We start from the raw sequence: 125318 nt of genomic DNA, 5'->3' as shown, positions 1-125318 counted from the left end.
CATCAGGAGGAGGAAGTCTGGGGGCAGGGGAGTGGAGGAGGATGCGGGTGTGTGTGCAGAAACAGAGCTGGACCTACAGCCCCAGCCCAAGGGCTCCTGGGAGGTAGAAGGGGGCTGCGGGGGGCATCCCTGGGACCTCCCACATGAGTCTCCCTCAGACCCCTTCCAGATGGCCTCAGGCCTTTGAAGAAATAATCCAGTTTGCTGCAAGGAAAACATGGAGCATGACTGGATTTCTTTGTGTCCTGAAATTAGGGTTACTTTCTATGTTTTTGCTAATTGGTTTGGGATTTTTTGTGTTTTTGTTTTAGGAGAAAATTATTGTAGATGCTGAAAATAAATTCAAGTATTGCATGGTGCTGAGTGCACAGAGTGAAAGGAACATTCCCTGAACTCGCCCACTTTTGTGTCACAGAAGAGGCAAATGAGGCAGGGAGGGAGCGAGGCAGGACCAGGGCACACAGCCGCCCTCCTCAGTTCTTGTCCCCCAGGAGCAGGAGAAGGTGGGGTGGCTTCCAGGGCTCAGTGGAGCAGAGGAGACATGGTGGGGGTTTCTCACAGAGGGAGAGATGGAGAGGACCTGGGAGTTCCTCCAGCTGCTGGTCTTGTTTGCACACCTCCTGGGACGGAGAGCTCACTACTTGCCAGCTGCCCGTGGTGAATTCGGCCCGCTGCAGCTCTTTAGCAGCTCCTCCAGAGTATCCTCCAGCTCACACTCCAGGTTCTCTGCGTCCTAACCTCTGGCCAGCCATCACCCTCTCATCTTCACCTCCGCCCGAGGTGAGGCTAGGGCCCGGGTGGACTCCATGGGCAGGGCCCTGGGCTTCTGCATGCTGCATGTCACTGCCTCTGCTCTGTCCTGAGTGGGTGATACCTGCAACTCTGGGCCTGACGGCTGGCAGGGCTGCCAGCCCAGAGACTCCCTTGCTGCCGGCCGCATGGGAACCTGAAGAGAGGCACGCGGTCTGCTTCCTGGATGCCTAGCCTGTTGTCCAGCACATGCTGCGTGTCCCACCTGGCCTGGCTAACACAGGGGCCAGTGGGGAGAGGAAGGCCCTGACAGACCGTTCCACGGGCATGGAGGAGCAGCCGGGCAGGGCACCAGATCAGTGCACTCCTCACTCGGCCCGCGATGGCTGCTGGGCCCTCAGAAACGCAGTGATCACAAACCTGAGCCCTCCCCCCAGAAGCCCATGGTCTGGACAGGCTTGGGGGAGACAACAGACCACAATCCCCCGCCATGCCAGCAAAATCAGCTCCAGACTTTTAGAAGCAAAATCCTACATAATCCAGCTTCCACCCAGCAGAGAGAGGGCCCTCTAAGTCGCCTCTGGCCTCCTGCTCCCTGTGCTTGAGCTACCATGGCTCCCAGTAGCCGAGCCGCCGAGGCCCCGCATGTTCTCTGCTCTCTCCACCCTCCAGCCTCTCCTGGAGCTCAACCCCACTCGAAGTACTGAACACTCTCAGGTTTTAATGGCCTCTCTGGCCCTCTGGCCTTGGCCTAGGTTGTTCTGTCCACCTGAAAAATGTCCTCTCCCTTTCACTTGCTAACTCCTACTCACTTTCCAGAGTCAGCTTCCCAGCCCTCTTGCTGGGCAGCTTTCCCAGCTTCCAGACCGTGATGGCCCCCTGGTGCCTGTCCCGGGCAGCCCCCTGCACTGCCCTTGGAGCACTTCAATCAGATCTTTAATCGTGTGCTTATTCCATTGGCATCTGCCCCCACCACGGAGAGCCGGAGGGGCCGGTTTCTCTTGATCACTGCTGTATCCCATTGCCTCATCCCCAGATGAGCCCAGACCCTGCTTAATCAATATATGTTGGGTGATGAGTAAATGAATGTCAAAGCCAGTGTTTCTATTCATAGAAATGTAAGTTTAGGCACACGGGGCCAGTAAGATTGAAAGTGCGTGTGCTAGACGTTGCAAAGATGGTTACACCGGCTCCTAAAACGTAACCAACCCCTAGCCTGCCCCAGCATCACAGGCCAGGGCGGCTTCCAGGCCACCTTGAAGTTAACAGCAGCAGCAATGATGCTGGCTGCTTGTTGGAAGCTACCTCAGCACCAAATACGTACAGAATGTTTTTTCAATGAAACATTATATCTGGATGCAAGAACCTAGGGTATCAAAGAATTACATGGAGCCAAGATTCATTCATCAACAGATATTTCTTCAGCACCCACTATGTGCCAAGGGTTGGCTGAGCACTGAGGATTTGGCGGTGGACGGACCGACCTGCCTTTGCAGCAGTCTAAAGCCGGGAGAAAAAGCAGAGCCGATGGACCTCCCTTTTGGCCTTCAGATGAGGGAAGGGAAGACATTTCCTCCTACAGGATGTGTCACCTCTGGGCATAGCCGCTGTCTGCAAAGAGGCACAGACTCACCCTGTCCTGCGGGGCCCTGGAAGGCCCAGGCCAGCCTGGGACCCTGGAGACTCCAGTCCTGTGGTTGGGGGCCTGGGCCAGTTGCCCTCACACCCCGGGGCCTGTGTTCAAGCAACAGTTAGAGCTAGGATGGGCCAGTGGACCCCCCAGAGGCAGGCTCACCACCTTCCCCTTCCACAGGATGCCACCCCAAGGCCTGTATGTGGGATCCAGCATTCCCCTCCTCCAGCTCCCCGCCCCCCACCATCAGCTTCTGCCAAGGGCCACAGATGGGTCACATACAGGTCACGGCTCAAAGCAGCCCCTCCCTGCTGCCCTGCCGGGTCATGGTTCAGTGAATCCTACTGTGTGTGTGTGTCCGGGTAGGGGACACACAGGGGACAGAGGGGGCTCTGGAAGAACGAGGCCTTGCTGTCTCCTCACACTCCCCAAGACAGGGCCTTGTCTTGTGCTTCAGACCAGAGGCCCCAAGAGCCAAGAGCCTTAACCAGGAAGATGCCTGGAAAAGAGCCCAGAGCCCCCATCCCAACCTGGCAAGACTCTTGGGTCAGGGGCCTGGAATCTTCAGCCGCTGACGTGCTAAGGCTCCAGTCCTCACCCAGCTGTGCCCTGCCCAGGCAGGGAGGGCTCTGAAGGACACAGACCTCTCTTCCTCCTTCCTCTGTCAGGACAGTGGGGCCATTTATCAGGGAGATAAGCAGTAGCCAGAGGGCAGAGTTGGCGGAAGGAGCTGTCTGGAGGAGATAACCTGCGGTCACTCAGAGGGCACGGGAGGGCTTCTGTCCCCAGTCTCAGGCCACCCAGACTCTGCCCCAGACCCTGCTCAGACACCTGCCCCTAAACCTGCTGACCTCGGACATCTGACTGTCTTGCCTCATGGAAAAACCTGCTGTCCTCCAAGAACAGGGAGTGCGTGCTTCAGTCAGGCCTGGAGTACGTCTCCTCTTCACACTCTGAACCATGTCAGGGCCCCTGTGATTAAGCCTCACCTAATTTATAGATGGAGAAACTGAGGCCCAGGGGCATGGGCTTTGGGCTGCTCTGGTCCCGACGCTGCCCTCAGCCCTCCTGCACGGGGTGGGAGGGGAAATCCACACAGCACTGTGTTTGTCAGCACTTATAATGTCCCCGGTGCATTCGTGTGCGGCCTCTGTCCTGTCCCCTCTCCCCTGAGGCCCAGGCATTGCCTTGTCTGCCTTTTCCAGATGGAGGCAATGACCAGAGAGTGAGGTCGCCGACCAGAGGCTGAACCACTGGGAAGTGGCTCAACTAGGGTTTATAGAATTTTTTTTTTAATTTATTTATGATAGAGAGAGAGAGAGAGAGGCAGAGACACAGGCAGAGGGAGAAGCAGGCTCCATGCACCGGGAGCCTGACGTGGGATTCGATCCCGGGTCTCCAGGATCGCGCCCTGGGCCAAAGGCAGGCGCCAAACCACTGCGCCACCCAGGGATCCCTCAACTAGGGTTTAGATGTGGGGTTCTCAGAGCTGCATCCAGGGTCTAAGCTGGCCATCTCTCAGCACTGTTGGCCAGGAGGGGCCTTGGGCGCATGCCAGAGGCCAGAACAAACCCACCGGGTAGAGGACAGGTCTGGGGTCCCTCTGCCCAGCTCAATTTGATCTAAATCTAAGTCTGACACCCCCAAAATTGTCAGGATTTTCCAAGGCTGCTCTGCTCACCCCATTTGCCTACAGTGGCACTCGGTAGGGCTCAGTAAATATTTCTGAAATCAATAAGTCAAAAATAAACTGCCATGGGAGCATAGATAATGATATTTTCCCCCTTTGTGGACTCCTGGAGTTGGTCAGCCCCAGTTGGGGGGCTGTACACACTGTTCTTGATATCTCCCCACCTGGGACATGCCTGCCTATCACCTGCTGGACCAGAAAAGATGGGGTCACCCTTGGGAACCAAGATGAGCCCAGGCCTTAGATTGCAGAGGTGAGGAGGAGGAGAAAGAGGAGGAAGAAGGAGGAGAAGACTCTTCTCCTGGGCTGGGGGTTGGACTCATCATCATGTCCCATGTGGATACCCCTGTAGCCCTGTAGCCCTCACCAGCAGGGGCTCTAAGGGCTGGTGTTCTCAGGGTGTTGGAGGGACTGGGTCTGGTCTGGGGATGACCCCTGGCTCTCCTCTCTTAGCCCCAGTGTCCAGGGCAGTGATGTGATCCAGATCTACAGACGCTTTTCTAGAAAGTATTTTCTACATGAAGGGTTTAAGAGGGGCATGCTAGGGAGACTTGGAATTCATCTGGCAGGCCCTGGGGTGGGGGGGTGGCTTTTGAGAAGACTGGTGCCCTATGGCCCATGACCACCTTTCAAGGTAGGGGGGTTCTGGGTACCCATTAGCCTGGGCCACATATAGTGTGGGGGAAGGGTCCTGGGGACTGGGGAGGTAGCCTGTGAACCTGACAGTTGTACACAAAGGAGCCCACAGGGGACCATGTTGGGGAGGGAGGATGACAGACAAGCACAGGAGTGCCAGTTTCACCCCCCAGCCCTCCAGGGGTCCCCCATACCGGGATAGGGGGCGCATCGGAACTTCAGGTGTGACACTGAGTGGGTCAGCTCACATCAACCCAAGGGGAGATACAGACCTCTAATCCTCAGGAGATAAGCACCAGGCTGCCCCCTGAACCAGCGGAGGCCGGCCCTGGGAGGCCTTCTCCAGAAAAAAATCCCACCTTTGGAAGTAACCCTGGTGGTTGTGCGTAGGGGGAGGGGCAAGGGTTGGCCAACCCCACACTGAGCCAGTCCAGCCCTTCAGAGGACAGACCAGGCCTGTGACAATAATATTGACGATAAGAAAAAACAATCTGGAAGTAGCACTGCTGAGTTCTTGATGTGCTCCCCTCTCGGCTGAGCTGAGTTTCCCTGCTTCTCCCCCATTTCATGACACAATTACTCATCCCTATTTTACAGATGAAGAGCCAAGGCCTAGAGGGGTTAAAATCCTGGCGCGGAGTCCCGGAGCATCAGTACTCCTAAAGGCATGTGTGTACACACTCAAGGAGGTCCTGACACTTTTCCAGGGAGAGTTCTGCTGCTCATCAGCACGTTGCATCAGCAGCACGGAGGGTCTCCGGGTCTCCGTGACAGTGGAATCCTTAATGAGGGTGGGAGGGGGCAGTCACCGGGAACCTGAAATGTCCACCAATCGGGCTCCCGCACAGGGCAGGACCTCAATGAGGCAGATGTGGAAGCTGGGGCAGAAAGCAGTCCAAGCCTGTGGTCGGAGGGAGGTAGTTGCCACTGGCACAGACGGATTCCACTGGTGGATCGATGTATTTTAAGACCCAGGTTGCAGACGCCTGGGTGGCTCAGTGGCTGAGCGTCTGCCTTTGGCTCAGGGTGAGATCCCGGTCCTAGGATCGAGTCCTGCATCGGGCTCCTTTTGGGGAGCCTGCTTCTCCCTCTGCCTGTGTCCTGCCTCTCTCTGTGTGTCTCTCATGAATAAATAAAATCTTAAAAAAAAAAAAAAAAAAGACCCCGGCTGGCACTGGGACACCTTCCTGCGTGCATGCCGGGGGCACCGAGGCGGAGCCCAAGGCCCGTACCTCCTGGCACCTTGGCAAGCCTGTGCACACAGGGACCGCTCCCAAGGGACCTACCAGAGCACTCTTGCGTGCCCTCTCTCCCTCTCTCCACCTCCACCTGTGCCCTGCCTCCCACCCTTACTGGCTCCAGGTCCAGGCCCAGGTCCAGGGTGCAGAGTCCTGGCTGGGGCTGGACGGCTGGCCCAGACAGTGGAGGTCTGGCCGTGGCTTTGCCCCCTTCAGCAGCTTCCCGCCCCCACACTCCTCTGCTTCTCTCTTGCCTGCACCCACCACCCTCTCTCCTCTGAGAGATTCTGAGTTCTCCTCAGTGGCACCGGCCACACAGGTGACACATCACGCTGCCTGAGGCACACACAGTTCTACCTCCCACCCTGGAGTCCCGCACAGCCTCCGGCCATCCATCTGGGGTCAGGCTGACCTGTGGTGACTATAGGCTCCCTCAAGCTATGCTTCCAGGCCAGCTGGCTTAGCTGTCCCTGCACCCCTATGGCAGCCCTGGGCCCAGGGGACTTGTCAGAGGATGGAGGCTTCCTGGGTGGTGGTAACAGCCAGGGTGGGCATGGAGGATGGAGAGGCTGTGGGGGTGGAAGGGCGGAGTGGAGGATGAGGCAAAGCAGGGGCTGATAGGCCTCCCGGGGCCTATCACGGCCTCCTGTTCTTCTCCATCTCTGCCCCTAGCCTGCGCCTGCCCGGCTGTCCCCTAGGACACAGGGGGGCAGGAAGCTAGGCAGCTTCTGGTGCAGAGTTCCTGTGGTCTTGGGCCAGTCAGGGTACCCCGCCAGGCTCAGTTTCCCCATCTGTTAAATGGAGTAAGGTGATGATGGACTCAGGAAAAGGCAGAGGTCCTAGAAATGCCCACCAGGAGCCAGGGGGACAATGATTAACAACCACAGGCTGATCCAGAGCCACGCCCTTTCCCTCCCCATCCCCAACTCCTTAACTATTGCTGCTCTCCTCTGCTGATGGAGATGGAAACCGGCTTGCCAAGGCCCACCCAGCCAGAGCACGCTGATCCCAGGGTTTGAATCATTTACCTCTCTCAGGTAACCTGCGGTCTGAGCGGAGCAAGGGGTCGCCCGACAACAGCCCAGGATTGGGGCTATCTGAGCCTTGTGCTGGCCAGAGGAGGCCCCCACGGTCCAGCCTGCATGTCCACCCACCCCACCCCTCTCAGAGCACTTCAAAAAGGTGCCTGCCATGGAGCCTACTGAGGACTGACTACGAGTCCAGCCACCTCACTCTCCTAGCAGTGGTCCCTGTGGCCTGAGGCCCACCCCCCCAGGCATGTCCCTTCCGTGCCTTTCTCAGGTGTGTTGCTCTCCTGTTCCCTTTCTCTAATGGAAGCTTGTCACCTCCTATTCCTTCCAGGTCCTCCTTCTAGAAGCTCCCCCCTCACTGAGAGCTTCAGCAGGTCTCTTTGCCTTTTCCCATGCCCCCAATTCCACCAGCAGGTGTACAGGGGACTCTCGGGGGCCTGGTGCCAAGCCTGGTGGGGCTCCAGACTGTGACTGGCCAAGGAACCAGAGAGGATGCCACCCTTGAGAAGAGCAGAAGGGCTGGAGGCAGGTGGCTGCCCTGGGCCTGCTCTGAACTAACTCAGAACACTCACTTGGCAGGATTTGGGGAAGAGAAGGCAAGGCTGGCCCTTAGCTTGGTGTCTCCAGGCTGGAGTTGGTGCCTGTTCACAGCAGTCGCCCAGGTCCCCAGTGTTGGCCGTTTCTCCCCTCTCTAGGGAGTGGGACAAGGGGTCCCTTCTCGTTCCATGACTTCCCTGGAAGCTTGGCCAGCTCCCATGTGCAGACTGCAGAGCTATCAATCCTCCTGGGCTGACATTCAGGGGGTGAGGCAGGGGCTGCAGTGGTGCCCCAGGGGCAGCCTCAGTGTAGCCTCCTGGGGTCTGCTTGCTTGCTCCTGAGCTGTGGTCATGCCTGTCTGTGCCTGGCCAGGCTGAGCTGCGCTAATGAGCAGTGGGGATGAGGGTCTCCTGACAGCAGGGCCTGGGGGCTCAGAGGGGACATCCCCTAAGACTAGACCCCAGACTTTACCTCCTGCCTGCACCACCTCCCTCCCCAGCTGTGTAGGAGGTTATCTGGGACTAGTCCCACCCTGGACTCTCAACAAGCCGGTCTAATGCAGGCCCTTTCTTGCTCTGCCTCCTTCTGTTCCTGTAGCCTGGGCAGGCCACATGCCCCTACCCCTACTCCATTCCTGCCCTCAGCCTGTGGCTACAACAGGCTGCCCCCTCACATCCTCACTCCCATCAGTCCCTGACAATAGGCTATGTCTCAGCCTTGCTGAGCCTCAGTTTCTTCATCTGTAAGATGGGGAGAATGATACCCATCCCATGGGATTTTTGTGATGCTAAAAGTGAGATCAAGCATACATAATGCTTGGTGCAGGGCCTGTTATAGAGCAAAGCCACACTAAAGGAGAGGGTTCTCATGATCAGAGCAGGCCCTGCATGGCCCATGGAAACCTCAGAGGTATGGGTCTGACGTTCTCTATTTTCCCATGAGGGATCTGGGGCGTGGCAGGGTTAGCAACAGGCCCAGGGTCACACGGCTATAGCCTGCAGCCGCAGCTCCATTACCGTCCCCTGCTCAACCCACAACACACGGGGAGGGCCTCTGTGGTCCTCAGCCAGGGCGGCCTATTCTGCACAGCATTTTCAATGCTGCATCTCAAAATATCTGAACCCATGGGACTCAAAGTGCATCTGCGTGGCTGTGGGCGGCCTTCCAGAGAGGGCTTTGCAGGAGTCCCTTTGCCCCCACACCCTTCTCCCAGGTGGGGAGCAGTGGGAGGCTGCTGCCAAATTCACTCCCCTTCTCTCCACATAGGGATCCCTGAGGCCCGGGGCAGATGCCGCAGCAGCTCACGCTGTGCCAGGAGGCGCGCCCGACCTGGCATGGAGCCGCAGAGGCGCTGGGCAAGTGGACTCTGCAGCTCCACTTTGGGATTCCAGGCACATCTAGAGGCTGCAGCAGAGGCTGCAAGGGTGAAGCCAGGGCCCAGGCTGTGTGGCTGAGAGAGGCCAGAGCAGACAGGCCCCCAGCACCTATGGTAGCTCCTGTCAGTAGTGTGGATGCCGCAGGTGACTAAGGGACCCTCACCCGGCCTTTATGCTTGCTTTCGTGCCTCCCAGGCTCCCTCCCCACTGCCTGCGGGATCACTGGCTCATTTCGTGGCTCAGTGCCTCGTGTTGCTCAAAAGATGGGGGAAATAATCCCCTCCCCTTGAGGGTGAAATGAGGTGATGTGTGCTTGGAACAGAGCCTGGCACACAGGAAGGTGAATCCATGTAATTTCCTCTTCCCTGCCTCAGTTGGCCTGTGAGCTCTGGGGGCAGGTGTCATGGCTTAAACTTTCTAGTGTAGCCTACAGTGCCTCTGGATTAATCACCTAATTGCTGGGTCATCCTCCTCATCCAGCAGATTCTATCTCTGTTTCACGGACCCACACAGCTCACACAAGCCAGAAGCTCCACTCACCTCCTGTTGGGAACACAAAGGGTTTGCAGGCAACAGGGCCTGGAGGCAAGGGCAGGACAAAGGACCTCCTGAGGGCCCGTGCAGCCCTAACCTTCTCAGGACCCAGGATAGGTAGGGCAAGCAGTGAGCTAATACCATGTTGAGGCTGGGGAATGGCCAAAGAGGGGGACATGAGGGCAGGTCCCTGTAATGGTGAAATGGGTCCCTGTGGGGTGTGCTGTTAAAGCACCCACCAGCCTCTCCCAGAGAAGGACAGCAGCCTCACATCTTCCCAGAAGCTCTCAGAATTAAGCAGAGAGTGGCAAAACAGCTCTGTGGAGAGCAGAGCCCACCCCCACTGCAGCCTATAGGCCCAAGCAGTGGGGAGTTGGTGGCATGACTAGAGCACTGCTTCCTGGGAAGGCAACGATCCACTCAGGGGACTCTGGACATCAGCTTCTGGAGCTGATGGGAACCAAAGGTGGGTGGCTTCAAGGGTCACCAGACCCAGGTCCTGCTCCTAGACATGGTGCCCTGACACCCCCAGCCTCACCCCTGCCATGAGAGGGGAAGGACAGTTTTCTTCCCACGGCTTACCGAAGTGCCGTGCCTCACCGACTGCTAGCCCAGAGATGGCCGAGTCTGCTGAGCTCCCCCAGAGGCCTCTAGACCCCACAGAGGGCACTGGAAGGACGTCCTGTGACTAAAGGGGCAGATTCTGCTTCAATGGTCCAGGGCATCCAGAGCCCATCAGAAGACACAGAAGGTCAGGGCCCTGAAGGAGTCTGTGATCCATTAGCCACGTCTGCCGAAGGGGGACCTTAGACCTGACAAGGGCTTCGTCATACGTGGGGAACTGAGGTCCAAAGAGTAACTCTCTTAGACCACAGAGCAAGTTAGAGGCTAACTGCTTCTACTTTCCATCAAGCGGTGATTTTCTTGGGGCAGATTCCTGGGAATAGGACTGCTGGGTTAAAGGGTACATGTATTTTTAGGCCTTTGGACTCAAGTTGCCGGATGGCTTCCAAAAAGTATCTCCAGGTTCCCTGCCCCTGGTGGGCTGGGGGCAGGTACGAAGGGGAGGAGCTGCCCCAGCCCCACTTGCAGCTCAGTTTTGCCTGTGGCCTGGGGTAAAGTCACCTGAACGCCCCACCCTGCGGTAGCAGTTCACCTGCATCCTTACCCAGTGCTGTCCCCCTATGAGGACACCGCATGTTCAAGCCCACCTTGCCCTCCTAGTCTCACGGGGACCCTGCAGAGACAAGCCTTCCCAGCACTGGTAACTGGTGAAGACATTTAACTCAGTCTGGGGCCAGGGCAGCTTCCTGGAAGAGGCAATGCCAGCTGGAGCAGGAGGCAGCTGGCTGGGCGACAGAAGGGAGATTCAGCACCACTATGCCTTGGGCTCCCTGTGTCTCTAAGTCTCTCTGGACCTGGGCCTGACCCCAAGATGAAGCACCCCCATTCCCTCTTTCCTGCCCAGACAAGGGCTGGGGTTTGGGTAGCTGGCCCGTCCCCTCAGTTTCCACCCATACAGTAAAACCGGGACCTGGTAGAGGAGTCTGGAGACCTCATGTGAAGTCTCCAGCTCTGAGCAAGGGTCACTGCTGGCCCCAGACACCCAGGGAGCATAATGCTCCTGGGAGGGAGAGCATGGCTGAGTCCACCGGCACCAGCTGAGGCCCCAGGACTACCCCCAACACAGAGTCCAGGCTCTGACCAACTGGAGCATTCAGAGTCCTACTGTCAGAGGAGAGACACCCCAGACCACCCTCCCCGAGGGCTTGACCCCTGCCCCCACCCCTGCCCTGTGGAGCCTCTGAGACCGGCCACAGTGTCCAGCTCTTCCCACTTACCTGCAGGGTCACCAGACTGTGTCCCCTACCTTCAAGGCAGCATTTCTACCCCCTCAGTCGTCCAGATTGCGGCTGTTTGGACAGTGCCTGAGGGTGTGTTCAGGGCGGGGTGGGTGGGGGGATCCACCCCAGCCCAGGGCTCCGGGGCCACTGAAGGGTGTCTGGAAGCTCCTACACCTTGACCCAGTGACAGCTGTACCTATGCTCCCTGGGCCTGTGGCTCAGACCAGTCACTGCCACACCTGATGAGCCAGGTATCTTTATTATCTCTGTTTCAGTGAGGCTGGCGGGAGGGAGGGTTCACACAGCTGACCCCTTCTGAAGGTGAGACAACAAGCCAGTCTGAATACAAAGCCAGATGCAGCTGTGCCACGCAGCTCACCACCCCTTCACCCCCGAGACACGGCAGCCCGTATACCATACCCTCTCGGCTAGGCTGTTTCCAGAGCTTTTTTTTTTTAAGATTTTATTTATTTATCTGACACAGAGAGAGAACCAAGAGAGCACAAGCAGGAGGAGCAGCAGTGGGAGACAGAGAAGCAGGCTCCCCGTGGAGCAGGGAGCCCAACTCGGGGCTTGATCCCAGGACCCTGGGATCATGGCCTGAGCCAAATGCAGATGCTTAACTGACTGAGCCCCCCGGCGCCCCCCTCCCCCGCCCAGAGCTTTTGTTGATCAGAGATCCTGACCATAGCCCCTGAAAAGCGCAGGGACTCCCTGAATAGAGGCAGCAGCTGAGGCCCAGAGAGGGCAGGGTGGTCCTCAGATCTTTATTGAAGCCACTCACTGTGCCTAGGGGGCAGTGGGGTGCACACCTACACAGAGAGAGGCTCTCCCACGTCTTGGGCTGACGGAAGCTGCCAGGAGAGCCCGGTGTGACCTCCTCAGAGGAACACTTCGTGGGGGAACAGAGACTGAGGACAGAGTCAAGTTCCATCCTGGAGTCCTTGAGATAGATGGGGAGGCCACCTGGGGGCCTGTTGGCTAACAGATGCTGGTGGGTTTGGCCTAGCAGGTGTTACCCAAGAACTCAGAATGTCTGAGCTGGGAGGAGATCCTCAACAAGTCCAGCCAGGGTGCATTTGGGCAGACCGAGGTCCAGGGAGTGGGGGGACGTGGCTGCAGGCTTGTGGCCCTTCAGAGGCAGAGCTAGAGCCAGACTCCAAAGCCACGGCCTCCCTGCTAAGGAGCGCTCGGGCCCCCCTGTGCCTCTCCCTCAGACCTCAGTAGCCTACTCCGCTTAGTACAGGCCCAGCTTGGGGGTGAGCTGGCCACTGCTGGGACCTAGGACCTTGGCAGAGCCTGGACATTGGGGGCTGTGTTGGAGGGGTGGCCCTGCCTGGATGCAAAAATTACCTGAAGCCCTATTCCCCTGACCCCCACCTCACCCTGATAGCAACTGCAGCAGGTTGTCTGGGGACCCTGCTGAGGGCAACCCTCAGGGTCAGCAGGTCAGGTCCCCACTTCTGTCCCCAGGTACCTCGAGGCAGCCTCAAGCTGTCTGTTCCCTGAAGGGTCTGCCTTGGAATTAAAGGCCGTCAGAGTGTGCTCCGAGTCCAGGTCTTGGCCTTTTGCAGCTGGAGTTAGAGCAGGGGCTGAGCCCTTACCTCCTCCCCGGGCGCTGGGCCTGAGGCTGCAAGAGGCCTCAGGCACTAGAGATTCTGAGGCTGGAGGTCAGTAAGATGGAGGTAGCTTGGCCTGGCCTGGGTGGGAGAGCACCCACCTCCACCCCTGGCTGCCGGACGTGGCCCAGGCTGAACCCAGCACCCTCTAGCCAGGGCAGCAGCCCCACCCCCACCACATGCTCCTGGGAGCCCAGAGGAAGGGGTGCCAGGGCAGGCCGGCTCCAGGGAGGGCTGGGCCGGGCATTTCCTGCCGACGGGTGCCAGGCTCCAGTCCCCTGAAGGCGTGATTCTGTCATCTTAGTCAGAGGAAGTGAGGCAGGGCAAATGGGCAATGTGCGCGCAGTGCCGCCGGGCCTGGCTGGGCAGGTTGGGAGGACGGCGGCTGTAGGAGCCAGGGAGTGGCCCTCGCCAGGCACATCCCCTACAGCCATGCACATCGTGTCTGCCCCCAGCAGCCAGCCTACCGGCCAGCACCCAGGCGGGCCACCCAAGACCAGGCCCCAGTGGCCACCAGCCCCTGACTCCAGGTCCCTCCTACCTGGTTGCTGAGTCTCTGCTCTGTTGCTCACCTGCTGCATGGCTTAGACTTGTCACTACAACCCTTTGAGCCTTGGGGTTCTCATCTGTAAAGTGGGAAAACTGTGGAACCCATTACCCCTGGCTTTCCCCTGCCCCAACATCCAGAGCCCACCCTCCTCGTCTGGCTCATCCTCAGGACCGGGGAAAGAGCCCACCAGAGTAGAGTCCAGGGCCTCCTTGAGCAGAAGGGGCAGCCCAGGCCCATAGTGCAGGGCCCTCTCAGGAACTGGCTGCTCCGACAGTTTATGTCGAGTAGATGTGCCCAGTGGTGATCCCCCAGCCCTTGGCTTTGGTCGGGCGCTCTCTGCACCACCCCCGTGGCTGGGACCCAGACCAATGAGCCTCCCTGTCCTCCACGGGGTGGTGATTTATCCATACCATGCTGCCTGCAGGCTCAGGCTGTGGGCACCTGCCACGAGGCCACTCCCCAGCCCATGGCCTCTGCTTCTGAGGGTGCCTTGGGCCCCCGATGTGTGGATTCTCGGGCTTTTCTGTGACCCAGCTCTGACCACAGTGGATAGAAGAGGCAGTTTCTGTCTTGTGCCCTGGTCTGGGACCTCTTCCCCATGGTCGCACCTCTCTCCCGCTGGAGAAGCCTGGCAAACCCTGGCCAAATGGAAAACGAAGGAAGCCTGGGGGCTCAGGGCTCCAACCTCAACCCCTAACAAAGGGAGGCGGGAAGTGAGGCTGTGTGTGCCAAGAGGGAGCCCTAGTCCTGTTGGCCTCTGTACAGCTAGGTGCTCTTGAGAGGCTGAGACTAGCTCAAGGACAAGCAAAGGTGGCCTGGAGCTAGCTCACACCGTGGAGGGTCACCGGGAGCGGAGGCCCGGCAGGGGCCTGGCGAGGACTGATGTGGAGAGACCTGTTTCCCCAGCACTGGCTGGAGGAGGGCCGCAGCAGGGAAGTCTTAGCCCACGGGGTCGCGACACCCAGCCCCCTTCCGGCAGATGGGGGGACCGAGGCTTTGGGAGGGAGGGAGCCAGGAGCACGGTCGGGTGCGGGTGCGGAGCCGACAGGGCAAGGTAAGGAAGGCAAGGAGGGTGTCTGGGACACACGCGACTGGGCCAGATGGAGCGAAGGTGTGGGGCTCTGGCCAGGCTGGGTAGTCGGCCTCCCCGCGCCGCGGCCTAGGCCTGGGCGGGGGCAGCAGGGCTCAGGCTGGCGGGCTGTTGATCCAGCCCAACAATGATGAAATGGCCCCTTTGTCCTGCGGCGCCAAAGTTGCTGTGACTGGAGGAGGCGTGACGTGAAAGGGTCATTGTTCCCACTTGGGCAGCCACTCAGGGAGCTGGAGGACCGACCCAGAGCAGGCTTCATGCCAAGGCTGCAGCCCTGCCTGTTGCCTGTGGCAGTCGGAGTGTCCTGGGCTCTCAGACTCCTACCCATGGCCACCACCCCGCTGGGCCGGCCAGAGCACAGGTGTCACCAACCACAGTGTCCTGTCCCCTCCCTCCGCTGAGCTCTCCAGCTGGGCTGATACTGCAGATCGTGTTGGGATGCGGCCCCAGTGCTGGGGCTAGGCTCTGCCCTGCAGCATGAGTACGAACCTGTGAGGCAGGATGCCGTGGGCTTGGGGAGGGGGGTAAAGAAGGTACTTTGTCCTGGGGCAAGAAACTTGCCAGTGACATTCACATCCTGAGGCTGTGGCCTAGGGAACCCTTTCCCCCAACCTTCAAGATGAGGGGCAAGAGGCCCAGAGAAGGGAAGTGGGTAGCCCTGGGCCATACGGCACTAGCTGGTTGGCTGATGGACTTCCGTTGCCTCTGGACCCTTGAAGTCCCCTCCTTGCCAGTACTCTTCTCCCGCCCCTCCAATCTGTTCTCCCCTCAGCAGCTGACCCTGAGGTCTTTCTCAAACCCAACCTGATTAGATCACTCCTTGGCTTCCAACTGTCATGACCCCCCACACCCAGAGAAAGTTCAAGCTCTGATGCTGGCATTCAAGGCCTTCTCTGTGCAGTAGCAATCAGGGGCGAGAGGCCCCGTCTACAGTTTGGAGTGTCCCTCAGCCGCTGCGTGCGAGCACTGACCACAGCAAAGGCTATTTTCTCTCTCCAGATCCAGGCTTCATTTCTTGTTCCCCCCGGTCCTGCCCCCACAAGGGATCCCCCCTCCTCTGCTGCTCCTCAGGTCCAGCTGCCTCCAGCCTCTGGGGTTCAGGTGGAGAGCCAGGAGGGCTAGGCAGAGGTGGTCAGGAGGGGTTGGTCCAGGCTGGAACTGGAGCCCCTTCTCCTCACCCCAGGTGGCCCAGCTGGCTCCAAGGCTTAGAACTATTCTGCTCCCCGACTCGCCACTGCCCCCAGCAGCTGGCATCAGGCTCAGCCTGACCCAGGCTAATTAAACCCTCCCTCAGCCCAGGCGAGGCTCTGGCTCCAGCTCTAGACTTTTTTCCCTGGAGGGATGGAGCTAATTAACCGAGAGGGTTTAATTAATCAATTAGCGTGGCCTCCAGACCCCTCCACTTAGCTGTGGCAGTGGCAGATATTTATAAACAGGAGTTGCCAGACCCTTCTCAGGCTGGCTGGAACTAAACGGGAAGGCAGGCGATCCGGGTGGGCACAGAAGCAATAAGAACAGGGGCTGCAGGGGCAGGAGACCCAGCCAGGGGTGCGGAGACACCCAGTTCTGCCTCCTGGGCACCACCAAAGGCCTAAGTAGGTGCAGAATTGGCAATGCCTGGACGCATGAGGCTCCACAGTGAGCTGTGTACTCCCGGTACACATCTATAGCCACAGGTCACACAGGCCTGACATCCAGACCCAGGCAAGGTTCTGGAAGTGCCCTGGACAATGGCCAGGGGGCTGATGACACTCAGCTGGACCCAGCACCCTGGTCAACAGGGCCTCCAGGGAATGGGGCTACACAGAAGGCCATGGGAGCCAGAGGAGGCACCAGAACACCAGCTCGGGGAAGAGGTCAGGAAGGCTTTCTAGGGGAGGAGGCATCTGAGCTTGGCACAGGGAAAGAATAGAGAGAGGTAGCCAACTGAAGGGGGCGTGGGTGATGCAGAGTATTCCAGGAGGAGGAAATAGCATGTGCAAAGGCCCAGAGGCAGGAACAGCAGGAGGTTCTCCACCACAAGCCGTCCCGTCTCTGGGAAGCCTCCCAGATGAACTTACCTGTTAGAATTGGTGTCCCTGGTCTTTCTGCCCCTCCAGCCTGCACAGTCCAGGACAGCCCTGACTCTACACTCCTCCCCAAGCCTCCTGACCTATTGTCAGCTCTCCTTCTCTACCTCTCCTGCCCAGTCCTGGGGAACCCACAGATGCATCCCAGTCCCTTCAGAAAGGGGCCTATAGACTCCCTCCTCTGAGATGCTACTTTCCTGGGGTTGGCATAGGTAGGAGACCAAGTGGTATCCAGACTGGCGGGGCCAAAGGCTCAAAGCTACCCTTTACCTCTCAGGCTGAGTTAGTTGAGAGGAGGGCATCTCAATCCAGCCAGACCTGCACCCCAACCCCAGCACGGCACCTTTCAGGCTTCACTGCTCTGTCTTGGCTTCTTCCTCTGTGCATCGGGGATAATCCAGCACCTCTCTCTGAGGGCTGCTGGGAGGATCCATTGAGTTCATCATGTAAAGCTGGCAGGGTACCGTGGCCCACAGCAAGGGCCACATACATGTGCTGTTGTTACAATTCTTCCTGCCAGAGGACCAGATACTTAGCGCAACTCCAAGGCAGGGCGGCCGTGGGGGACAGCTGGAGGGGTTGCCCCAGGCAGGGGCTCCAGCTGAGGAATGGTTCAGCCCCCAGTGCTTTGCTGGGCCCCTTCTGGATGCCTGGCACCACTGACCGACACACGGCTTCTCCAAATCAGCTACAATAATAGCCAAGCATAAAAGATAAATGATCCTGCCTTCCTTTCAGAAACCAATTGGGAAAATGGAGCACAGGTGTTTGCCCCGGAAATGCCACTTCTGGGCACGAGGCCCAGAGAAAGAGCCCAAAATGCAGAAAACACGACACCCAGAGTCCTGGTCCAGAGGGCCTGATGGGACAATGAAGACCAGAGACAACCTGAGTGCCCAGTGACCAGGGAGGGGCAGTGGTGTCCAGCCTCTCTCTTTCCCAGGGGCAGGGGAGAGGGCTGCAGAGGCCTGGCTCCAGGGTTCTGAGGGAAAGCGTGAGCCAGGCCTTTGCTCCTGTTGTGCCCCAACCTGGAGCACCGTCCTAAGCCCCCCAGGCTATGCTCTGTGGAGGAGAGAAGGGAAGTAGCTCCAGCCAGCCCAGGTCTCAGGCATGTGTGAATGGGGGATCAAAGGCGGGCTTGCCCACATGAGGTGCTGAGAACGGGCAAGACTTAGGAATTAGAGGTGCTGGACAGGAGGGGCTTTGGACAAGCAGGGTAGGATAACAGGCTGAGCAAAGGAATAGCATGAGAGACTGAACTCAAGGCCCTTTCTGACAATCTCAGGAAGACACCTAGAACTATCTGATCGAACCAGCCTTGGGCAGGCTGGGAGCACGGAGGGATGGGCCATAGAGCTTGGACCAGGGGCCAGGGCTCACCTGGGAGCAGACTATAAATTTCTCAGACCCCCATGACCGGGAGAAACTGTGGGAGAGTCCCCTAGGCAGGTAGATGGGAGAAGCAAGTGTCCTCAAGGGGCTGCAGCAAAGGGGTCTACTGGAACAAGGGAGGGGGGCAGCCTGGCTCACCCCTCCCCAGCCAGGTATCCTGCCAAGGCCCTCCAGCCCTGAACTCCAGCCTTCTCCTTTCAGGCTGGTTACTGGCTCCTAGGCTACTCCTGATATCAGGCTATCCGGCCGTTGGGATGGAAGTGAAGGTTTGGGCCAAAATCCCTATGTCCCAAGTATGAGGGCCATCAGAGTCCTTATTCTCATTTTTTTGCCTGTGAACACAGGGAACTTGAACTGGGTATGGCCGAGGTCACCCAGCCATCAGCAATAGCTGGCTCTGGGAGATGGCCCTTGGTGGGGTGGTCACAGTTAAATTGGCATCATGATTCACATTCCCAAGGCCCTTCATCCTGCTTTCTACTTTTTTTTTTTTTTAAGATTTTATTTATTCATGAGAGACACAGAGAGAGAGAGAGGCAGGGAGATAGACAGAGGGAGAAGCAGGCTCCTCGCAGGGAGCCCAATGTGGGACTCGATCCGGGGACTCTGGGATCACACTTTGAGCCGAAGGCAGATGCTCAACCGCTGAGCCCCCCAGGCATCCCCCGCTTTTTACTCTTAGACCCATAGCTCTCTTCCCCCACTGCCTCACAAGATTTTTATTTTTAAGTACTCTCTACACTCCACATGGGGCTCAAACCCACAACCCCGCGATCAAGAGTTGCACTCCATCAATTAAGCCAGCCAGGTGCCTGAGGATCCACAATTCTTATCTTTGCTGTACGGAAGAGGAAACCAAGAGTCTGAGAGGGGCCACCAGGGCTGTGCTGCCCCAGGAATATCTCCAGTAGGAGGGAGGACCCTGGTGACTCCTGCCTCTCTCTGGGTATTCAGTGTGTGGATACACATTGAGGGGTGGGGGCAGGTGAGTGGGAATGCAGACTCCAGTGGCCAGGGTTCCAACACGGACCCACACATGTCCTGGCTAAGACTCCTCCTTCGATGAGGCATGGCAGCTGCCTTTCAGGCCATAGACACGGAATCAGGCAAGCTGGGGACTTCTGTCCACACAATGAGTCCTGCCTCCCATGAGTAGCCTCCACACTGCTGGTCCTGCAGGTGTGGCTCATCCTCTTCTGGTCCGTAGTGGTCCAGCCTCCCCTACCCTGAGTGACGAGCTCAGCCTCCCCGCCATCCCCTGTCCTGCACGTTGCCCTTCAGACTGTTCTCCACTGAGTAGCTAGGGGATCTTTCTAGTGACAACCAGACACTGTCCGCCCTAGGCTTAAAGCTCTTTAGGGGCTCCCTTGTTCTCTGGACCACACCTGGTTCCTCCCTGGCCCATCCAACCCTAGATAAAGGGCTGCAGCTCCTCCTTTGCAAGCAGCAGGGGTGGAAGGACCTTGGGACCGAGGACGCGCTGGTGCGGAAGGGGCCGGTGAAGATCCTGTAGATGCACAGAAGCCACAAGGCAGATTATTCCCCTGGAGCTGTGGATGGGGCCCTGGGAAGGGGGTTGGCTGCCTGAGCATAAGCTGTTCTGGCGGGCACTGGAGTCCCTCGTCTCCCGTGGAGGCTAATCTGACCCGGACAGAGACATCAGGGCTGAGGCCTCATCTTACCTCTTGAGAGCTGCTAATGATGGTCTTTCATGGCCTTGCCTGGGAAGGGATGACCTCACCCCGCCCGCGCCCTAATGAGAGGAGGCTGGAGTCAGAGGCAGGCGGTTCCTCCATCACTACGCGACCTGCTTGGGCTTGTCCTGTCTGAGAAACGAGGGGGCCGTGTGTGTACGCATGTGCACATGCATATGTGTCTGGCCCTTCTCGGGGCCTGATAGAGAAGGCTCTCGGCCCGATGGGGGAGGCCGGATCTGGGTGAAAAGACACAGGGCAGCGGTGCAGGGAGGCCTAGCTTCTTCCCTGACTCACTCTAAGACCCCATCCGAGCCTCGTTTTCCCTATCTGTATGGGGTTGGGGGGACAGGACAATCCAGGCTCTCAGGTCTGCTGAGTATCAGGAGTTAGATGGGACCGATCCCAGAAGACCTCTGGAGGAGGTGCGAGGGCTGTGCTCAGGTGGAGTCCAGGGGAAATATATCAAAGATCAGGACCCAAACATCCGTCATGCAACCCAGGGTCCTGGGGTGCCCAGAGGTCGGCATGTTGGCATGCTCCTTCCAGGGACACCTGGTTCCCACATCAGGCTTTCCAGCTTAAGGGTTTGGTGTGGATGCTGGTGTTCCTTGCCACATCCAGACTGATGTAGAAGACGGCCCAATGCAGACATGGTGTCCAGAGGCAGGCCTGAGTGTGCCGGGCAGCGGCGATGTTAGGGGAGGAGGCAGGCTCCAGCGTGGGTTCGCTGCCCGCCTCCACCCTGCCCCATTCATGAGGGATGATGATGTTTGCACCCTGGGGAGAGGCCCTAGTGGGTTGGGGGCAGCCCCTCTCCTGAGTGCTGCCTGCCCCTCCCCCAAGCTCAGAGCAGGATGCCCCTGGGAAAATATTCATCTCTTTTTGTGGTCAACTTGTCAGATGCCCTGCAGGGGGGCTGCTCCATAGTTCTGCAAGTTCTTTCTCAAGTCCAGCCTTAGTCACTCCTGCTGTTGCACCTGATTCATTTATCAGAGGACAAGCTGAGGGCCCCATTAGTCTGCCACCCAGCCTGACATCACCAGACTTCCCTCAGGCATGTTCCCACCCCTGGGGCAGCCCAGCCGGCACAGGAAATGGCTGGGGGATGAATGTGCCAGTGAGTGAGTGGCTCACATCTTCCTCCCATTAGAAGGCTGGGAAGTGGCTGGAAGGGAATGGAAGGGGGGGCACTCCTGGGGCCTGGGTTGGGATGAAGAGAGACACAGGAATCCAAAGGGAGGCAAAGGGGTGCCAGGAGGAGAGATGGGACTGAGTGCCCAGGAGCTAAGCAGATCAACCTCAGAGAGCTGGTTCCTGGTGCTCAGGGGACACCGGCATCCAGGGCTTCAGCCAAAGGTGGCTTGGGACAGACAGCGCCATGGGGAACAGCACAGCAGAAACAGAGTGGAATCACAGGAGCTCAGACAATGAGACAGAGCAGGGGCCCATGAGGTGGCACCTGGGAGCCGGAGGAGAGACAGCCGTGCAGGTTTGGTTGAGCCCAAAGTCTGCCCCGCCATGACATGGTCCTCTGTCCCCACCAGAGACAAGCTGAAGGGAACCGCAGCTGAGCGCGGTGCTGAGGTGCAAATTCCCTCAGATGAGGACACTGAGGGCCGGCGAGGCCACCTGGCCTGAGGTTGCACAGGAGGTAAAGCCCCCTGGGCCTCTACTTGAGGAGCTGGTTCAGGAGGCAGCACTGCTCCCACCCCCCACCCCGTGCTTGGGCACACTGGCACTGCCAGGCGCTTACGCGGCCTATCGAGGGCCCAGCCCCCAGCCCGGCACCCGCGGGCTTCCCCGGCCCCGGCCAAGGGCAGCAAGAGGGAACAAAGGCCCAGTCTCTGCTTGCTCAGGCCCCCACCCCCTTGCCTGCCCCTGGCACAGAAGGACCAGGGCCCTGAGGGAGCCCAGGGGCGAAAGCAGAACCTGCCCCTTTGCCAAGGCTGCGAGAAGCCCCCTCCGCCTCCCCCAGGCCTGCTGGCTGCACCAGTGTTCCCCCATTCTAAAGCAGGCTGAGGGGGGCAAGAAGCTAGTAGCCACACATCTGGGATTGGAACCAAAGGCCCTTTGCTTGAAGAACATGCCCTCTACCCATCATACTCCTGAAGTCATGACTGTGCTCTGGTTGAATGTAACGTGGGCAGAGGTGCCGGGGACAAAAAAACAAGCCCGGGAGTCTTTGGAAAGCGGAAGAGTTGTCCTGACCCACCGCACCTGCCTACTTGCCTGCGGCCAGCCAGGTGGTGGTCACCGCAGAAAGGATAAAGCCAGATGACAGGCAGAGATGAGGAAATGGAGTCAGCACCTAGTCCCTGACTGGGGCTCACTCAACCCAGTCAGAGGCAAAGGAAACGTAAATCCCTCCTAAGCTCCATTCCACATGGAGCTAGGTCACCCACTGAGGGCCTCACATCCCCAGGGCATGGCCACCATTCTTCCACCAGCCCCCAGAAGGGCTCTGCATGGTGGGTGGATGCTCACTTGCTCTGGAGAAGCCAGACATGGCCAGTTCCGCCCTGTAGGCCCAGACCAGGAAACCAATTAAACATGCTCCTCGTGCCCCAAGCACAAAAGGCACAGGGTATCTGAGTGTGAATGATTCCACTTCACAGATGGGAAGAGAGGCCAAGGGGTTTGAGTGACCTGAGGCTGCCCAGCTCCTGGGGAGCAGAGCAGGGCTGACCAGTCACTAGCCAGGTTTCATATTCCACAGGCTTCCCAGGGACTATGGGTGGGTGGGAGTTGAGAAGAAGGATGAGGTGATGAACACACACCTCTGTTCCACGCACAAGAGCAAAAAGAGGAAAGCTCAGGGCCCCAGGGCCCAATCAAGAGCCCAGAGCCCTGAGCAAATCTGCCTAATGTCCGAGTAGACAGCCCTGAGGGATTCAGGGTGAGCAGGGGCCCAGTTGTGTGACCTCAGTCTCCCAAACCTCTCCAAGCCTCCATCTCCTGTCAATCAATCAGCAGAAGCCCATGGAGAAAGCCCTGTGGTCTCTGTCTATAGCACCCAAAGGCTGGGGAAATGCCATACCTCAGCTGTCTCCCCCCAGGCCCGGCCACTCCTCCCCCTCCCGGCCCAGCAGATCACCCAAAGTAGGTGCTGGGATGCTGCTCCCCCACCAACCCCGGCCCCAGGCCCTTACTGGACACCACAACTTGTTTTAAAGAAAAAATAATATTTATTTGCAATATAAACAAAGTCCCGTTGCTGGTTCGGGATATATATATATATGTATGTGTGTGTGTATACACGTATGTTGGGTCACAAATTTTCCTTCATAAGATCATAAAGCAAAACTGGCCACCCTCCTGGCATACTCTCATTTACACAAATCTGATGCATCTTTCCAGGTTTTTCTTTCTAAAAGTAAAAAAGAGAAAGAACCATGTACAGCATGGAAGCTTTTTGTCAATTTCTCGACTGTGGCAAGATTTTAATCCGCTGCCTTTAAGAATCCCTGAAAACCGCCCCGTGAGGTAAGACGCAGTGGGGCAGAGCTTCCGTGGCCTCGCTCACACACCAGGTACTGGCTCACTCAGGGACCCCGGCCTGACCACTCCCCACTCCCTGGGCCCCTGTGCCGTCCTGACACCTGGTGGGACGCAGGCTGGAGAAGGAACGAAACTGGAGGAAGATAACGGAATCCGTGGCTTTGTTCTGTGGATCCTGGGAGGGGGTGGACAGAGCCCCATACCCCTTTCACTTGTCCATCCTTGCCCCTTCCGCCCCTGCCCTGGGATTGAAACGGGTGCGAGTTTCCTGGTAGTAGAAGGCATGGGCAAGATGAGTGCAGGGCAAGCGTCCACGGGACAAGGGGCCTAGGAGTGGCAGCTAGACCGAAGCAACAGCCAGGGTGAGGGACAGGGCTGGGCCTCCACCACCTAAGCTTCCCCCAGCCCCTGGGCCTCCTCTCTCAGTCACAAACAAACGGGGAGAGAGAGAGAGAGAGAGAGAGACAGAAGTAGTGGGTACGTAGAAAAAGGGCCCGGGGCCCAGGCCCTCCTACGGGCTGAGCCCAGAGGGCTAATGCTACTGCTTGGCAGCCCCCCACAGCCCCACCTCCGGTAGGGGTGGCAGCAGAGCCTCCCATCTCCTGCCTCAGGGAGGCTGCAGAGGCCGCTGGAGGGCAGAGAACGCAGAGGCCACACACAGGCCACCTGGCAGCCCAGCAGTCACGTCTTGCAAGTACAGTGCCATGGGGCTGGGCCGAGACGTGGGCAGGACTGGGGGTCTGATGCCAAGAGAGCAGCAAGCCGCCCCTTCGAGAAGGGCCTGCTGCAGAAATGGGAGGCTTCACACATGTGCAAAACGCATTTGGTCAAGATCAACATGGGGTTTGTCTTTTTCCATTAAAGACAAAAACAAAAAAAACCAATCATTGCTTTTGGAAATAGGAAGAAATACAAAACTGAGAACACTTCTCTCTCTCGAAGGATCAGGGAAGGGATGAAATACTGGTTTATACAATCCACTGTTGCATGTAGCCTGAAAATAACACTTTTCGTTAAAAAAGAAAAATCGAGAAGAGCTTGAACACTTGCCATGCTCCGGGGAGCTTGGATTTACCTGCCAAAAGTAAAAAGTAAACTCAGGTCCGTGGATGTGTCTTTAAAAAAACAGCCAAACTGGCCGGGCCATCTGCCGGTGGAGTATCCTGGGACAAGGGTGAGGCCCCACCAGCCTCCCGAGGCCATGCCTCCCAGGGATGTCCTGTGGAGAGAGGCCTTGCTGCAGGGTCCGCCCCCTCCGGGCACTGAGGGAAGCTTGGCCACCCACCAGCCTGGGCCTCTGGGCACAGGCCATGGCCCACGATGTCTAGGTTCTGGCTGGACGTAGCAGGAGTGGGCCGCCCACCTGGCTCACGGTGGGCGTCGGGAGGGGCCGGCCCCGCCCACCTGCACCCAGCCTCACGTGGACTCCAGGGTGTTGAGCGGGAACAGGTTGTGGTTAGTGGGCGTGGAGAAGTAGAGCTGCTCACTGGGGGTATGGTTGTCGCACGGGCTGCTCAGCCCCAGCGTCCGCTCGAAGTCCAGCAGCTGCCCCATAAAGTTGAAGTTGGGCGAGATGTTGGACTTTTTTCTCTTAACGAAGTCGTAGGCATCGTTGAGCGACAGATTCATCTTCTGCATCAGGTAGGCCACGGTGACTGTCACCGAGCGGCTGATTCCTGCTAGGCAGTGCACCAGGACGCCACACTTCTTGGAGCGGGCCTCATCTGAAACACACAGGCATGGGTTAGGAAGGCGCCTCCTCCGGGGAGCTGGAGGTGGTGCCGGGGTGCAGAGGTTGGCATAGTCACTAGCTGGCGCTGACTGCCTCTTGGGGGACCTGGTGGAGGCCCACAAGGGTGGAATGGCAGTTTGAGGTGGAGGTCAAGAGCACGACTGTGGAGAGGGCGCTGCCACGCATTAGCTTCAAGTCACTCATGTCCCGGGGCCTCAGTTTCCTTATCCATAAAACGGGCCCCCTTGTTCACAGTGCTCTTGTAAGGACCTAAGCCAAGAGAGGGCTCTCTGAACACTGGCACCAGTGATGGTCACAGTCACTGCTCGGACCACTACTGCGACAGCTGACTGCCCGGCCTGTGCCGAGGGGGTCACCCGTGTCCTCTCAGGCCATCTGCACCACGGTCAGCAAGTTCATTTTATAAATGAGGTCACAGCCGCAAAAACAGAGTGACAAGCCCAAGACCACAGAGAGGCTCCTCCTAACTCCTAGCACACCACTGTCAGCCCCTGGCCTGGCAGCAGAGGCCGAGCTTGTTCTCCTGGGGCTCCTGTGGGGACCCTCGCCGAGGGCCTCCTGGGAACAGGCCCAAGGGAAGCCCTCGAAAGGGAATGGGGGGCCCAGCCCTACACTCAGCACTACCCTGTCCCCCACACCTTAGCCTTACTCCTGCACAGCCAGCGACGGGCAAGAAGGCGGCATCTGAGGTTTTACAAGGGAGGCTAGATGAAGTGAGCCTCCGCTCTCACTTACAGGACTTCCCAGCAGGCCCGTGCACCAGTGACATTCCCACTGCAGCCAACCAGGTTCTGAGGACCCTCCCAGCTTCCCCCAGCGTGGCTCTCCGACTCCTCTGCCTGACACCCAGTAGGAGCTCAATAAACACTGGTAGAGCCACTGAACAGCTCAGTCCTGTAATCACTCCTCCTGGGGCCCAAGGGCTGCTGCCTCTCCCCGTGCCACAGCTGTGCCAAGCACGGAGATTAACAAGAGGCAGCTCTCTGGGGCCCTCAGGTCCCCACACCTCTCTGATTCTGGGCCCGATAGGTGCCCAGGCACACAGTGGGCACTCAATCAGTGCACCCCCACAGGACGCTGCACAGGTTCCCAAGTTGTTCAGCCCCTAGTGCTCATTTGCTCTGGCAGAGCTGCCCCTCCTCACTCCCTGGAAGGATACCCGGGGCTAAGCGTGCAGGAGGTACTTAATCCAGATTCAGGGACTGCCTGGGGGCAAGACTAGCAGGGGAAGAGAGAGATGTTGTAGCTTTGTGCAGAGTCCCGTGGTCTGACCTTGAGACTTGGGGCTAATGGGGTGGTGGAGAGGAGTCTCCAGGAGGAGGGGACATACCAGGATCTGGGGAACGCTTGGCCCCCAAACCCACTCCTGAGTGATCCAAAGTGAAACTGCTTCCGCTAGCTTTATTTTTAGCCTTCTCAGGGTGTGGCTGAACAGTGTGGGGGCTGGGGCTTGATCCTGTCCCGCTAAGTCCTAGGGGATGCTTGGGCCTCTAGTCCTTCACTTGGCCCCCCACCCCTATATCCTGTTCTGTCCCCAGATGCAGAGGGGCCTCTCGGAAGGATCCAGGCACCCATGAGCCAGGCTCAGCCCTGGGAGTCTGGGGTCCCCCTCTCTCCTCCCGTCTTGCTGGGGGAGAGAGTGTGCACTCAGGTGGCACCCAGAGACCTCCTGGCCGTGTCCTCCAGGGCAGAGCTGGGAAGCTCCCGACGCCCCAGTCCCGGCCCCTCCCCCAGGCCTCAGCTTCCTTCCTTCCTCCCAGCCAGGCACCTAGTTTTGGTTCCCAGTAAGCGGATGAGGCGGGGAAGCCTCCCACTTCCTGTTATTAAAGCTAGCCCGGCCCAGCTGACACCAAAACGCCCTCCACTGGACACAGCCGCCAGCAAGAGATGACTGCCCAGGCCACCTCCTCTCTGGCACTGGAGGCTGGGTACAAACACGGGGTCACCATGCTCAGAGAGCCACGGCTTTACATTCATCCTTCCCCACACCCTGGGTAAGAGCTGGGCCAGGAAGATGGCCTGCAGTCTAACAGCCTCCAGCTGGCCACAGAGGAAGCAGGATGGGGAGGGCAAAGATAAGGCAACTCGTGGAGCTTGAGTCAGCTGGGGAGGAAGGGGGCTGAGGGCTCTAAGCGAAATAGCAGAACATACTGCTCTGGGGGAGGTTCCCCTATACTCGAAGCAAGCCCCACTGGCTGCCGGGAGCATCCAGGGCCCTACTGAGCCACTCTGGGTCACCACATTCCAATAGCTGCCCATTTGAGGTCAGCTTTTGACTCCAGGGCTACCCTTCAACCCCCTCAGGTACAAAATAAAGTCCAAAGAGGCACTGTGCAGCCCCCTCCTGGAAAACATGTGTGCTGAGGCGTGATGCAGAGCAAGTAAGACCTGTGGGAGGTCTGAGAGCTGTGATGTTTCAGCTTGCTGAGCCCAAAACAGCAGAGCCAGAAAAACACAAGCTGGACAGTAGAGTCCATGGGGTGCCAACAGTTGGGGGGTGGGGGAATCCAGGACTCAGGGGACTGCTCAGGTCCCGAGGGCCCTGGTGACTCACAGCAGGCATGGGTCCGGCCACGGGTGCAAGCTGGCACATGCAGGGCATACACAGGCTCCGACAGGCCCCGAGGTACCCAGTCAGGCGCCAGGGACACCCAAGTCCCGTACACACCTCGACGCACCTGCCCACCAACCCCACCCAGAGCATAGCGACACCTACCAATGAAGCTGATGGCCTCGGGAAAGAACTGGGAGAGGTTCTGGCTCCAGTGGTCGGAGATGGGGATCTGCTTGTAGGTGAACTCGCCACCATGCTCAAAGGCGTTGGGCAGGTTAGGCGTGACGTTGAGGATATACTTGATGCCGTACTTGCCGAGCACGTCCAGGTTAGTGGAGTCCTTGGCACAGCCGAGGTAGAGGTAGGGCAGGATCTGGACGGGGAAGGCTGGTTGGCTGGATGGCACGGGGCTGCCGTCCGACTCGGTGGCACTGCTGGGCAGCTCTCGGTCTGATTCCCCGTCTGAGCAGTCGGAGCTGATCCGCAGGCCCCCCAGGCCCAGCACTGAGGTGGGTGGTGAGCCACTCGGTGAGGACGAGCTGTCCACGTTGGTCTCGCAATGCTCTGAATACTCTGTCTGGAACTTGTTGAAACCACCTGTGGCCGGGGTAAGAGGGCCTGGGTGAGAGACTGCCCATGCCACTGGCCGATGCCCCCAGACCAATGGGCTGCCCAAAACCAACAGTGGCCAGGGCTGCCCCTGTCAAGCGCTATGACACCACCAACGGCCAATATGGGTCCTGCCAAGCATATTACACGTGTACCATGTTCTCTACATCATCTATCCAGTGACCCACTTAGAATGGGAAACTGAGGCCCCAGGAGATGAAGTGACATGCCTGAGCTCCATACCCTGACCCATAAGGCTTCAGGGTCCCAGCCATATCACCAGCTTTAGGGCACTTAAGGCCAAGCCCCAGCTCATTTCTCTTCCACAGCTCCCATGCACACCTGGCACCCATGGGTGCTCCAGAACCACTAAACGGTAAAGGAAAGCAGACAACCCCATCTCGACTCAGCACCTGTGGGTTTGTGAACCCCTCTTACAGGTGAGACAGCGGGGCCAGAGCTGGGTCCAGGTCCGTTACAGGTCCACAGCGGGCCTCCGGTCCTTGTCCCTCACCCCCAACCACGGTCAGGGCGGGCAGCGTCAAAGTACTGGTTGGCTCTTTCCTCTCACAGTGGCAAGTTCGTAAAAGGGGTCCCAACTCCACCTCTCCCCCGAGAACTCAAGACCCTCAGCCTTAGAAACACAGAGGGGGAGGGCTGCGGGGGCTTTACACAGCCCAGAACCGGGGAGCGCCTTGCAGCTAGGATGGGCCCTGCGCCCGAGGGTGCCGCAGGCCTCCCCTCCCCTCCCCGCCTGCCCGCCCGCTGCCAGCGAGAGGCCATTTTGGAATGTTAATTGGAAACACCGGCTGCAGCCACTCGCCCCCCAGCTGCCTCCCCCTTCCACAAGCTTTAGGGCAGTAGGCTGGGGACTTGGGGGTCCCGGAAAGCCAGGGCAGGGGACGCTGCTTATAGTCCTGCCCCAAGTGCCTCTGAAAGGCTGTGACCCCCAAGTAGTGAGACCAAAGCCGGGATGCCCGGAGTCCCCCCACCCAAACGTCCCCATACCTTGGGGGTGGGGATTAATGCTGCCAAAGGCTCCTATATCCTGACCCTGGTCTTCCAGGGACACACATTCTAGGCTGGAGGAGCTGGACATGGGTGCCCTGTCATCTCTGGGGTCCCAGGGGGCGGCCCCTTCCTCGTCTGAGGGGCTCAGCAGGAACCTAGGCGCTGCCATGGTCCCAAAACGGGGGTGGCGGGGAAGGAAAGCCCAGGCCGGGAAAGTTTGTTCAGCCCACTCGAATCGTGCCGAGAAGGTGGTGCAGAGGGGGCCCTCGTGCCAGTCTAAACCCTCACCGCGGGGGCCGAGCTCCCGGTAGAGGCGGGTAGAGGCGGATGCGAGCCGGGGGCGACGTGGCGCCGGCCAGGCAGGCGTAGCGCATGGAGAGAAAGCAGCCTCCGGCGGGGGCGTCAGGGAGCCTCGGGAGAGCCCCAGTCCCGGACGGGGGTCTCAGTGCTGCCCTCACCTTGGAGGTAGTAGGCCTGGCAGCCGTCGTCGCGCAGCTTTTGCAGGAGCAGGCCAAGCACCGAGGCGGGAGCGCCGGGCTCCGGCTGCCACTCGGCCGTGGCCTCGTCGTAGAGCAGCACGGTGGCCGCCTTGCAGCGCGTGGCGAAGCGCTCCTTGTCGGCGTGGTTGGGGATGATGGAGCGGATGGGCAGGTTGCCCTTGCGCAGGCGGCGCAGCATGAGGCCCGGGATGGCCAGGTTGATGGCCGTCTCGATGTGCGACGACTCGAAGAGCTCGTGCGGCCGGCAGTCGAGCAGCAGCAGGGACGCGCCGCCGCGCGCCTCCAGCTCCTCCTGCAGCCACTCGGCGCTCTTGCAGGGCATGGCCCCCGCGCCCGTCGCCGCTCCCGCGCCGGTGCTACTGCCGGACCCGGGCCCCGCACCGGGCTCCGACCCCGCCCCGGTGTCCCCAGCAGCCGACGCCCCCGAGGCCGACATGTGCGCCCGCGCTGGGGGGCCGCGGAGCTGGTTTTTCATGGGGAGCGCGGGCGGCCCGGGGCAGGGGCCGGGCAGCCCTGCCCTGGGACGGCGCCCCGGCCGCGCGGGCCCCAGCCGCGTCTCCGGGCGCCCGCCTCCCGCCGAGCTGCGCGCCCGCCGCCCCGGCCTCCCGGCCTCCGTCCCGCCCGGCCCTCCGCGCGCGCCGCGGCCTGACAGCCCCAATTAAACGGCGGCTCCGGCGGCCGCGCGCCGAGGCGTCCTCCGGGGGGCGGGGCCGCGGGGCCGGCGCCCGGGCTTAAAGGCGCCGCGCCTCCGCCGCCCCTCCCCGCGGAGGACGCGGGCGCGCTCGCGGCCCCGCGCGCGCAGAGACCTGCGCCCGCCGGGGCCGTCGCCCCAGCTCGGCGGGAACCTGGCCGGGACGCGTCTGGGATGCCTGGCCGAGCCCCTTCCCCTAAGCCCGCGCTCCCAGCTCCGCCGAGTCCTACCGTGAAGAGCTGCCTTAGGGGCGTCCTGCGCCCGGCATTCCCTCCCCTCCTGCACTGAAGCACAGTCTCCCCCGGGATAGGGCGGCGGGTGGGGGCGGTCACGCTGAGCCAATGTCCCCTCCTCCTGTCTGTCAACCCCATTCATTCATTTTCTCAGCGAGCTCATTCAACAAATGGATATTGAACGCCTACTACGTGCCAGGCACTGTGCTTAGGAGGTCACCGTTTTGGGCGACTGCCCAGTCCCTACGACGGCCACAGGCTACCCCTGGAAGGGGGATCCCACCCCAGCCGGCCAGATGGGGAGTCGGCAGACAGGGGGCTGGAGGAGCAGCAGGGCCCCAGGGCCGCGCCACACTCCGCGGGCAGGACTGGAGGGATCCTGCAAAGGGCTGGACGCCTAGGAAGAGCGAGCGAGCCCTTTAAGGAGGCTCTACCAGCGGGGAGGTGACAGGCGCCGAGCGAAGCGCCACGTGACTTTTCCTCGGGGGCGGGTGGGAGGGGCGCTCTCCTTTCTCGGCAGCTCTGCCGCTCCAGCCCTCCTGCGCACCAACCACCTTGCGCCGGGGGCGGGAGTGCGTCGCGCGGACGGCCACTCGCGGCTGGAGGAGGCGGTGGGGGCGGGGCGGGGCTCGGCTCGGGTTCCGCCCCGCGCAGGGGAGGGGGCGGGGCCTCCGCCGGCGCGGTGTGTCGGCTCGCGGGCGGCCGGGCGGGGCGGAGGAGGTGAATGGAGCCGCAGGTAGCCCTGGAACAAAGCGGCTCGACTGGAGCGGCGCGCGTGCGCACGGCGCGCCGCGCTTTCCCTCCGGGGCCTGTGTCCTCTGCCCGGGGAGGGAGCTAGCGGCTGGGCCCCGCCGTCTGCGCGGCCCGTTCCCCGCGGGCAGGGTGCCTGCGCTCGCTCGGGGTTTAAACCTCCCACTCCGCCCGAGGCTGGTGGCACGCAGCCCCTTTGCCTGGACAGAGCCCAGCAAGCCCATCACAGATCTGCCCCGCTATGAGGGTGCTTCTCCGAGGTCGGGCTCTCGGCCGGCACTCCGGGTTGCTGGTTGTCAGGGATGGACGCAGCGCTTGAAAAGAAGCCTGAGCAGACCCACGCGGGAGGGGAGCTGCTGGCGGGTGCATCATTCCTCAGCGGGCTTGTTGCGGGCTTGCTGGGGCTTCGGGTACGGCAGTGCCTGATGAGGAATTGGCCACTGCACTCAGTAGTGGGGGCGCATCTGAAATGGGAGCCTCCACTGTGTCCTCGCAGTCCCTGTCCCCCCCATGTAGGAGAAAGAAGGACAGAGGAGGGAGGCCCTGCCGCCGCTCCCACTAGCTTGTGATGGCTCCCTTGTCTCCCCTTCGGGACTCCTGGGGGTTGGGGCAGGCTAGAGGAGAGAGCTGTGAAGATGTGGGGGACATGGAGAAACTCCCCAGGAGGTGGGGCATCCCCCAGCAAGGAGTGTGAAGACGGGAGCTAGAAGAGGCGGGGTTCAGATGAGTACAGGAGGGTGGAGGCACCTGAGGAGAAGGTGACAGTGGAAGCAAAGGAGTGGAAGAGAATAAGCATGGCCGGCTGGCCAGACTTCTGAGCTTCCCACAGGGGCCCTGGGCCCCCATCAGTCAACTTGGAGGAGTAGCCCAAAGCCTTGGTTCCCGAGTGGAAGGCCTGCCTCCAGTCTCGAACAGCTAGACAATGCATAAAATGGATCACAGCAGGGATGCCCTGGGTGCATGTGTATGTGTGTGCAGGCTTCTGGGCAAGCGGGGTGGGGGTGGGGGGACGACACAGACCCCTCTGACTTACAGAGCACAGCAGGAACTTGCCCTTGGTCAGAGAGGGGGAGGCCAGAACCGCCTCTGCCCAGGGACTTGCCCTGTAACTGTGAGTCTCCCTCAAGAATGCTGGGAAAGGTACCTGGGAAAGGGAGCCTGGTGCCCTGAGCAAGGTCTTGGGATCAAAGACATTCCTCCTGTTCCGGAATGTGGCCTTTCTTGCCCTTCAGGGTTCAGGCCCTCTCCCACCTGCAGTCCCTAGGAGAGGGGCCCCACCTCCCCTCTAACCCCCTCACCAAGGTCTCCCTGAGGGGCAGGGTGGGGGGCCCCCAGAACAGGTCTGGGTCCCTGGGGGTAAGCTGGTCTCAGGAAGAGAACTGCAGGTAGCATATGTATGACAGGACAGTGTAGGGCTGTCTCCTTCTCCCATACCCCTCTGGGCCTTTGTACACTCTACTCCCACGGCCTGCACTTTTTTTGCCCTCACCCTTTGCCAGCCTTGTAGAAGATCCCAGTTCAGGCATCCTCTGATCCTCTAGGCTAGAATAACCCCCCCTGTTCCATAACCCTGGGACCCCTGCCCCCATCTTTGCTCTGGAATCTATCACTGTCACTGTTTAGCACCCCCCACCAGACTTTCCCCCTTGGACACCCAATGGCATGTCTATCGCCAATCAAGCCCATTTGTCCTCCTAGCACCTGTCTCATCCCTTTCCTCCCAAGTGCTTGGCCTGAACCCATGAGGCGTGTTTGGAGCTACCTTCCCTGTCTGCCCATATCCAGCCCCGGAACCAGTGAAGGAGCCTTCCCAGCAGGGCAAGGCTTGGCTATGAGAGTGAGATGTTTGATATGAACTGAGCAGATGTGAACTGCTGTGCACCCGGCCTGCCCCCCTCATCCACATGGCTTGGTAACCCAGGACCTGGGGCACCTACGTGGCTGAGTGGGTTAAGTGTCTGCCTTTGGCTCAGGTCATGATGGCTCGGGTCATGATCCAGGGGTCATGCTTTCCAGGGAGCCTGCTTCTCCCTTTCCCTCTGCCCCTCCCCTCTGTGCTCAAGCATGCTCTCTCTCTCTCTCTCTCTCTCTCTCTCTCAAATAAATAAATAAATAAATAAATAAATACATAAATACATAAATACATAAATAAATAAATAAATAAATAAAATCTTAAAAAAATATTTAAGCATCTTCAAAGCAGACTTTCCTTTTCCCATTGGTGTCCATGGATTTCTTAGAGATGGGCCAACATGTTTTGAACAGCACAGGCCAGAGGGAGAGGAAAGGAGGAAGGTCAGTTCCTTTCTCCTATCCTAAGGAGGCTAACACAAATTTAGGGTGAGCTCCTGCTGCTTCCAGGAGGGCAGTTTGTAATAGTGACCAATTTCATGCCGCCATGAGAGCTGACTGGGGGCTGGGGAGAGGCTCAGGGACTCCAGTCTATCTGGGCCTAAGACCCAGCCTGGGGGTCACTCTGCTTGTCCTGGAACCTTGGGACAGCTTTTTCCCAATCCCTTGATGAGGTGCCTGCCTGGGCTGCAGTCAGAACAGGTAATGTGTAAGCCAGGCCAGAAGTGAACTGTGAAAGGCCCGGCAACTCTCCTGCCTTGGACAGAGCTCTGGCTGTGCACACCTGAGTTTGCACGTGTACACACTCATGTAAGGACACACAATGCCCATAGACTGATCCACCTGTGCTCACAGGCATATATGTGTGTGTGCAGAAATACACAACACACCATGTGCACAAATGTTCTCTGTCATCTGCACACACACAAAGAGACCTTGTATGTCTGGGCACTTGCCAGCTGTGGGAGGGATACCCACAGACAGGGAGCCCAGAGGGCTTGTTACAGGCTGAGAGAATCCATGCTCCCCCTCCCCAGCCCTCCAGTCACCTGGGCTCACCCTGTCCTATCAGCTCTTGCTGGGACCTCTGCAGTGACAAGTTCCGAATGGAACCAAACTCTGCCCCTGCCTTCCTTCCAGAGGGAAGCTGTCTGGCCCTGGCTGACGGCAGTGCAGCATAGGGCAGCTATTGCCTGGGACAGCTCTAGTGCTGGGGAGCCACGTGCCTGTTCATCCTCCCCTGCCCTGCCCAGGTGTGTAGGGCAGAGGGGTAGGAGGACAGGGCCCTGGGGAGCAGGTGGGAGAGGGTCACACCCAGGATAAGCAGAGAACAAGACCCAGCAGGATGGAACTCCCCAAGGCTGCCTGGAGAAGGCAAAGGGGAAGAAGTGAGGAGAGCCAGGCCGCTCTGGAGCCTCCCCACCGTTCATGTTCAAACTCTTCCTGAGCATCTGCCCTGGGCCAGGGAGGGTGCGGGGAAGGGAACTGGGACTCAGAGGGAACTAGGCCAGGGTAATTCCTCCCTCTCCCAGCTCCCCGCAGTGGCAGAGCAGGCCCTTAGCCAACCTCCCCATGTGCATCCCCCTTGGCTCCCGTGACAGTGTGCCTGCCCAGCCTCTGGGACCAGTCTGAGGAGAGAGACCAGAAGACAAGCATGTACTACTCTGCTGTGCTTTGTCCCTGGCAGGCATTACTAGTCAATCACAGCACTGTCTCTTGCCCAGCCATCCTGTGGCCTCAAAACCCTTCTAGGCAGGCATGACTGGCTGATTGATTGTGATTGATTGTGCCCTCCCTGGGCAAGGGAGATAAAACCCATCTGCTAAAGTCTCAGTTCACAGGCAGGCCAGCTGCAGCCTCTCTGTCCCCAGCCCCAGCTCACTTCACCCTGACCTCCTCCTGCGCCTGACTCTGGGCCCAGACACAGCACCTCTGCTTCCACACCCTTCCTCGTTCTGTGCCCCCACCCTCTGAAATCATCTCCAGCTTCCAAGGAGTCTCAGCCCCAGGAAGTCTCCCCCTTCTGACCTCAGCAGAGTGCTTTTTCCCCTAATCCACGTTTATTGCCCTTTCCCCACTTAAGGGCAGTTAGGCCTGGAGGGATTGGGGATGGAGCATCTCTGGCCATGGAGCCTCACAGGTGACTTCACCTGCGTGAGCCCCTTTATCACTGGAGGTCCCCGGTGGGTGGTTACCTAGAGACCTGGGGCCCAATCAGGCCTTCCTCATGACTCTGCCCATCTTCCATTCTGAGCTCTCCCCAGCATGAGTTCCCCTTAGGGAGGTGGGGGTCTCCCGGGCTACAGTCTGTACAGCACTGATTTGGGGCTGTTGTCAAGTCGGCCTGGTTTCTGTCCTAGCACATAGGTCACACATGTGACCTGTGCTGCCCTCATCCTATGGCAGCTTCTCTGTATCCTGAGCCCTGCCTTCACTGGAGATACCCCAGTGCGGAGACCAGAGCAGGGCTTGTCTGTTCTACAGGTGGGGATGCTACTGAGGCCTAGGAAGGGAAATGTCTTGCCCAAGGGCCTGGCTCCAGGCCCAGCCAGTTACTCACTTACCCATTGGGCCTGGGGTGAGTCATGGTGCCCAGGTGATGGGAAGGAAACATATAAACACAGGCAAGTGGGAAGGGCAGGCTTGGAGGCGGGTGGGTAGTACCTGCCTAGGGCTCCCAGCTAGTAGCTTCCACACACAGCCCCCTATGGGCTTACTGGGCAGGTGCACACCAGACTGTCTCAAAACATGTTCCCTTCTGGCTCCTCATCTAGGCTTTGCATCAGCTCCAGAAAGACTGTCAACATATTTGACAGATGGGGACACTGAGGCCCACGGTTACCAATCAAGCTGTGGCAGGGGGCTGGGTCCCAGACTAAAACCAGAGCTCCTTCCCCCAGGTGAGGGGTTCCCAGCTGGCTCTCACTGTGGCTCCAGGCCCCTGCAGGAGGAGACCCAAGCATGGCCCATAGGGAGCCCTTGCTCTACTTGTTCTTTCCTATTTCTTGGGGGCAGGGGATCAACACTGGCAGGGTGGGGGAGAGACTAGAGGCATGTGCAGCTCTTCACCCCATAACAAGAGGGGGCTATATCTTGCATGTAGTGTATGTGCTATCAAACGCTCTTCCCATTTCTGTGGCATGCCTGGCTGACCCAGCTTGGGAATTCACCTTCTCTGATGGTCACCACCTGGTCCAGGCTTCCCTACCTCTCCCTGGCCCATCCCACCAGCCTCCCTCCCAGCCCCTGCCCCACTCCCCACACTGCAGCCAGAGGGACCTTTTGAGAATGTGAATCAGACTTGGCCTGCTCCTGCTCCAGAATTCCCATTGTTCTGACAGAGTCCCAAGTCATCTCTGTGGCCAATGTGGCCCTTGATGACATGGCTCTGCCCCTGTCCCCACTGCTCTGCCTCTTCTCAGGGGCCGAGATTCTCTGACACCCCCACTCTCCCAGCCCAGCCCTACCCCAACATTTAGGGCCTCTGCACTCACAGGTCCCTCTACTGGAACCCTCTCCTCCCAGCTCTTGCCTCGAAATACCTTCTCATCCTTCTCTCCAAACCCACTTGTCCTCCAGAGTCAGAGTGGCACCTAGGAGGTGGCTGAGCCAGCATTAGAACCCTGACCTCCTTCTAGACTTTGTGTTGTCAGCCACGAGCCCATGGTCCCGTGATTTAAAATGCCTTTGGCTCTCCCCTGCACACTGGATGATTCTGAAGCCTCCGACTTCCGTTTCCCACCTGGGCCTCAGCCTGTTCTGTATGACCTGCCCAGAGTCACTCAGTGAGATTACCTGGAGCCAGAAGAGGCTCCTTGCCATCGAGGGATGGATTCCTGCTCTCAACGTGCTCCCAACCTCAGGCACTAGGCCTCAATTTCCCTGTTTGAGAGAGGGCTCTCCCTCTCTGCCAGCCAGGTGCAGCTCGCCCTTTCTCCAAAGGTTGAGCCAAAACTCTTCCCTCTTGGTGGACTCAGAGGTCCCTGGGTCCCTAGGCTGGGTTCCAATCCTGCATACCGCTGCCCACAAGCCTGCAGGAAGTGTGGGGCTGGGAGTCAGGCTCAGCTGGGAGCCCCAGCCACTACCACTGAGGTCATCCCTAGAGGGCCTCAGGAAACCAGGCAGGCTGGGCCTGCTTTCCTGGGGGTTCAGAAGAAAGGAGAGGAGAGAGGGAAAGAGCCCAGATAAGCCCAGGTGGTCCAGCTCCCTGCTCCAAAGCCGCATGTGAAGGCCAGAACCCTTTCCTTGTTTCCCCCTCCCCAGAGTTTTTACTCTGAGCTGATTCCCCCTCCCTCTTGTGACATTTGGGACTTATGTGCAGCACTTCATGAGCCCACCCAGGCTCTGAGGGATGGGAGCCAGGGCTTAGGGGGTATAGGAGTCCTTAGCAACCTGCCCATCTGGGCACCATGTTGCCCTTGGCGTCATGCTCCAGGCTTCTGAGTCTTCTCAGGAAGGGCCTGGAGCCCCAGTGGCTAGAGCAGGGGTGGGAGGCAGGAGGGTGACCTAGAAAGGCATTCCCAGCCAGAGCAAAGGCAGGAAGTAGTGATGGAGTCAGGAGCGGGTATGTGTGTCCTGGTTCTGTCTTTGCTGAACCAGCCTATGGTTTTTTGACTGGGAGGGCCAGCAATGGCAGGCTCCTGACAGTAAAGTCAGTCCAACGTTTGAGGCTGAGAGGCTGGAGGAGGCTGGGAATTCCCAGGGTATCTGGTGGGGCGGAAGTGCCAGCGGCCTGGGCTGGGTCTGCTTCGGGTGGGCCAAGGGGTGGAGACTGCTAGGGCTCTCTGTAGCTGCCAGGCCTAATTGCCTCATTAGTATCTGCCTGCTGCCTGGGCCTGTCTGGTTCCCTCCCCACTGGCCCACAGAGCTCTGTTTTTCAGGAATCCCTCCTACAGGCATTGATGGTGACAGTGACGGTGACCACATGATTATGATGAGGCCGGGGAAATGGCCTGGGAGCCAGCTGGCCTGGGCCGGGCGTGAAGTTGCGGGGTTGAGGCCTCAGGGCCCAGCACCATCCCGCATGGGCTCCACCGTCCGCTGCCTGCCCAGACTGGATGTGCTGTGTTCCCAACTCAATGGTCCCTAGGAGCCGCACCAGAAAATGGTCTAGAGGAAACCCCCCTTTCCGGCTTGGCCCTACACTGCCCTACTCCTGCCACAGGACCCATGGCCTGGGGGAATCCATCCCTGCAAAGGCTACAGTCTCCTGGGAGACAGGAATCAAATGGACGCTCTTTCAGGGCTCCAAGGAGTATCCAAGGAATGAGTGTGCCATGTGTTTTGGTACAGGGCAGGAGCGAGAGGAGGAATGGTGGGCCTGACCCAGAGACCTGGTTCCAATCCTGCTTCCACCACCAGCTTCCCCTCCCAAGGCTTCAGTTTCCTCTTCTATAAGGCAAGGGTGCAGCACACCATGCCAATTGCTAGGAGGCAGGAGGAAGCCCACCACTGGAGGGCCCAGCCCAGGGCTGAGCACATATCCCCTGGCTCAACTCTCTTGGACCCGGGCAGTAGGGTGAGGGCCCTGGAGGCAGGCAATGATCCCCAAGGGAAGGCTTCCTGGAGCACTGGATGAGGAGGGGGCCTGCAGCTGCTGCACTGGGAGGTGTGAGCAGAACGGGCTCTCCGCCCCAAAAGGGAGAAGAGACGCAGCACCTCTGCTGAACCTGGAGCTGGTGGCTGCCTGTCCTGAGGCTGATGTTGTGGTGGGGGCGGTGGCATGGACGCTCCCAACACCCGGGGCCTGCCTGTGCAGGTCCCATCCCGTGAGGCAAGGCCCTGCCCGCCAGTCTCATGCCTTTGACTCTGTGGCCACGCCTGCCCACCCACCTGCCTGCCCTCCCATGATGAAGGGTAGGAAGGGAGTCAGAGTGATCAGGACCCCAGCATGGCTCAAACATGGTCCCACCTGCAAGCCTTGGCCGCACCAGCCCCCTGCTACCTTCTGTTCACCCTTCCTTAGCTGTCACACACATTCAGTGCCCACCTTTTGCTCAGACCCAGCAGACAATAGCCCCTGCTCTGAACTCAGAGAGCCTTTCCCATCAGGGGGCTTTGACCCATACCTCCTGCCTCCTCAGGTTTTTTCCTGTAGCACTGTCCAAAGTGGGATCCATGGAACACTGGGCCTGCCCAGTATACCTTGATAGAAAAGGTCAGGTGGTCAAATGTCTGGAAAACGCCATGAGCTCTATGGCCAAAGCTGCATAGCATATGAGTGTGTTAAAGGCTTTGACAAGTCCTGCAAGGATCTAGCTGGGCTTATTTTGTTCATCTGGCATTTCCCAAACTCTGGAGACCACAGGGGTAAATGGGTGGCTCAGTCCATTAGATGTCCAACTCTTAATTTCAGCTCAAGTCATGATCTTGGGGTTGTGTGATCAAATACCACCTCCCTTTGTTGGGCTCTGGGCTTAGAGAGCCATCTGCTTGTCCCTCTCCCTCCGCTTTTCCCTCCTCTCTCTCTCTCTCAATTAAGTAAATAAACTCTTTAAAAACAAAAAACTCTGGAGACCACAGCATCAGTTTCCAGCATAACCTCCTATCAGCTCCTATCAGCTCGTGGGACGATTATGCCCTCAGCACGTCCTTCAGTGAGGGAGAAAGTGGCCTATGTTGCCTAGTGGCTTTTCACACCACGTTGTCTTCCCTGGACTGTCCTTCCCAACTTCAGACGGGAAGCTGATCATTAAGGTGATCACTCAGAACCCACGCCCTTCTTCTGACCTGCTGTGGGACCCAGCAGTCTGTTTCCCACCGCAGGTCCAGCCACCCACCCCGCCATGCGGTTAGAAACTAGCCCAGTGGGGAGGCAAGGATGATCAATGGGCACTGGGGAGCCCAGCTGGAGAGGGAGGAGGTAAGCCAGACGCCCAGCTGTGCTGCCCCTCACCAGCAGCCACCAGCCCTTGGCCCTGACCAGCTCCGGTGGCTCCCAGCTCAAAGCTGCATGGGGCTGGGTGGGGCGGAAGGGGAAGCTGCCGGGTCTCAGCTTGGGAGCCTTGGACAGGGCCCCCTCCCCAAGCCAAGGCCAGAGTTGGGTTACGAGCCCTGAGGGTCTCCTAATGAGTTCCACATGCAAGTGGATGCCTCGGAGAGGAAACGGGAAGGGGCTGGGGCGGGGGGTGGGGAGCAGGACCTGGGAGAGGATTAGAAACATGTGTGGAGGAGGAGGAGGAGAAGGAGGTGGGGGAGGACAGAGAGGCAGAAAAGGGAGAAGGGGGAGAGCAGCAAGGGGAGGAGACTTCACCCCCCAGAAGTCCTGGTGTCTCCTGCCTCAGGCTAACTGCCAGGCTCCCAGGCTCCTCTAGGAGGCTCCCAGACCCCCAGTCCACTGGGGGCAGAGGTGGGAGAGACCCTCAGAGGGCCTACTCCTTTCCTTCAAGTGGAAAAAGCCCCAGTCTCCTAGCCCTCCTGGGCTGGGGCTCTGAGCCATTAGGGACAAGACAAAACCAGCTGGGTGAAGGAGCCCTGGGGGCATGAGGAAGCCCCTGAGAGCCAGCCAGCCAGCGGGCCAGTAGCAAAGTGCTTCTTCAGATCCAGCCCAGCCTCCCTCCTTGTGCACCAGAGAGCCCTGGGCAGAGCAAGGCCCCTGACCTGTCAGTCCTACCCTCACATTTGCCCCTCTTGGCTAGTGGGTTTGCAGGGAGGCCTGCCATGCAGCTTGGGACCAGTCAGGTAGGGGCCGTGCCTGGGCACCTGGATGGGCCTGATGGCTAGAAGCCTCACTAGGAAAAGGCTGTGTAGGGAGCCATGATGATGTGTGTGGAGGGGGTGTCTGTGAGCAAGACCCATGGGGGTTAGGGAGCAGAGTCTCAGGGCCTCACGGGGTACAAGGGATCCCCCCCCCTGCCCCACCTAGGAGAACTGGTTTTCATCCCCAAGTTTCCAGCTGGCCCACCAAGGCTGAGCCTGGAGTCAGCCTTATAGCCAGCTGGCCGACCTGCAGGACTCTGATACTAGGAGCCGAGCCCTTAGGGCTCCACCTCTCTAGGGGCTCCCTAGCCCCCTCCCTAGGCCATGGGCTGGAGCCCAGCAAGGACAAGGCCTACTCTTAGGGCTTCGTATGAACTGTCTTGATGAATCTTCTCAGCAGCTCTAGGAGGCCACTCCTGCTCTTCTCCCATTCTGTGGATGAGGAGGCTGAAGCCCAGAGGTGACGTCGGAGCATTCCTGGCAGCAGCAAGAGTACAGAGGCCCTGGGCCTGGAATGCGCCTGGTGTGCCCAAGGAGATGAGGAGGCTGCTGTGGCTGGGGGCAGGGGGGATGAGAAGAGGGTGGAGGGTGGCAAGAGACGGGGTGGGAGACAGGCAGGATTGGGTAAGGCCTCAATGGCTGTGGCTCACACTGGGACCTCCACTTGCCGTGCAGGAGGCTGCGGGGCCACTGGCGGTGGAGCAGGTGTGGCATGAGCTCTCTTACCTGCTATCCCTTTACTATTTATTACTTTTTATTCTGATCACTTAGTAGACCCTGGCCACTCTGAGGAGAACAGATGGGGTAGGACAAGAGCAGAAGTGGGAGACCAGGCAAGAAACCATCAGGTAACTCAGCAGGTCCTATCTCCTTGGGGGGCTAGCTTGGGGATGGCCTGAGTGGTAGGCAGGTCCAAGCTTCTGGGGGTAGCTTGGAGGGCCCTCACCCAACCTGCATGAGCCTGAGGCTCCCGTCCCTCACCCAGGGGTCTATAGAGAGGAGGCTACCTCAAACCAGAGGCATTTATCTCCCAATGGGAGACTTTAGAATACCTCTCAAAAGGTATGGGCATTCATCCCCATTGTGGGGTCTCACAAATGGCTCTATCTCAAACACACTCTAACTACCGGAGGCGCTAGGCCCAACCCTAGAACCAGGGCAACCTCAGGAGCGAAGGTCAGCTTCACTGTTTGAGCTAAGAAGTCCATGGTGGTGGCCCAGACGTGGGCTGGCCCAGGCCTCTGCCACAGAAAGCACCTTCTGTTTCCAGTTAGCTGGCGCATGTAAGCCGCTGCCTGGAGGGCCTGGGAGGACTAATTGCACTGCTTCTCTGGCTCTAAGTTTCAGAGGCTTTGGAGGAGCCAATCCAGGAGCAGTTGTCATAGGAAGAAGATTCTGGGGGCTGAGCTGGGAGTGGGCGGGAGGGACATGTCTTGGGTGGGGTCAGGGTTTAAGGGGCTCAGTGCATAGGGAGGGTGGGGCATCATAGATCTTCTAGGAGAGCTAGGTGGTTCTAGAGAGACCTGCCCGGGGAGGGCCGCAGCAGGACCAAGGTCTGGAAGAGGCCAGCTGGGCAGGGCATCAGTGGGATGTGTGTGTCCTCCGCCAGGCCCAAGACCAGGAGAGCAACATGGACTGAATAAACATGGGCCCCCAGTGCTCAGGGACATCCATGGCTCTGAAGGCAGTCTCAATTCTGAAGCTGAGGAGAATGGAGATGCACGGACCTTGCCTCCTGCAAGCCAGCCTCCGCCTACTGGGGTACCCATGGAAGGTGCCCAAGTCCCACTTGCAGGAACACACACTGTGCCTGAAGGAGAAGCTTGGGGTTGAGAAAGGGAAGCTTCTCAGAACATGACTTCCTCTCCTGCCCAGGTTCCTTCTCCTAGTGCTCAGACTTCTCATAGGTGGTAGGAGGGGGGTGAGGGAGTAAGGGGGGGTGGCATTCCCGGAGCCTGAAGGCACTCCCCGGCAGATGGGGCTCAAGATGGCCTCACCTAAAGTGAAAGCACTCCTTGGCCTTGCTCTATAAATAGGTTCTTGGGAGAGTGTTTGCACAAGGCAGCTCCCAGCCCCAGGAGGGGCTGGCATTAAAGCTTCCTAATGGCTTCGCCCCAGGCTCTCTGGCCTGGCTCCAGTCCTATCTGGAGCACAAGCTCAGCCCTCCTGGGTAGGGAGCCAGGGGCAAAACCTCTAAAAGACTTCCCCAGAGTGGCCAAGTGAGTGAGCCTAGGTTGTCATGGCCTGCCTGCTAGGGTGGGCTGGAGCCCATCAGGCAATGGGACAAGGCCCTGTGCCAGGGCCCAGTGCCCACAGGAAGTGGAAGGACACCCCAGGACACTGGGCCACCACCAGCCTGCCACTGCTCCCTTGGCAAGGTGGTCCCTCCTCAGCAGCCCAGGGTGGGTGGGGTGGAGCTGGGGGTACTCAGTGGGAAGTCCCGGGGGGGGATTTCTGGCCCCCTTAAATGGCCACACACCAATTAAGGCGGGAATCATCGGGGGCCCATCTTGAGCAAATCATTTAGGAAAATGAGGTTAATGACAGGGAGCCAGGACAACAGGGCCAGTGTGACTCACCATGCTCTCGCTTGCTCAGCGGGCTGGGTTTCCGGGATTCCGGGTAATCACCAACACCCACCCTCAAGCCGGTGCTGGCTCTGGTGGCGGCCTTCGGGACAGCAGAAGTGGCCTTAGAATGCTTGCCTCTCCAGTGAGGGGCTGCCCTGAGTCCCCCTGCCTGCCGGCCCAAATCCCTCTGCACCACTGGGGATGCCCATGGTGGGGCTCAGTGTCAAGAGATCATTACTCTGGCCACCTAGAATTCCAGGGCCAGAGCGACCCTAGGACCATCAGCCCATTAACACACGGACCAATTCCATGGAAGGCGGCTGACCTGCCAGAAGTGACACCGCCCCAGGGTGGTGGTGGCGGCAGCGGCGGCGGCGGTGTCACACATTGACCACATCCACGCTCTGTGTCAGTCACTGCTCTGAGCGCTTCCTGCGCCTGGTCAGACAGGCATTATCTCACAGAGGGACACTCCACAACTGCGGCAACTCATTGGAGATCACAGAGCCAAAATCTGGCTTCAGGCAGTGGGTCGGGCCCCGGGGCTCCCACAGCGACCCCCCGACTGGACCCACTGCTCCGCCCGCTAGGCAGCCTGCGTGCACACAGCCCACCAGCACGGAGAAGTCACGCACCTGTGGCCAGTGGGTCCTGGGGCAGAGGGACAAGGACAGTGCTGGGTGGGAATACGGCAGTTTCCAAGTCAGGCTGGCTGGTGCCACCTGAGTCTCTGTGTGGGGGACACATGGTCTGTCAGGAGCTCGTGGGGAGCGGAGACTCAGGAGTCAAAGCAGAGCAGGCTTGCCACCGGTGGCAACAGGACTCGGCTGCCACCGCTTTCTGGCTTGCTCGTCCAGCTTGCCTGAGCGGCCTCCCTCAGTGTCTCTGGCAGAAGAACAGGTTCATCCTGGAACCCTGAGAGTCTGGCAAAGGGTAGGTGGGGGGCGTCACAATTTAAATCACCCATCACCGACACCTATTCTTTTAGTTCACATGAGGAAAATCAGGTCACGAGAGGAGGGGGCGGTGGGACTTGCCGCTGAGATACACTTCCTACAAACATCCCTGACCTCACCCCACCTTCCTGGGGGAGTGGAGGGGGGGAAGAGAGAGAGGAGAGGTCTGCAATTTGTTTTTTTGGAGCTCAGTTATCAAAATCCACAATCAGGAAAGAAGGTGGCTGAGCAGAGGCATTTGCATTTCCAGAAGGCTGCTTTTGAGCTTGGCAGTACCAGTGGGAGGGCTGGTAAGAGCCCCTGTCACAGGGGAGCCACCGGCAAGGGCTGGCAGGGAGACCCCACCACAAGAAAGGCCCTGCCACATGGCTCCTAACCCTGCCAAGCCACCCCAAGCCCACCCGGGCCCCATACTCCTCCCTGGCTTATGAGGGCCCCCACAGCTGACCAGCCGGTGCTGCCCAGTTCAGGGTCCTGTAGCACCTCCACGGGGTGGGGGTGGGGGGTCAGAGCGCCCCAGGGTCCCGTCCCCTTTCTCTCAGGACAATCTGGGCCCCTAGATCCTCAGAGCAGTGAGGCCCTGAGTCAGGCCCCACGTGAGCAAGAAAAGGAGCTCTGGGGAAGAACTTGGCCCCTTCGTGGCTCTGCCTCCTGCATGTGACACACACTGACCCTCAGGCTTGGAAGGAGGTGGGTCTTGGTGTTTCAAAGACAAGTGCAGCTCTCCAAGAACCGTCTTCCCCCAAACTCCGAATCTGGCTGGTGGCTCCTTCCGGGCAAGTACGTGAGAGTGCAGGAAACCCCTCAGGAGGCCCTGCCTCTCAGCCCATGGTTGCCTCCACCTGGGAGAGCCCAGGGTTGGTTGTCTCAGAGCAAACATACATCCCACAAGAAAAGGGGTGCGGCGAGGGCGGGCAGATTAACTAGGGGAGGGGCTTCCAGGGACAGACACTACACCATTGCCCCCGGCTACTTCCCAAATCCCTAACAGGCTCTCAATCCACATCTTCTCCACAGAGAAATTCAAAACTCCATCCTGGTGAAAACTGAAGGCAGGAAGATGGTACCCCTGGCCTGGCCGCACCGGGCAAGAGCTGCCACACCACGCCTGGCGACCTAGTTCCTGGCCTGCTGTCCCCCCTCAGGGGAACCATTCGTGTCTCTGGAGATGACCCTCCCCCTGGGCTGGCTGCTCAGGTCACCAGGGCCCCAATACTGGGACCTCCAGCATCAGGTCTGGAAGCAACAACAGGACAGCTGGCCTGGGAGGGGATGATGAGGCTGGCCTTCCAAGCAGCACCCTGAGCAGGCTCACTTAGGGTTGCTCAGACGCCCTAAGAGCCTTTATGGGGGGGGGGGCATGACCTCCTGGGGCATCTGAGCACCTTTCCCAATTCAGACCAGCAGGCCTGCCCAGCTCCTCTATACACACAGGGCCACATAGGAGGCCTCAGCAGGTCCCCAGGAACCCCCGGAAGAGCCCGAGCAAGCAAGAGCCTCTTCCCCACTCATGGCTTGTGTCATAACCACCCCGAGGGGTGCCGACCACTGCCGCCTAAACAAGAACCTGAGGCTCAGAGACGTTGTGGCAACATGTTGAGGCTACATGGCCGGCCACTGGCAGAATCTGAAGCCGGGGCCTGGCCGGCGGCTTCCTCCCCAGCCCGCTGCAGGAGGCAGCTTCCCCGTTCCGCCGTTCATCCAGCTCCGAGGCGTTCCGGCTCTGCTCCCACCTGGAAGCCGCGGAGGCTGGGAGCCTCATTAGCTGTGTGGTACTGACACTGCCCCTGGGCCCCCCAGAGCAGGGCAGGTGTGTAGAGGCATAAATATCTCTGGCTGGCTGGGACCCAAGAAGCCAAATGCCGAAGGACACAACCTAGACATGTGGAAAACACTGGCCTGGCTCTCCCTGTGCGGGTGCATGGGAAGGAGCTGTGGGAACCCTCATGAGTAAATGGAAATGCAGGTGCCAGAGTCCTCCAGGACCCAACTGATGAAGCCAGCTGGGGCCAGCCAGAGGGGGTTGGGTGCTCTGCAGGGGCTCCAGCTGTTCTTGCTCTCCCGCTTCCCTGAGCAGATGCAGACAAGTGTCCCAAGCTCCAGAGGTGACCTGGCAGGGACCCTCCCAAAGCCACTGCTTTCATTCTCCCCTTATGGCATAAGGGAGCTAATGAGGATGGGGGAGCTAATAAGGTTTCACTCAGAACAAGCCACTTTTATGACAAGCTCCATAAATCCATTTTAATTTCAGATTCCTTCACCCTCATGCATACAGAGGAGGAAGCCACCAGCCCCAGTGAACAGGTGTGGAGCAGAAGTCAAGGCCACTGCAAAGCCACCACCTCCCTGAGTGCTTGTTACTGGGTAAACCTGACTCAGATGGGCCCATGCTGGGCCTTTTGTCAGATTTGGAGAAAACTCCTGGCTCACCCATCCCATGGGCAGGCCACTACTAAGCTGTTGTGGGTGGGAAGAGCCAATCATATGGCAGAAAGGGGGACAAACCTCCGTAAGGGGGCTTGGGGTTACCGCTTCTGGCCGGGAGCCGCGATCTCAGGGCATGTCAGGACTCTAAGGTAGCAAACGTTTTCAAGTGACTCCTTCACATTAAACCAAACATAGTCCATCCTGCAAGTGCAGGCCCTGCCTATGGGGGCCTTCCACTGCCAGGAGAGCCTCCAGGTGCAGAGGGCAGGCAGAGGAGAGAAGGGCATAACCTCTGGGGCTCAGGGATAGATGGGATTCCCACAGAGCCAAATCCCCTTCGTTTATTTACCCAAGTCCCATAGTACAAATCCCTGGCCTGCCACCCCCCAAAATCGACCGAGCCCTTGATTCTTGCTCCCCTGATCATGGTGTTGTTCTCTGCATGATTAACTGCTGGTTCTCCAGACACTGCTTCAGCTTGTCTTCTGTCAGTGTCAGCCGTTGCTCTAGGATGGAGACTGTCTGCAAAATAAATGGTGGTCAGTCTTCTGAGGATGGAGGGGCTCTGGGGCTGCCCTGGGGAATCCCCTCAGCCAGTTCTGCTCAGCTGCTCAGCCCGCTGTCCTGCCTGGGGACAGTTCTCACCTTCATGTCCCCTCCTGGCTCTGGATGGCTGCTCTCTGATGTCTGTGGGTGAGGGCAGGACACAGTGAAGGAAGGTAGGCAGCAGGTCCCATAGCCCTTGGGCATTCCCCAAGACAATCAAGGGTCAGGATTCCCTAGTAGTCTGGCATTTAGATTGGGAGTCTGGAGCAGAACCACTCTATTGTCTGGACTAGGCTCTGTCCACAATCAACGGACCATCATCCATCTCCATTCCAAAGGTAAGAAAACTCTACCCGGAAATGAAGGCACCCCACCTGGGTCCTGCCCATGCCTCGGGCCTTTCACCTCTACACTAGGAAGGGCTTCCCGGGCTGGGGGGTGAGTGACTGAGCAACCCTGAGCCTAGGAGGGCCTCTGCCTGTCCAAGTCCAGTGAGGACCACTGCCCAGACACATCAGAGCACAGGAATTACAGGAAATTCGCCATCAGGGAGTTAGGCCCTAACTCCATCTCTGAGCCCCTTTGCTCCTCCGTAATGGAAGGACAGTGCCAAGCTCATGGGAGTCTTGGAGACTATGAGGTGACTCAGGATGGTGCCCAGCCCTTTTTAGCTTGACCCACATTGGCAACGCTTGTCATCATGCTGGTTTCCAGAGGCTGAACCCTAGCTCCCTGGCCTCTCCTGCACACCCAGCATGCCAGCCTGTGGACCTGCCTGTCTGGCCTGCCAGATGCCCCCAGCTGCTGGGGCTGCATGTGCCTCACAGGCCAGGGCTGTCTTGCAGACATGGCTGCTAGACAAGGCTGCAAAAAACCTGCCCACCTTCTCTGGCTTTGGACAGAGTCCTGGCAGAGGGGCAGCACTACCTGGGAGTGTGCTCCCCAGAGAGCAGCTGCCCCCCTGCCCACCAGGGGACTCCCGCCCAGGGCCTGCCCACCAGTCAGAGAGCCAACCCCGGTCCTTGCCCAGCCTGACCCATGCTGGCCAGAACGGCAGAGCTCTCCTTCACCTCCTTATTGAGGGCTGGGTGAGGGCCTGTGCACGCCGGGCCTGCACCAGGCACTGGGCGAGTCCGCTATGAACGAGGCAGGCTTGGTCTCTGTGCTGTGCAGCCTACAGCCAGCAGAAAGGGGTCAGATTAAGAAACAATACTTTCTATTAATTTTAGAAAGTCTCTCAGCCTAAGTGCTCAGCCCCCATTTGTCTGTGGGCTTTCCCAAGGGGTTTTGCCACCTTCCCTGAGGCTCCAAGGAGGTTCTGGGCCTTGGTCCAGTGAAAAGGAAACTTTCCTTTCATACATTTAATAAAACATTGAAACATTTTGGGAGGGAGTTTCCCCTCTCAGGCTGCTATAAATTCTCACAGCATCCCGCACGGATGTCAGCTGCTCATGGAGGCTGCTCCTCCTGGCGGCTGGCCCTTTCCAAATGAGCTGGCCTGGGCTGAAGGGGCTCTGAACCCTGGAGTCCAGGCCTGAGCCTGAAAAGGTGCACTGCAACCTGAGAGGCAGAGCTGGGCTGAAAGAGATAGCCACACACACACCCCTGAGCTGGCCAGAAGCTGTGGAGGGGTCTGTACCTCGTAAAAGTGGTGGCGGAAACAGCCCCTGGCTGGCCCAGAGCAGCATTCCTGGAAGTTTCCACTGGCTGCTGTGAAACTTGCGCTGAGCCAAGCTCCAAAATCATATCTCATCCAGACTTTTTCCGATGGCCCCGGACTCCAGGTCACAGTGGGGGAGTCAGCCTGCTTTTCCTCTCTGCCCACCCCCTCCCCACCCCTTTTAACTTTTCGCAGGGACCGAATTCTCAAGTGTGGAGGCAGTAGGTGCTGAGCCAATGTCAATACCTGGGGAGCCACGCATTTCAAGGGCCTCCACTTAGTCCCATGGTGGGGCCATACTTCAGCTCGGTGGAAATATGTCATTTGTCGATATTAAATTTCTTTAAACACAAAGGCACACACGTCTTTCAAATCCAGCCCCCTGAAAGGAGGGTGCCAGCCTGGTTGTGGGCCCTTCCTTTGGGAGTTTTGAGGGAGTGCTGCATGGCATGTTGTAGACAGAAAGGCTTGAAATCCACTAGTCCTCAAATCTGCAGCCCCTTCTTTTCCCTGCCATTTTCCCATTTCTTTTCCAGAGGAGAAAGACTCTGGAAGAGTCATCACCTCTGTGTTTGGTCTGTACTTCCCATCTCCCCCACGCCCCTGGCATACTCTGCCAAGATGCTGAGTGGCAGCCACCATCCAGGGCTGAAGTCCGCCAGGTCCTTCGCGCTCACATTTGATCCCACCCAACCCGTTTGCACCGGAAGGACGGGACAGGGAGAGGAGGACGATTTTGGGCTATTCGTACATTAGAACGTTGTCCGGCAGTCTCTGCTCTGCACATTTTCCTTAATTCTCTTTTTATAAAGCAGGGGGTGTCATTTTCATGGAAAAGTTTCTTCTTCAACAATCCTTCAGAGTAGGAGCCTTTATCATCCCCATTTTCAGGCGAGGAAATCAAGACACAGTGATATTAGGCAACCTGCCTCAAGTCCCACAGCTTATAAATAACAAACCAGGGCTGTGAACTTCGGTGGCCTGGCTTCAGAGTTTGGGCTAAGGCCCTGAGAGCTGCACCTCTGCTCTGTCCCCATCAGGCACACATACAGTGAGGCCTGGCTTTATACTTCCCCATTTGCCTGAGGGCTACTGGCCTTATAACCCCAGAAGGCCTGTTTGTGTGTGCCCCCTGCCCCCACCATGCCCCCGCATGGCTCAACCAAGGCCCAACTCAAGCAGCCCGAGGAAGAACTTGTGGATCTCTGCTCTTACCCACCAGCAGCTACCTTCTGTCCAGGCCACCTGGCCAGGTGGCTCCAGATGGAATGAGCAGCAACAGTGGGCAGGGATAACCCCCAGGGTCCCCTAGTAGCCCCCTCACAACATCAGACCACCCTCAGGCAGTTCCCAGGCCTCAGATGCCCCCGAGCCCCATAAAGCAGTCTCTCACCTGACTGAGCCCTAAGGTTTGGAATTCTCACAAAAGTCACAATTTTAAGTTATAAAAAGGCAACGTTATATGGACAAAAGGGACATAACAACAATAACCTTTTCATAGATACTAGATGAGCAACTCCCCGGACACTTGAATTTTCGATGCTTTCTTTCACTGGGGTGCGGCGTCTCTCAGCCTCAGTGCTCAGTTCCCAAACACGCTATGGAACTGAACGCACCCTGGTCACTGCCGGATGCCCTGCCCCTCACAACATGGAGTTCAATTAAATACGACATCTCTCTCTCCCTGAACCATGGCGACAGGAAGCAGAATTCAGACCCCATGCCTGGACACTGTCACCCCTTGCCCAACACCATCTACTTCAAACATGACAGCCTTTGCCTGCAAGCCATGGAGGGAGCCTCAAGGGCAAGGTCACAGGAGACCCAGAAGTTCATCTTCAAAGTCACACCTGTCAGAGGATCACCTGGGGGCTTGTTTCTGAACCAACTTCTGCTGCTGTTACCAGCAATTTCCAGGAAGCCATGGCCCTTATCATGAGAAAGGTGTTCTTGGAAACATTCCTGTTTGCCACTGAACGTATTCTGTTGTTTCTCTAGACTGAAGCTTGGCACATTCGGCTTGTGCCTACTTTTGTAAATAAGGTTTTATCATCGTGCCCATCCGTTTAGGTATCGTCTATGGCTGCTTTCTGGCTAGAATGGCAGGTTGCACAGTTGTGACAAAGACCCTATGATCCACAAAACCTGGTATTTACTGTTAAGAAAGTTGGCAGACCCTTGCCCCAGAATCTCTTCACTCACCCATCCTCACCGAGCAACCCCTGTGCAGGCCTGAGTCACTGAGGGTGATGATGGCACGCACAGAGTCAGCTGGGCCCGCAGGGTGCGCCCTGGGGTGAAGGGGCAAGTGCTGGGCAGCAGTACAGACCAGCGGGGTGTGCTGGGAAGAACAGAGGGGTCCGGGCCAGGGAAGCGGTGCTGGGCAGGGAGGGGTGAGCAAAGGCCAAGTTTGCCAGGCAAGCACGGCTGGAAGGGCACTGGGGCCAAAGGATCAGTGTGCACGGACTCATGAGGGGGCAGGGAAAGTAACGAACAGGAGGGATGGAGCGGAGGAAGGCCCAGTGTGGGGGTGAGGAATGGCATCCCAGAAGCGGGAGATGGGACCAGGGCCTGCAGGCTGTGCCTCAGAGCAAAAGATGGTGCTGGTAGTCCTGGGCTGAGTGGGGGGCAGACCCCTCTGGCTGCCACAAGGGGATGTCTAGACCGGGGACAGCCACATGGTATGGGCCCGCACCACCTGGTAAGTTGGGTCGCAAATGGGAGGAGGGATGTGCCCCGAGGCCCTGAACACAGGACCGAACACAGGACAGGACGGCCCTCAAGAGAGGTGGACAACGGGCTCCAGGCAGAACAGACTAAGTGTAAGGCCCCTCTGAGGGTCCGGCAGTGAACTTGGGCCAGCAGCATGGCTAGTCTGCATCACTGACATCATCTTCACTGCTGGGGGTACGGTTGGGGAGGTTGGGGGGGGGACTCCGGGGTAGGGGGAGAGCGGTGGGCCCACGGGTCCCTGGGCACCAGACAGGATCTGAGGCAGCCTGGCCCTCAGTGGGTGACAAGGAAGGGACAGCCCAATGCAGGGGGCCTGCCAGTGAAGAGGGTGCTGGAGGTGCTGGGGGCCAAATCCAAGAGCCAGAGTGCAGTCAGCTCTGGCTGGGGGCGGGGACACTGTTCCAGCCTGCCGGCTGCCTGAGCTCTCCAGAGGAAAATCCTCCCGGGAAAGGTGAGCAACGGCATCTTATTCGAATCCTCATTTTCCTGCTTAGGAGACAGCAGACACTGATCTGTCCCCTATCAAGGCAACATTAACAGGAGAGCGGCTTCTCTCACTCACAGTTCAAGATGTGTAAGACGGTTCATGTAACACCCGAAGGGCCTTCTGAGTGGGGTATAAAAATAACCGATTTTAAAGTGACAGGCTTATATTTCTAGTCCCCTAAGCACTTTAGTGATGCTCAAAGAAGCTGCACCAAAATGCCAGGCCTCAGCCACATGTCTGGCACCCAGGGCCCCCAACTCCATGTAGGAGACAACACAACATGGGGGACACCTTGACAGACACCATGGCTCTGTACCTCGCTGCCTTAGATGCCTTTCCCCGACTGGCACCAAGGCCTCAGGTGCCTGCCCAAGGCTGCGGGGCTCTAGTAGCTGGTACAGTTGAGCCCCACTCCCACACTGTCCCTGCACCCACCAAGGGCCTAAACGGGCCAGTCTTGGTGCCTTGCTTGGGGCAGAGCCCAGGGAATGCATCTCCACTGACTTTTGGGTGGCCAAGGCGACAGCCTCCACTCCTGATGTGTGACAAGGACTCAGGCAGCTGCAGTGCTGCCGGGGGCCAACGTAGATTTGCAGGGCCTTTGCCTGGCCCTGTTGCCCGAGGGCTGGGGAACCAGGATATTCCCACGGGCTCTTCACGGGCATCGTGTGGAAGAGGCGAGAGTCCAGTGCTCCCTGAATGAATCCCACCCACCCCGGAAGTGGTGCAATAAAGGCACCAGAAGGGCAGAAGGGACTCACCCAGCACACAGAGGCCCCACTTGTCTCACAGAGCAGTGTGCAGTCCTCTGGTGACCAATCTCTGCCTGCCAGTTTCACCATCATGCTTTCCCTGGGCTTGCTGAGCTCCTCCTTTGTCCCTGCTCTCACCAGAGGACTGCCTCCTTCCCGGGCCCTCTACTTCCTCAGGGCACGACCTCCCCTTCTTTCACCCCCCTGGCCTCTTATTTCTCCTCAGAATGGTTTCCTCTTGAGGAGGGCTTGTTGTGCATTTTTTTTCCTCCATTCTCTCCTCTATTCCTCATTTCTATCTCCTTTTTAGGCCTCTTTTTCATCCCCTTTTCACTTGCGTTTGAGAAGAAGGCAAGAAGAAAAGGAGGAGGATGCGTTTACAGAGAGTGACCTCCAATTGAAATCCAGGCCCCTGACACAGCTGATGCTGGGGCTGGCAGACCCGGGAAGGAGAGCTCTAGCTCTGCTGACCAAGGCTTTGTGAGGTGACAACACACGACAGGCTGAAGGAAATGCGTTCCAAATGCCAGGTACAGCAGGTGCAAAGGCCCTGAGGCACAGAACATGGCACACTTGGAACTATCAGGGAGGTCAATGTGGTTCATCTGGAGTGCTTGAGCAGGTTAGAGTGTGGTGGCCACAAGGCAGGTGGAGGAGGCGCCCCAGGGCCCTTAACCAGAAAGGGGCAGAACAGGGAAGTCTCCACTCCCTGGCACTGCCTTATCACACTCACAGGTCTGAGCAAGTACAGCCTGAGGAGGGTGTTCCTGCAAGTCTATGGCTAGTTTTTAGAGTTGGTTCTAGACTGAGTCTGGGAGAAGAGGCTCTCAGTCCTGGAACTGACCATGGCCAAGTGGTGGCACAGCTGGAGGTGAAACGGAAGGGAATGAGCTGGCACTTCAGATCACAGACCCAGGGCAGATGCTCTGGGCCAGGGGCCTTCCGGCAGCCGCTCCTCCACCCAGAGTGCTGCTGCTACTACGACCTTTGCTGAAAGCCTCTTTCCTGTGGAGCCCACGTACAAATATAAGGAAAACTAGAGCTATAACTTCCACAAAGCCCTGAGGGGCCACAGTACACCAACAGGCCCTCCTGACACTCCCACATTTGTCAGGTCTGCCAGGTGCTGCAAACAGATGCTGGCTTGTGGGGCTTCTAGGCACTGGTGTGGCCATAGCACTGGTCCTGTCTGGGCAGGCTTTTGGCGAAGCTGCTCAGCCACGACTAACAGTGAGTAATGTTTTGGAAGGAGGGAGAAAGACCAAGGGAGACCAGCCAGCCATTCTATGTGCATTTCTCAGATACTCGGCCAGTTCCTTATAGAATGTTGCTGCACATGGAGGCTATGCTCTAGGCTTCCCCCAGCACTCCCCCATCCCATCCAGCTCTGGGACGGCCCTTCCCTCTGGCAGCCCCCTGACCCCAGCCAGGGGACTTCTTCACGTCCACTTTCTGCTCTAGGTAGAGCCCTAGGTGGAGCATGGAGCCCCTCTTAGGTGGTTTTTATGGTCAACATCCCCTGCTGGGCTTCTCTGGAGGGTGGAAGACAGGTGGACAGGGTGGCTGGGCCAGAGAGTTCACATCCAGCCACATGCCCCCCTCAAGCACTCTGTCGGGCTGGGGGCACGGCAGTGAGGGGAACTAACACTGCCCTGTGCTGGCGGTGTAGCAGGAAGCCAGGAGACTGAGCCATCAACGTCTGTAGGGGGCAGGATGGGCAGCGAGGCAAAAGGTGAAGGGGTTGGGGTCAGGGTGCCACATGAGCAGGTGTGTGCCAGGGCTATAAAGTGGGGCGAAAGTCAGAGGGAGAGAGGGGAAGTATGCAGGGCAGAGGCAGCACTGGGCCAAGGCTGGGAGAGGGTGGTGGGAATGCTGAGCACAGTGGGGTGCTAACAGTGGGTGGGAGCCACAGGGAAGCCTGATGGGGTGCAGGAAGCCAATCAGGTGACTGGACCATGCCATCCATGACTCCTCTGGCTGCTCAGTCAGGCTGGGCAGCGCCCTTGAATCAGGGCTTGATTCGGGCCAGTTGCCCCTGCCCCAGGGCCCCCAGTCTGTGGCAGGTGGGCCCCAGCTACTTCCCTCTCTGTGACTGTACCACTCAGGCCCCACCTTCCCCCTCAGAGTCCTGGGACTCCTGGGTCACCCTTCACCTCCACACTCCTTCTGCCAAGCCCCTTTTCTATCCAGGAGCTCTGGGATAAAGGCCAGACTCAAGGCCCACATTGCCTGTTACTACTGCTCTTGCTGACCAAAGCCACCTACCTAAAGCCCCACTTCAACCTCCTTCCCCCAGAAGTCCTCATGGTCCCACCCCCACACTCGGTGCCCACCCTCCTCTCCTCTCCCAGGATGTCTTGATCACAGCACGGGTGCAGGCCCTTGGAAAATGCTGTCCCAGTAACCCCCATCCCACCTTTGTCCTGTGAGGCTCCAGAGCTGTGTTTCCTGGATTCAAACCTGAACTCGACTACTAACTTGCTAAACAGCCATGGGCAAGTTATTGGACTCTAAGCTTCAGATTCCTCATCTATACAGTGCATCTCTCCAGGCTCCACTCCAGTACAGCTACTATTAAGGAGCCCTTGCTCTGAACATGGGGGTGTACCATGGGCAGCACGGCTCCCTACCTCACCAGGGCCACGGCTGAGCTCTGGGCTGCAGGGGGCCCTGGGCACAGATGAGGCCCTGAAGGAGGCACCCGTGGTCCAGCCTGGTAGGGGCTGAGCCATCAGAGCACGTGGTGGTCTGGCTGCCCCTTAAAGTTCTCTTGTGACAGAAAGTTCCTTTTAATCACTTCCAGGCTTGTGGTTGATTTGGGCTCCTCCAGGCGGTCTCCCACAGGGGCTGGGACATCCCAGCCCCCTCCCCCCAACACGGAAGCCAGATTCCTGGTGGTAGGGTCCCGGGCGTCCTGGGGCTTTGGGAGAGGGCACAGCTGGCCAGCCACACCCCTGGGGACCCTCGTGCCAGGCTGTAGGGGACGTCCTGGCATTGGCCATTGGCTCAATGCCCCCATCTCGACTGTGCCGCCCAGAATGTCTAACTTTCCTTTGGTTTCATAGCAAAGATGGAAAAATGTGGAATTAATCTCCCCTGTAGCATGGTTTTGACTTTACTCAGATTTTAAAGATCTAAAACAGATGCAAGAAAAGGGGAATCTCTTTGCTGTGGGGTCTCGTGAGCTATCAAAACAAAATGGGGCTGCCAGGCGCAGCGCCCGCACAGCTCCGCCTCATCTCCTGCCAGCAACGGCTCTGTCTGCTGCTGTATGTCTGTGTGCGCGTGCACACATGCGCATATGCAGGGCTCCATCTTGCTGATGGTGTCCTGGCCAGCCCGTGGCTAAATGTGGGGGGTGAATGGGGGCCGGAAGGACCAGCATGGCTTCCTGGGAGTGGGGGCTGCTAGTCCGAGCCTAGCCCTTCCCACCCCCCAAGGCTCTGCCTCCCCATTCCCCGCTCTGTCTAGCACCCCATGGTCTGTGGCAAGGGGCCCTTGAGTCAAAGGTGCAGATGCTGGCCCTCGACAGCCTGTTGACATCCGTCAGTCTGAATGCCAGCATCATGAGGACAGGCTCACTGCAGTCTTTGTTTCCAGGCATAGCTCCAGGCACACAGTAGGTACACACTGGGCGTCGGACAGACAAATGCCAAGCCCTAAGCACTATGAAGATCCAGAGAATTCAGGTCTTCTACCAGACAGCCCAGGTTTCCAGGGCCTAGAGTGGCCTTAGTCTGAGGATAAGCCCATTGGACTGGTGAGGAACTTTCCCAAGCTTGGGCCCTGGACCTGGCGAGCTTGAGAGGTTAATGGGGGAGGGATCGGAGGGGCAGGCAGGCCAGAGGGGCCCCTGTCAGCTGGCTTGGGCCTCAGCAGGATGTGGCGGTGCACCAAGTGGGGTGGGAATCCAGGAAGCGGCCTGCTTCCTCCCTCTCTCGCCTCAGGCCTGATTTGATGAGGGCTAACGGCTCCAAGCCCTGAACTTCATAGGGGAAGAAACGGGAGATTCCCTCTCATGCTGACGTCTGACAGACTGACTTGTCCAGGATCACACACAGTTGATGCACAACAAAATGTGTTCCTGAAGAAATTCCTCCAATCTCTCTGGTTTGGCAACTGTCTTTTCAACCAACCCCTTTCACTCCCCCCCCCCCGCCCCCCGGTTGGCTGCTAACAACGCAAAACAAGCCTTTGTCCCTTGAGCCCACAGGTCCGTGTTTCTGTTTCACATTATCTCAGGGATATAGGATTTCTCTGACGTTTCTGCATCTCCCAGCCCCCACCTCTACTGAGGATTAGCTCTCTTCGGGAAGTACATGAAACACTATTTTCTACTGGTGGATTAGCCATGGGATTAAGGAATCTTGGCTAATTTACCTTCCTTGTGGCTTAAAAGCAACTCCTCTTAAATGAACACATGCTTTTCCATATTACTACTTACCCCCAAAAGAGAAGCTATAAAGAGTGGGTCCACTCACCACCATCCATACAACCATGTGCTACCCACACCAGAATGGAGGATCTGAGCTGCATATCCCACCAACACTGGCCTGAGTTCAAGCTCATCTCTTTGTCGGCCCTGGGCAGGCCACCAGGGAGACAAGCATCTGACCAGGACAGGCCCTAAGATGCAGGATGCCAGTTGCCACTCAGCCAGAGCTCTGCTGTACTCTGACCCCATGCTGAGTCCAAACAGGGCTGAGCCTGGGGCGCAAATCTTGGCTTTGGCCACCTTTTGCATTCCATTTCTTCGGAAGTTGACTTTTCCAACAATCCGTAATCCAATGTGGTAGTTAATTGACCACAACCTGATAAAACACAATCGTCCCAAGTCAGACGGACTGTCAGGCAGCTTGATGGAGGCCTCAGTACAGCCTGGCAAGTGAGGCTGTAGCCCCAGCCCAACAGGACCAGCTCAGGGAAGAAGGGCTCACAGAATTCCCCTGGCCTTCTGAGGACCCACTGATCCACGATATGAAACCTAGCCTCTCATCTTGGATGGTTATCTGGAGCCACTAGCTGGGCCCAAATCAGAAAGGGGGGCATGGAACTTCTCCCCCAGAAGCCATGCCTCACCAAGTTTAAAGCTTCTTTCTGCTTTTTCTCCTCCACTATACCAGCGGTCCAGGCCCAGAGAGGACCCTCTACAGGACAGGTGGAAGGAAGTGGCAGGCCAGACAGTAGCTTTCCCTGACCCTGCTCCAGTGGTGCTTCATTTGGGAGCATGCCAAATGGCCACAGGGCCAGCTGTGACTTCGTTCATCACAGAGCCACGGAGGCCTATTTGGGACTGCCAGTCAACCAGAATACTCCTAGGCCCCTTCTTGTGGCCAGGGCTTAAACCTTTCCTAGAGAGCCCGTGGGTCCCCAGAGGAGTGAGAGCAAACCACCCAGTGTCCCCTTCCTCCCTCCTCGGGAGTAATCCTAGAGTCAGTCTGAATGAGATACCCCTGCATGGGCCTTGTTATTCGGCTCCAGTCCCTGCCCTGCCCTCCCCAGCTCCAGCCTTGCTCTGGGCCTCACAGGAGAAATCTCCTAAGGCTGTGAATATTCCCAGGCCCCAGAGGTAACCGCAGCCATCCCAAGCCCATCTGGTGGGTGGGGGCCTTCGATCTGTAGCTTCTCTGGGGAAGGGTGCTTTCTGCCACAACCACAGACGGCAGAGAAGATGGAGCTGCCATGCAGCACCCTGTGCAATAATAAACACGAGCTCGTCCTCTTTTGAGTGCTGCTAGCAGCACCAACCTTTGCTTTTTTTTAAAGTCTTTTTTATTCATTCATTCATTCATTCATTCATTCATTCATTCATTCATTCGAGACACAGAGTGTGCACAAGAGAGGCAGAGACACAGGCAGAGGGAGAAGCAGGCTCCATGCAGGGAGCCCAATGTGGGACTCGATCCCCGGTCTCCAGGATCTCCCTGGGCTGAAGGTGGCGCTAAACCGCTGAGCCACCCAGGCTACCCCAATCTTTGCTTTTTGCAAAGCCAGAGGAGCCTATGGATAAACTGCCTAAAAGAGCAACAGGCTGGGCAAAGGCCAGGGCCCAGCCCCTCTGCAACTAGCTGGAGTCAGCCCCAAGTATGCCTCTGACACAGACCACAGAGTGTCCTGTCCCCAGGAAGCAGCCTCTTGACAGAGGAAAAACAAATCTCTTGTCTCTAAACCCCAAGTGGTGGGAGCTCAGACTGTCCTGAACTTGACTTTGGCCCAAGGGCAGCTCTTGAATATCTATACAGAAGAGGTCAGCTAGACCCCTTCTGGACTATGTAGGCCAGGTGGCCAGATGTGCTAATGTGGAGAGAGGGCCCACTGCCTGTGTGTACCAAGTGACATGAAAGGGCTACATACACTCTATAAACAGGAATCCTGGCAGGGGGTAAGGGCGGCTGGGCAGGATGACTTTCACTCTATACCTTCCCAAAGAGTTCGGTCTGGGTGCACCTGGGAGAGTTGGAACCCAGCTAAAATGGCGTAACTGCTTTAAAATCTATAGAGTGTTTGCACAATCATTGGTCTGCCCAGGAAAGAGGTACACTGAAAGCCCCAGAGAATGGTCAGGCAGCTCGGCAGGCCCTGCGTTCCCACCTTCCCTGCCAGCATGGAACTAGGTGCCTCGCCCAAGCAGCCCATCAAACAGGGAACCTCCAGGATTGTGCAGGGGAGGGAGGGTCAGGATGTCTCAAAAACAAAAACAAAAACAAAACAAAACATAACAAAACAAAAACCCAGGCCATTCTATCGGACTCCCCAAAGCACAAGACAAAAATCCTTAGCCTTGCTGAGTTAGGTCCAGCAGAGTTAGAACCTGGATATTTCACAAATTCAAATGTCAGAGGCCCAAACCGGCAGGGCTGGGTGGGCCTGCCCCCGCCTGCATCCCACTGCATGCATGTTCTAGTCTTGGAGCCCAGCAGCCCCCGGTGAGTCACAGGAACCTGAACGTGACATCACAGCATTGCTGTGGCCAGCCTGAAGCACGGGTGCCATAAAAAAACATAGTTGGAGCAGGAATTTCATGGTTTGGTATTTTTAAAAAGCAGCAAGATGTGAAACTGGAGTCGAAAATAACTCTGCTGTGGGCTTCTGAGGCAAAACCACCCAGCCATTTGTTGGGCCCAGGGCCCTGGCTGTGGCCTCTCCAGCTCCTGGGTACTGACTGTGCCTCAGCACCCCACCCCTTGCCCCTGAGGAAGGCCTAGGGACTCTGCAACTCCCAGCACCACCCGAACCTCAGTCACTCAGGAGGCGCAAAGGAAGCAAAGGGAGCCAATGCGCAGGAGGTGAGCTCATGCAGTTAGGCTAGTTGTGGAAAGTAGCCTCTCCCGGCTCACTGGTGAGTGTTCCAGCATCTGTGAAAGGGACCCCTAGACCATCTGATGCACCACCAGAAGAACATGAGAGGAAAGGTCAGGGCTTCTGTCTGGATACATGTCGAATGCCCATCACCAAGGAGTCAGGCCTGGCAACCATGGGGCCCACCCTGGAGTCCTTCCTCAAGGGGAGGGGAGATATGAAAGCAACTCATGGAAAGAAGACCCTACAGGAAATCCCAGCCCCAGGTGAGGTGCTGACCTCTGCTGTCTACCCTATGGGATGGGCACATGGGCAGTGCATAAAGGCTCTCCTCCTCTATAGGAGGAAACCAAGGTTTACTTAGACCCACACAGACAGAAGCGCAGCTGGGGGTTTTTTTCTGGACCTCGTAGACCTCTAAGGTTAAGTGAATTTTCTCAGGAAGAAAAGACTTGGGACAGGCCCAAAAGGTCAGTCACTTGTGGTAGCCATAGGATAGGTATACATTCTCTAAAGTGTGTGTGAAGACAGCGTCACAAGAGGAAGGGAGGTATCCACTCATGACCTCAGCCCCAGTATTGCTGAGAATTCCCATGCTGGGTTTTAAGGAGCAAAAAGTCTCCAAAGAAAAACCTAAACTCAAGGCGCCTGGGTGGCTCAGTCAGTTAAGCATCTGCCTTGGGCTCAGGTCATGATCTCAGGGTCCTGGGATTGAGCTCTGCGGGGAGCCTGCTCCTCCCTCCCCCTCTGCCCTTCCCCCTGTTTTTGTGGTTTCTCTCAAATAAATAAAATCTTTTAAAAAATGAAAAAAAGAAAAATCTGAACTCCACTGTTAGCAAACACATTTCCCCCAAAAACCATTATGATAACTAGATTCAAAGAATAGCTATAGGGGCAGCCCGTGTGGCTCTGCGATTTAGTGCCGCCTTCCGCCCAGGGTGGGATCCTGGAGACCCGGATTGAGTCCCACATCGGGCTCCCTGCATGGAGCCTGCTTCTCCTTCTGCCTGTGTCTCTGCCTCTCTCTCTCTGTGTCTCTCATGAATAAATAAATAAAATCTTTGAAAAAAAAAAAAGAATAGCTTTATGTCTATTATCTATGTATTCAAAGAATAGCTATACGATAAGTATATGTCTTTGAAGAGCTTCAATCTTGGCCTGATGCCTGGGTCCAGATTCAAGGCTCCCATCTAATGGGCCCCATGACCCATCCCTGATTTTCTTTTTTTTTTTTTTCCATCCCTTTTTCAATAGCCCCTGTACACTCCAGTCCCCCATCACCTCCTGGGCTCCCCCATCCCAGACCTGGGGAAAGACCTCTTCTTTCTCTACCTCTCATCCTACTGCCTAGCCAGACCACTAGAGTCTCACTGGCACCTCAAGGGCACTCCTGGGACTCAAGTCCAGCAGCTGTAGAGGCCTGTGGAATGTCCACTCCTGACACTCCTGTGTTACCTGGCCACCCTGGTACTTTCCCATACTTCACTGGGAACACATCAACTTCGTGCTGTGCTTCACGGAAGAGCTGGTGCCGGTCTAGCACATCCAGTTAACCAGGAGCTTCACAATACTGCTCAGAGGACATAAGCTGGCTGGACTGTCCCCACTTTCCAAGGGAGGAAACTAAGGCTCTGGGAACAATGTCACATGCCCAAAGTCACCCAGGTGATGAATGATGGGGTTGGTCCTCAAATCCAGGAGGGCAGGTGTGTCCAAGCTAATGGGCAGGTGGTTCACACTGCTCCCCATGGCTGGTAGGGATATATAAGGCCAGACAGACTCCAGCTGTTCGGAACATGGCACCCAGCTGGGATCAAGGTCCAAAGGAAAGCAGTGGAACAATCAGTGAAGCCCCACACAGAAACCTCACAGGATTAAAGAAGGTGTCTCCTACACAAAGAAGGGCCAGGGCAAGGGAGTGTACGCTCTGGCCAGGGACCTAAGGGCTACCAGACTCTGCGATCACAGAGCAAGAGTATCTAGTCTTAACTTTCAGAGAGATCAAGTTTGGCTTGCAGGTGGACTCCTCGGTGAAGTCATCCCTGACTACACCAAAACTGTCTAGCAAGTGAAGCTGGGGAGCCCTGGCTTATAGTGGGTTGAGCTCAGGATCACCCAGGATCCTGGAGAAGTCCCAGGCTGATTGGCCCCTTGGGCTGGTCCAGGCCCAGAAGGCCATTACTCACACCCTGTCTGCACCTGCCATGCTAGCTCTTGGGCACCAGGTGGAAGGATGAGATGAGGGCCATGAAGGAAGGCCCTTGGAAAGATGCAGGTCTCAGATAAACAGTGGGAGGAGGAAGATGACAATGAGGACGTGATCCTCACTCTGTGGACTTCCCATCTAAAACAAGACCATAGGGAGACCTGCCAGGACAGGCCAGTCCAAAGAGCACACCCACTTGGGAGCTGGATAAAGGCCTGTGAACCTTGCAACGCATTCCAAGGTTATCTCCCCGAATGGGCACACTTTTGAAAAACAATGTATGCACTTTATAGAAAAGGCATCTCTGAAAAAAATAAAACGGTACAACCCCAACTGGGGAGTCAAAGGGCTGGATTTCAGATGCTGCACATGGCCCAAGGAGCGTTTGCTCCCCCAGAGTGATGGGTCTATCAGCCTGGGAGAGAAGCCATGCTGCCAGCTTGCTGGCCCCAGACACAGAGAGGGCTCAGGCAATGTAGGGAACTTGCCACCCCCACTGTGAGGGCGGAGGCATGGCTCTTCTGGGCAGGGAGACAGTGGGGGACTGGGGAGGCTGTTTCTGGTGCCGCTGTGACCCCTGCCCCTGCCCCCCCTGCCAGGGCCTGAACAATGGCAGGGGCGGCACATGGCACTGCTAGGCACTGTTCAAAGAGCTTCACACAAGCTAACACATCTAATCCTCACATGAGTCCTGTGAGGTGGCTACTCACTATGCTCCAGATTTGGAAACTGAGGCCCAGAGATTAAGCACCTTGCCCAAGCAAGCTGAGTCATCCCTCTTCATGGGCGTGCACTCAGCTGACCGACCTCCGGGCCTTTGCTTTGCATAGAAATGCCACTGAAAAGGACCAAGACTGGTCCTTCAGACTGGCACAGATGGACCATGAACATCCAGAGAGGAGGACTCAATCACTGGGTCACACCAGCCTGTGGAGCAGGAAGACAGGCTCTGAGAACTGTGAGTTTCTACAACGGGGTATCCTGCTCATGTCACCCAGGGGCTGCTTTGTGACTCACTCAATAAACATCCCCAGCCACTACAGCCCCCACAGTTCTTCCTTGGAGGATGTTCTACGGGATGGAGGACTGAAGGCCCCGGAAGGCAGCTTCCCCCTGAGAAGCCTCTTTGAAGTAGACTTCCTTGAGGGGGAGGGAAGGGGCAGTGAGGGGGGTGAGACAGAGAACAGCATGATTCAGACGACTCTGAGGCAGGAGTCCATGTTAGGGTAGCTGAGACACCTCCACCCCTCCAGAGCACAAAGGCACATCAGGATGGTGAGAAGCACTCACTGAGGGGGCAGCGTGTAAGGCCAATACCCACAGACCAAAGAGGCTCAGAGCCCGGCTAAGCAACCTACGTGGGCAGCTATACACAGCAGGTCACCTGGCTCTTAGGCCTCTGAGGAGCCTCCAGAGAGGGGGCTGCCCACAGCCAAGCTGGTTCCAAGAGGAGTGAATGCCCAAGCCCACAGGGCATAGCTCTGGCTGTGGCTTGGACACCTCAGCTAGAGCCCCAAATCCAGAAGAGGAGGTAGGTCTGGAAAACAACCAGGAACCAAGCTTAAGGACACCATGCTGGTTAGCACAAATGTACTTCTACTGCGCTGGAAATGGGCTGAGGCCTCAACTGGGGCTTCATCTGTGGAAACCAAGATTCCTCCTTAGGATATGTCAAGTCCGTCAGGAACATTCAGGAATGCACGCTGTTTGGCAGAGCAGGTGACTGGCACCTGGTCGGGGGTGGAGTGCTGTTTGGATCTGCAAAGGGGCTGGACGGTGTGAGGTAGGACAAGGGTGCCCAAAGAGCCATTGAGACCCAGGGCCAGAGGCCCAGGCCACAAGAGAGCCTTCATTATTCTCTGTGATGCCAGTTTTCTACAAAGTTACTATCACATTCAGAACTGCTAACACATAACAAAACCTCCAGTGTGCATCCCTGAAACACAGTGACAGGAAACGCTTTTAGTGCTATACTCCAATGAAGTGATCCAATGAAGCGATCCAATGAAGCTATTTTTAACTATCTTCTCAGACTTAATTTCCAATTTTATCCTATAAAGTTCTAATTGATTCCACCTCCCCTGATCTCTCACTTGACAAGGCTGTGAAGAACATGAGGCAGGCTCGGCAGTTTCTGATGCGTCTGAGGTGGGGGATGTGCACGTTGCTCCTACTTCTCTTAGCACATGCCATCTTCTCAAGGGTTAACAGGCTTTCGGAAATGTCTGATGTCCCTGCAGTTGTCCTGTACCCCTCCCCCTCCCATCCCCAGCCACCGATGTCTGACCTTTCCCTTCAAATGTCCTTTCTTCCCTGGGCCCAAGGTGTGCAGTACCAGCTGGGATGCTGTGACACTCCGTGGACCATGTGACGTGACGCAGAGGAGCTTTGCTCACTTGGCTCCAGATCCAGAGACAGAGAAATGATGCCATGCCATTTCAGCTCTGTAAGAGACTCAAGGGTCCTTTGCAGTCCTCTCATACCCTTGGTCTACCCATGAGCTGTCACAAAAGAAGGTGGTCTACACCCACAGCCCAGGTGTGGAAGGGGCCTGATACCCTTTACATCCTGGCCTGCCCCCCGCTCCCCCACATGCCCCATACCAGCCATGCTGGGCCTTGCTCATTGCCTAGATGTGCCAGTGGCCCCCAGTCCTGCAGGCAGGCTGCTCCCTCTGCCAGGGCCACTCTCATGCCCATGGTACTGGCTGCCCCCTCTTGCCAGGGCATTCTGCTCTTAGGAAAACTGTTGCACTGTGATTCTGTATTGCAAACTGCCAAATGTACATATGCTTCAGAGGCTGGAGTCCACGCCTATCTTGCTGATGACACTGCTCACAGCAACACAGCTACCATTTACTGAGCACCTACCTAGAGCCAGGAGTAGGCCAAATACTTCCCAAAGATTCATCTCCTTTAATCCTGACCACAAACAGGACATGGAGTCCATGACCACTGCATGACCACTGCACATCACAGAAGAGCGCACCAGGGCTTAGAGAGCTGAAGGGATTTCACCAAGGTTGCATGGAGGATAAGAGCAGTGCCAGCTCAAACTCTCAAACCCAGAGCCTGGACTCCCAGATGCATTGACTCACTGCTCACAGTTCCCTGACATGTCCCTGGAGTGCCCACCCTGCAATGAGTGGGATGAATGGACAGTGTTTCTTTCAAAGCTCTGCTGTGGCCCAGGCCAGCCCTGGGAGGGGACACCCTGCAGGATCCAGCACTGGTGATTTTGGGGACCAGTGGCTTGGCCAGGCTCAGATGGCCCCGAGAACCAGGATCTCAGTGTAGGCACTGCAATTTCATTAATTTGGGCTGGAAAGTAGGTCCATTATGATTATGTTTTTTAAAAATATAGCACCTGCGGCCCACCTTCAAATGGTCCAGATGCCAGGCCAAGTGGGATAAACACACGTCATGGCTTACCTGGGTGAGGACGTCCAGCTGGCCCACGATGTGCTCCAGCGTGCTGGTCAGCGTCTGGGGCATGCTGATGGGCTCCTGGGGCTGGCTCTGCACCAACTCCTGACTCCTGCCTCCACCTGGAGGGACGGGGAAATCCACTTCTGGCTAAAGACAATGAAAAGAAAGGGAGTCCTTCAGTCCTCATTCAGTGCTTAACGAAACACAGAGAGAACGGTCCCTCCAAAGGATGAAGTGGAAAACCACCAGCAAACTGGAGAAAATAAGTCCCAAAGACTGGGGAGAAACACGGTGGGGCAGTACTCCCACCTCTGGGCCATGCACGCCCTGCCAGGACAGAGGCCACGGGTGAGGAGTGCAACCAGAGCACTTGGCAGTAAGGGCTGGAGGAGCCTGGGAGGGAGGTACAGGCGGGTGGGTGAGTGCCCTCCGCTGGCTCCTGGAGGCCATCCGGGAGGCCAAGGCCAGGCCAGCTGCGGGCTCTACATGCAGCCTGCACCCTCTGGTAGGCCTCTGAGAGTCTGGAGACCCTGAAGCCCAGGTTGGCTCTGAAGTCACCCCCTTTCCTGGTGAGCTCAATGCCAATTCCCCACCCCCAGCATGGGGATGGCCTAGAACTGGGGGGAACGTTCAACCCTGCCCTAGTGCAGGATTTCCCAATCCCTGGGAAAACCAGCATTGTATGTGAACATCCAGATGGCTGGTGGGAGTCAGAATCCACGGGTCAGGCACCCTGGGCTGCTGCTGCATTCCAGAATGTGAGGGATCAGTGTTGCTGCCTAAGGTGTTTCAGCTCTCAAATGCCAAAGCCAGCCTAACCTCTGCCACATGCCCCCAAAACACTCATCCACAACCACTGAGCACAAGTGATTTCCTAAGGGGATTCACCTCAGTCTAACATGTGACACGCCTCCCCCCCCAATTCAGGCACCATTCTACATATAGATGAATGCTTCTCCTAACCTTCTCCTAACCTGAACACTGTGCATGTGTTCAGCAAGGTGGGTTCCCAGAGCCACCCAGTTCCCAAGGACACAGTTGGCAGACGTCTCAGTTTTGGTCTTGGAGCCTCCAATTCCTCTGTGGACTTGCTCCCTGTACAAATGACGTGCTTGGTGAGGCTCACATTCTAGGCCGGCCCCAAAGTCCCGGTTACCCTTAAAGGCAGCCACACTTGGGGCTTAGTGTTTTAAACCACGACCTCACAGACAGACATTCCAAAGGTTACCACGTCACTCCCTGGCCTTGCCAGTCCTCCAGGGATCCCCACTGCCTCTGGGAGAAAAGCCCCTTGACAAGACACCCCGCTCCAGCCTACCTCCTTCCACAGCTCCCCTCCTGCTCTGCACCCTCCTGCCCAGTTCCCAAGGGCCTCCCTATCAGAAGGCCCTCATCCACCCTTCTTCTCCTCTGTCCCAGCATCCTATCTTCCACCTGCTCTGCAACCCTGAACTCATGGTCAGCAGCAGCTCTGTGTTCCCACACATCTGGGCCTGCCCCACCCCTGCCCTGCTCCTCCAGCCACTATATATCCAGGGCCAGCACACAAGTGGGATGAACCAATACCAGCCTGACCACAGGGCCCACTGCCTGTCCATGTGTCTGTGTCCCTCTCCCTGTCTCCTGCCTCCACCTATCACCCCTCTCCCTTCTGAATCTGGGACATCACTGGGCTCAACACTTGCCAACTACCCATGTGCCACAGAGCCAAGGCTACCTCATCCAGCCAGTAGAGTATAATGCCTGTGACTGGGGCTCTCACCTATAGGATGCCTGCACACCTGCCAGCAGCAGTCGGCTTGCATCTCTGAGTGGGCCCATCTGAGTTCACCCACCCTGGATGAACTCACAGTGGCCTAACCCTAGGAAGATGCTCCGCCCTGGACATGCTCACCTGGGCGGGCATCAGAGTCCTTGAAAAGAATCAGCCCAGGAGAAGATTCCCAACCAGCCAAGGAGGGCAGTTTGGCACATGGTCTCTACTGCCTATTTTCCTTTATTTGGAGAGTGCCCTAGTTTCACAGATAGCAAACTTTCCAGTGCATGTCCATTTGAACCCGGGAAAACACAGGCTCTGGCGGTTAAAGAGAATTTGAATGTGAGACCCAAAGCTAGTGGAGTATTCTTGAAAACAGGAGCAGTGCCATGTGCGCAAGCACATCGTTGGTGTGTCTGCGGTGGTGCTGCAGCCACTCTGTGAGACCTTAGTCTACCAGGGCCCAGCTCCTGTCCTCCAGGAATCAATGCACTTCCCTAAGTGTAAGCCCTGACAGTTGTGGGGTTTTTCTTCTGTTTTGTAATGCAAGTGCTTGACTTCTTGACTGCCCAGGCATCCACTTAAAAGAGGCATCCACTTGCAGAGGGCTATCTTGAATAAACACGTTGCCAACACGTTGCCAGCACGTTGCCAGCCCATGACCAGATAAAGAGCTGGGCCACCTCCCAGCTCTTTTGTTTCTGAGATCTGGGTAGATTTTGATAATTAACTATATGGTCACGTGGTTTTTCCTTCAATTCCCACTTATGTTTAAAATTCACTAGTAAAGAGTGAGCCCTTAAAATCCCTATCTACCCTCAATCCCAATAAAGTAGAACCCCAGGCGCTCCCTCTCTCTACCCTCTACCCTCATCTTTGCTGTGTGGCTTCACATGTGCTGTTTTATATCTAGGTCCTGTTAGCAATAAACCTTCATTTTTTTTTCAAAAGTTCCCAATGGTTACTGCTCAAGGGTATCATGTAATTATAATAAGAGATACAAAGGCTGTTCAACCACAACATTGGTTGTTGTTAACAATGACCAGCGCACAGTTTCAGACCCCAATGCCTAGGAGTCCACCCTGAAAGGAAATGTTTCAGAAGCCTTGAGCAGCCCTCACCTCACCCCAGCAGCCCCCAGCCCCAGGCAGTAATGTCAGGAGACACAGCAGAGTACAGCGGGGACGGGGAGGGATTCAGACAGGCCTTGGCCAACATCCAAGCTCCAGCATGGTTGGTGAGGTGGCCCTCGGTCTCTACTTCCTCACCTGCTAGATGGGGGTGATGACTGGGCCTGCCCCTCCGAGGGCTGGGCTGTGAAAGCACCTCTCTGACATCACCAGCAGGCCTTTCTTGAGAAGCAGCTCCAGCCCTGGGCCTGATGCTTCCGAAGGACAACCGCCCACCACCACCACCTTCCAGACATGCACACTCTTCTTATGAATGGTGAGTCGCCATTGCTCCCTGAGGAAAGGCCTCAGGAGGGAGGGTGGGAGCCAGGCAGCCCTCTGTTGTGACAGCCAGCATCCTCAAGGAGTGGCCAGACCGGTGCTGCCTGCTGCCTGGGAACGACGGAATGGAAATTCTGAGTGTTTCTGAAAAACGGCCCAGAAACTGACAGTGCTGAGCTGAGTCTCTGGAAGCACAGTGATGATGAGGAGTTGGGGGGGGGGGGGCAGGGGGAGCACCACTGACTTGCAACAGGAACTCAGCTCCAAAGGTGCACTAAGGACAGCAGCCATGTGCCAAGCCAGGGAGGCAGCCTCTGGAGGAGAGGGCCACAGGGGCTGCCACGTCCTCCCACCTACTCCAAGCTCTCATGGGCTGTGTCCATTTTACAACAAAGGAGACAGAGGCTCAGGAAGCAGGTGACCTGCCGAAGGGCCCCAGCCTCAGGCCTCACTCACAGGCCCAGGGTCCTGCCTGCCCCGGGCTATTCCTCTGGCCGCACTGGCTGGTCCTCGTCTTAGCTTCCCTAGGACATGATCCTTTTCTGCTTCCTGTCTGCTCTCAATGGTGGACATTCCAGCACTTAACACACCACCAGGCCAGCATATAAAGGTGCCTGGCAATGGCTGTTGTCCCCTTGTTACCTACCATGTGCCAGTGTTTATACATGTTGCTTCATTTAATCCTTATAGTGGCCCTTCACAGCAGGCATTATTAACTTTATTTTTCACATGGGGAAGCAGGCTCAGGGAGGTTAGAGATCTTGCTCGAAGTTACCAGGAAACAAGAGCTGGGATTGGAACCCAAAGTACAGGCAGTTCCCTGACATCAGACTGCCTCTGACAGGTGACATGGCCAGCAGTTCTGCTTCCACATACCCGACTCCTCTTACATCCTGCGTCTAACACTTTTTGCGTCACTCCCCCACCCGCCTGCCCTGGAATGCCTGCTCAGCATGGAGCTGAACACAGAGCAGGCCCTCGCACACACTGGATACCTCAGAGAGCCCAGCCCACCACGGTGACATTCCTATGTAATGAAAACTTCCCAAGGCAAAGGGCCAGTGGCCCCACCCTATACAGCATCACAGCACTCACCTATACTCCAGCACCCTGGAGATGTGGCATTTCCCAGAGCTTGGCAAACAAGCGATAAGCAGAGATAAGGAGATGATGAACAGGACTGGGAAGGGACGTACATACAGGGCTGTGAGTAATGACAGTGACGGAACACCGGGAGCAACATGTAAGGGGGAAATGCTATCAGTGCTTTGCCTATTCAACATCAAAGGGTCCCTAAGGCCCCTCCCTGGTGGTTCACAGGGACAGTGTGCACCAGCAAAGTCACAATGACATCAGCACACACTATATACCTACAGGGCTGCACCAGGCTGACATGCTTTACTTTGGTCAAATACAAATCTCTTAACATCAAAGAGAAAAAGGCAAAAACTCAGAAAAGACAAATCTATTTGACTTCGGAACTCTCACTTAGGATCTGTAGGTATCCCCTCTCACCCCACCCTGCTATGGGATCCTGGGCTCTCACAGTACGTTAATCTTTTGCTTGTCTCACTTTGTTGCCACCGGCCTGTCACACGCCACCAGGAGCTCAGCACTTTCACACAGTAGAAACTGCAGAAATATCTGGTTGATCTCAGCCACTCGAACACATGGGTCACCAACCCATAAATTTACTAAAAAACAAAACAACAAAACAGCTTGCAGGTCTTCCTTGTGACAAGAAATCAACCCATCTGGACTGGCTACGGTCTCACTTATACGTCATCAAGATGCAGATATGGATAACGAGCCTCTGCCTAGGATGTAGAGAGTTGGGGAAAACCCCATCCTAACAAGAAAAAGACTGACAACCCAAAGGAATCGTAACTTTCTTAAATCAGAGAACTGAAGTCATGAAGCAAGCAACCAGCCTGAAATCCAAGGAAAGACAGACTCTTCTACGGAAACCAAAGTGAACATTAGCTCACCTCTGGCAAAGCATAGGAGGAAGGGACACTGAGAGTCACATAAGTGAGTGAGAAGAACTGAATTAAGCCAACAAATTTCTAAAGGCTGAGTACCTCCCCCACCACGCCTGGGAAGGATGAAAGCTGGGGATGGAGCAGGAACACTGAGGAAAAACCCTCCTACACCCAGACCCCACCTTAGGTACACAGTAAGACTAAACTCAGCTCAACTCCTGATAAGACTATTTACTTGTCTCTACTGTCCTAACCATGATGTATGGCATTCAATCAAAAATGATGAGACACAAAAAAAGGCAAGGAAAGAAACTCCACTGTCAGAGAGAAAGCAATCAGCAGGGGCACCTGGGTGGCTCAGTGGTTGAGCATCTGCCTTTGGCTCAAGTCGTGAACCCAATGTCCTGGGATAGAGTCCTGCATTGGAATCCCTGCAGGGAGCCTGCTTCTCCCTCTGTCTATGTCTCTGCCTCTCTCTCCTATGTCTCTCATGAATAAATAAAATCTTAAAACAGGGATCCCTGGGTGGTGCAGCGGTTTGGCGCCTGCCTTTGGCCCAGGGCGCGATCCTGGAGACCCGGGATCGAATCCCACATCGGGCTCCCGGTGCATGGAGCCTGCTTCTCCCTCTGCCTATGTCTCTGCCTCTCTCTCTCTCTCTCTCACTGTGTGCCTATCATAAATAAAATAAAAAAAAAATCTTAAAACAAAAAAAGCAATCAGCAGAATCAGACTTTGATGGTGGCACTATCAGACATAAAATGTAAAGTAACTATGACTAATATGTTAGAGGTTGTACTGGAAAGTGTGGCCAACACACATGGACAGATGGGGAATACCAGAGAGGCAGCAGTTATAAGAAAGAGTCCACGAAAATGCTAGAAACAGGAAAGGCAGTAACAGAGATGAAGAATGGCTTTGGCAGACTAATTTGTAGGCTCAGCTGAGCTGAGGAAATCAATGTTCTTCAATCTTGATCAATTCCTCAAACTGACACAAAAAGGGGTGGGGGCAACCAGAACAAAGCATCCATTAACTGTGAGACAATATCAGATTGTCTAACACGTGTGACTGGAATCTCAGAAGGAAAAGAGAGAGAAAAGAAAACATTTTTTATAGAGCAAATTTGATGGTCATCAATTCTCTCAGCTTTTGTCTGCAGAAAGTCTTTATTTCTTTTTCATTTTTAAGAGATGTTTTTGCTAAGTACAGAATTCTGGGTTGACAGTCTTTTTCTTTTATTTATTTATTGATTTTATTTATTCATAAGAGACACAGAGAGAGGCAGAGCCTCAGGCAGAGAGAGAAGCAGGCTCCATGCAGGGAGCCCAATGCAGGATCCGATCCTGGGACCCCAGGATAGCACCCTGGGCCAAAGACAGACTCCCAACCACTGAGCCACCCAGGCGTCCCGATAGTCTTTTTCTTTTAATACCTTAAAGATGTTATTCCAATGTCTTCTGGATTATATAGTTTCATATGAGAATTCTGTGATTCTTACCTTTGTTTTTTTTTTTTAAAGATTTTTATTTATTCATGAGAGAGACAGAGAGAGAGAGAGAGAGAGAGAGAGAGAGGTGAAGACACAGGCAGAGGGAGAAGCAGGCTCCATGCGGGAGCCCAACGTGGGACTCGATCCCAGGACTCCAGGATCACACCTTAGGCTGAAGGCAGGCGCTAAACCACTGAGCCACCCAGGGATCCCCTGATTCTTACCTTTGATCTGCTGCATGTAATGTCTCTTTTCTCTACCTTCAAGATTTTCTCTTAATTTTCGGTTTTTCAGAAGCTTGAATGTAATTTGTGCAGAGTTTTGTTTTATTTAGTTTGCTTGTCCCTTCTCTGAGCTTTTTGGATCTGTGGTTTGATGCCTTTCATAAATTTTCAAAAACCCTTGGATATTATCTTTTCAATAGCACCAAAAATCATGAAATATGTTGCTATTTTCCTAAAGCTATCCTAACAGACTGTCACACTTGGTGGCTTAAAACAACAGAAATTTATTCTCTCAGAGTTTTAGAGGCCAGAAGTTCAAAATTAAGGAACCCTTCCCTCTGGAGGCTCTAAGGGAGAATCTTTTCTTTCTTGCCTCTTCCAGCTTCTGGTGGCTCCAGGATTCCATGGTTTATGACTGCATAGCTCCAGTCTCTACCTCCATCTTCACATGGCCTTTTCTTCTCTCAGTGTGTCTCTTATAAGGACACTTGTCATCGGATTTAGGGCCAATAATCCAGGATAATTTCATTTTGAGATTTATCTTAATTCTATTGGCAAAACCCCCTTTTCTCCAAATAAGATCACACTCGTAGGTTCTGGGGGGTCAGGACACAGATATATTTGGTGGTAGGGGGCCACCATTCAACACACAACAAAATGCTTAGATAAAATCTATCAATATATCTGTATGCTGAAAACTGTAATACACTGATGAGTAAAAATGCAAAAATCTTTATGCTGAAAACTACACTATACTGATGAGTAAAATCAAAGACCAATAATCAATGAATACCATGTTTGTGTACTTACTGAAGACTCAATGTTGTTAAAATGGCAGTTCTCTGAAATAAGTTATAGAAAACAAGAAGCTGATTCCAAAATTTATATGAAAAGACAAAGCAACTAGAGAAGTCAAAACAATTTTAAAGAAAATTAGAAAATTCACATTATCTGATTTCAAGACTTAGTCTAAAGCTATAGCAATTGAAACAGTGTGGCACTGGTAAAAAGAGAGATACACAAATCAATGGAACAAATACAGTCCAGAAACATACCCACAGATATCTGATCAATTAATTTTTAACAAAGGCACACAACTTAGTAAAGATGGTTGCTGGAATAACTGGATATCCACATGTAAAAAAATGCATTTTGGTACATACTTCACACCACATATAAAAAGAATTTAAAATGGATCACAGATCTAAATGTAAAATCTTAAACTATAATATCTATATAAACTTTTCTTCTAAAACATAAGAGAAAATGTTTATGACCTTGGATCAGGCAAAGATTTCTTAGGTATGACACCAGAAGCATGACTGTTGATAAAATGAACTTTATCAAAATTCATAACTGCTCTTTGAAAGACACTGTCAAGAAAATTAAAACACAAACTACAGACTGGGAGAAAATATTTGCAAGTCACATATCTGTTATGGACTTGTATCCAGAATAATAAGAACTTTCAAAACTCAATGAGAGGGGCACCTGGGTGGCTCAGTCGGTTAAGCGTCTGTCTTCAGCTCAGGTCATGATCCCTGGATCTTGGGATCAAGCCCCAAGTCAGGCTGGGCTCCCTGCTCAGTGGAGAGTCTGCTTCTCCCTCTCCTTCTGCCCCTCCCACTCATGCTCACACTCGTGCACCCTCTCTCGCTCTGTGTCAAATAAATAAAATCTTTAAAAAGAGAGAAAGACAAGTACATAAAAGTTAACAGCAGCTTTATTTATAATAGTTGAAAGTTGAAAATAACCTAGATGTTCACCAACATGCAGATAAAAAAAACTTTGATATACCCCTTTGATGGAGTACTACTCAGCAATAAAAAGAAATGAACTATTGATCCATGTGACAACATGGGTGAATCTCAAAAGAATTAGGCTAAGTGAAAAACAACAGACCAAAAAGAATATGTAACTACATGATTCCATTTATATCAAATTCTGAAAAATACACACTGCTCTGTAGTGACAGAAAGTGGATTAGTGGTTGCCTGAGGCTGGAGGTAGAAGGAGTAGGTTGATATAAAGAGGCAAAAAGGAATTTCTGGGATGATAGAAATATTCTGTACCTTGATCAGGGTGGTGATTAACTGTGTCTGTCCAAACTCACAGAGCAATTCACTTTTTAAAGATTTTATTTATTTGTTTGAGAGAAAGAGAACACAAGCAGGTAAAGAAGCAGAGGAGGAAGGAGAGGGAGGGGGAAAAGAATCCCAAGCAGACCCTGTGCTAAGCATGGAGCCCAATGTTGAGCTCGATCTCACAACTGAGTTAGATGCTTAACTGAGCCACCCAGGCACCCAAGCATTACAGTTTTTAAAATGGTGACTGCGGGGGCGCCTGGCCGGCTCAGTCAGTAGAGCATGTGATGCTTAATCTCAGGGTCTTGAGTTTAAGCCCCATGTTGGATGTAAAGCTTACTTTAAAAAAAAAAAAATAATAATAATAATAAAAAGAATAAATTAAATAGAATGGTGAATGCTACTATTTGTTATCTATATTTGTTATGTATGTATATTAATAAACCTGACTTAAAAAAAAAGATGCAGTTACAACTGAAATATCCCTAGAAGCTCCACTTGTCCTCACGTGACACTGCACTTAACACAACCCATCACAGCCATGCTGCACTCTGGGTGAAAATCACTACCTCTCTATTGGACATTACCAATGGGCAAAACCCCAGTCTGAAGACCCCAGGTGAGGCTCATGAGGCCTACCACTGGTCTGGGGATTACAGTTCCCAGATGCAGAAAACCAGACTCACATTTCAGTGCAGTTCAATTCTAAAGCCACAATTTCCCTGGTCGTCAGTGGAGGTCCCCAGGCAGTGTTTCCTAGGCAGCGGCCACCCAGTCTATGGAATGTCAGGCTCCAACCGCTCAGGGGTCCCTATGCAACTTGACAGTCATGAGCGAGCAAGGTCTGCACACACCTGGCCAGTAGCCAGGAATGGCTGGAGATTTACCAAAAAGATGCTGTGAGCTGATGTGACCGAATGTCCCGCTCTGCCGGGTGGAGTGGTCAATTATTAACACCTGCTCAAGGTGGAAATTTCTCCTTTTCTTTTAATCTCTAACACTGGACCTTGCCCCCGGCTCGGCCTGTTTTGGAAACTGAATCCCTGTCATAGACAGAAGCACCCAGGTCCATGGCTTGACTCTGGCCCAGAAAGGGGAGAGGAAGGTGACTTGGGTCCAAGATCTGCACTGTCTCACTGGTACCTGACTGTACAGAACTGGACGGCAGCCCAACTGGCCACTGCCCACTTAAAACAAAGTGTATCACTGTTTTTAAAGCAGGACTGAGCACAATGCTGGAAGAAACAGACAGACACACACACCGTGATTAAATCTTTTCAACATAATCTTTTATCCAACTGCTCACTGCATAGTCTGCTAAGTGAGGGTGCAGAGATTCATGGACACGTTTCTTACAGTCTTTGCCTCAGGCACTCTGGCTTTGACAATTTGCCTTCATGAAAAGTTAATGGGTGTCTATGTCTGCCTGCCTCTGTTTGCTAAACCTGATCCTGGCAAGGAGGGCAGAAAACTGGACAGAGCTCACTTGAGCTCATGCTCCTCTCTAGCTCTTCAAGTGGAAAAAAGGCACAGCCGTTTTCTCAAATCAGAGCTAAAAGAAACCTGGTCCTATATCCACCACACATATTTGTGGACTAGATATACAACAGCCTTGTTTGCCCTATAATTTAGAGTTCCGGCCTGGAGTCCAACAAGAGAGAAAACTTCTGGTTCTAAACATAGCCCTGAACCCAAGAGGAATTCTGGTGTCTTCAAATCATCTAATTATTCGACAATCTTGCCAATGTTCTTCCAAGCCAGCCTAAGTATGAGTGTGGACTTTGGGTACTGTTGTTGGCTTTTATCTAGAGTATGAATTGCAGTGTGCCTTTGCGTGTTCCCCACAGTAAGCTTCCAAGGAAGGCAGGGTGCTAGGTCATCTGTGTGCATGGAGGGAGCCAAGAGGCTCAGGGACTCAGGGCCTGGGGCCAGCAGGGCAGCCTCTGAACACAATCAAATGCCCCATGACAATTGATGACATTTGGGTTTAGGAGCCACCCCATAACCCCAGGCTCCCACTGATGGAAACAGGACAGGGTGTCCTTTGTTTTTTTGTTTTTTAAATATTTTATTTATTTATGAGAAACAGAGAGAGAGGGAGGCAGAGACACAGGCAGAAGGAGAAGCAGGCTCCATGCGGGGAGCCCGACGTGGAACTCGATCCCGGATCCCCAGGATCACGTCCTGGGCTGAAGACGGCGCTAAACCGCTGAGCCACCCAGGCTGCCCAGGGTGTCCTTTGAACTAAGAATTGTGAAGCAGTCGAAGGATGGGTCTAAAATGGATGAGGGATCCATGTGCTGGACCCACCCAGGAGACTAGGTAACCCGGCCCACTCTCATCCTACAGTCTTCTCTCCTCAAGGAGCGGTCCCTTTGAGGCAGGTGGCATCCTATCACAAGTTAGTCACTCACAGACCTGCCTGGCATGTACAAACCAAGGAACACCATCTCTTCACCCAGGCTCAAGGCAAGATTGAGGCCTCTATATCCAGGCTCTAATAGCCACTCCGGGGCTCCATTCCTAGCCAAGCTCTAGCTGCCCCCAGCCACACTCTCTGAGAGTTTCCAAGTATCTCCCCCCACCCAAGAGGGCTGATGTATAAAGCCAGTCTTCAAAGAAGTGAAAAGGACTGCCTTGATAAGCAGGAACTGGAAAGTCATTCCAATGTCCAAATATGCCCCCCAGAGAGAGCAGTGGAGCTGAGCAGATCTGGCTCACCACAGTGGCATACCCAAGTGAGGGGAGCTGTGGGGAGAAAGGAGCAAGGATAAGCCAGGAGAGGAAGACCTGGCAACTGCCAACAAGTGGAGGCTGTGAGAAAACAAGCAGGCCATCATGCAGCGAGAACTTTCCTTGGCACAGAGGGGGTCCCTGACCCTCCTCCCTGCAGGGGCTCTGAGGTAACAAGACAGTGTCCCAGGCCTTTAGGGGCTGATGTCCTCCAGGCCCTCATCCCTAGTAAAGCCAGAAACAGGCCCAAGAGGGCTGTAAGGCAGAGCCAGGGGCCAGCGACAGGGACCAGAAGGAAGGGGGGGGGGGGTGAGGAGGCCTCAGGAGAAGGCAGGCCTGGTCGTCCTTGTGAGCCTGTGCCCATGCCAGAGAACCCCTGCTGAGTCTGCCCCAGAGCTCCTGGAGCAGATGTGACCTCTGAAGCACTTGCCCAAACGATACTATTGACAAGCAGATGAGCAGACAACGTGGACTTGCATCCTCCACAGCAGTGAGCAGCACCATTGTGAGAGCATTCCCTCTGAACACGACCTGTTTCTTCTAGGACCAGCTCTTGCTCAGTCCCGTTCCACAGATGTTACTGAGGGGCCCACTCCAGGCTGGGGACTGAGCACCTTAGGGTCACCTACCCCCTCCCTCGAGACAGAAACACCTGTTCTCCCACAGCAAACACCTGAATCATGGCATCCGGGGAGGGAGATGAAGCCCAAGGACTCACTGGAGATTTTCTTTTAAAAAATTAGACTGCTTTGAACTAATTTTAGACTTAGAGAAAAGTCACAAAAAATAGTACAGAGAATTTCCATATATCCCTCCCCCAGGCTTCCCCAGTGCTCACATCTTACATAACCATCAGCACAATGATCAGACCAGGAAGCTAACCTTGGGACAATACCATTAACCAAACTAAGGGCCCCATTTGAGCTTCACCAGTTTTTCTACTAAAATCCTTGGATCCTGCCATTCCAGAACCCCAACCAGGACCTCATGCTGCATTTAGCTATTTCTCCTTGGTCTCCTGCAAACTGGGTCAACTCCTCAGTTTTCCCTGGTCTTTCATGACCATGACACTTTCGAAGAATAGTGGTCTGATCAATTGTGTGGTCAAATGTCCCTCTGTCTAGTATTTTCTCATAATCAGATCGAGGGTATCCATTTTTGACAAGAACGTCACAAAAGCCAGCCACCTGACATCGCAGAACTCATGTGGACAGGACATATTATCAGGGGTGTTGACCTTGATCAATGGTGATGACCTCTCTGCCAGGCTTCTCCAATGCGAAGATACATCTTTCCCTGTGTAGTTAATCTTGGCTTTTAAAATGTGGCTTTTTATAAGGGAATGTGTTGCTGTCATTACAAACTCCGCGCTGTCAGCCCAGCCTGCTGATGGCTGCAGCTGCCCCACAGATGAGAGGCGGCTAATGAAGATGAGCGGCAGAGCCGACGTCTCTGGAAGACGCCGAAGCTCTCGGTGACAAAGAGGAACAGTAGCAGTTTATTTATAGATCCACTTGAAGACAGCTCATTGTAACTACTGGGGTTGAATTTTTAAAACCTCGGGAACAAAGGCTGGCTATTTTAAACTCTCCTTGCACTTAGTTCAATGGAGAGCGTTAGAGGCACCGACCACACCCGGGCATCACTCCCAAGCTCGGCAATTCATATTTTGTGTAGCATCTCAGGACACAAGCAAAGCCTGCCAAGACAGATAACAACGACCAGCTCTGCCTAGCTCTGCCTACCCCGCAGAGGCAGTGGGTCTCTTATGGGCCAAAGCCCTTGCCCCCAGGGAGGAGTGGAGGGAGGCTGCATCCCACAGGGTCTCTCAGCCTCCCCTTCCCGGAAAATTAACTTGCATACAGCTGTTGTGAACCGAGGTTACATCACCTCTCCCTGCCTCCCCCTGCAGGCTGCAAAGACGGACAGCACCCTCCAGCGGATGCCTGCCCAGGACAGACGGCACTAGTTGACACATCTCCGGGCTGCGACAAGGGTGTCCTGGAGCTCACATACAAATATCCCTGAGGATGGTGGGAAGTGGCACCTTGAAGCTCCTCCTGCCCCCAGCCCAACTGCACCTCTAGGCCAAGACTGCTCAATCTCTCCAGGCACCAGAACCATGCTGGGGAAGGGAGACGTGGGTTTTCTCAAAGCCTCCCACATCCTTATTTGAACAAAAAGCACAGAGCCATATTCTTGACACGATGTGGAAAAATGTGAGTATGGACTAGGCATTTGATAGCAAAGGATTATTAATTTTGTTGGATGTGACAAGAGCACTACAGTTACATAACCAAGAAAAGTCTTTATTTAGGTAAAATAATGTATCTGGGATTAAACAAAAATACTCCAACTCTTCTAAAAAAAATGGCGGGGGGAGGAATGAACAAAATAGATTGGCAAAATGCTGAAGCTAGATGAAAGATACATGGGAGTCTGTTATACTATTCTCTCTACTTTGTCTTAGCTTGAAATTTTCCACACCATGAAGGTTTTTTTGTTTCATTTGATTTAGTAAAAAAGAAAAAGCTCCCAGGCAACTGAGCCGTGGAGCTGAGGCCAGGCGAGTGGGACCCCAGGAAGAAGCTGAGGATGTCTCCAGCCCAGTGTCCTGGCATTTTCAAGCAAAGAAGGTAGATTTGTCCGAATCCATGAATGTTCAGACCAGCCTTTGGCATTACCACAGAGAAATCCCTCTATGGCACCACAAGCATTCTGTGAACCCTGCAGCAATGTCCAGACCGTCAAAGAGACTAATTTTAAGATAATCTCCATGGAAACCATCTATTCTGATTTTTTCCATGGTAACCAATGAGAACATAAACACAAGCGCTATCTAACACCCTTACACCACATGGGCCAGCGCTGCCATCCAATCTGGAAAATATAAGCTGCAAAAGGCTTTTTTCCATTGAAAATGAGAAGTACTGAAACTTCTAGTCCAGATATGCAGATTCTACGACCCTCCATGGCCCAGTCGCTGCCCACAGCACCTGCTCCCAAACTGACAAACCAGGCCAGAAAGTGGTTTCCTCCATTTAACCTGGGACCATCAAAAACACCAAAAGAATGAGCCAGAGCCTACCTCTTGCCTCACAGTCTCAACCCACACTGCCCACAGACTGTAGGCATGTGTTCACTGAGCTCTTGAGTTCCAGAGCATTCTATGTGCCAGTTACATGCTGGCCTCCACAAGGAGACCAAGGCCCCAGCCCTCCGGGGAGACAACAGGCTAGCAAATAACTGACTCCAGGAAAGAGGGACTGCTCCAGCAAGCAGAATGCTCCAGTAGGTGGGGCGGAAAGAATTCACAAGCTTCAGGCCTCCCAGGGAGGGCTGCATGGAGGAAAGGTCATCTGGAAAGAAATGGCTGAGTCTAGTTCCACTGGGCAACAGGGGAGTGCAGCCCAAAGAATCATAGTCAGACTTAAGCAACTAGTCTCTTCCACTTGTGGCTCATTTCTTCCATTTTCAGGTTTCTGGGTTTGAAAAACTAGCATAGCACTGAAGAAGACCCTCAGATTCCAATAGCCTTAGTTGGTGCCCACCCTCTCTTCTGCAACCATACAGTCTCTGTTGCCTGCCCTGTAAGAAGACTTCTGAGCATGGCCTGATGGGGCTGTAGATGCTTGTCACCACTGTCAGCAAAATGACAGTGTCACAGCAGTGGCCCTGTGTCATGCATGCTTTGTAGGAAGGCATCACAGTATCTGGACCCCACCATCCACTGTCCCATGATTTGGGCTCATTTCCTCACGTGCAGTGTAGAACCTCCACTGACCTTGAACCCGTGCTTTAGCTGCCAGGGGGAAAGGGAAACCTCAGAGTTATGAGACCCCTGAACGAGATGACAGAGCTCTGAAAGGTGTGTGCATGTGTGCCCAAGTTTATGCTCCAGATGTGTCCCCAAGCACGCAAAGCCAGACTTGAGGGCCCTCCCAGCCTTGTGTAGATTCCAGAGTCAGGTTCTTTCATCTTCATGACACGTGTATGTCTTACCACGCCTTGCCAGGGATTTCTGAAACCATGCCTCCTATTGATGTAAGTCGTTAAATAGGCCTTCCTTCCTATAAGCATCGTGCCACTCTCCTCTGGATAGGGACCTACCTGTTTGTGAAATGGATGAGAATTTTCCAGTGGCAGGAAGCTACCACTCCAAGGGGCTACTCCGAGAAAGATGTGCAGCCTCTGTCCATTCCTATAGCTCCATCCTCTTGCCGCCATTGCTATTATTGCTGTTTTGGGACTTGGTCCTGTTCTTGCTACCTGGAGGCACTGCCCCAAAAAGTTCTGCAAAGACCTTCACCTGAGGGCTTAGATGTTGAGCCACAAGTACCCAGGTCATTTTAAGCTCGGGGGCCAGAGACTCTTACCCTCCAGTATCCCTAAAGGCCCAGCAGGCTCTGGAGAACAGAAGCTGACATAGGCACCCACATCCACAGGGCAGGAGGCATGGGCAGGGTGGACAATGCAAGAGGCAGGTGGCCCACAGAATGGGGGTTCAAGAGCAGGTCACTGGGCTGATGCAGCAGCATTAATAGATGGAATAGGAGTCAAGACAGGAAGACCAGTGACAGAGGCCCAGGGAGGGCTCTCCTGCATACCATTCTCCCTGCCAGTGCATCCTGCCTGGTAACAAAACCATACATTGGCCTGCCTAGTTGTGAGCAAAGCCCAGTGGTGCCCCTAGTTTCAAAGAACCCACAGGGAAGCACAAGGATTTATTTTTTAACACTAGACTGAGATCAGAACCAAAGCCACACCACTCTTCCTTTTCCGGAAAGAAGTAGACTATAATTCTCCAAATTGGGCTGAAAGGGACCCCCATTCTTCAAGTGCTTCTCCCAATCTATAGTCTGTACGAGTCAAAGAAACTTCCCAAGATGGACAGAGACTCTCTTCTCTCCACTACATCCCTGTCCAGGATGCCATGGTCACAACTGGCTAGACTATTTTCCAGCAGATGGTGACTCTCAAAGTGCATCCCTGGACCATTGACATGACCTAGAAATTGCAAATTCCTTTCCAAATCAGACATTCTGGGAGAAGGGGCAAGCTGTATTTAATAAGCTCTCAGGGTGATTCTGAAATACACCAAGGTTTGAGAGCCACTGCAAGAGGCTTATTGCCACCCCCGTGAAATGGTAAAAGGCTTGTCTCCTCACTGCACACTGCCAAAGGTGACTTCTCCCTACCAGTAAACATAGTAATTATTTAACACGTGCCTGGTCGCAGCCCTGACCCACCTCTCAGTAGTCAGTTGTGGCCTCTGGAAGGAAAAGGAGAGAGGATTCGGTCTGCTTCCCGGGAGCAGACACAACACGTCAGAGCCTGATGCCCAGGGTGCCCCTAGGCAGGAAGCATTGGAATCTTTGTGCTCCTAGACTTTGAGCAGCCACGTTACTCACCACCACCCCCTCCCCAGCCACTGTCCAAGGATGCTCAGACTCCAGCGGGAACCTCCTTTAGAAATTGTAGCTTGGTAACATTGAATCTTCTTTATTTCTATTCTCCTCTGTCTTCCCTCTGAAACTAAGAAACCCAGGGCACTTTCCATGACTTCTACTCAGATAAAGGCGGGGAAAATGAAACCTGAGTTTGAAGTGAAGCATCCTGTCCGGGGGCTACTGCCACCCAGAGTCAGCAAAGACCACTGTGGCCACCCTACCCCCACCCCTGCAGGATGATCTTTTACATAGTGAGCTGGTAAAATGCCCAAAGGATGTACCGTGGGCTGGTGGGAAGAAATCAGAGTACAAACAATCAAGACGAAGTGCCTGAGGTTATAGGCAAGACTTGCCACACCAGGCCAGGCTCCAGCTTCATCTGGGACCAGCAAAGAGGGACAGCAACAGCTCTTAAATTGCCAACCAAAAAAAAAAAAAAAAAAAAGCCAACCAAGTCGTTAAACGCTGTCAGGAGTCTGAACCCCATGAAACCAACCCTCTTCCAAGACTATAAAGTGCCTGGGCCTATTCCGACTCACCTGCTGACAAGAGCCCCTTTTAATAGTCCTGGGAAATTCAGAGCCAGAATCAGGGTCAGTTGGAGAAATGAGAGGCTCCCTTCTAAGACACAAAAATCTGGGGCTCACTCCTACTGTAAACACCCACAATGCCCTATCTGCCAAGCATCCCCTCGAATCCATTATTTCTCCCCACCAATGAAAGCAAATGCCAGCCAGAAATCTGTGTTCTTATCAAGACTCCAGTCATCTATGTTCCCAAACAGGGAAATCCATATGGCAGGTGGAAATGGACCCCATCCCCTTCCTCAACTCTCTGACTCTTCAGGTGAGGTGCCTGGCATGAGAACCTGGGAGTCTCAGATCCTCAAAACGGGGTAAGAGCCAGTGCCAAGACTGGAATCAGAGCCCAAGAACCTCTAAGTCAAGCGCACCCCTATGTGGCTCCCAAAAACAGAAATGTGGGAGTGGAAGCACGAGTATAGGAGGTGGCTAGGGCTTCATCCTTAGAACCAGAGGAGCTAGGAAGAAGAGGCCATTCTCAGGGAAGGCTGAGCTCTCAGGTCAGATATTCTTGGCTAAGCTAGCCTCCTCCCACGGATAGCTCTAGCACTGAGGCTCTGGGGGTCCCAACCACTTTGCTTTAAGGAGCCATGGGGGTGGCAGAGGAAAAGAAGCCTGTTTCTATCTACCTCATGGATTTGCTTTTGCATTTAGGAACACAGAGGACTTGGGTCTCTCATCAGGAAGCATAACTGATTCCTGCAAGGGTCTAAAACCCTCACTGGATCTCACAAAGACCTGCAGAGAGGAGTCAACATGGAAAATTATCTTGGTCAGAATCACCCCCATCACTGCCTTGTTCCCCCCATCCCAGCAGGTTTTAAACACACAATCATCCCGCCCGGGGAAGGGGGTTCATCCTGCTTTCAGTCTGACAGAGGAAGGAAGAGGAACATTTTAAAAATAGCTAAAGCTTGGTGAGCACTTGCCATGTGCCAGGCACGGTTCCAAGTGCCTGCTTGGCATGTACCACCTCATGAAATCTCATGAAGGAGGGCCTGGCATCTCCCCATTTGAGTTTGAGGGGCCCCAGAACTGAAGGTCACTGTCTGAGCTGGAGGGCAGCCATCCCTGAGAACTCAGGAAGTGGTTTTCAGTTTTCCTGAATTACCTGGAATCCTGTATTCTTCCCCTCCCACCCTGCCCCCTACAATCTTCCTTCGCCATTTCATGATGGGCTCTCGGGTGTTTGGAGGAAAGGCGAGAACAAGAGTAAATCGCAACAAATGTACCTCTGTTATTAAAGTGATTTGAAAAAGGCTTCTGCGGCTACAGTAGAAATTAGTCCTACAGGAGCTGGGCTTGGGGAACAGGGGCCCAATCCAAGGTCAGCCAAGACACAGCGGCCCTGATGCTTCATGGGCAGGCCCCAAAGCACTAAAGGCAGGCAGGAGCTAGAACCTGAGTGGCTGAGTACAGAGGCCTGGGCAACAGCATGGGACAAAGGTAAGCATTAGACCCTTGAACACAGCAGCACAAGCACCTGCTGCAGATGGCTCACGGGGATACTCCCCCGCCCGCTACTCCCTGCCCCCCCCCCCACTCCTCTGGTAGGCACTCATCTGCCTGCAAGCAGCCCCCTGCCCCAAACTTCCTCCAGCCTTTAAGTGTGTCACGGGGCAGAATGTGGGACTTCCTGGCCACCCTCAGCCCGGCAATTAGGCTGGAGTCCTTCCTCTGCAGCCTTCCAAGCAGGGAAAGCTCCCAGCCACAGCCCTAAGTTCTCTCCTCCACAACTCAGCCAGGAATAGAGGGAAAATGGAACCCATTATTCTCATTCTGAAGGGCTGGGAAATGGCTTGTGCTTTTCAACATGAAATGTGCCTAAAAATAAGCTGTGAATTTCAACCAGAGGTTGAAAATAGCTCTGGCAGTGAACAGAGCTCTGTTCAGAGTGAGCTCAAGGATGGCCTTCATTCCAAGAGTTAGAGCTGAATACTGCAGTCCAAGCAGGGGTCCTGGGCAGGGGGCTTTCCAGGGCAGAGGGGCCGTCATGTGCTCATAGGGCCGCCCTTGCCATGCTCTGTCAGTGCGCCTGCCCTCTGGCTTTAGATCGCCATACTCTGTGAGGCACACAGTAACCTGGCTTGGTGGCTCCCTAAGACCCCTAAACACCCAGGTGGGTCTCAAGCAGCTTTAGGGCCCCAGGTCTGGGGTATAAACAGAGCTAGATGGGGAGGGGGCCATAAGATGCAAGAGCTCCTGGGGCATGGACCAAGTCAAGCAGCCACCAAACCCTGGCCAGCCACCAAACCACTCACCAGTTACTATCTCAGAGCCAGGGAAGCCAATAGGCAGGAAGGACAAGTAAAGAAAACCAAGTTGCTAAAGGTCATTTTTCATTATTTACCATCACCTCTGTAAGATTCCAATGTTTGATAGGCCAAAACGACCTGAGCCACAGCTGCTGGGGTGAGCCCAAATCTGGTCCAATTTGAGGAGCATGAGCTCCAGTGTCATCACAGTTGGGGCAGCCCAGTGTCTGTCCATGGCCATGTTCCTCCTGCCACAAAGACAGCCCCGTTCCCACCCACATTCCTATACTCCTGCTACATTAGCTTCCTTTCTGGGCTCATTCCTGAGGCAGGCAGTGTAGTGACTCTCAACTGGGGGCCACTGTGTCCCCCAGGAGACATTTGGCAATGCCTGAAGACATTTTTGGTTGTCACAACTAATGGTGGGGACATGCTACTGGCAGCTAGCAGGTAGAAGCCAGGGATACTGCTAAACATCCTGCAATGCCTAGCCCAGCCCCCACAACTAAGATTTATCTGTCCCAAAGGATCAGCAGTGCCAAGGCTGAGAACTCCTGGGTTATCAGAAGGACAGTATGTGGACAGCCGGAAGGGCAGGGTTCTCACCAGCTCCTGGCAAGTGGCTGCAGAGCAGCTAAGGAGCTGAGACACTCTGGCCAGCCACGGAATCCATCACAACTCAGTGCCAGGGAAGCCCTTGGGCAGGAAAGGTGAGACTACACTCATCAGCTTCCCTTCCCATCACAGGGGCAAACCTAACCACAGAGCAGTGCAGGACCAACTGGCTCTCCTGGGCATGGGGAGATGAAAAATCTCTGTGGATGACAGCAGTGATGGTTGTACAACTGTGTGAATGTACTTAATGTCATTCAACTGTACACATAAAATGGTTAAAAAAGGAAATTTTATGTCACATGTATAAAACAAAACAAACAAAAAAACCCCTTAGCTCTCCTCTTGGCCAGGGAGTCCTGAGATCAGGATGCCCCTAAAAGTGTATTCCACATCGTGTGTATGCTTTGGCACGGGAGTATTATCTGGATGAGGGCCCACACACCTCCTCAGCATCCCAAAGGGGTTTGTGACAAATAAGGGAAAAGCCACAAACATAGAACAACTTTAGGACTAATAAGCCAAATCACTGGGTGGCTTAGCAGAGTTCACACTTGGGGTCCTCGGAGCCTGCCGAGGGGAGTACTCAGGTCCCATCATAGATACAGAGGCGTAGGAAGAGTGGGTGCTTTGTCTGGGAGCACACAGCCAGGGCTCAGACCTGGTTCTCTGACCCCAGAGCCCATATCCTTTCCCCTATTTGAGTACCATGTGGTGATGCCCATTGGAACTGTGACTACAGCTCCACCATGGGCCTGAAGGTAGTATGGGAACAAATGGCTTTCCTGAGCACTGGGGAGCTATTCACCCACCCATGCCAAATCCTGCCCTGTCCTGCTAGGTTCCCCCACCCTGAATGCCTTCGTGCTAGATTATCAGGACCCGAAGCTCTGGGATGCAAGGGTGCTCCATATCCCTTATCTGAGCAGGACTGAAGGACATGAGACAGCTTGTCCAAGCCGCTTGCTTAATAACCCCAAGAGGAGTATGGGATTTCCCCCCTTGCTGGGGCTAACCATTCCCAGGAGACAGGTACAGTGCCCTCTCCTGGGATGGGGGAGAGCTACCAGGTAGCCCTCTGCTGCCTGTGGTTTCGAGCTGAGTCACCCTTGCTCAGAGGGGCCAGCGTGGTGAGGCCCCAGGTCCAGGCATCTAGGCAAGTGACTCAGCCCCAGGCATCTCATCTGACAATGAGAGTAGTAACTCTATCCACCCAGCCTGGGCTCAGCTCACTGTAAACGCCCAGGACACAGGGAGCTGGAGGGGAGATGGCACACACCCCACAGAATCCCAGTCCTCCAGTTTGAAAAATGCTTTTCTAGGCAGAAGACCAAACAGCAGCAAGCAGATCACCATGCAACCCAGTCATCCTCACCAAACCCAAAAGCTGGGAATCAGCTACTCATCAGCAAACGTGGAGGGAGAACAAAAGCTTCCGGCAAAGGCAACCCTTGGGAGAAAAGCTTTAAATCTCAATGTGGCATGTTCCTAGAGGTAGCCCCAACACACAGGATGGGTGTGTGTGCGCGTGTGCATGTGGGTGGGTGTTGTGTCTCAGGCTGGGTGGGGGATCCCTCTGCTGGAGCCAAAGAAAGCCCAGGATGGACTCAGAGGCTTCCTGGTTCTATTCTGGGCCAGCCTTGACTTGCATGGGGCCTTGGGTAAGCCGCTTCCTGTTGTTCAGGCCAGTTTCCGTGGGTGGGAGAGGCTACACTGCCTCTAGGGTCTAGGAGGGAGAAATTTAAACAGCCTGCGGCTACTGGGGCTTAAAACCCCCATAGCTCCACATCCGTGGCTTTAAAGCTTATTTCAGCTGAAGCTGAATGTAACTTTATTTAATCATAGCAGTTATCAAATTTTCCCTAAAAAATATGTCAAAAAATATTGTTAACTATTTTAATTCAGGAACACTAAATGCCCTTTTACCGACAAAGGTACTAAAAATGGTTTGTGGCTGAGGAACTTCCTTTCCATGGTTTTAAAAAAAAAAGGAAGTGAGAGCAACAGGGCTGGACCTTTCCCATCCGTCCCAGCTGTGGCTCAGGCCCCACACCCTCTAGGAACCCTCCACTGGGTCCTGTGGCCCAAGGCTCAGCATGGGACAGGTCCTCCCTTTCCTCAACCAACAGCCACGTGTGCCATGGAAACACTACCCCCACCAAACAGCACATGGCCTACTCACCCAGCAGTCTTCACATCTTGTTTGTACATTCTAGATTTGAAACAAAGTACCACAAGTGCCAAAGTATTATTTGCTGTTCACCATGACCCACCAAAGGTTCAGGACTCAGGACTCGCCTGATGAACCGCTTACCAGATTTCCGGAGGTGGCCAGTGGGGCTGGAGGCCTGTGCACTTTTATGACTTCCCCATAGTCCACAACATCAAAGTTACTCTTCCAAACCATCACCTGTCAAGAGCAACAAGCACACAGACATCACATCAGTCCTACTTCATGGAAAAAAATGAACCCAGAGGTGATCCCCCCAAAGTTCTGGGCCAATTGCAGGACAGTCCCCACCTGACACCCCAGCTCAACTCTGGGACCTGCCCACCTCCCAGGCCCTTGAAACAGGCCTCAAGAAGATCGGGATGAGCCATCAGGATGGAGTCGCTGCATGCTTTGTACTTGCTGGTCCCTTCCGGGAGTGTCCCAGTATAAGTGTAGCTGGCTCCCCAAGCTAAAACATCCATTTCAACAGCATCTCTTCTCTGAGAGCCCTTCCCTGGTCTCCTACTAATTATTATCATAGCCTTCTATTGATTTCTTTCATAGCATCAGACTCAGTAGTTATTTAATTTCTTTGTCTCTCTTCCTCATCTATTGTCTCTCTCCCCAGTAAAACAGAAGTTCCCAGGGGTAATGGCCTGGCCTGTTACAGCAGACCAAGGTGGTTAAAGTCCTGGATTCACCTCTTACTGTGTGGCTCCAGGTAAAGGACTCGTGGGCTGGGACCTCTGCACCTCAAGTTCCTCATCTGTGAAAAGGGGATGATCCACTTTCCAATCTCACAAGGCTGCCGTGAGGCTTGCAGGAGACATCTTGGCACAGACACCGGTACCCAGGGAGCCATGGGCAAACCAGCTATTATTTCACGATCCACCTGAAGGATCCTCACGTTCTGAAGTTCCCCGGGCCAAAGACTGGCAAACAGCCCTGCTGGGGTGCAACAGTGCTCCTGCTGGAGGCTGTCAGCTCTGGATGGCTGCCCTCTGCCAGGGTCATGATCAGTATGACAGGAACTATGGAGTGTGGCCAGTGCTCAACTGAGGCCACAGAAAAAGCCCCGGATCCACATAAGATGAAAGCTCAACGTGCCTGGGATGCTTTCCTGGCTGTGACACAGCCACGAGCCTGGGTCTTTGGGAGGCTGCTCACCATTCCCAGAGCAGCCCAGTGTCTACTGCTCCCTGCCTGATGGGTACTAAGGCCTTCCTTCCTCCTCCCATTTACAAACAGAATTAGCATGCGCCCCTTGTTTGTGGAGCCCCGTGTAACTGCACTCATCTCATTGCTGAATAAAATCCTGGGAGTGGAACAGTAGTATAAAAGTGAAGATTCACATGTCCCTCCAGAAAGGCTCTCAGAGCAGACCTGAGGAAAGCAGCCGGGGAGCTGCCCGCAGTGGCCGCCTGAGGAGGGGCCAGAGCGGGCGGAAGCCCTGCTTTCTACCTGGTGCCTTTTGTACCATGTGAATTTCTGACTACATATAGTGTGACTTTACTACTTTCTCTTGTTTAAGCAACGAGCCAGGCCTCCACACTCGGGGACAGCTCAATGGTCCCCGGGGCCTTCCTCCTCCCTTGTTGTTAGCATAGGAACCAGTGCTGGGCTGGGAAGGTGCCCACCATCTCTTATCTAGGTTGTACCAAAAGAGCCTCCAACCACATTCTGCTTTCCTGGCAGAAAATCAACCGAAATTGGTTCATGGGGCAGGGGCTGGGGCTCAGTAGGCCTATGGGGCTTTTCTGGGCTGACCAGTCAAGAAATGTGAGGCCCAGCATCAAGAGTATGAACATTCTGGGCAGGAGGCACCAGGGCTGACAGGCAGAAAGCCTCAGCACAAAGGGTAACAAAATGGGCCGGGACCTTCTCACGCTTGTTTTCTCCCTGCAGCCCAGTGGTTTGAAAACCTGACCCATCAAAGAGCTCACAAGTGGAGCAGGAAGCAAAGGGCAGCAGAGAGCACAGTGGGGTCTCCAGGGCAGCCTCAGCTCTGTCATCTGCTGAGACTCAGTCGTCTTGTCTATAGAGTAGAGTGACCAGAGGGCCTGGCCCCAGAGCTGCTGTGGGGATTAAATGAGGTTATGAAGCATTTGCCACACTGCCTGAGTTGCCAGGCTATAGTCTGTATCCACTAACTATCTAATTACTCATTTATAATCAGGAAAAAGAAGCACTAAAAATCTTCATATTAACTTTTTCATGGCAACGAGAGCTCAGGCTCCAGGCAACCCATGCTGGTTTAAGCAGTAAGGGTTTTAAGAGGCTGCCACGAGATCAGCTCCCATAGGAGACTTGTCCTGGGGAGACGAGCACCCTGGGTCTGAGCACCTCACCCCAAGTTCTAGCCTTCATGGTGGCTGAAAGCCACCAAGGAAGCCAGTGAAACCTGGCCCATCCTGAAGACATCTTGGCCTCCTGTTCTCTTCTGGTAAGTATCAGCCAACATTCCTCAGACCATTCGTTACTCACTTGTTCATCAGAACCTCCAGAAGCAAAATACTCCCCCGTTCTTGAAAAGGCAACAGTGGTGGCTGGACCCTATCAGAACAAACAAAAAAGAACAAACACCAAAGATCACTCTAGATTCTAAACACCCAGGAAAAAAACTAGAATCTCATGAGTGAGAGCAGCTGCAGGACAGAGGGCTGAGGGCCTACTCAACCTCCAGCAGGGGCACCTGCAGGAGCTCAGCCGTGAGTGCCACTGCTGAGGCCTCTGCTTCCAAGTGCCACTGATGGCACAAAGGCTAGGCCACAGGGTCATGGGTGGCCAGAGAAGAGGAAGCCGAGGACAGTGCACACTGACAGCCCTGCTGGGTTGACATCACTGTCCCGTGTCCTCATCTCCCAAGGGCAAGCTGGAGGTCAGAGAGGTGCGTTGACTTATCCCAGGCCCAGCACTGGCTCCAGAACTCAGTCCTCCTGGCCCAGACCATGTTCCTCCCCCACACCACCCCACAGCCAACCAGAGAAGTGCATGTGGCCTCAAGGAAGAGTGAGCAGAAGGGCACAGTCAGGGACTCCAGGTTACACAAGAGGCCAGAACCGGGGCAGGAAGGAGGCTGGGGAGGGGATCATCAAAGGTGCCTGGGCAGAGGAGCAACAAGACGCATCCCTCCAACGTGTGCATGTCACTTGGTGAGGAAGAAAGTAAGGACAAGGCCAGTTAACACTTAACCTTCACTAACCCACTTAATCTTCAGAGAATGGTATGCATGCTTACCCCTCCTACGGGTGACATGTTCCCAAGCAGAGACCAAGGCCTGAGAAATCAGAGACAAAGCCTCCTCCCCCTGTGCCTCTCTCTGCCTTTTCTCACAGATGGGGATCAGGGAGGCTGGGAGTCCCACAGGGCCACCCAACAGGACAAAGGAGATCCATCCTTATGACTGGGAACGACGTCAATGATTATCAGTGCAAAATGCCAGGTGCAAGACATCATGGGCTGCAAGCGCAGGGCTGAGTGCAGGAGGAGAGGGGACAGGTCGAGCATCCCTTGGATACTCTCCCAGGTGGACAACCCCCAATGGTTAACAAGGTGAACAGAACTTATGGGATGGTGGGGGGAGGAAATTTCAGATGACTTTTACTTGATTCTTGGGAATCTTGTAATTTCCCAAACTTTGAATTCTTAAGCAATGAGTATATGGCATTGCTATGTTCATATTAAAACAATACTATTTTCATTTTGAGGAAAAACAAGGGAAGAGGGAAAAGAGAAAGAAATCAGGACATGGAGCATCAAAAGAGCCGGGCTCGCTGCCTGCCCAGAGCTCATTGAGGAATAGCTGGTCTCCAAGAAGTCACAGCAACTACAGAACCAAACAAATACTCATCAGTCTCCTTTCCTGCTGTCACTCAACCACCAGATGCAAGCTGGGGACAAGATACTGGAGGCCAAGCTGTGGCAGTGCTCCTGAAGAAGGCAGCTGGGGCAGCCCATGGCCCGATGGGGGACTGGAACCAGAAAGCAGGTGCTAGAGCCATCCCTAGAGTCCAAATGCCCAGAAACCCTGAGGATGGCACCAACAACACACAAGCAGTAAGGCAGCAAAGGCCCACAGTCCTCCCCAGTAGTGTCCATTTACCCAGAGGGCTGCTCGGCTCCTGTACCAGGTACCTTTATGTTTCCCGAAAGAGCAACCTTCCACAAAGGCTCGTCTGTCCGTCTGTGGCCCATGAAAGCAGTTCTGCCACGGGCCACAGCCAGCAGGGAATAGAACACAGACTAGGCTTCTCTACCACTGACAACCATCATGTCACCCCTTCAGGGCTCATACAGCCCTGGCCCCCACCGACCTCACTGGTGCTCCAGCCCCACTGGCCTGTTCACTGCTCCTCACTGCAAGCTCCAAAGGGCCTCATCTTGTTTCATGATCTTTCTGCAACTTCTGGCATTCAGCTCTCAATTCAGTTATTTCCCATCTTTTTTAGTTTTAAATAAACTCATTTAAGGCTACACATTTGCCTCAGATTACTACTTTAGACACAACCCCAAAGTCTCCAACATGTGATAGTCTCACTGGCAGCCACCTCCAGACGTTCAGTTTCCACTGCCATTCTCTTTAGCTCAGCAGTTTTTTTTTTTTTATTTATTTATTGAAAGACACAGAGAGAAGCACAGACACAGAGGGAGAAGCAGGCTCCCTGCAGGGAGCCCGATGTGGGACTCGATCCCAGGACCCCAGGATCACAACCTGAGCTAAAGGCAGACACTCAACCACTGAGCCACCCAGGAGTCCTAGCCCAGCAGTTATTTAGGAGTGCATTCTAGCTTCCAAACCACTGGGGCTTTGGGGTGGGGCAGGGGAGCCGGGGAGGTTCCCTATTATCACTGACAACAATCACATGGGATCCACGTTCTTTCAGATGTACTGCCTGCAAGGTGGCTTATTCTTTTCAGTTAATTAGTCACTCTCAATGCATTCGTTCACTGGCTTGGGGTAGGGATGTCATCAAGTTTCTTCTCCCAGGCAAGATGCAGGGGCCTTTGCAGTGACTCCTGAGTCAACTATAAGCTCTTGGCTGAGACTGCAGCAGTGTAGTCTGATTGCCAGAGGTGCCCACCTGCCTGACATCTGGTCCCCATCTGGCTCTAGGTCACATCTTCTGGCATGAACCTCTCACAAGTTCAACTGGATCCTTCTCTCCCTCTCCAGATCTGGCCAGTCTTTGGTAAGACGATTCTGTGTGATCATCACAAGCACGGGATGCAGCCTGGCCTCCCACCCTGCTCTCCCTCATGATCCAGCCACACATAGCCCTCGAGCTAGGCTGGACCCATACCCAGTCACTTCATCACATAATGTCTCTGCCTTGATAACCTCCAGATCAAGGGACCCACAGTCTGCTTTCTTTGTGTTTGCATGGCAAAGCACCAATCAAGAAAGTTTAAAAAGGGGGGGGTGTGTGTGCAAAGAAACCCATGGTGTTCAGATCCCATAGCTACTGGTGACTCTCCCTTCATAGCCCCTGCAACTTGTCCAGACCCCTGTGCTCTCCTTACCCCTTTCCACCTGACTCCCTGAGGCTCCTACACACCTGAAACTTTGACCACTGTGCCCACAACAGCTATACTGGCCAAGACCCAGCCAGGTACCTCGTCCACCACCACCTCACAGACTTTTGAAATGTTTTTCACTGGCTTCCAGCAAGCAAATAGGAATATATCACTCACATGCCTTGAGTCAGAGGTAGAAGAGTGACCATCCAAAAAAGATATGGAGGCCTGAGAGGCCCCTGCTATGGAGCAGTGGTCTCTGATGTCCCTAAGCTGCTTCTCCCACAAACCCCCACACTGGGGAGGCTCCTGCACCCGCTCACCATGGCTGGCTCTTATGTCTGAGTAGTGACCCCATGGACAAAGAGTAGCCTCTGAGAGGAGCTGGTGTCCAGGAATGCTGAGGCTCTCTCCTGACCTTGGCCAAGGACACCTGCTCCCAACCCTCAACCCTGAGCTGCTGGCAGGGGACAGAAGGCCAGGCTGACTTCTTGGTTTACTGATTGAAGTAAATGAGCTATTCTCCCTCTTGATGTCCTCTCACCTCTCCCAAGAGGTGCTTAACCACCCAAGCAAGGTCTGAGCCTCCCAGGCATAAATGTGATTCTCCAAAATGAAATGACTATACAAGGGCCGCAGAGCACTGGAAAAAACAAAGAGGTACAAACAGCAGCCCTGGCTGGGGTTCTAGGCCCTTGATGGCTGCTCACCTTCACCATGAGCCAGGCAGGGTGCATGGAACCACATGCCGGGTGGCCCCCGTGCAGCTCAGTCACTCCACAGCAACACGAACACCAACTGCTAGCCATAAACACCAGATTTAACTCCCACCCACATCCCGCCCACCATCCTCTCCCAAATAGCTCTGGGGACTTAAACCAAATGAGCATGGCTCAAGATTATGTTTCAGAAAATACAGAAAAATAAATCTTTATTTTGAGCACACTGCCCCCACACTTGCCACACAGAGCTATGGTGGCCTCACTCAGGGCACAAGGCTTCAAACAACAGCTGTACTTGGTAGGAAAGCTCTTCCTTCTCTTGTTCTTCCCTGCTACAAAGTGAGGGGTGGGAGAGGATGAGGTCCCTGTATGCCCTGACACCACTAAGTCTATACTGGATCCTGCAAGAAGGAAGGACTCCTTTTCCTTCTGCTTACCTGTCACTGTGGCTGATCCCCAGAGCAAGACCTTCCAGAGCCTCAGAGAGGGCAATGGTACCCCTGCTAGCCCACTGCCAAGATATCTGGCCAGTCCTCCAGGAACCAGGCCCTAGAAAAGATGGCCAATGGGCAGGACTAGTCAAGGGCACTGAAAACAGGCCTGGAGACTGAGGCAGCAGCCACACCTACTCACAGCAATTGGTGGGGACAAATGCATTCAGGCAGAGTCACAGCAGGGACAGATTTCCCAAGCTGTACGGTTAAAGAGAAACCAAAGCAAGAGGATGCTCTGGGGGAGATGAGGACAAGCCTGAACAAAACAAAAAGCTAGATAAACCCTTGAAAGACTCTGTGGGTGACGGAAGGAAGGGAAACAGGCACTCCCTAGCCCAGAACAGGGAGGGGCTGATGACTATAGCCCTGTGCCCATCAAAGGGGGTGGAACAATTAGAGACCTTACCTAAGACTGACTGCCCACCCAGGGTGCCAAGACCATGCCCTTAACAGAAATGTTCAATGGTCTTTTGTTTACTTTTTATTTTAAAATATTTTATTTATTTCAGACAGAGAGTGAGAGAGAGGCAGCGGGGAGGGACAGAGAGAGAAGTGGACTCCCTGCTGTGCAGGGACTCGATCCCAGGACCATGAGACAATGACCTGAGCCAAAGGCAGATGCTTAACCAACTGAACCACCTAGCTGACCTTCAATGGCCTTTTAAAGAGCTCTAATCTAGAGCAGCAGGGATCTTTCCCAAGAGCTGAAGTGGGAAAGGACCAACACATGTGAGGACCTACCATGCCTGGTGCTGGGGAATGTAGACACATGCTCTCCTTTTATAAGGCAAATATAGGAGTTCTTACAAATGAGAAAATCTTCAGCAAAGTCAAGGTCCTGCCCAATATCCAGGGTAAGAGGCAAAGTTGGGATGGCCTGACCTTGACATCTAAGGCCCTTCTTCCAGAATGCAGGCTCCTAAAGCTTAGATTTTTCGGCTGAACTAGGTGGGAGAGTACCCGTGGCTTTTCCAAACCAGAAATAAGTGGGAACAAGCTCTCTGTTCCTGGAAATATTTGGGTGTCTCCTTAAAGAGCTAGGCACCATCACCTACCAGACAAGGCTGTATGAACCCTCCCCCAACTCAATGCATCCTGGCACTTGGCCTCAAAGAAGCTGGCAAAGGTGCCTGGTACAGGCTCTTTACCAGCTCAAGTCACTGAGAGAGAAACTGTTCTGGTGTTCCCAGGGGTGAAGGCAAAGGAAGGAGGGCAATGTGCCACATCCAGGCTGGCAGCGCCCTCCATACTCTGTCCACTTTCCACCTGGGGTGGGCAGATCGGCTGGAGGTAGAGGGCTACCCTACCTCTCAGCCCTAACAGGCTCCTCAGCCTGTGCCACCACCACCTGCCTTGGCACAGGTGTCCATATCTGCTTGGGTTATGTTCAGAAACCGTGGCTTCTGTTTGGCCAATCACATGCTAGAGAACCACCAAACTGCTGCTATGGTCAGATTCCTGGGCTGATAAGCTGCTCTCAACACAATACAGGAGACTCAGACTACATTGGACGATCTTGATCTTAGCTTTGGCACTTGGCAAATGCCTCCATCCTGGTGCCCCTGTGCCTTTAGGAGACCACTAAATAGCCACTAAATAGCATATGAGATTTCTAGCCTCAACCCAGATAAGAGTCTCGGCCCAACAACACTGCCTCCCCTGACCCTTCTTCTCCACCCTGACCTCCCATCACTGTTCCTACAGAGGGGTTGGCTCAGGCCCTGCCCTTATGTGGCACAGAGAGACTCCCTAGTACACACTGAAAGCCCCCTCCTGGCCAAGGACTGTCTCACCCCAGCATTAGCTCCCTGTGGCTCACCTGTCCCTGAGCCTGCACTGTCTCTTCTCACAGGTATGGAACTAGAAGCATGTGGGGGTATGCTCCACTTGGCAGAAAAACTCAGTAGCCTTCCCTCCCACAGCTCTTCCCTCTCCTGCCTGGGGACTGTCCCAGAGAGGGCCTCCAAGTCCAGACTGAAGTTTCACAGGGCTCCCTCCTGCTGGACCAGAATGAAGTCATGTAGCAGCAAGGGGAGAACACAAGCAGCCACAAGGCCTTCTAGCCTCCTACACAGACCAGTGATCTAAAACCAAGAGTATAATCACAACTCAACATCTCAAAAACCGTCCATCAAGACCAGCAAGTAGGGTGGAAACTGCAGATGCTTGAATACCTGTCCCAGCTCTGCCACCCTAAGCTGCGTGGGACCCCTACCATTCCACAGCACTCCCTGGGTCTCAGTTGCACCAGGATCAAAAGTACTTTCAAATCAGCCATCCTTGTGTGTGGGACAGAACCTCTGGGCACCAATGATCCACTCCAGAGCCCTGGGGCTGCTCAGTCACACACTTCAGGAAGGGGCTGGGGCACCTGGGCCTGATGGGGCACTTAAACACCTCCTGGAACAGGACACGAGTGCTCGAGTCACCAGAGAGCCCAGGTGAGCACCTTCCTGGATAGATGGGCCAGGGAATGGACCTCACAAGTGGGAAGCCCACGAGGATGACACATCTGCATGCTGCATGGGGCTGGACAAACTGCCAGCTGTCCCTCAGCTTCGTTCCCACACTTTCAGGTTCAATGGCAGAAAAGCAGCTAAGCGTGTTTCACTTGGTTCCTGTCTCACATCTCCAGGAGAACAATGTCAACAGGTTTCCTTTATGCGCTCGATGCTGGGTCCGAACTTGGACAGGCATTTTATACACCATAATGAAGGGTTATCAGGCTAAGAGGTGAGTCAGCAGTTTAAAGAACACACACACACACACACACACACACACACACACACACACACACACACCCAAAAACCCTGGGTGATCATTTGGCATGCATCTATTCGCATAATATTTCTGGATATCACTTATTCTTTCTGTGGGGAGCAGGGGAAATAGCACCATTCATGTAGTTTTCAAATGTTCTCCTGGTTATAAGATCCCAAACTGGTTACACGTGAATCTGAACAATGAACATGCCAAAAGGACTAACAAAAGTGGCTCCCCAACAGTCTGCAACAAGAGCAGCAATCACCCAGCCCAGAGGCCAAATGTTACACCTAGATGTACTAGCTGCTGTATGGAGGAGACCACAGGTCCTGCACTCCAGACTCATGACATGGAGGGCAAGCAATCACCATGGGAAGAGGTCCCAAGAAGGCAGAAGAAAAGGCCCATGCTCCCACCCAAGCCATGACCAATGACCCCTATGGGCCCAACTCAGATGGCAGTGGAATCCAGAGCCCTAGCTAGACACCTCACACCTTGCTGCCAGCCCAAGATTCATGAGCACTGCAGCGCCTCACTCAGCCCTCAAGAGTCCATCCCCACTCCACCCTGCCTCCCTCCCACTCGCAGGTGGAGAAGGGGATGAACTGGAAGCTCTGGTCTCTGCACCCTCTGCCCCACTTGGCTGTGACAATGATGTCCCGACAAGAGACCTTCCAATGACTGCTCTACTTAGGCACACTTCCTGATGGGGGTGGGGTGGGTAGGAGAGGCCAGCACCCAGGCCAGCTGCTAGGGAGTGCTGTGAGCAGCCCACCTCACTATGGCCTGCCCATAGGGGCTGGTGCCTGGTCACCGCCCACCCAGGGAATCCAGGCCACCAGCTGCATTGGCAAAAATCAGAGAGAAGGCCTCTACTCCCTTGATTCAATTCCAGGAATTTGCAAACACACACACACACAGGAAGATGTCCCCCTTAGCACCTGCAGTTTCTAGCTCTAAAGGCACTGATGTCTGTAAAACCCCCAAGGGACCCCAATTCAAGGCATGGGTTCCAGGGTTCTCCTCAACTGCTGGACCAAGAGACCCCTAGGAGAAGTGTGCCAACCACGTTCCCATGCGTCCCCTCCCACGCCACCCCAAGTTAACACCCACACTCCCTTCTCAGCTTCTGTACCAGACCCAGCACTCTGTTAGAGGTCATAGGTCTTGGGAGGGACAAAACTGTTTCTGCATCTCACCCCATTGCCCAGGCTGTGAGGGGACCACAGAAACCGTCTCCAGCAGGCTCCAAAGGAAGGGCCATCTCAGCTGAACCCCAGCCCTGTAGAGGCCTCCAGACAGCACCTCCTCCTCCCTCCACACCACACAGCACCAGGCTGATGCCCTCACCTGATGCCCATGGAGTGTGTAGAGCAGCCGGCCCTCCATAAGGTCCAGGATCTTCAGGGTCGAGTCGCTGGAAGCCGTGAGCAGGTAGTTTCCAGATGGGTGGAAGGAGAGGGCATTCACTGCTGCGCTGTGCACTAGGGGAGGGATATCAGTCAGACATTGGCTGGGAGGCCTGGGGATGCAGCTGAAGCCTGAAGATGGGCAACCAGGGCCAACTGAAGCTCAGCACAAGGCTGGGCCAGGGTGGCCATAGCTCCAATGAGCTACGGGGAGCCCCACAACCAAAGTACAGGAACAGATTCATCCAGAGCTGAGGACAGGCAGCAGGAGACAAAGACAGGCGGGAGCCCATGTGACAAGGCCAGAGAGATCAGGTGATTCCTCTACCTCTCCCACCACACGGAGCGATCAAGCTGGAGCAGAATGGAGTACTCAAACATAACGCACAATCTGTCTGTCATACTGCTACTTAGGGGAAACCAGATGGAAGACAATCCCTAAGGTGCCAGTACAATGCCCCTTCCCATGAGAGTATGTGAGTGGGGCAGGCGGCCAGACGGTAAGACACTTTCAGGAGCAAGTCAGGCCTGGGTTCCAATCCCAGCCTCCCTACTCTCCCTCACCTGAGGACCTTGAACAAGCATCCTAACTCTTTGTGCCAGCTTCTCCTGCTCTTAGGCGCGCTGTAGGGAGGAACCTTGCCTGTGAGGCCTCTGTACAGAGGGAGCCCTCAGATGTGCCTCTCTGCTGCCACAGATGTCACAACAGAGCTTCCAGCTCAACCTCAGCCGTGACTTTCTTTTCCCCAGTGGCCTGGCCTAAGCCCCACCGTACATCCTGGTGTCCCTTACTCTGCAAGATCCAGCCACCCCTACCCTGTCAGCAGCCCAGCTATTCTGCATGGACCTGGGAGACTTCTTCCCCTGACCCTGAAGCTCACCACTCGGTCACCTCCTCAGGGAAGCCTCCTGACCTCATTGAGGCCACCCCCTCAAATTGTCCTCCTGAAGCACCATGAGTCTCCGGTGGGTGCACTCTTCACCACAGTGTATAATGTTTATGTGTATCTATTTGATTCATGGCCAGGATCCCCACAAGACAATGTGCTATCAGGCACATGGGGCCATGTTGGGTCTTCTCTTCATGGCTCAGTCCTGACACTGTGCTGGGTTCAGAAAGTGGTTGGTGAATGGGTGAGGTGGACCCAGGCAGGCTACATAGGGATAATATGAGGACAAGCTACATCGCAGCTTCTTAAAGCAGCTGCTAAAGAAGACCTTGGTGCCTTCATCCCCCCTACCACAGGCTGGGTGGAGGACTCCAGGACTCCATGAGATAACCATGGCTCGCCAAGTCAGAAGTCCTACAAACAGAAAGACAAATTCTAAAACCAACCCCTCATCCTGGCACTGAGAGGCTGCAAGAACCATTGCTAAGCCAGTAAACACATCCACCACAAGCCAGCCTTCAGCAGAACCCACAGGGGACAGTGAGCCCCTCAGACACCAGCCCAGCTGATGTGCCAATATGCCTGGGGAGTGTGGGTACATGTTCCCAAGCACACAGGGGAGACAGCCTGGGCTTTACATAACCCAATATTTATGTGTGAATACTCTCCAAGCACTAGAACTCCAGGAGCCAACCTACAGAGGGCTCACGGGGTCTCCACAGAGCCTCACAGCCCAACACACTCCCCATACTCCAGGCTGTGGTGGGAGGGAGGTCAGCATCCTCAGTGTTTACCAAGATCTGGGCATGGAAAGCAAAAGAATACAGCCCCAGCTGACCCCCTCAGGAACTGAACAAGCACCAGCCACAAGCAGTAGCAGAAAGAACATTAGTAACACAGAGTGGTTATTAATAATATATTTAATTGTTTAATTAATTTATTTACTTAAAATTAATAAGATAATTAATTCCACAAGTGGAAGAGCATGCGCGCGCGCACACACACGCACAGAGTGGACAGAGCTCCAGATAGAGACCTTCTACAGCATCCTCTGGGGAGGATAGGAATACGCAGACTTCTAATTTTTACTCTGCATACTTCCAGATTTTTTTTTTTTAACCATCAGAATACAGTCACTGTGATTACACAACTGGGTGAATGATAAAAAGTGAATCCTTCCCCCTCCTAAGAAGAGTGAGTCATGTCCAGGGAGGTGGGAGCCCAGTCTGGCTCAGCATTCTCCTGCCAGCACTGTAGGTCATGAATCTACAGGCAAAGAGCTAGCGCCCTGGCGCTCCCAAGGGGCCAGCTATTCTCTCCAGATTGCTGGTTCACACTGGCAGTGAAGTGGGGTGGGAGCTGGGCCTAAACCCTGTGAGATTCTCCCCAGGGGAGCCCCACCATCCTCGACCTCTCAGCCCCACGGCAAGACAGCTGAGAGGCAGCCTGCCCTGCGTCTACCTCCCCATGCCCCATCTCCCTCTGGACCTCTTCAAATGCTGCTCCTGGCACATCTCCCTCCCTGAGCTGGAGAAGGGTGCTCTATTCTTGTTTCTGCAGCCCTTGGCAGCCGGTACTGGAATGAATGCCACCCCACCCCACCTGAGACAAAGCTGGCAGAGGAGCAGTCAGGGCAGGAGGGTGGGTCACAGGAGGGCGAGCTCAGGGGGCCCAGGGCTTCCCGGCACCAGCAGGGTGGCAGAGTCAGGATGCGGACACTACACCAGGACCTCCCACCTAGGCGAGTCTACCCCAGGAGGGAATCTCCCCACAGAAGAAAGGCACCAAAAGCCCTGCTCCACTATAAATGGCAGAAATATCAAAGGCCTCCTAGCTAGGGTGGAAACATCTGGAACCATTTACTCCAGAAGAGGACTCAGCTTGGGGGATGAGGATGTACTAGACACCAGGACCTATTACCTTTCCCTACTCATTCTCCTGCCTCACCCACCGGCCCCACCAGCCTGGAGCAGCCTCTCTAGCTCTACAGAGGTGGGAAACACGTTCTAGGGAGACCTCATCCTAAGAATCATCCCTGAATGACAGCCCCCCAGGGAGGCTCCTGCCATAAAGGCCTAAGCAGTGACTGTCCAGAAACAATCCACTTTTCATCAAGCCCAAAGCTGCAGGCCCTCTTCTTGCTTCCATGGCAGTTAATGGTGTCAACTGATGGCAGAGTGCCATTCGGGCACAGCTGTGGGCTCCTGGCTCTTATTCCCCAGAGAAGAGACTCCAGCTCAAGGTCAGAGATACACTCTCAAGATTCTACAGGTCACCAGGAGCCCAGAGAGGTTGGGACTGAGGCCACTGCAGACCCTGCCCCTGAGCACTGGGAACTGGCCATAGCTTGTGGGCAGCATGTGGCTTAAGGAGAGTCCTAGGTACCCACAATCCACTCTGCCCCACAGAGGTCTGTAGGTACAAGCCTTCAGCAAACCTAGCCCATTGCCCAGCGGGCTCCAAACTGACCAAGGGGCCCAGAGAACCCCCAGGTACCCACATAGGAGGTCCCTTTCTAAGGCAGTCACACGAGGCCAAGCCCCACCCCACCCTCATCACAAAGGGCTTAGCTCACTTCACCTAGGGTGACTCTTCATAACATGCAACTGGCATTACCAGTGACTTTGGGTTTATGAGGGACTATGGGTTCATACATGAAGGTGCTCTGATAGCAGCAGGGAAGGATGCTCAAAACGCTCCTCTTTGTGAACGTCACATAAATGCCGCTTAGGGATGGCGGGAAAGAGCCAATGAGTTGGCCAGATCAGGTGGGAGAGTACACTGCCTCCTGACCAAACCTTTTGGTCTCAAAACGTCAAGCAAAAGATACAGGTCCATCCCACAGACTGCACAGCTGCCTTAAAATCATCCATGACTGGGGTGCCTGGGTGGCTCAGTTTGTTAAGCATCTGTCTTCAGTTCAGGTCATAATCCCAGGATCCTGGGATCAAGCCCCAAGCCCGGCTCCCTGGAAGTCTGCTTGTCCCTCTCCCCAACTCATGTGTGTGTGCATGCTCATTCTCTCAACGATTTGTTTATTTATTTATTTATTTTATTTAAATAAAATCCTTAAAAAGAACCACCCTCCCTGACCATATCTGGGGTAGGGCGGAGGAGTGTGTTAAGAACCAGTGGACAGAGAACCTGGAACTCTTGAGTTCTAACTACAATTTCTGGAGAGGGCTGAGCCAAGCCCTTCCAGGGGCCTCAGGAAATAAATGACTAGAATCAACATGGTGTAAGGAACCAAGCATGGGGTGGCGGACAGAACACCACACTCGGAGGCCTTCAGTTGGAGACTCAGATTCCCAGCCTCTCAGCCATGTAGCCACAGGCAAGCCTCAAATTCCCCAACTGTGAAATGGGGAGTAACGCTGTCCTGCTATCCACCTGGGCCCCTCTCTAGATAGCGGACCTGCACGTGCCTATAAGCTGCAAACCACATTATGGGTTCCGGATGGGGGTTGCCGCTCAGATGTGTGAACAGCCTTACTGTGGGCTCAGAGCATATGGAGCCTAACCCACCTCCGTGGGGACCGGCACTCCCAGGGCTCCAACAGCCCCACCGTCTCCTTGTTGAATTGGGAAACCAGAATTGCTCCCCACAGTGACAGACCGGAGCCAAGAAACTCCTGCCTGAGACAAACGGTACCAGCTGCCTGCTGTTGCCCAAATTAACTTCCAACAACCCAGCACGGGACAGGAAGTATCCTCCATGAGGCACAACCCTGGGGCAGCTGGACACAGGCGGGCTGGGAATGCTGACCACACACTGTAGCATCAAGAATCAAAAGGTCTTGGAAAAGCCCAACAACCTCATGTGTCCAAGGCCCACCCAGGAGTGTCTGGTACTCATCCAGAGTCACCAAGGGAGATAGGGGATGTCTGTGTTCTTAAAAACTTTCCTCTGGGTTTCCTAGGGATCAGGGGTGAAAAACAGCTCAGCTCAAGTGTCTGCTGTCAGAGTGCCAGGAGTCCTTCCTGGAGAATCAGCCTCCAAAGAGATGCCCCTGTACCCCTGAGGATGAGGGAGCAGCTGCTACTAAGGGTTAGTGAGAGCCTCTAAGGTCGAAGGTTCGGCCACGCAGCTCCTAAGAGGTGCCAGTAGACCTGAGCAGACCTGGCCAGGTCCCTCAAGCAGCATAACGGGTGAGGGGTATGTCCCCCAACAGTATCCTCAGATCCACGTGGCTCTCCTTGAGCTCCAGAGGGTGAGTTTAGAGGCAGTGGGATGAGTTTGCTGCCCTGTACACCATGTATTGGGCAGGGAGCTAAGGAAACTCAGTTGTTTACAGGGTACTCCAAGCCACTCAAGGCCTCTGATATATATTCAGGTGGCTTAGGAACAAGACAGAGTAGGTCTGTCATAAGAGCAAAGGACAATAGCAAAAACACACTGAAATCTCTCTGCAGAGAGCCTATAAGCCTCATGTACCCCGAGTCCTCTCAGGATTTGGCTCCTGATGCCACCTGAGCCCCCTCACCACATCCCCAGCCCCACCAGTCACTGACTCCCCGGCCCACCCACTGCCAAGCCTGCCCCCTCAAGAACTCCAGGGACCTCTCTCCAGCACCTGCCACCCTTCTCAACTGCTCTGTATCACTCTACCTCCTGATCACCCTCTTTAGGAGACTGTTTTTCTTTATGCCTCCGGTCCTGCCCCCTCAGCCCTTTTCCATCCCTCACTCTGGCTGCTTTGTGGACCTTTCCCTCCATGGCCCCTCAATCATAGGGACCCATGATATGGCCTCAGCCCTTCTCAAGGTCCAGCTTTCTGGGCCCAGCTGGGCCCTCAACCCGTAGTGTCACCTACTGACTCGCTCAATCTCCAAAACCTATCCCTTGGACCTGATCCCTGCCCTACTTGGATGCCCTGCTCTCACTCAGACATGGGGCATAAGTAGCCCACCCACCAGTCACCCAAGCACACCAGTTTCCCACCCAGGCAGGCTCTGTATGTCCTTTCAGACATACCTTTGCTCTTCGAGCAATGGGACCAGTCCCAGCACTGCCAGCCAGGCTGCATCTTTTGGACCATGGGCCAGAATATGGCATTCAACGCCCTCCTCAATGGGTTCCTACTGGTGCATGCCACAAACCCAGACCCATGCTCCTGATCCATCAGAGGTGAGGCTGGACTCTCCTGTGGTCACCTAGAGATCCTCTCCCCTCAGTGTCAAGACTTATGTGATGAAAAAAATAATAAAAATACAAATTAGAAGAAAAAGATTTATGTGGTACTAACCACATTTCTAGTACTGTATTATAATCATCATGTAGACTCCCCCAATACATCTTCACAAATCCCATGAGGTACTATCATCACCCTTTACAGACAGGAAATAGCCTATACTCCTAACCTGCCTGGCCTCGTCACCTCCCCCTCCCAATACTCCTGACCCCACACTCAGAGGCACCTTCCTGCCCCGGCACTCCTCCATACCTGCCAACCCTCCCCCAGCCAACCGTTGCAGATGTGTGCCATCTCCAACCCAGGCCTGGCCCAGAGAAGAGAGACCTCTAAGCCTGAAGGAGGGAAGGAAAGCTGTGGTTTCCAAGTAGAGGGTAGACCCCATAGCTACTCTGTTCTAGAAGGTCTGTCTGCAACAGCTGCAGCTACGAGGAGCCCCAGGGCTTTCTGTTAAGGAAGAGTGGCTAGCCTCTGCCACCTGGTGGTGGTGTAGGGCAATGCAGGCCAGACTCCCTACTCCAGAATCTCCAGGACCCAGACTTGGCAACACCGGCATCTGAACCCCTTACTTGGTTCCTGTTTTGTGCCTGGCACTCTCTAAGTTCTGGCAGAGACTAACTCATTACCCTCCCAACACCATCTATGAAGGAGGCCCTATCACTGTCCCAGGGGGCCCAAAGGAGTCAAATGCCCTGCCCAACGACCCACAACTCCAAATACTGAGGCTGGTTGCAAAGCCCACCCTCCGCCATATGCTTTCTAAGACCAAGAGCCTCTCCCTCAACATGGGAGGTCTGCTAGCCTCAGTTACCTCAAGGAAGTGCTGTCCTCAACAGCTGAGAATCAGCTAGGAGGGGATGCAAGGGAAAGCTGAACCCCAAGCCCAACACCTTTGTCCAGACGCATCCTCTCCATTTCAGGGGTGAATTCTGGAAGTAGCCCATGGACTTTAAATCTAGTCCCAAGACAATAACCACAGTTTTTCCAACAACTCCAGCTCTACCCCAACCTGGTCTTAGCCCCAGGCCGACAGGCCTGCCCACCATATTGCCCCTGGCCCCACTCCTAGATCCTCCCGTGGCTGCTCACCATCTTCCTTCCCTTTCCCCATCCCCACGGCCGAGGTGACTCACAGCCCTCCCCAGTCACACCTGCTCTCAAGTTCCACACTCCAGTACCTTCCAGCTCACCCTAATCACACCCGGTCCGTCCCTACCCTACCTCCCAGCAGGAGCCTAAGATGGCCTATGTTGACTGCTCGCTGTTCTGCCCTCCGAGGGCTATAATTCTCAGGGGACATGGCCCCAGGGCTGCTTCCTGATTCTGGTCTCCAACCTGAGTTGACCCCTGGAGATCCCAATGGGCCCAGAACTTCTCCCCATTGACCAGGGCCGTCCTCAGGCCTGCTTCAGCATGATGGCCACAAGCCTGACACCAGGTTCCGCACCGTCATGCTGTGGCTGCTCAGGGACACTCACGCTGGTAGTGCTGCAAGAGGCGGTGCGTCCGCACGTCCCACACCTTCACTGTGTTGTCCATGCCGGCAGCGGCGATGCACGTGCCACTGGGGTGGAAATCCACGTAGGTGACAAAGCTGGAAAGGCAGGGGCCGCCACATGCTGTAGGACTGTCCTGGCCCAGAACAGACCCCCTTTCCCATCCCTGCACATCTGCTCAAGCTATTCCCCAAACCCAGAATATCTCCCTTCTGCCCTTTTTCTTTACCAGGTGGCCAAGGGACAGCAGGGAGAGGGCAAAAACAGTGGCTAACAGTGACCGGAGGTGGACTCATCAGGGACCGAATCCCAGCGTCCACCTCTAAATACAAGTAGAGAAAGGGGTCTTCAGCCTAAACGACAGCTGACAGCTCAGGCTGTTCAGAGTCAGAGCAAGGGCCCTCATCAAAGCGATGAGGCCTGGCCCCAAAGGGCCAGTGGGACCCCAAGGCCACTGGTTGACCCATCTGAAGGAGACAGGCCAAGGTGACACTCAGGCTGGCACCATGGCCAACTCTTAGGAGATGCCTTTCCCTGGGGCTCCCGCCTACCTGAGGAGGGCAGAAGTTGAGGTTCATTGAGGAGACCAGAACAGGTGAGGCCCTGCTCTAATGCAGGCTCCTCCCTCTCCTGATGATGCAGCACCGTGTGAACAGCCACCAAGAACTTACAAGAACCTGACAAGCCTTTCATTTATAAACCCATCGTCATAGATAATACACTAACATGATTTTGGGGAGTCTGGGGTCACCTTCTTTTGGATAGACAAGTCACAATCTGACAACCATTAAGTGAAGGGAATAGAAAGGCCCCCAAGAATCATGTCTTGAGGTTAAGCATTCATTATTTGTGGAGATGGGGATGAGGCTGAACCTTCCAGTCACATAGGAAAAAATTCAGAGGCAGAGAGCAGCAGAGACGTGGCCCCACCTCTCTGGGGGGGTCCCTGGGTGCCTACGTCCATGCTTTTCATGAGCACCTGCAGTTAGAGGACAGGCACTGTGACTTACCCGCCATGCTCACAGTAAGAGTGGACACACTCCCGGCTAGTCTTGTCCCACAGCTTTACAGTCTTATCATCGCTGGCAGACACGATGAGCCGCCCGTCAGGGGAGAACCTGAACCAGGCAGAGCACAAGTCACACCATCACCATCCCAGAACCAGCCAAAGCTACACGCACTGCTCTGACCCTGAGTGATCCTGGGCAAGTGGCTTTCCCTCTGTGAGATAGCTAAGAATGGTACCTACCTTGTGGTAAGCAGAGGGCAGCCTCCTGTGCACGAAGCCCCCAGCACTGCACGTGGCAACTTGTGTACTGACTGCTAATGCTATCAGAGTGAAGGTGGCCCAAAGCCCACCATCAGCATCGTTATCCTGTTCCCAGGTCCCCCGAGCCTACATTTGACTCTGAGAACAACCTACCAACAAAAATGTGTGGAGGTCCTGGGGACCCATCACCAAAAGCTGGCATAGGCTCAATACTTGTCTGCTGGCCTGGTCCCTCCTGTTCTCAGGAGCCTGATGGTGAGGTCTCTCTGAGCAATCCGGGACTTCCCAGGACAAAGATGGCCTGAAGAACAAGTAACTTGCATGGGGTCCCCAGGAGAATGCCACAACAGTTCCCGACCTCTGACTACCATGGTTTCCCAGTGTCCGCAGACCTCCCAACCTCTTCCTCCAGAGCACGGAGATCTCTGCTGAAAGGATCAGAATAGCTGAAAGGAGCCACATCATCCTTTAGTCACCTGGCCCCCATCACCACAGCACTGTCCCCACCACACCAAAGGGAGAGCCAGCCTCCAGAGCAGCCTCCTCAGAAGCCTCAACTCCCAACTGGCAGCTCAAGCAAAGTCAACTTCTCAGAGGCAGATTCAGATTCCAACCTCAGCTCTGCCACTAACCCAGCATGCACCCAGAGGCAAGATACTGCACTGTTCTGAACCTCAGTGTCTTCATCTGCAAAATAGGAATGATACCCCTACCTTGCAGGGTTGCCATGAAAAGTGCAAAGAAATCGTATAGTGGTAGTAGCAATACCATTGTGTTGCTATTGCTCCTCAATAACCCCTGCTAACTTGCTTTAGGCCACATCAGCCCGGATGTCAAGGGCTCAATCATGGCTGGCAATGAACTAATTTACTTGTTAAATGTGAGCTAGAAGCTCCTCAATAATTCACAATGTAACAACTTCTTTGTCCCCATTTTACAGATAAGGAAGCTGAGGCTCAGGAAGAAAAAAAAGACTAGTTTACCCAAGGTCATAATACTGGAACTTGGCAGCGCCTCAGTGCCTCTCAAACCCCAGGTCCCTCCAAAGGTCTTAGGGCAGGATGATGCTCACCTGGCGCAGCGTACCCAGTTGATGTGCTGGCTTAGGGAGAACAGGAATTTCTGGCGATGAGTTGACCACACCTTAACTGTTTTGTCGTCAGAGGCTGTCACAAGAGACTGGCCATCACTGCAGAAGTGGACGCTCCTCACTGTGGCTGTGTGTGCACGAAACACGGTAGATTCGCCTTTGCTGCAGGGATGGGTATTCCAACTCAGGAAACCCGTAACAGTGACGGGAAGGCCCGTGAGCACCTCAAAGGTCTCCCCACCCCTCCCTCAGAAGCCTCTCCCAATGTCAGTGCAGGCCCACACACCAGTCTCCCTCAAGGAAGGCCAGAACCGCACCACTCACCCTGCTCACATCAGCATCAGATGGGATCCCTTCCAGGATGGCTGGGGTAAGCCCAGAATCCCTGCTGCTAACTCTAATGGGAGGGGCCTAACTGGAGCCCCAGCTTCTGATGGCACCTCTTCAGAAATAGGGTAGATGTCCCACTGTGACAAGTCCCGAACCAGCATGGGGACCTGAGTGTGGACAGCTCTGGCACCCGGTCCCCAGGCTCTGACAAGCCCTTCAAAGCCTGTAACTCACACATTGGGTATCCAGATCCGGACAGTCTTGTCCCGGGAGCCTGAGGCAAGCAGGTGTCCCGAAGGGGAGAAGTTCACACAGGTGACAGCATCCTTGTGGCCCGCAAAGCGGTAGGCGCGTGACTGGGGCTTCATGTGCCAGACCATGAGGCATGAGTCCATGGAGCCACTGGCTGAGAAAGTAGGGATGCTGTAACCCTCAGCTCTAGAGGGCCTTGACCCTCCAGCAGGATGACAGGGTAGGGAGACAGGAGACAGACCACCCTTCCAGCAACTGCTGAGCTGGGATTTGGAGAATCAACGGGCTGTCAGCTCTCCATGCAGCAGGCCCACATGGGAGCCAGACCAAGAGATGCCCTTCACATTTCTGCAACCCAGCAGGCCTCTGAGAAAACTCATCCCCCGTGGGGCTCCCCCCCCAGTCGTGCCTTAAGGGCACTAGAAAACAAGTCCTCCCAGACAACCCAATGGACCTCTTACCATTGAGAAGGCCCAAGTCAATCAGAAACCTAGAGATCCCCAAGACAGATCAAATGACCAGTTTGCTCTTAATCTACAGTGACCAGCAACTCTGGCAGGGGACCCTGACCATGGGAATAAAGGGAGAGCCTTGTCCACAGAAAAAAGAAAGCTGCAGCCATGACAGCTATGTATGAGCCCCCAAGAGACCAAGGAGCCACATCACTCAGCTGCTGAACAAGAGCGGCAGGAGGGGAGTACCCAGCTCTGCTCTTCATCCTTCTCATCCTTTAACTAGATGTTCCCATATTGCTGTGGACAACAGAATGGACGACCCAAGAAAAAGGAGCCACTGTTTAGGGACATTCCACCAGCCAGACCCAACAGATGGCTGGGGTATATGCAGTGAAAAAAATCAGACCCTGGGCCTACTCTCCAAGGCTACGTGCCCTTGGCAAGGCCCCGAACTCTCTGGAGTCTCACACTCCGTATATAGAATGGAGTTCACAAAGCCCAGCACCCAGACAGCTGGTCAGCTGAAGCAAGATGCCGGTCTAGACAAAGCACCTGGGCCTTCACTGTGCCCTACTCCTCCGACACCGCCCCTTTCAGGTAGACTCAGCCTTCTCAGCTCATAATCTAGTGCTTAGGAAAAGATGTTTCCTCTTACCCAGCTGCTTCGTGTTGAGACTGAAGTCCACAGAGGTAATTGCATCTCGGTGGCCCTTAAAGTGCCTCTCCAGTGAGGGGTCCTCCTGTGGAAGAGCCAGGGTCAAATGTGTGAAACCTGGTAAAAAAGAGGCTTACCCAGGGCCAAGACTCTTCCTAAAACAGCCAAGAGGCTGTTCAATACTCAATGCTGATCTTATATATAGAAAATCCTAAGGAATCCACTATTAGAAAACTATTAGAACTAATAAACTAGTTAAGCAAGGCTGCAGGATACAAGATCAATATATAAAAATCTATGTTTATTGCTGATGTGCAAAAATACAAATCTGAAGAATGATAACAATTCCATTTATGACATATAAGAATAGGCTCAGTCAGTAGAGCATATGACTCTTGATCTTGGGGCTGTGAGTTTGAGTCTCAAGTTGGGTATAGAGGTTACTTAAAAATAAAATCTTAAAAAAAAATTAACAAAAAAAGTGAAGGCTTATATAGTGAAAACTATAAAACACCTTTGAAAGAAATTTTAGAAGACCCAGGTAAAAAATATCCATGCTCAAAGTATGGAAAGCAATTTTGTTAAAATGTGCTACTCCCTAAATTGATCTACAGATTCAACAGTCCCTATCAAAATTTTAGGTGCCACTTTTTACAGAAATTGACAAGCTGATCTTAAAATTAAATAAAAATGTGAGACAGCCAGAATTAGACAAAATAATCTTAACCAAAAAAATGAAAAAATAGTTGCTATAGAAAAAAAGTTCACTGTTCCTCAAAAAGAGTTATCAAATGACCCAGTAATTCTGGGTAAATGCCCCAAAGAACTGAAAGCACGTTCACACAAATACTTGTACACAAGCATTCATAGCAATATTACTCACAATAGCCAAAAACTGGACAGACCTAAATGTTCATTAACAGATGAACAGATAAACAAAATGTGGTCTCTTCATACAATGGAATACTATTCAGCAGTAAAAAAGGAAGTACTAACATGCTACAACATGGATGAACCCGGAAAACATGGGAAGTGAAAGATGGCAGATATAAAAGGCCACACTTTGTCTGATTCCACGTATATGAAATGTCCAAAATAGGCAAATCTACAGAAGAAATTAGTGAGGCGAACGGGAGTGACTGTTTAGTGGGTACAGGTCTCTCTTTGGGGTGACAAAAACATTCTGGAATTAGAGTGTGATGATTAGAGTGTGCACAACACTGTGAAAGAATGTACTAAACAGCAATGAATCTTACCACCTTAAAAGGGTTTTATGGTATTTGAATATTTCAACAAAGCAATTTTTCTAAAAGAATCAAGAAGAGAGGGATCCCTGGGTGGTGCAGCGGTTTGGCGCCTGGCTTTGGCCCAGGGCGTGATCCTGGAGACCCGGGATCGAATCCCACGTCGGGCTCCCGGTGCAGAAAGCCTGCTTCTCCCTCTGCCTGTGTCTCTGCCTCTCTCTCTGTGTGTGATTATCATAAATAAAAAAATAAAAGCTTTAAAAAAGAATCAAGAAGAGAAAATGGGGGTCTTTCAGCAACCCCCATCTCAGGAATCAGATTCCGTACCCTCAATCTCACTGTGGACTGGCCAATGAACCTAGAGGTCACCCTGGATAGGCCCCAAGGGCCAGGGCCATCGTCTCCACTCCGCCCTACATCAAGGTAGCAGTAGTTCAGGGCACTGCTTAGTAAGACATGGAGAAAACATTCCAGAGACTCTCTCCACCCAATAGCAGCTTGTCTTGGCACTTGGGAGAGTTATAGCCCTGCCATGCAAACATCTTCCCCTATCCCAAATATCGGAAACCCCAAAGAAGCATTTTGGGCAGACCAGGGAGCCCAGCAAACCTCCTCTTGGAAGGAAAAAAAAAAAAAAAAAAGTCCTTGTTGGCAGAGCAAGTCCATTGCCACCCTGGAGAGCTGTAACCAGAACAAAGGCCCCCATGGCCCTGCGCCCAGCTCCACCCCCAACACACCTGCCTAAGTGCCCCTTTCAACAGAAAGGGAGTGGTGACTGAGGGAGGGTCCCCAAGAGAGCAGCAACTGCCTCCCCTGAACCTCTTGGGAGAAGATAATGCCCACCTCTAGGCTCAGTGGGCAGAAGCAAGTTCAGATCCACCTCTGACCAGGCGGCCCCTGAAACCTCCCAACAGCCTTTCCACCTCCTCATCCCACTGGGCTCTGTGCTTCCTCACCCCAGAGGTGGTTGATATTTCGAAGCAAGTGGGGAGGGACTTATGGGAAGGGCCCTAGATTAGGGGTCAAAAAGCCTACATTTTGGCCCTCTGCTCGAGTCCCCACACGCCTAAGGGTGCCAGCAGGCACCACCCAGTCTTTCTGACTCTCGACACTGCCCAAAGGCGAGACCTGTTTAAACACTCTCTCAGGGGAAAAAAAAAAAGGGGGGGGGGGTTGGAGTGCTTCCCTCTGGAGGAACCTGGAACTCAGGGCGCCAGGCCCAGATCACACTGCAGACCTGCGCTGTCCCGTCCGAGCAAGGTGGACGCTCACCACGCCCCCACCCAGCCTCCCACTGCTCAGGACCGCCAGGCTGAGGCCAGGGAGGCCCGACGCTGGCCTCTGGCCCGACCTCCCGTCGGAACACACTAGTACTACCGCCTCCTCCGCGAGGATGCAAACCCTAGGAGCAGGGCCTGGCTGGTCCGCCCCGGTGGCCGGCAAAGGCTCTGGCTCCAGGAGGTGCCCACTAGGCTTCCCGACCCAGCGCCCCCTGCACAGACCGTACCCCGGGGCTGGGGAAGACCGGCTCGGAACCCGGCGTCCCACATGCTCCCCTCGCAGCCATCGCCCCGGCCAGGCGCCCACCCCGCGGGGAGACCGCCGGCAGGCACTTACAGGGAAAGGCGCAGCCATGGCGGGCCGGGGGCGCCCAAGGCGCCGGAGAAGGCGGCGTAGGCCGTTGCGGCAGGTTCAGTTTCCGCGCCCCCCAACCGCCGCCAATAGCAACGCGGGTCGCGTCGCCACGCCCCGCCCACGGCGGTTAAAGGAGACGCAGGGCCTCAGCTTGCTGTCTCCCGGCCGGAAGCCGAGCGGTGTGGTCTGTTTCAAAGCCTCGGCGCGCAGCTCCACCAGGTCAAGCAGCCCACGGAGGCTGCCGCCAGAGGTCTCTGCCCACTGTCACTAATCCCCTGGGAAATTTAAAAAAAAAAAAAAAAAACAAAAAACAGGATGAGGGGTTCACTCCGCCGGCCCGTAGCCCGGTTTACGAAGCGGCGAGCAAAGCCTTCTGGGAAATGCAGTTTCAAGACGGCCGCCACCTTGTGTCTGCAGGAAAGTGGAACTACTTTTCCCGAGATACCTTGAGGGCGGGCGGGGGATTAACCACCGGTAGGAAAGGCCTCAAGGATCCCGGAAGTGCAGGACACGTGGGTCATTGTATACGTGTTCTCTTAAAGGGCCCTTGAAACCGGGTGTTCGCCCAATACCTTAAGAGCCAATGAGTCGCCCCTCAGAGAGTCTTTAAATGGTTCAGTCCTCCTAATTTAAAACAAGTGTCCATTTAAAAGAGCGGTAGTCACTTGGAATTACACCTACGGGTGGAGAAATCTAGGTTCTAATCTGTTATTGTCCTGCTTCCTTGTGTGACCTTGCGGGTCGGGCGGGGGGCGGGGGGAAGCACCTCTGCTTGCACCTTAGTTTACCCATTTGTAATACAAGGGAGTGTGAGGCAGCCTGGTCCTCAGACCCCTCAGTCCTGAGAAGCTGTTATAAGTTACATGTTTAAAAGAGGAGACATTCCTAGATATGTTTCCTGAGACAAGGGAGACAAAAGCAAAATCAAACTCTTTGGACTACCTCAAATTAAAAGCTTCTACAGGGCAAAGAAAATAATTAGCAAAGCCGGAAGACAACCTACTGAATGGGAGAACATATTTGCAAATGACATATCTGACAAAGGGTTAGTGTCCAAAATATATAAGGAACTTCTATAATTCAACGTCAAAAATTCAAATAATCCAATTAAAAGTGAGCAGAAGACATGGACAGTTCTCCAGAGAGGACATCCAGATGGCCATCAGACACATGAAAAGATGCTCCACATCACTCATCCTCAGGGAAATGCAAATTGAAGCCACCAGGAGATGCCACCTCACAACTGTCAGAATGGCTAAAACCAAAAACACAGGTAGCAAGTGTTGGCAAGGATGCAGAGAAAAATGAACCCTCGTGCACTGCTGATGGGATGCAAACTGGTGCAGCCACTGTGGGAAACTGTATGAAGTTTTATAAAAAAATTCAAAATGGAACTGCCGTATGATCCAGTAATTCCACTACCAGATAGTTACCCAAAGAATAGGAAAACACTAATTCAAAAAGATATATGCCCCTCCATGTTTATTGAGGCATTATTTACAATAGCCAAATTGTGGAAGCAACCCAAGTGTCCATCAGTAGATGAATGGGTAAAAAAAGATTATATATACATTATATATATATAATATACATATATAATATATAATGAAATATTACTCAGCCATAAAAAAGAATGAAATCTTACCATTTGCAACAACATAGTTTTGAATGAATGAAACTAAGGAGTATAATGTCAGGTGAAGTAAGCCAGAGAAAGACAAATACCATATGAGCTCACTCATATGTGGAATTTAAGAAACAAAACAAATGAACCAAGAAAAAAAGAGACAACCCAAAAAACAGATTCTTAACTATATAGAGAACAAACTGATGGTTACCTGAGAGGAGGTGGGTGGGGAGATGGGTGAAATAGGTAAAAGGGATTGAGAGTACACTTACCATGATGAGCTCTGATAATGTATAAAACTGTTGAATCACTATAGCATATACCTGAAACTCCTATAACTCTGTATGCTAACTATACTGAAATTAAAATTAAAAACAAAATAAAATAAAAAAGGAGACATTCTAAGGGCTTGGCCACCAGAGGCCATCCCTGCTCACTTTATGCTGTCAGAAAGTCCAGGCTGTCCTTGTCCAGACCTTCTACCCTGTCTCCGGGCATCTTCCCAATCTGGAACTGACCTGGACCGGATGTTTTGCAATATTCAGAAACCTTCTGTCATCTCCCTGGACAGGCTAGTTTGGCCAGACTCCAATACTGATTAGGATCTGGCCAGGCCCTGAGGTTTCTCACTGCATCCTGAGTCCTAAGATGGTGTCTGTGTAGACCTCTAAACCAGAGCATATTCAAAAACTGGCACATGTGGGTAGCTGGCATGTAGAGGAGTGGGTCTCTGCTTTAGGCCTGGAAAGTCTGGGGCTAGACAGAAGAAACAGATATATATTTAATCCCATCTTCACTGTGATTTGGCATAGAATTGGTATTTTTGTTTTGTTTTGTTTTGTTTTTGCATTACAAATGTTCAGGCTCATTTAACTCAGGCACTGAAGTTCTCCTTAAAACAAGTATTACATCATTCACACATCCCAAAATTGTTCAACACTGTTCAAAGGATGATTTTCAAGTCTTCCCACCAACATTCACAACTTATTCAGCTATTCTTTTGCCTGCTGTCCAAATACTTAAAGTGAAAAACTTAAGGAAGAAAAAAATTAAATATGGAAAAATGTATTCATTAAACTTAGAGTTCTTTTATTGTTGTTATTGGTAGTGTTTTTGGTTTTGGCTTTGTTTTATTTGTGTAATTTTAGCTATGGAACACTCCTGGCCTATAGGAGCTTATAATCTACAAAACAGAATTGAGGGAAACCCTTCTGTAAAATGATTTTCAAATGTCAAGCTCACTCAAAGTAACAGCACTGGAAGATTTTACTCTCCCTAGTCTTTCCAGATCCCACTACCTTCTATCCTTACCCATCAGAAGAGGAGCTGGAGATGCCCCATGCCCCACCCACTCTTCCTCATTTATTCTCCAAATATTGCAACACCACATTCTGCCAACACCACAGAGACAGGCCAAGATCCACCACTAACACAACCTGCATAAATCAAGATTGGTGCCTCCACCTTCTGACTGAGCAGCCCCCACCCTGTGCCACCTCCATCAGACTGGGCTCCATTTTTATCTAAGTCCCTCATGTTGGGGATGCACATGCTCAATATTGGAAGAGACAACATTGTTGGCCTTAATGTTGGGCGGACCTCCATGTTGAGGGGGGCTGGAAGGGAGCTCTTTTTCAAGCCCCCTTGTGGCAGGAATGTTTCTATCCTGGTATAAAGCCCATGTGTAGACACCCCTGCAAGAGTCTCTCCCCGTGTCATCACTCCCAGACCCTCTGCCCCAGAGCCAGTGCCATCTCAGGATGAGACAGAGAAAGAAGGAAGAAAGGCAGGGATCACACCCATCCACATAGCCCAACTCAACCTGTGCCTAGAAAGCCCCGTTAGTTCTGTCACTCAGCCCTGCATTATGGCCTGGGCTTGAAACTCTGAGCATGGCAGGCAGATATGCACATCTTGAGATAAGCCCAGGCCCTGCCATCTCTAAGCTAGGTGATCTAGCAGGACTCACACTATATCTCTGAGCCTCCACGTCCTTTACTATAAAATAATCATAACATATCTGCCCAATGGGGGAGGAAGGATTCCATGAGCCATTAATTTATATCAAAGCTTGATATTGAGCTGCCACTTAATGCATTTGACTTTTTGCTATGACCTCAGTCACATCACATACCTCCTCTGCTCCAGCTATCTAGCGGATACCTCTCTGTCTCTGCTCCCACCTTTCTCCCCTAGCTGCCTCTGCTCTGGCCACATTGGCCTTCTTGCTGTTCCTTGAATAAGAATGTGTCAGGCACACTCCTATCTTAGGATTTTGTATTGGCTATTGTCCCTGTGTCCACTTGGCTCAAGCATCATTCCCATCAGGACTTTGTTCATCTAGCTCCTTCTCGGTGTGGCTTTCCCTGGCCATCCTACTTAAAATGCCAACCTGCCTTCCCTCTCTCTGCTTTACTTTCCACCAGTGGCATTGCCATCTGACACACTTGACTTATTGGTGTTATCTTCCCCCTCTTAGAACATCAGATCCAGGGAAAGAATGTGACTATATTCTGTACCCAGCACAGAGCACAGACAGAGTGGGGTCACAGTAAATATCTGTCAAACAAATAAGCAAATCATGACAAGATTCATGAGTGGTTATAGAGCCTGTGACAGGCAGGACTTGTTCTCAGTGGGAGAGAAGGGGAAAGGATTAGGGTAATCAGGAAAAGCTTTTCTGTGAGGTCAGGGAAACCTGAGCTTCAGAGCACAAATGGGACCTAGGTATACAGGAGGGGGGTGGGGCACAATTCCAGTGCAGGGAACAGACTAGACAAAATCTGATGGCAGGATTGAATGGGAAGCATCTGGAGAGCAAGGATAAAGCAGGTGAGCTCAGAAGTGAGGCTAGATTATAAAGTCACAAACATTGCCAAGAGTTGTGGGAATCAGTCTCAGTGGGCCAGAGGGCTGGCCACACATCCCCTCTCAGAGCTGAGGGTTGCCAAAAGAAACCTCTTTTGATGAGGCTATGGTCTCAGGACTGCTTGTTGTGGAAGTGATCCCTGCAGGAGGGAAGTCCCACTGCAATTTTGGGCCTGAGTCATATCTACTGGGGAAATGGTATGCCCCTGCAGGGCAAACTTCTCTAAAGACAGGTTATACCCTAAAGCAAGGAGGAGTCTAAGGGGCCACAAACCTTCATCTTTGCTCAGCCCTGCTCCTCCGTCCAACCATGTTGGCCACTCTGGTAAGAAGCCCATATTGGTGGGAACACTGGGGAGTCCCTCTGGGTGAGTGTCCACCTTGAGCCTGTTCTTCCATATTGCAAACAGTGAATCGCATGGCTAGAGTTGCTATGGCAATTCCTGGGGGTGGAGATGGCAATGCATCTGGAACTAGTGTCCAGGAGGTGTAAAGAAATAGAGCTGGTTGGTAGCCACACCACACCATCCATTCAAGTCAGATGGGGAAGCCTCTGTGTGCTGAGTCCTTCTAGCCACATCCCATTAGTATGACCAATGTCCTCCCTCCCATAACCACAAGCAACACCTTGGGAGGTGCTGGGATTTCCATTCATATTGTTTAGGGTAAAGGGAAGAGGCCAGAAAAGCCCAGCTGTGATAGAACAAACCCCACAAAGCTCAGGCCCCCTGACCTTGTACAGGAGGGCTGAGGTGGGGTGCAAATGCCATAAAAGGTATGAACTCAAACCTGAGAACTTTCCTGGTAGATAATGTAGACAGGGCTTCAGAGCATCAATATTCAGCCCTGGCTGCTGTTTAGAATCTCTGCACGTGGAGACAGCACCAGCGTCTTAAGAGTTCCCCAGATGAGTCCATTGGGCTAAGGTTGCTCTAAACCAGAGTGACAGAGAACTTTCTATGGTTATGAAAATGTTCTACAGCTGCACTAATACAGTAGCCGTTGGTTATACATGACAATCGAACACCTGAAATGTGGCTACTGTGACTAAAGAACTGAATTTTAAAATTTATCTAATTTCCATTCATTTAAATTTAACAGCCATATGTGCCCAGTGGCCGCCATGTTGGACAGCACAACCTTAGACTACAATTTGGCTCTGTGGTCTTAGGCAAGTCACTGAGCCTCTCAGACTTCAGTCTTCTGGTGAGGCTGTGAGAAAGAGAGGCCCAGTCCACAGCAGCCAAGGCAATGCTTTGTCCCTGCACCCCTCTGCCCAGCTGCAGGGGAGAGTGGAGAAAATCTAGAGGTGGGAGGTGGTTGGAGATACCAGCCCAACCCCAGTGATGTGGAGCAAGACAGGAGGATGCAGGCCACAGCCATGTGGGCCCCATAGCAGGACTTTACCAGCTGCTCCCAGAGCATTTGGAGTGAGAAAATGGGGCTGGGGGCCTGAGAATCAGAGAGTAATTGGATTTCCCTCCTCCAAGGAATCCTGAATTGTGGTGCAATGAACCAGCCTAGAAAGGGTCAGCACTGGGATCCCTGGGTGGCGCAGCGGTTTGGCGCCTGCCTTTGGCCCAGGGCGCGATCCTGGAGACCCGGGATCGAATCCCACGTCAGGCTCCCGGTGGATGGAGCCTGCTTCTCCCTCTGCCTGTGTCTCTGCCTCTCTCTCTCTCTCTCTCTCTGTGACTGTCGTAAATAAATAAAGAAAAAAATATTAAAAAAAAAAAAGAAAGGGTCAGCACTGAAGTCCATGATAGCCACATGAAGTCACTATACACCAAATGCCACATGAAGTCTTCGTCCCAACCCCAGGAGTGATGCAAACTTCTGTACATTTTACTGATGGAGAAACTGAGGCACAGAGTTAGTAAGTGGGGAGCCAGGATTAGAACCCAAGTCTGCAGGGATCCCTGGGTGGCTCAGTGGTTTAGCGCCTGCCTTCGGCCCAGGGTGTGATCCTGGGGTCATGGGATCGAGTCCCGCATCGGGCTTGCTGCATGGAGCCTGCTTCTCTCTGCCTGTGTCTCTGCCTCTCTCTCTCTCTCTCTCTCTCTCTCTCTCTCATAAATAAATAGAGAAAATCTTTAAATCTTAAAAATCTTAAAAAAAAAAAAAAGAACCCAAGTCTGTGTTCTACACAGACTGCACAGTCTGAACCTTTAAGTCTAATACATATTGGGAAAAAAAACTAAGAACTCTTAAATAGTTTGGGCCCCAGTAGAACTCAAAAGGGCTTCAAGACTTTCACTGCAGGGCACCTGGGTGGCTCAATCAGTTGTGTCCTACTTGATTTCAGCTTAGAACAGGATCTCAGGGTTGTGAGATCGAACCCTGTGTCAGGCTCCATGCTGGCCATGAGATGGTGGCCAAAAGTGCCCCAAAGTGGCCAACCCCACACTAGAAAGTCTTCTGTTGTCTTGTATTTTATCCGAAATAGGCAAGTAAGTTTAGCATTTGCTTCTCTTTAAATATATTTTTAATGAAAAATTAATGTTTTAATGGTGGACCAGTTAACCCCAAGCCATACTGGTATTCAGGAATATGCACCACTATATGCTGCGGTTTCATGATCCCCCTCCACCATCCATCAGTGTGAGAAGCAACCAGTCATCAAACGAGGTAAGCCTGCTCATAGGGCCTAGTGCTCAAAGTTTCCAGAATACAGGGTGCATCTGGCTTAAATGCCTATTTCTAGGCCAGCACTAGAGTCTGACTCCATGGGTCCAGGTAATTCTTATGTGATGGTCTTGGTAACTCACCAAAGGGCCCTGGGCACACTAGGGGCCTGGGCAGCCCTGCCCTGCCCTCAACGGGAGCTCTCACTCATCTATGAGGTTCTGGCCAGGGACCCAAGACTAGACAAGTCTCAACGATAACCCTAGCTTGCTCTGTGGTCCCATCTCAGGCTCAGTTTCCCCATTGTCCAATAAGGAGATCCATAGGGAACTTCTATAGCCCTTCTGGTCTCAATGAGTGTATGCGGTTGGGCAGACTTACTGAAGGAAGTGGCTGAAGGCACCAGGCCTCCTTTGTCTCCCCTTCTTCATCGTGCCACACTGGTGTCCCACACTCCCAGCTCAGGCCCCCGTGGGTCTTCCCTCTGCCCAGCTTGCCCCTCCCTGAGATCATGGTTTGTCTCAGGCATGGCCCTTCAGGCCTCAGCCTGAACATTGACTCCTCAGAGGCATCTCTTCTGGTTCTCTTCTCCTTCCATCCTTCTCATGCTTATGTGCCATTACTTTCTCATGCATCTCTCCCTGGACTGTGAGCTCCAGGAGAGCAGGAACCTGCCCCTGCTGATCACGAGGGGATGCTGGGCACTCATCCCTGGCCTGACATAGGGAAAGATCACCTAGACTTTGACAATTCAGCTCCTGGAGACACTGGGTCCAAGAAACGCCAGGAAATCCCTTCAAGGTCCTCAGAGATGCTCAGCCTCTGGGAGGGGCTTTCTATCAGATTGGGATCAGGCAATTCAATTCTACAAGCATCTGTGAAGTGCCACTATGTGCCTAGCCCTATTCTGGCATCACCGCATTACAGAGGGTCAGGCGTATAGCAGCAGCTCCCATGCCTGACTCATTGGGGCAGTCAGGGAAGGAGCCATCAAGCAGGCTGAGCCCAGTGAGTGTCCTCCCAGGGGTTCCAGCTCAGCACTGAGGGGTCCCTCTGTTGACAAGATGGGGGACTTCTAGGAGGAGACATGTGGGGAAGGGGACTTGAAGAACAAACAGGTCTTCCACAGGGAAATGGTATCCCAGGCCCCAGGAGGGGAAGGTATGGGATGGAAGAGATACAAATACAGACCTCCTCCAGAGAGGGCAGTGGCAGGTGGGCAGTGACAGGCCTGCCTGGTGTGGACTCATCTCCACTGCAGAGCTGACCACCCATCTGCTCCCCTGCTCCTTGGGGATTGGCTCCTCCCATCCCAGCTGCCAAGAGCCAAAAAGTTCATCCAGGTGACAAAGGTCTCCTGTGGTGAGTCATCCGTGGGTCCCAGGTAGGTTCTCCCTGCATAGATTACTCACATGTTCAGGGCCAGAGTAGCCACCCTGTGCAGGGGAGCCCCACAGAAGGGCCGGGGCTTGTCTTCTGTTCCTGGTGGCGGGGGGGGGGGGGGTTTGGCATAGATGAGGGATGATGACACTTGTCAGGCAGTATTCCCCAGGGCTTGCCATGTACTCCCTCAGTTTAAACCCATCCATGGCTCCCAGGGCCCTCAGAAGCAGGCCAGGTTCCCCATAACCCATCTGCCTGCCCCTGCTCTAGCCTTGCCTCGCACCCCACCCCACCTCATGGGCCAGACCTTCCCACCCTTGTGCCTGGTCTACTCTGTTCCCTCTGCTTGGGAGTCCCCTGTGTTCAGCCTCTCAGGGCAAATCCTACCCCCTACCTTTGGTTTAAGTGCCCCCATCCTCTACGAGCAGAACAAACAGCCACCTCTCCTCGGGGGCCCCCATGGGGCTCAGGCTGCTCAGACTCCTTCAGGCCAGATCTTCCACTTCGAGGGAGGGAAGGTCTTGTCAGTTGGTTCTGGTCCCCTTTCTAGCACACGGTGCATAGCTGTGTGTGCCCGTGTCTGCGTTGTGACTGAGGATGCATGCGTGTGTATGTGTGTATAAGTGCATCTGTACCTGCATGCGTATGTATGTGTGTCTGGGTATGGCTGACCATGTGTGCCTGGTGGTGTCACTGAGTGCTTCTGTGTGCTTGCGTGTGTGTGCATCTGAGTGAGACTCTATGCACGTACTTTTGTCTGCATATCTTAGTTTAGGTTCTTCCAGAAGCTGACCCTGAGGAAAGATTCAGGGGTACCTTATTTATTTGGGAGGTGATTCTGGGAAATAGCTGTAGAGAGAAGGAAAGTGAGACAGAGAAGGGAAAGCAGCCAGTTGAGGGTGTGTTGTTAAGCAAGTGACCACTGAAGGTGACTGGGGCCCAATCACACCAGAGGGTCGGGTCACGACCCAGAACATGCCTCAGGGCCTTCCTGCCTGAGGATCAGGGAGAGGAGGGGTTTCTCTGCACATTCGAGGCAGCCACCGTGGAGGCCTGGCATATCCAGGCTCTCCTAGGCCAGGCCTAGGGCCTTCTGGGGGAAGAAAGCACTCAGCACTCAAAGTCTTGGGTGCCAGCAAGGAAGTCAGGCTTGCATGTATGAAAGTGGTACGTGGGAGAGGACCGCGGAGAGTGCCAACACAAACTGCTACACTGTGTGTGTGCTGGTGCCCTGTTAGGCCACATGGAAACAAGGACACAGGGACTCCCACGACCTCTTCTGTGCAAACTTCTGCAGGTTCAGGAGAGGTCAGCATATGAGGCGAGTGCTGGGCTCACCCTCCTTCCCTCTCCCAACCTGGTCAGCTCAGACTTTGCCAGATTATGCGAGGCCTGTGCCAGATTTGGCCAAACCAACCTGCACCTGCTCTGGGCAGTGACAGCTTCTGCCCTTGGACCACGATAGTGAGTGGGGGATCAAAGCGGGTTGAGGGCAGGGAGCTCAATATGGGAAGGCCCTATTGCAGAGAAAGCACCAGGACTAGAACCCAGGCCTCCTCTATCTGACAGTTGCTGCCCACAGGAGCCTGGACAGGAGCAGGAAAGGCCAGGAAGACCACGCTACCTCTGTCCTATAGGCAGTGGGGAGCACCAGAGGCTTGGTGTGCCAGCAAGGGGTACAGTCTGTGTTCTCCTTCAGGGGGACCACTCTGAGACTGGAAGCCCAAGCACTCAGAGGAGGTACTTAACCGGGCAGATTGGACAAAGCCCTAAGTGTAACAGGGACACAAGGGGTTTGAGCCCAGGGCTCAAGGGGATTCACATGGGGTGACGCTGGCCAAGGTGCTACTCCTCCTTGGGGAGGGCTGGTGGCCAGTTACTGCTCAGCAAAGTTTAGGAATTCAGAAGCTGCAAGACAGAGCTGGGGTCAGGGGACCATGCGAATGGGGAAAGGGGAACTTCCAGGTCTTATCAGCTTGGTCTGATGGCCATTGGTGAGGAGCTGGGGTAAGACAGGAGTCTGAATGCCCCAGAGGAGTTGTCCTTGGCAAAGAGAGAGCATGGAGGTCCCAGCAGGGACAGCCTCGAATAAGCCCCTTCAGAAAAGGGAGAGGTCTGGGAACATAAAGGCCTGGGCCATTCAGATTTGGAGAACAGCAGGAATAAGGGGTCCAGCTGCAGGGAGATCATGACAGCACAGAGATGCAGTAGGAAGAGCAACAGGGTGCTGGGCTGTGGGGCAACCAGAACTCCCACACGGACTGAGGCCATTGGGGGGTCCAGGAGATAGGGAGGGGTGCCCCTGAAGACTGTTGGGGAAGAGAAGGAGGGGGGTAGAGCTGAAGCTTGGGGAATCCAGGACACTGGAAAAGTCTAGGAGCTAGCAAGGAAGATGAGAGGCCACTGGCAGGGATGGCATGGGACCTCCCCTGGCCTGGGGGGCTGGGGTGGGGTGGGGTATGTGCTTTAGTGGGTCAGGGAATAGAGGCAAGGAAGAGGGTGACAATTCTGGGGTCTGTAAGGGAAAGGCTGAGCTGTGCAGATCTGGGTTCCAATCCCATGTACAAACACCGACTTGCTATGTCACTGTGGGCAAGAGCTTAACTTCTCTGAGCCTTATTTCCTCATGTAATGGAGATCCTGTGGAGATCATAGCAGAAACTAGGTATACTAG

General features: G+C 54.5%; 2 protein-coding genes across 4 annotated transcripts; both read right to left on the bottom strand.

Moving 5' to 3' along the window:
• Positions 1–22854: 22854 nt before the first annotated feature.
• DUSP7 (dual specificity phosphatase 7) lies at positions 22855–30221 on the bottom strand. Its single transcript, XM_055344750.1, has 3 exons — positions 29570–30221; positions 27654–28088; positions 22855–24908 (listed from the first exon to the last, which is right to left on the bottom strand). The coding sequence occupies exons 1-3, from the start codon at positions 30084–30086 to the stop codon at positions 24601–24603; spliced, it is 1260 nt and encodes a 419-aa protein (XP_055200725.1). The 5' UTR covers positions 30087–30221; the 3' UTR covers positions 22855–24600.
• A 16865-nt stretch (positions 30222–47086) lies between these two features.
• Positions 47087–114267, bottom strand: POC1A (POC1 centriolar protein A). Of its 3 annotated transcripts, none has more exons than XM_055344668.1 (11): positions 114124–114267; positions 111263–111347; positions 110135–110306; positions 109553–109732; positions 108221–108328; positions 107193–107308; positions 99574–99707; positions 91215–91283; positions 88833–88928; positions 65902–66045; positions 47087–47309 (listed from the first exon to the last, which is right to left on the bottom strand). In XM_055344668.1, the coding sequence occupies exons 1-11, from the start codon at positions 114139–114141 to the stop codon at positions 47211–47213; spliced, it is 1221 nt and encodes a 406-aa protein (XP_055200643.1). In that variant the 5' UTR covers positions 114142–114267; the 3' UTR covers positions 47087–47210. The 3 variants fall into 3 exon arrangements, with proteins under 3 accessions (XP_055200643.1, XP_055200644.1, XP_055200642.1); XM_055344669.1 differs by lacking the exon at positions 114124–114267 and adding an exon at positions 114014–114075 and having other exon boundaries at positions 47087–47305; XM_055344667.1 differs by lacking the exon at positions 114124–114267 and adding an exon at positions 114014–114073.
• Between the last annotated feature and the right edge of the window lie 11051 nt (positions 114268–125318).

Source organism: Nyctereutes procyonoides, unplaced genomic scaffold, assembly GCF_905146905.1.
Source record: "Nyctereutes procyonoides isolate TBG_1078 unplaced genomic scaffold, NYPRO_anot_genome, whole genome shotgun sequence".
Taxonomy (NCBI): domain Eukaryota; kingdom Metazoa; phylum Chordata; class Mammalia; order Carnivora; family Canidae; genus Nyctereutes; species Nyctereutes procyonoides.
The sequence above is the reverse complement of the archived record's forward strand: the minus strand, read 5'-3'. Positions and strand labels throughout refer to the sequence as shown.

Excerpts from the sequence above, each read along its gene's own strand:
- DUSP7 (XM_055344750.1), bottom strand. The coding sequence starts at position 30,086 with ATGAAAAACCAGCTCCGCGGCCCCCCAGCGCGGGCGCACATGTCGGCC. Across the intron at positions 28,089-29,569 it reads CCAGGCCTACTACCTCCAAG|GTGGTTTCAACAAGTTCCAG; the intron begins GTGAGGGCAGCA and ends CCCCGGCCACAG. Across the intron at positions 24,909-27,653 it reads CGAGGCCATCAGCTTCATTG|ATGAGGCCCGCTCCAAGAAG; the intron begins GTAGGTGTCGCT and ends TGTGTGTTTCAG.
- POC1A (XM_055344667.1), bottom strand. The coding sequence starts at position 114,073 with ATGGCTGCGAGGGGAGCATGTGGGACGCCGGGTTCCGAGCCGGTCTTC. Across the intron at positions 111,348-114,013 it reads CGGTCTTCCCCAGCCCCGGG|GAGGACCCCTCACTGGAGAG; the intron begins GTACGGTCTGTG and ends GCTCTTCCACAG. Across the intron at positions 88,929-91,214 it reads CTGGAGGTTCTGATGAACAA|GTGATGGTTTGGAAGAGTAA; the intron begins GTGAGTAACGAA and ends TGCTCTTGACAG.